This window comes from Ictidomys tridecemlineatus, chromosome 2 (assembly GCF_052094955.1).
Source record: "Ictidomys tridecemlineatus isolate mIctTri1 chromosome 2, mIctTri1.hap1, whole genome shotgun sequence".
Lineage (NCBI taxonomy): Eukaryota > Metazoa > Chordata > Mammalia > Rodentia > Sciuridae > Ictidomys > Ictidomys tridecemlineatus.
In genome coordinates this window covers 110,004,382-110,148,560 of record NC_135478.1, presented here as the reverse complement: position 1 = coordinate 110,148,560, position 144,179 = coordinate 110,004,382, and the positions used below count along the sequence as shown (strand labels likewise).

Genomic DNA, 144,179 nt, shown 5'->3' with positions numbered 1-144,179 from the left:
GGTGAGATTGTACCCTTATTTTTGAAGTGAATTTCTTTGTTTAAATTTTAGTTATGGAAACATTCACAATGGCAAAAGATGTTAAATTTTATGTTTAGAAATTTCCTCATTTGCTATTACCATGAAAGTAAATTCTGCCCAACTCATGGTGATAAGGACTACTGCAATAGATTATTTGGAGCTTGGTCATAAGTAAAGACAGTTGGATAGAGGCAAAAAGAGCAGAAGGACTCAGAGACAAAGTTAGTTTGTGGTCCAGAAATAAGAATTCTCTTTGAAATAAAATCAGCTTGTGGTTCTATGCAGAGTATTGGAGGAGGAGTTGAATTACAATGCCTGGGAAGAAGCAAAATAAGATTTTGCCAAAATGTTTGTTTGTTTGTTTGTTTGTTTAATTCTTGATTTGGAAAAGAATCTGCAAGGGTTTCTTTTTTTAATTGTTTTATTAGTTGCCCAAAACATTACAATGCTCTTGACACATCATACATTTCTTCAGGTAGAAAATTTTTTTTATCATGCACATATATGTGAAATATCTTAATGAATACCATGCATGTAAAAAAGAGAAAATAAAGATGAAAGTAGGTATAGGAAAGCTACCCAGGAGCTATGCATAACTTCGGTGAGCTGTGCATCTGGCTGGAGCAGGACATGGAGGTACATACAGAGGGAATTCTGTGGACACTGTATGGAGATAATCGCTGTTCATGTTCTCTGGGAGTCAAGAGGCTCTCAGCAGTCAGAAGTGGGCTCTAAATGCTATGGGTGGGCATGTTTTGGGTGTCACCCACATGAGGAAAATTCACTGTGACACTGTTCACTGTGTGTTTCTCCACTAGGAACTGAATTCATTCACAACAGAAATTGTGTCTTGTTTTGGCACTTCTGCATATACAGTAACCAGAACTCAGCCTGACAAAAAGAAATAACTGTATGAGTATCCAGATTGACCTTGTGAATTCACCAGGAGAGGAAACCCAGAGAGAAAAATACAAATAAGGCATAAAACATGACTGATGCTGATTTCTGTACATTTAAACTTGAGATACTAAATCGATTGAACATGGAGTGTCAAATGAGAAATTTAACCTTATGTCTAAGCAAAAGCTAAGGAACATGGCTTTAGTGAGGAGAAGGTTACCAGTGGGATCAACTGGATGCCATGTGTTTGTGTGAAGACAGTACAAAAGTATATGATAGTTCTCCAGGACCTGAGCAAAGAAACCACAGAAGTAGGTGGATTATGGTAAAAATTTCGACTAGAGAAGATGTATCCATGAGCAAATGTGTTGCAGAGCAGGATGAGTTGTATGAATTTTTTGCAACTTCTATATTAACTAAGAGCTAGTGAGATATTCATTAACAAAATATCAAGTCCATAGGTCAAAATCCATCATGTGATTTCCCCAAATTGCAACATTCAAGACTTCAACCTACAATCCCACAAATGATTTTTGTATATAAAGAATGAAGGGCTTTGTGGTTTGTTATCAACAGAAAAGTTGTTTCTGCACTGAATTAAGTGTATAAAGGAAGTAAATAATTGATTGACAGAAAAGGTATGTGCAGGACTGGAATTCATTCTGTATAATATGGCATGGGAAGAGCCCACCTGCTGAAAAACCTTTCATTCCCTTGTGCTTCTATCAGTTTATTCAGTACTGAAACTATTGTATTACCAAAAATATAGATCAAAGCACACATCAGTTTATATTATAGTAGTTGGAATCCAACTACTGATTCACAGTGTGTGAAGCACCAAGTATGTATAGTCATTCTAATTTATCATAGAATGATATTTTTACTACATCTTCAATGAGTTTCTAACACTTCATATTGTACTTAATTGTATGTTTACACCTACTAAAGACAAACACCGCTTTTTGAAGTAGAAAAATACAGTATTCACAGTCAAAGAATTTGTAGAAAATTATATAGAATTCAGACCATACTTGTATTATTAGAGATGGACCTAGTAAATTGCAGAAATCAGCTGGCCTCTCATCTCTAGGCCAAGAGGAGCTATGTGTTCTGTGATGTGTAGAGTCTACTGGAGAACTGCCCTGTTGTTGCTACACAGCTGCTCAGTAAGGATCTTTCACTCAGTCTATCCCTGGTATGAGTGTTGCCATCATAGATGGAAATTCTAGCAGATCCCCTGAATAAGGGTGCGGGATTTTTTTCACCAGCATTCTCTCTTGAGTTTGCAATGTGAGCTGAGCTCCAGCAACATAGCTCAAGGGGAAGTCATAATGGAAACACATTTGCATGAACAGCCCCTCTTCTCCAGAAGGTGGGAAGCAAAAGAAGACCCGGGGCTCAGCAGCTCCACTACAAGACTCAGGGGGCTGTGTCCCCATAGCTTGGACTCCTTCTGTTGCTATTATTTCACTGCTCTGGTTCTCTGTTACTTTCATCCCTCTAGTTCAGACTCCCAGCAACTTAAATGTGGACTCTGCTTCAGCACCAATGTTTACCTTTTTTTTTTTGCAGCTTTGCTCTCCCAGCCTGTACTGACTCAGCAGCACCCCCAAACCCTGGAGCATCTGCCAGAGTCACCAGCTCCCTGAGCAGTGGCTTCAGTATTGGTGACTATGGAAAAATATTGTACCAGCAGAAACTGGGAATCCTCTCCAGTATCTTCTCAGCTACCACTCAGACTCAATTAACCAGGAGGGATCTGAAGCCCCCAGCTGCTTTTCTGGATACAAATAGTCAAAAGCAAATGCACAGAATTTGCTCATATCTTGGCTGGTTCAGAGGATGAGGCAGATTATTACTGTGCTAGAGCTCATAGCAATGGAATCAGCTATCATTGAGAAGCTTCTGTGGAGGTGCCTGTTGGGAAGATTTTTCTGCAGCAGGATGTGTTCTTGAACAGGAGACAGAAATCTATGTCATACCTGTAACCTGAGACAAAATGGGACATCTCAGGAAGGCACAGATGAATGAGAAAATAGAAACTTAGGACATATCCCAATTGTCTCTGAAGTAAGTAAATAAGAATAGATAATATACTCAGCAATTAGAAATACAGATGAATGTAGACATGTTCATCCACAAAGCAATTTCATGGGCATATTTCATAATATATAAATTATGTCTCACTAGAGACATGTCAAATCCTGATGTAGTGACCCTTGCACTGGTCATAAATTCCCCACTGTCTGAACCAGCCCATAGGTCCAGTGGACACAAACTTGCAGACTCTCACTGATGCCATTTCTCAGACACTCCATTCCTCTCTCTCCTCTGATCATTCCTCCATCAGGCCTCTGTGTGGCAGTGTCAGATATCACCAATCTCACTATTGGGTTTTAGAGACATATGAAATATTTCAGTGTAGTTTCAGTCTCCAATTTTCATATTTAGGGAGGAGGGTCACCAGAATTTGTACCACCATAAAAACCTCCAATTTTATTCCTGTGCTTGTCACATTCCTGAATTTCTCTTCTCTTTAATATGACCATATAATTAATTTATTTCCAAAAAAGGTATTTTTGTTTAGCTAAGTACCTACATGTAGAGGCTGTTGACTTTTTTCTTTAAGTTTTGCCAATTTTTTCCTTACTTTTCCAATTTTTTTTCTTTCTCTGTGTGCACTAAGGCCCTACACAAGGTGAGTTTTGAATTAATCAATAGAAAAAGGTGGGAAGAATCTCTTATATAGGCCATTATTTTTCTTCAGCCCCAGAGTCTCTGTTTACAAAGATGACTTAAGACATAACTGCCCCGACTGCAGTCATTTTTCTGAGGTCTCTGAGGTTCCATTCTTTACTGATCTTGCAAAACATAAGTAAAGGATCTCTCCTAGGGCCCAGAAGATATCAGGGGTCTCAAGGACAATAGTAGTTCGTCCAAGTTGAATTGAGAAATGGAGAGAGGAATATAAGGGATGTGACTTAAATGCCTGTCCCGAGTTCCTAAGCCCTGAGGCCTCTGCACCTGTGGGTCTTGTGCCTGTATCCCACACCTGCACTTAGGATGAGGTAGGCATCTCTCACTCCACAGAGTATGTTCTACAAGTAGAATTTGTAGCATGTGGCTATCTGGGTCCAAAGGTTGGGGGCCACTGAAACTCATACTCTTCCTCAGAGGGTGGAAATGAGTTCATGAAGGAACATAAATTTATTCATCTCTCTCTCTCTCTCTCTCTCTCTCTCTCTCTCTCTCTCCTTCTCTCTCTCTCCATCTCTCTCATCACTCTCTCTCTCTCTCTCTCTCTCTCTCTCTCACACACACACACACACACACACACACACACACGCCTCTAGGTTTAGATTGAACTGGACACTTGGCTCTTCTGTCCAGTTCAGGGCCATGGTCCCATGACAGCAGGATGCAGCTCTTATTCTCACCACCTCTACAGGCTGAGCTGTGGCTCCTCTAACAGAATGTCAGGATCTACTTGGCCTTAGTGTTATACATCATTCTTCTGCTCATAGATGACATAAAGGAGAGATTATCCATCCTGCAGTGGGAAGAAAGAAGAAACGGAGCTGCATCAGCACCTACCCCAGAGATCAATCTGGCCCCCAAATTCCTGAAGCTCTCTCTGTGCTCTCAGTCTAGTCAGCCCACAGGCATTTTCTTTCTGGTCAAATTTATAGTCAGCTATCTTCATTTTTTTTTTTTTGGTATTAGGAGTTACATTTAAAATAATGTTATGTTGCAATACTAATGCATGTAGGTACACATGTCATAAATATGAAAAACTTCTAGTGATATCTGTAGGGGACTACTGATCTGGATAGAAGCAGGAATTATGGTCAGAATTGTGGAATAATTGAGACAAAAATTATTGGATCTACTCAAATTCTAAAATGTGTGTTTATTTCATAGGAATAAAACTTCAGCAAAGCAAATAGTAATATTCATATTTTATACACATGTCCTTGATTTGATGAAATAAAATGTTATTTATTGAAATGATGTAATGAAACAAACTTCATTTACTCAGAGAATGAGATTATGATTTTTTAATTTATTTTTTTGTTCCTGACTAGCAAAGTACAACATGAGACATTTTGTAAGGAAGGAATAAATGTTTGACACTAGTAAGCTTAGCTCTCCCAGATTTTACACTTTTCTATGAATTGTAAAAGCATTCAGCTTGGGTTTCTGGAAAAGTTCCTCCTGAGTCAGGAGTGTGATTTCCTCCACATTGGGCTCAAGATAAAGTAAGAATCACGGTGTATCTTTTCTTCACTTCTTGCATTCTAAGGACTAATAACAGTAACAATTCAATAAGATAATTTAATTATCTAATAATCTAGATAGTTGAGCCTAGGGATCATTTGCTTTCAGTTCATGGGATTATTCATATGCGGTCATTCATAGACTCAGCTGGGCTAACAGCAAATTTGTGATATACATATATGAGAATTACAGTATCTCTCTCAATTGATGAAACAGAAATCAGCAGTCAGAAAGCATGAGGCACCAATAAAAGTATATAATCATTTAACAAATCTGTGTTGGGCCCCTTCATGTCTTCATAGAAACTTTAAATCCATATGCAAAGGTCTACACAAGGTTTGATAATAGGAAAACTAGAAGCTGTAGGGTGAGTAGTTGTCAAAATTCAAACAAGGATGAGTTAGATTCAATTTGCAAACTTGTCACAATATAGTTCAAATTGGGGTCACTCAATAGACAAACCAGAGTGATTTTGAAGAATTGTTGAACTATTATAATTTGAAGAAAAGCTAACATATTCTATTGCACTAAAATTGCACAATGGTTTTAGGTGACCCAGTGATGAAGCTGCATGAAAATGTGGTCCAAACTACACAGTAACCTTCTCCTACTCAAAAGCATAGACAGAAAATGGAGGGATACCTAGCAGCCACCATGATTAGCAAGACTTGAAGGCTTGTGAATAAATCTTCAGGTTTCTAGGAAATAATCTGGAACATGCTATTCCCATATTTCAGAGGTGCCTGAAAACCTATCTTCTTGTACATAGAGCAGTGAACCCTAGATGATTCTGTATGGCCTCCTCCTCCCAAGGGTTCTGTGTTACTGCCTGTGAGTTCCACCAGGAACAAATTTATACCTTCCAAACAAATCATCATAGTGCTTTGGTTTGGAGAAGTGTCCCTCTAAGTCCCATGTGGTGCAGGCTTGACACCCAATTCATCACAGTAGGACTTTTAAGAGGCAGAAATTGGTGGGAGGTAAGGGTTATTAGTTCCACTATTATCTTGATTCTATCCCTGTGGGTTTAGTACTAGGGAGAGAAGTTAAATTGTATCAGGGAAGAGAAGGCAGGAAGCATTTACTAGAGCAGAAATTTACTACATTTGAATAAATGAGGAAAACGCAAGTTTATCCCAACTATTTTGTAAGAAAAGTTGTTTTAAATTTTTGGGACATGTGGACATGTGCCTTTTTCTCTCAGGTACATTAGTTCATTGGGTTGATAAAACATTGATGAGTGTTCATTCGAAATAATGTGGGATTTTCACCAAACACAGTCAATGAAGCCACAAAAGAATACAGAGCAAGAGAAACTTTAGGAAAGATTCTACTAATGAGGAAAAAATGAACTTGAGAAATTGAGCAGGTACAGGGAGGGTGTGAAACTTATTACCATTTCTTCTGAGAACCAGGATTTTCTTTGTTCTCATTCTCTTTCTGACTCTTGCTGTCTGAACCACTATAGCCTAAACTGGGATGCTGTGCACTTATACACCCTCATGAAACATCTCAGTTCTGCTCTCCAGGAATGTAATGTCTACAGATATCCATCTGAACTCCTCTTAGTCCTTCCTGTAACCTCTGTTTGGGCCAAAGAGGTACTAGTCTTTCCTAAACCTACAATCACCTTATCAATTCGAGCCCATACCAGAAGATACCACTTAGTTAATAAACATACTGTGTGAATGCTTCAAAAATGCACAGGTAATGAGTAAAAATGCACACATAATGGACAGCCAGCCTTAACTGATAAAATGATTTCAGGATTTTTGTACCTTTAACATTCCCCATTAATTACTGCCCTCGCACTGCCTGGACCCAATCTTCAACACCAAGAAGACAACATGCCACTAGAAAATAACAGAGTCAACTGTTTCTGAACTGATAAGACAAAATTTGTGACTCTTAGCAAGTGTTTAATTATTTTATGCAGAAAGAAACCATCTAATCACTTATTTTCCACAGTACTCAACAATGATACCACCTGCCTGGTTATTCAAACAAGAAATGTCTGCTTCTTAATATATCCACCTTTGAACCCCCACAGGTCATTGTGGTTCACACATTATGAAGAAGACTCCATCTTTGAACAGAGCTTTCATAAATCTCCCCATCCTGTTTTCTCTTCTCATTGCTTCTCTATGGACAAATTAATTTCTTTTTTTTTTTTTTGAGGGAGAGAGAGAGAGAGGAGAGAGAGATTTTTAATATTTATTTTTTAGTTTTTGGCAGACACAATATCTTTATTTGTATGTGGTGCTGAGGAAAAGAAAATTGTTTTGACAAGGGCAAACTAGACCATGGAGAAGCAAGTCAAAGCAAAAAATTCCCTAATAATATTATATTCTCATAGGGAAAAAATACATCTAAAGCCAAGGCCTGTAGATTTGGGTATGGAAGAACACAAGAAAGAATAAAATATGAGACTCACAGAAAAGCAGAAACCTAACAATAGGTAAACCTATAATAGGAACACAGGCAGGGTTACTACTACTTGTGTTCTCCTGAACTTTAGGCTTTAAACTTTGTTCAAGTATTGTTACTTCTGTTGACTGGTGACAAGTCCTTGCTTCCCCAATGTTGAAGAATAATACCATAGAAGACGCCAAGGCAAGGTCAGAGTAGAAATTAGAAGTTTATTAAAGGACAGCAGAAAAGACTTTTCCAAGAGGAAGAAGGAGACCCAAGAGGTGGAATCCGTGGAAGAGCTATTGTCTCCCCTTTCTATAGTTCTTTCAGTGATGGAATGTAGGTGGGAAGGCCCAAGGGGTGGGACACATGTGGGCCAAAGGGGTAATCTGAGCAGGAAGGACTTCATTAACACTTCTTTGGGATAGGCTATCTTCAAATCTGCTGGGGCTGTTCATTAACATTCCTTTGGGATGGACTTTGGGCCTAGGGCTTTTCTGGGGACTTTATTAACATTCCATGAGTTGTCCTGCATTTCCCAGAATTCATTCAACATGGCCTCTATTTTAGATCTTACTCAATATTAGACCTGATTTACCTAACTACACTGACTACCTAACTTTAAATCTGGCTTCATTATTTCTAGACTGAAAATGACCCAAAGATCTTGGTTGAAGCAAAGTAACACCAGGTAATTTTGAAATATGTGGTACCATATACAGTGCATTTAGAGTTCCAAAGGTCATTAGAAACTGAAACAAAACAAAACAAAAAGAGGTCTCAGGACAAAAACAAACAAACAAACAAACAAACAAACAACAACAACAAAAAAAAAACCCAGAGTGGTTTGGCTGTCAGGGGAATAAAATGAGAAAGGTCCATTTACCATAGTTAGTAATCCTTCCAGAATCTCTGTCAGGTTATAAGAGGGGTTGAAGAACCAGGATCTGAGGCCAGCAGGGGGTGATGGTGGACTATTCCTGATAGGACAGAGCTCTGCAGCAGACCACAATAGGAAATACTGGCTTCACACCTCTATGATAAAGAGTCCTCAACAAAGTGTGACTTTCTGGCACCTGGGCTCCCCAGGGAAACATGAGCATAGAGATCTAACCCACACCCTTGCTTCCTTTTTTATCTTTCATCCCTCATGGATTGATTGTTTAGGCCTGTTGTCTAGGCAGAATAGAATTAAGGTCCCAGAACAGGAAGATACTTAAATGTAGAACAAGCAAGGTGACGAAAAAGAAAATGAGTAGAAATCAAAAAAGAGTAGATCTCAATATTCTAAGAAACCAACAATCTCTCTTAATTAATAAACAAAAATGCAAAAAATTCTCAGTATGAGTTTAGTTGCTTTGTTTAATAAAACAACATGGTAAACAAAGAACACATATAAAGTAAAGAGAGGTACATATTTGTTCATGAATATGAAAATTTAAGCCTGGGATGATTAGCTTCATGTGTTAGGGACACTGGTGAAGGTATGACAAGATAGGAAAAGGTGAGCCAAGGTGAATGGTAACATATTATCCCAGGATGTTGAGAGAGATGGGGGTGGGGAGCAAGAGGGAGGACAGGGTCGTGTATAACCACCATATTTGTAGACATGTCTTTAATGACCTGAGGCTCTCTCACAAGTTGTTAACCACCACTTAAAAGGGCCTATCATCAGATAGTACATTCTGGCACTACAAAACCTTATCACCCTGTGAGAAAGTCTCTATGTATGGAACTTTGGCAGAGACTCAAATTGCATTCACATGTTAGCAGTATGTTAGGAAGTAGAATTCATGGTAGAGTGACCATAATTTATTTTGAGCAACATAAAGATTTGGACTGAAAATAGGACTCTGTTTTTCTTGAGGTCTCCAAAGGATGCCGAACATGGACTTTGAAGGGTGGGCAGGTACAAGAGTTATGACACAATTTCAGATGTCACAATCAGAGAGATCAATTCTAAGCTCTCAGAAGTGGGACTTGAGTCACTGTAGGGGAGAAAGATGGAATCACAGGACCCACCTCAATGGAATTTTAATGGGACTAAAAAGTACACTGTGAATTCCCACAGTGTACAGCATATATCACTATGGTTCTTCAGAGTCAAAATGCACAGTCCAAATTAAACATTTACCTGGATTAAACAATATCACCTCCATCCACAGCAAGCTGCTTTTGCTTCAATGACATGAACTACTGGAACCCCAGGATTTTCTCTGTTCTAGGGTTTCCTATTTCTTCTTTTCCCTTTGGCTCCTAATTGCCAAGCAGAAATCCCAGGAGAAAATCTCTTCATTCATGTAACCTTATCTGTTGAAGGACATCTAGTTTGGTTCCATGGTTTAGCTATTGTGAATTGAGCTGCTATAAACATTGATGTGGCTGCATCATTGTAGTGTACTAATTTTAAATTCTTGGGCTATAAACCAAGGAGTGGGATAGCCTGGTCAAATGATAGTTGCTGTCCAAGTTTTCAGAGAAATCTCCAACTACTTTGCAGAGTGGTTGCAACAATTTACAGTCCCACCATCATGTGTTTATTTTCTATCTGCAATTTTCTTTCTGACACTTGGAAAACTTACATAATTTGTTTCATGTTGCTTGTTATAAAGACTTCAAATATTCTGGTTTCATACTTGGAGATAAAATTAGAGAAAGGATAATCAAAATAAAATTGTGTATGTGCAGGTGTCTTGGATACACTCATGAAGAAGAGGAAAAATAAACTTCCTGATCTGCAATGGAATGTCTTGCTCTTCTAAATTGAAGGGCAAGTGGAATTTGGCCTTTGGGGAAATTAAAATCTGCAGGAAATTTACAGCAGTTTAGAGAACCATGTGAAGATAGAGGTATAATATTTCATTAAAAAGACATAAAAGCAAAAGGGAAGCTACATTACCTATTTCTCACAGGTAGAGAAAGAAAGAAATGAAGGAAAAAAAAAAGAAATAATGATTAAAATTTAACATTGAACTTATATAAGTTTGAATTATTTGATAATGCACATATCCCATTTGTAATTTATTTTAAAATAATTTATTAATCAGAAAATGTAAGTTATATTTTGCAGTCTCTATAGTATAATTTAATGAATACAAAAATATTAGATTCCACAGTGTAAACAATTTATCTTATCACAGAAATAAATATAATTGCTTGATTTTTAATTTTGTCTAAATTTAAATACAAATTGTACTAGAGTTAAAAAGTACCAACCTACTATGAGGGAAGTTAAGATCCTAAGTATAGAAGTTTCTAGACCCTAGAATGGCAATTGTTGCCTAGCTTGGGATGTGGAAGTGTCAAAATTATGAAAAAAAATTTATTATCTTTAGCACTTAGAGAATGCAAATTAAAATGACACTGAGATTTCATCTCAGTCCAGTCAGAATGACAATTATCAAGAATGCAAGCAACAATATATGTTGGTGTGGATGTTGGAACAAACATACACTCATACATTATTGTGGGACTATAAATTAGTGAAAACTCTCTGGAAAGCAGTATGTGGAGATTCCTCAGGAAACTTGGAACGGAACCACTATTTTTCCCAGTTATTCCATTTCTCAGTTTATACCCAAAGATCTTAAATTTAGCATACTATAGTGACGCAGCCACATATTTATGGCAGTTAACCTCATAAAAGATAAACCACGGAACCAGCTTAGGTGCCCTTCTACAAATAAATGCCTATAGAAAATGTGATATGCATATACAATGAAATATTATTCAGCCATAAAGACCAATGAAATTATGGCATCTGTCAGTGAATGGAACTGAAGATTATCATGCTAAATGAAATATGGCAGAACAAAAGGCTGTAAGGGTTATGAGTGTGGAAATGTAGAAGACAGCAAGTTTTCTCTGTTTGTTGAGAGCAATGACAGAGAATGGCAGAACAGTGTCTGAAGATTGGGCCCTCTGATGACTTTATGGCTGTGACATGCTCAGTGCCTGGAAAAATCCTGTGCAAAAGTTGCAGGATGCCTAGTTGCTGTGGTAATGGACTTCATGAGAAGGCTTTGTGCTAGAGTCCTATCAGCCTCGACATTGATCTGAGGCACAAAGCTCTTGGGAATAAAGTCTCTCTTATTAGACAACCACAATGTTTCACCAAGGTCTGCTGTGCCTGAACTTGTCCACATAACTGAAACTTTAAACAATGAAATTTCTTGAGACTACACAAAGCTACTAATTTTCCAATTCCAAATCTGAGGTTTAATCTGCATATTGTTGCTAACACTATAACCTGCCTAATGATACAATGAACAATGAGTACTATTGATGCCAGCAACTTAATAATGATAGTATGTATCATTATTTATTTCAATGTAACCTATTGATATAAATAAAGCCAGCAACTTGGATGATCAGTCATTTTGCATCTGCACCTTGCTTCCATCTCCTTTTGATTCCTTTACAAATGCCTGAATGTTCTCTCTAATATGTGGATGCTAAATTATAATAAAGACATGGGGGATGAATAGAAGTACTCTTATTAAAGGAAAGGGAACAAAGAGAAGAGAGGGGAAGTGGGAATAGGAAAGATAGTGGAATGAATCAGACATTATGTACCTATGTGCACATATGAATATATAACCAATGTAATTTTACATTATATACAACCAGAAGAATGGGAAGTTATATTCTATATATGTATAATAGGTTAAAGTACATTCAATTGTCATTTATAACTGACAAGAACATATAAGAAATAAAATAAAAGGAAACAAAAAGTTTTAAAAATTCAGAATATGATTTAATTCTTCAAGTGGAAACATGGGACCCTTGTGAAATACACTGAATCATATTGAACAAATATGAACAAAAGACTGATATTCATGCCCAGATCACCTCCATTCTTGCCAGTGCCTAGGAGAGTGCATTTTCATCCATATCTGAAAATACTCATGACTCCTGCAGTCTGAGTCCTTTCTGGGTCTCCATTTCCTATGCTATTTTATTTAGCCAATGATGGCTAAAGTGCTATATGTCTGTGACTGACTCATAGTCACTACCCTAAGTCTTACTTGTTGACAATAAGAGTTCCAAATATGTGACCTGAGAAAGCTTGAAAATATGCATAAGAGTATCTTCTACATTGCATCAAATGGCTACTCTTTAAGATTTTACAACTGAGTTCTTTACCAAGTCCAAGGAAAAGGGACCTTTGGAATAAAGCTTTTGTGTTGTGGATAAAATAGAGAATGGATACTTTATAAGGTAATAAAACCAGAAAGTTTATGTTCACCTGCTTAATTCTGATCTGTGAAAAATTTATATCAAAGACACCATCTTAGTCCTGTACAGGGAGCAGTCAAGTGAACTATGTACAAATTTACCATGAGAAGTCTGAGGAAAGCAAGAAGGTTATCTTGAAATAATGTGGAGGCCACAGAAGGGGCTCACTGGCTTCCCATAGGAAGAGGAAGAGGGAATGTAGGACTGTCTCAAGGGATCTGATCAGAATGTCACATAATAATGTATATGGGCTTGCACAATAGGTGGCACTGCAGACCAGTCAAGAGAGGGTCTGGAAGGAACCAGAATTGAAATAAGCCACCTGGCCCTGCCTGATGCTCTCTTGTTAGGCCTCACAGCTGTGACCACCCACACCCCTGAGCCAACTCCACCCCCACAGAGCCACTTGACATATTTATGTACAGGAGTTGAACAAGGACCCAGGGTGTAATCAGGTAACCTGAAGGAACCTAATTTGCATAGATAGATCCTCCCTTCTCAGAGTATAAAGAGGGTCAGGGAGAGACTTAGGGGAACCCCTGTTAAGCTTCAGGAACAGAAGTCAGAGCTCAAGATGACCTTCACCATGGCCTGGTCCTGTCTCTCCCTCATATTCCTTGTTCAGTGCACAGGTGACATGATACGGAGTAGGGATAGTGTCTGGGAGTCCTCTGGTATGGACCCTGATTCTACTCTTATTTCTAGACAAATATCACCTTCTCTGTGTCTCTCCCACTTTCAGGGTCTTGGGCCCAGTCTGTGCTGACTCAGCCGCCCTCACTCTCTGGGACTCCAGGACAGAAGGTCACCATCTCCTGCACTGGAAGCAGCAGCAATATTGGTAGTGATAATGTGCATTGGTACCAGCAGTTCCCAGAGACTGCCCCCAAACTTCTCATCTATGGTGATAGTAATCGACCCTCAGGAGTCCCTGATCGTTTCTCTGGCTCCAAGTCTGGCAACTCTGGTTCACTGACCATCACTGGGCTCCAGCCTGAGGATGAGGCTGTCTATTACTGTCAGTCTTATGATTACAGCCTTAATGCTCTCACAGTGCTCCAGGCTCATGGGGAAGTAAGACAAAAAACCCTTTACCATCTGTCAGGAGGGCAAACACCCAGCAGCTTTGTTAAAGTCTAGTCTTTTGCTTTTTCTGCTACCACTACTATAGACCCAGCAGAACCTACTGGCACTTCCTTGAGTGAGGATCCTCTTGTCCTCTGTCCTCAGAGTCATTCATAGCAGGATGTTTCTAGGAAAATATCTTCATATAAACAGAAATTTCTGCTCACTCGTAGCTTCAGGACCTTAACATTTAGGATGCTGTGGTCTTGTTTTCTTGAAGTTCATGTGATAAGGCAGCCAGTGCAACTCTGAGGAGGGAGTTCTTTTAATCTTATTCTATCCTGGGAGTTTTACTGACATTGAAAACTCTTTTATAAACAATGAGTGTTATCATGCATACATTATTGTCAATCAGCAAAACCTTAAAAGCTGGGAGTGGTGGCATACACCTGTAATCTCAGCAGCTTTGGAGGCTGAGGCAAAAGAATCACAATTTTGAAACCAATCTCAGCAACTCAGCAAGGTCCTAAACAACTTAAGAAGACCTCTTTCTAAAAAAGTAGGGAACTGGGAATGTGGCTCAGTGATTAAGACCTTCTGGGTTCAATCCCAGAAACCAATAAATAAATAAATAAATAAACAAACTAACTAACAAACAAAAAACAGTAAAGCCCTTCTATTTTGATTAGTGTGGTCATGTAGACCTGGTTGACCATCTACATACTGGATTTTATATCCACAGAATGACTTTAAAAAGTGAAACTGGAAAGAAAAGAAAATGTAACCTTCTAACTTGGAGCATTTCCTCTTATTTTTCTTCTTTACCCTGTATATTGTTACTAAAATAATTTGCAACTTAAGCTTTCTCTACAGCAAATGAGAAGTTCAAAATGAGCAAACTTATTATCAAGTTGGTCATGAACACAATTCCTTTACTCACTCAAAACATTCATGAAATGAGGTGAATATCATTACTCTAAGTACATGTATGAAGACAGAAATTGGTTCTCTCTTCATTGTGTATAACCAGAGATATGAAAAATTGTGCTATATATGTATGATGTGAATTAAATGCATTCTGCTGTCATATATAACAAACTAGAATAAATTTTAAAAACTAAAAATAAAAACATTCATGAATGAGGTTCCATCTTTATTGATCTTTTATCTTGATAACTTCCACTTATAACAGAAAGAACTGAATCCTTGAAGGGAGAAAGAATATTCAGGAGAGGGAGAAAATCAGGAGATGGGCAGGCACTGTGGCAGAACACCAAACAAATGATGCTATGTGCAAATACCAATATATGACAGTGAATCTCAATTTTATTAATAATTTCAATGTAGCAAGTAAAGAAAAACAGAAATAAGACCCAGAGAGAAAGAGGTTTAGGAAAGGGTGTAAGAGAGGGAAAGAGAGAATATTGGGAAATTCATTGATAAAATAATGTTTCCTGTATATAGGATTATGTGTACAGTTAATCCCACTATTAACATACAATTGTAATAAATCAATGAAGCATTATATAAAATAAATGCAAGTATGTTATGATAAGAAAATTCCAATAAGGTTAAGAACATGCAAGTTTAAAACTGAATTGCACATAATTGGGAATGATTTCATTAAAAAACAACAAAAAAAATAGATATAAACAGGAATGCTCAGGAAAAACTCTAGTAATTAATGAAAGACAGTCTTAGAAACAGTGGCAATGTCATAAAAACAATTTATTTAGACCAATGGGCCTCCAAGTGGCACCGTGGATATTTGTAGAAAACTGGTGGAAACTCAAGTGGTTTAGCTTTACTGGATCATGAACAGTTGCTCAGTGGACTATGCACAGTGCTAGAGCAGCGGCTTCCTCCCATGGGGAATACCCACAGCACACAGCCACTCTGGGTCTACCTCTGAAAATCTAAGTTCTCTGAAGACAATGGGCCATGTTTTAGAAGTTGATGGTAAAGGGCTCATATTTATATAATATACCAAACACACCCCCTTCAGCAGGCAGTCTGTAAGAAATCATGGACCATAAGGAAGTTTGGACTAAATTTTAGAGCCTGGGGATCCTTACAAAATGCATATCACAATATGTCTTCTTTTCCTCCAAACTCATTGTTAAGGATGAAAGAGAATGTGGATTCCAGGCATTGTAGGGGAATTCTGTTTTCTTTTCTAATTCTAAACACATTTGTTTGAGTTTTAGGGTCCACTTCTTAGGTTGCAGGACTCAGGAGATCTCACTGACCACTTGCCCAAGAGGGACAGTCACTTTCATCTGTGGCTTCAGCACAGTTTTGGTCACCAATGATCACTTCTCATATTGGTTGCAGCAGAATTCGAGCCAAGTGCCAAGACCGTGATTTGAAATGCAAACAGCAGACACTCTTGGTCACCTTCTTGGTTCTCAGGCTCCCTGGATGAAGGAAAATCTGCCTGCTTCTCTCAAGTGCTCAACTGAGGATAAAACAGGTACAATGTGTGATACATTACAATGATTCTCAGTACAGTCAGACCAAGATGGGAAACATAGATATAAACCTGCACATGACATAGCCTGGATAGAAACATAATCACAGGATATGGAAATCATAAGACTAGACATTGATAAATCTGGCAGCCCAATGATGACTTATTCTAGAGAAAGGCTAAGGAAAGGGTCTGGTTAGTTTCTGTTTCTCTTTTAAGTCCATACAAAATGATATCTGTCAATTGTTTCTAAGGAAATGATCCACAAAATAAGTATTAAATTATTGTATCTTACAAATGGGACAAAACTTCTGAATCTGATCTGAAAACTTTCTTCCAGTGGTTAGCATCTCCAATGATGTTCATTTTGCAATCAATCAAAGGGAAGAGACCAACTTTAATATAGTAATAAAATTCACTAATTTATACTTAAATTTTGTACAATGCAAAGACATGCCATAACATTTTAAAATATACTGAAGGACACACACTTCCTGAGTTGTCCATAAGCTTCTTTTATGTTGCCATTGTGAGGGACCTTCAGTTGAGTGTTATGCTATAGTGGGCCTACCCAATAATCACAGTGCATACCCTGTCCTCTGAATGATGCCTAAGTCCCATCATAAGCAGGGACTGGCAAACAGCCTGTGTACCCAGAGGATTGCTTTATGAGAAATCTCTATCCTACTGTCGGAGCCAAATCCTGTGGGCCTTTGACCATGACTCCAAGCAGTGGTGCATACCCACAGCTAGTTTTCCTAAACAAGAGGTATACTGTCTCTCAACTAATATATTCACTGGCATTTATTATTTGTCAGCATTGGAAGTGGGGGTATCTATAAGATGGTTGTGAGCATAGAGCAAAACCATACTATAACAATATGTAGAAGATGTTTTATCAGAAAAGTCATGAAATGTTTTCAACATCTTTACTTGAAATGCAGCCTTTATTTTTTGTGAACTCTACTACAAAAGCCTCAGATCAGCTGATTTCCTTTTCAAGCCCATTAGTAATTTTTCTTTCTAGCTCCTGTGCTTTCCTCATTTCTAATGAATTTTAAATTCCCAAACGCTAATCCATAAAGACTTTATGCAGCAGTTTTAGGAGGAATAAGGTAGGGAAAGAGAACCCTAGATTCACAAAGAACCTCCAAAGTGGCTTTATAGCTGACCTGTCCCCAGTCCTCACTTTCAGATTTATGTATTTTTCATTTTATGTGGAGTTTGTATATAAAAGCCTCCTTCCCCTGCAAATGCCATAGAAAACTGGTTGTTTTGTGTTTCCTACTTCTATGGAATGTGTATGGCAGAGAATAGACAATTAAATTCTGTGATGAGATGGGGGTGATTCTCACTCTATCTTGGGCTGGGAGCAGGCAATGCAGAAATATTTGTTGGAGGCAGGAGCCTTTGTCAGGACCACTTGTCACCTGGACACAGACATGACTGACCTAAGTCTGAGCAATATGGAAAATGTAGGTCTTCCATTGGGAGGTTTTGGGCTCAAAGGTGAGAATCTTGACACCTGCCCTCTGGTCTTGGCACAGAACTCATTCTTTCCACAAACTAGAAACTCTCTAGGTACCTATAAAGTCTCAGGTTTGGCACACTACGTGCAAACTGACACATGACAGGAAGGTGTGTGGGTTCTCTCTTTTCCAAGGAGGAGATGCACTGAACAGGATAGAGAAGAGTGTGGCTTCAGAGTTGCAAATCAAGACCTTCAGGGACCAAGCTGGAAGCAGGTCTGATTTTATTGCACAGTTATCATGTACATATACTCAAGCAGTAGCTAGGCAGATTATAGGCAGCCACCAATACAATTTCTGGCCAACTGTCTTTTCAGTGACCAATTAAGGAATGGGCTATGGAGCAAGCACAGAAACTGCAACACATGGCCTCATGCTCAGGGCTGTGCCTACAGAGTAATCAGTTTGCCTCTTAAACGCTTAGCACAAGGGAGTGGTTTGCAACTCAGACACCCTTAATGTATGCCATGTATTCAGTACTCCATGCACTTGTCCCCACAGGGAAGAGCTTGTTGGCCTATGTAAGTGGCACAGATTTTTATGAAGCCTCTGGGTTTTGAGGCTTAATAAGAGAGTCCTGGGTCCTGTCTGTTTCAGCAGAACTCTGGGGTGTGTATACCCTCGCCTGGACCCTAGACCTCTTATTCAGCCTTTACCTGTACTGCACAGGTCAGCATTGTCCTCACCATCCTGCCTCCTGCCATAAATATTCTTTCTTTGTGTGCTTTTTCAGAATATAATTATTTTTAATGTATTTTTAGATTTCGCCTCCTGGCCTGTGATGACTCAGTCATCCTCTGCATCTGTCTCCCTGGGAGCCTCAGTCAAGCTCTGCTGCACCCTGAGTAGTCAGCTTAGCACCTACTACATTTCCTGATATCAGGAACAACCAGTAAAAGCCCCACTGTATGCAATAGTTGTTAACAGTGATGGATGCCCTGGAAAGGGGAACAGCATCCTTAATTACTTCTCAGGCTCCATATCAGGATCTGACAGATACTTAAGCATCTCCAACATCTAGCAGGATGAAACCGCCTATCTGTGGTGAATCACATAGCATTGGTGTGCCATTTGAGTAAACCACAGTGACACAGATCCATGCAGAAGAGCGACAAAAACTCCTCTCTATTCAACTAGTGAAAATGCCACATGGTTCTCAGAAAGTCTCTGGAGTCCAAAGAATCTGAGCTGTTGATTAAAATTTTATAATAAGTGATTCAGGTATTGTGTCCACCCAAATATATATATATATAATATCTTTATTTTATTTATTCACTTTTAGGTGGTGTTTTGGATCAAACCCAGTGCCTCATGTGTGCTAGGTGAGCACTTTACTACTGAGCCACAACCCCAGACCCCCCAGATGCATTTATATTCTTGCCACAAGTTCGTTGGAAAACATTTCACTGGGCAAGACTCCTATGAAGTCAAGAAATCTGTAGTAATGTGTGAATACTGTGGTAGATGTCACTTCCAATACTGGTGAATTTCCTGCATGGTATGCCATACCATTGACCTTTCTAGATTTCAATTGTGGAATACAGTACATATATTACTGTGTCACACTGAGTTTGGTTTATTATATTTTTTCAAATCATTATTATATATTTATAAGGTACAGTGTGGATGATGATGATGATGAAGATGATGGTTATTATTATTATTATTATTATTATTATTATTAGAGCATAGCAGTTATTCATAGTTGTTGTATTTATCTCATCAAACACACATGTATGGAAATCCATTTCAGTTCATGATCCTTCACTTTTTAATTTTTTTAAATTTTAATTTTGTTTTTTATATGTTCTAAATTAGTTATAAATAGCAGAAGAATGCATTTCTGTTCATCATACACAAATGTAGCACAGTTTTTCATTTCTCTGATAGTATATGATGTAGATTTGAACCATATGTACAATCATACATATAACTAGGGTAATGATATCGGTCTCATTCTACCATGTTTTCTACCCCCATGTCCATTCTCCTCCCCTCCCCACTTTGCCCAATCAAAGTTTGTCCAAACTCCCCATGTCTCCCTCCTGTTATGGATCATCATTCACTTATCAGGGATAACATTAAGCCTTTGCTTTTTGGAGACTCACAAAGCATGATATTTTCCTACTCCATCCATTTAACTGAAAATGCCATAGTTTTATTATATATATATTTCTTTGTCCATTCATCTATTGAAGGGTATCTAGATTGATTCCATAGTTTAGCTACTGTGAATTTAGCTGCTATAAACATTGATGTGTCTGCATCACTATAATATGCTGATGTTAAGTACTTTAGGTATAAACCAAAAGTGAGTTAGCAGGGTCTAGTGGTGGTTCCATTATAAGCTTTTTAAGGAATATACCCACTGTTTCCAATGTGGTTGCATCAATTTGCAATGCCACCATCAATGTATGTGTACCTTTTCCCCCACATCCTCACAACACTTATTTTTGCTTGTATTCTTGATAATTGCCATTCTGATTGGAGTGAGATGGAATCTTAGAATAGTTTTGATTTGCATTTCTCTAATTACTAGTGAAGTTGAACATTTTTCATATATTTGTTGATCAATTGTATATCTTTTTTTCTGTGAAGGGTATTTTCATTTTCTTAGCCCATTTATTCATTGGGTTATTTATTCTTTGGTGTTGAATTTTTGAAGTTCTTTGCATATCCTAGAAATCAGTGCTCTATCTGATGTGCATGAAATAAAAGCATTATCCCACACTGTGGGCTGTCTCTTCAGATTCATGATTGTTTCTTCTGCTGATAAGAAGCTTTTTACTTTGAATCCATCCCATTTATTAATTCTTGATTTTATTTCTTGTACTTTAGCAGTCTCTTTAAGGAAGTCAGGACCTAATCTGACATGATGAAAATTTTGACGTACTTTTTCTTCCATTAGGTGCAGGGTCTCTCATCTAATTCCTAGGTCCTTGATCCACTTTGAGTTGAGTTTTGTGCATGGTGAGAGAGAGTGGTTTAATTTCAATTTGTTGCATATGGATTTTCAGTTTTCTCAAAACAATGTAAGTTTTCAGTGCATTTGGATTCCCCACTTTTCCCTCCATTTCCTCCAGTCCTCTCTCAGTTGGAGAAATACCACTCTTAATGTGCTCAGAATCTCATTTTTTTACAGGGTAGAAAGAAAGTGAGGCAGTAAAAATATTGAACACTAATGGAGATGTTGGGGCTGCACGACGCGTTGTCCTATCCAGTGGCTCATGGCCATATGACTTACTCTGCCACTCCCAAAGTATATCTCTTATTCAGTGTTTCTCCTTCTACACTGGGCTTGCTTTCTAACTCTGTGACAACAATTAAAGGGTTCTCCTCCAAAATTTGTAAAACATGAGAGAGATTCAGAGTTTTCTCCCCTACTTTTAAGACCCTTCACTTTAAAAATATTAACAAATAATTGATAATTCTTTTTTATTAATTGATTTTATTATTGAGATCTAATTAACACTCAGTTTTCTTTAAAATGGAAGAATTACCCAAAAACTAGATAGAAGTGTAATTTACCAACCTACATATTGATGAAGACAACTGCCTTCCTGCTCAACAAATTATATTAACAAGCTACCAGAAGTTTGTATGACAATTACTAATTGGATAGCTATTTTGCTTTTGTACTTATGAACTTGTTTTTGTAAATTTAGGTTTAAGATGAAGTCTGAATAACCATCAATTGCTAAGCTACTCCCAAGTTGTAATTGATAATCCCCAAAATATTCAGAAATAAATTTAAAACATCAAGCCAATGCCCCCCCCAAAATGACTTAATTTCAATCTGCAGCCAAAATATGGGAGAAATTACTGCAAACATGATTCTTTAGAATATTGTCAGGGTAGACATGAATATCTGTATTACAGGAAAACCATCCCAGGTACAATTTGCTTCCAAATACATTCTTATCACCCACAAAGGTGACTCTTCTGATGAGGGACACAAAGATACAGAACTGGAGTTTGTATCTTGATATGGAAGAGCCCTAATGCATTCAGCACTGGTTGAGCAGGTTAAGGGGACAACATGTGAAAAATCAGTATTAATTATTTTTTATTTCATCCATAGAAAATAATATTATAAACTATGATGTTGAAGAAATATACAATGGTAAGGAAACAATGCATCATACTGGAAATTACTGATATGAAAATATTACTAATATGCTCTATTGCTTTTACTAAAATTTGAAATCTAGACTTTCATGATTTAAATAATTAATACAACTGATATAAAAATTCCCTCATAATTGTGAGTTGAATGTTGTAACACTGCAAGGCAATAATACAAATTGTTTCATCCAGTTCATTTCCTAGAACAGAAAGGTAATTTAGGGGAGCTCTCTACCAGTCTCTGAAACACAGCAACTCCTGGAAAAGGTTGAGACTTTTCTTCATTACAATGACAAAAACATCAGGTAGAATGTTTGGCCTCTCCATGAAATGCTAATGCTGGTAGGATGCACAAAACATTTTAGGAGGAACAGGCCAGAGGGAGAGTATGTGCTCTGTGGATCCTGATGTAAGGTCAAGACCTGTGGTTGCTCAAATTAAATCACTGAGGATATGGTTCCAATAAGCCTCAAGTTGCTGGGTAAATATGAAGTAGTAATAGGATATTATACAATAATGTAATTTATTTATGTTACCCTTTGAGAAGTGCCCAGTTCAATAATGGTCTTTGAGATCCATTTATTTGTTTTGAATTAATTCATATAGAAAGAAGTACATATAAAAGGAACATGATCATACCTACAATTTATAAAATTCATTGACCTTTTTTTATTCTCTTTATTTTTCTTCATCTATGTGTGTGAGAGAGAGATTGTGTAAAATATATATATATATATATATATATATATATATATATATATATATATATACACACACACACACACACACAATGATAAAGAAATACTTAGCTTCCTTTAAAATATATACTATGTACTGTTTGGGAAACAACTTTGCTTTTATGAACTTATTTGTGTGGATTTATTATTTTTTTTACCAAAACTACTGTATTTTTTATAAATTATTAATCTACCAAAATAGAAACACATTTTACCTTTAAATATTTTTCTTTCAAAACTAGAAGATTTTTTTGAGTTTGGAGCCTTTGAAAAGCAGATGCAACGTGTTCAGAGAAGATGTGGTTTTGGAGGAGGGGAATGTTGGTGAACACAACTGGAAAGGACCTGGAGGACAGCAGGTGACTTCAGACCACAGCACTGACACCTGTGGCAGTATCAGGGTGAGAAAGAATTAGATAGGAAGATCCTCTGACCACAGACAGATCTGAGAGTTTCTCCACAGGCTGAGTGGCTCCTGGATCCTGGATGGCCATTAGAAGGATGCTAGTTCCTACAGAATGACCTTGCAGTAGTCACTCCAGAGTCCAGCATTGCCAGTGGCCAGCCCAAAAAGGGACTGTCAAGCAGTGGTTGTCCCCCTTCAATATTCCCTGGAAGATGTGTGGAGAGCACTTGTTGTCAACTACTTCTGGCCTTTAGTGATCCATTCATCCTTAAGACAGTGGATGTTCCTGGTTCTCATTGGTTGCTACTCCACCTGGACCCCAAATGAATTCAAAGCTGAGGTTTGAATCAGTGGTGGAGAGTCCTTAATATCTACAATCCCTGCAGCCACTTAGATACCCCCTCTTCTCTGACCTGCATGGGCAGGAGGTCCTCAGCCCTGCAGCATCCTCTTATAACACTCTATCTCCACCTGTGCCCAATTCTTGCTGATCACATAACATGGAATAGTCATCAAATTATATATATATATCTACAATGTCTTATGCATGTGAGACATCTGTAATTATATCTTAAAATTGCATGAGTAACCACTACAAAAATAAAATAAATAAATATGAATGACAGAATAAATAAACGACTATTCTATGTTCCCTATTGGTGGTTCTTTTAACTTCTGCATTTTTCATATGTGGGAGAAAATGAAACCCTGGTTATCTCTGAATGTACTAAATAATTTCCACCTTTTCATACCATGGTCAAAAAAGGACAAATATGCATCCACATCCCAGCAGTTTCTCAGAACAGATAGTCTATCTAGCCTTACCTTTGTCAGTCTCAGCCAAGGTGTTGCCTTCACCTACCTTAAACTCTGGTACAGCTCTCCTCTCTCACTTGAGGTTCAGTGGGCCCAGGGTCCCACCTGAAAGTGATGTGAATTTCTATTTCATTTGCAGTCATAACAGCTACCTAGAAATGTTCTCTGTTGGCTCCTTTCTCCCCTATTCTCTTCTAGAATGCCCTCCAAACACCAACCAGAGCCAATACTCTAATATAAGACATAATAATGGGCACAGACATGGTTATATATGTCCAGGTAATTGAGAAAGTCACCTGAAGGACCTAAATCTTGTTTCTGCTGTACCCTGAGCCCTGCCTACCTTTGCACACACAGTTGCCACTTCTCTGTGCCCTTATCTTCTCTGCCTGTTGCTTCAGAAAGAGTGCACATTTCTGGTGCATTATTGTCTCCCCCATTAACATCTGTTTCACTCTCAGTGAACTCCATTCCTACTCAGAATCCAGAGAAAATGCCCCTTCCTTAGAGACCTTTACATGAACACATCTTCTCTATTTCTGCTCTAGGCAGCTTGTTCTCAGATTCATAGTGGTTTGAAGGCTCTTCTGATTCATGTTGTCATGTTTGCCATGCCACCTAGTTCAGCACCCAAAGAAGAAGGTGTCAGGGATGGTTACCTCCAGTGACTCTTGTTGTAGACTATGTTTTATATAACTTTTCTTATTGTGTGATATTTGACAATGAACCACCCATGAATGAAAGTTTTTACAAATTTTGAGATATGGTCACACATATGTGAATATCAGCACATAAGGTCAAGAAATCCACCCCACCACACAAGCCTCCTGTGCCCTGTGGGAATACTCCCTCTATCTCTTCTCACAGCACTTCCCAGGCATCCAATGACTTGCTCTCTGTGATTCTTGGTCAGTTTTCACTTTATTAAAGTTTTATAAATAGAATCATACAGTAGTTATTCTTTCCTCAATGTCTTCCTTCACCCTACAAATCTGTCTTTTGAGTGTCTCCCATGATGAGTTGAATTGCACTTCATCCTACTGAGGACACATCATGATCTATGTGGTCCCTACATGCTTCTTTCTCCATGGATCCTTTTTACAGATCACATATAAGTTAAAATATATTTTATGACTCATCAGAATGGAGGAAAATATAATCCATCCTGGATTATGTTCGTATTCCTTCTGGTTATGAAATAAGTATTTTCTTAGAGTCCTAAAACTAGTCAATCCTCCAGGCACTTATTGTTCCATTCTTGCTTTGATGGATGATCAGACCGGCTTACATATTACACCATTTTTACTCACATTTAAGCAGTGCTACAATTTTATTCCTAATTTCTAGGGGGTCATTTTTTGGATACTGGTGATTGATTCCAGGGGCCCTTACCACAGAGCTATATTCACCAGCACTTTTAAAAGTTATATTGAGACAAAGTCATTCATTCTAAGTTGCTTAGGACATTTTTAAGTTCCTGAAGCTATTCTTTAACTTGTGGCCCTCCTTCCTCAGACTCCCAAGTCACTGAGTTTCATCCATGCACCACCATGTCTGGCTGGAGGTCATGTGTTAATTCTTTTAGTGTTGCAATGACAGTGCCACAGGCTGTGGAAATTATGAGCATCATAAGTACACAGGTTTCATGATATAGACACTGGGAAGTCCATCAGCATAACACTGTCATCTGGGGATGCTTTTGTGCTGTGTCCTAATAGGTGGAAAAGAAAATGGGGACACAGAGAAAATTGGACTGAATTACTTCTTTATATCTGGACACCTTTTCTGCCATAACTAATAACGTACTTTTACTTTTATTTTTTTATTTTTCTCTCTCTCACAAACACACACACACATACATATGATTATATATAATTTATTATGTTTTTTTTCCTTTTAGTTATACATGACAGTATAATATATTTTGATATATCATAAAAATGGAGTTTAATTTCCTATGTTTGTGGTTATACATGATAAGGAGTAAAACTTGTTGTGTATTCATATATGAACATAGGAAAGTTTTATCTCACTCATTCTACTGTCTTTCCCACTCCTATCCTTTATCCTTTCTACCCACTCCCTTTTTTCTAATTCAGTGAACCTCCACTTCTCCCTTCCATCTATCTTTTTTTGTGTTAGCATCCACATATCAGAGAGAGTATTCAGCATTAGGAATTTTGGGATTGGCTTATTTCCCTTGGCATGATAATCTCTACTTCCATCTACATTCCAGTAAATGCCACAATTTCATTCTTCTTCATGATTGAGTAATATTCCATTGTGTATATGTACCATATTTTCTTTTTCTTTTTCCCTGGGGATGGGTACTGGGCATTAAACTCAGGGGCACTCAACTATGATGCCACATTCTCAGCTAAATTTTGTATTTTATGTAGAGACAAAGTCTCACTGAATTACTTAGCTCTTTGATTTGGCTGAGGCTGGCTTTGAACATGTGATCCCCCTGTCCTAGCTTCCCAAGGTGTTGGAATTACAGGTGTGGACCACCACAGTCAAGTTGAACCATATGTGTTTTATCCATTATTGTTGTTGAAAGGCACTCATTTTGATTTCATAGGTCCAGCTGAATATACTGGCACTTGTTTGAGTGAGAAGCCTCTTTTCCCTTGTCCTCCTAGTCATTCAGAACAGCATGTTCCTAGAAAAATTCTCCATTTAAACATAAATTTGTGCTCTTCTTTAGCTTGAGGAGCTGAACAGGGTGGTGTATTCTCTTTGTCCTGAAAATTAGGAGGTGAAGCAGCCAGTGCAGCTCTGGTCATCTCAGACTTGACATCTAATAGGTAATCCTGTTGTTCCTTCCTCCATCTTCCCAATTTCTAAAAATTCTTGAACTGTATCTTCTTACACTTATCCCTCATTGTGTATGTCTGTGATTCATGTTTTTGTCTAGTTTGATATAAGTTTTCTAACAGGAAATATTTGGCAGACAATAAAACACCCCAAATGTGAAAATTTTGATAAATTTTTAGATATTTTCACAACTTTGGGAACATTAGCACAATCAGGCAAAGGAATCCATGCCTCTGCACACAAGCCTCCTTTGCCTACCCATCATGACCTAGCAATTATATTAAAAATTAGATACTGGATTTTATAAATGCATTGTCATTAAAATAGAATCATTGGGTTAAACATGTAAGCATCCCTGATATCTCTGTAGATGGACATGTAAGAGCTTGTTGGAATTTGTCTTTTTCTTTTCTTTTCTTTTCTTTTTTGAGAGATGGTCCAAGTGACTGAACTAATTGGCAATTGATCATTGAACCACATTCCCAGCCATATTTTGTATTTTATTTTGAGACAAGATCTCACTGAGTTGCTAGTGCTTCACTTTTGCTGAGGCTAGCTTTAAACTTGCAATCCTTCTGCCTAAGCCTCCTGAGTCACTGGGATTAGAGGCATGTGCCACCACTCCTGGCTTATTTACCTTCTTTTTAAACTCCTTAATCTTAGACTAACGTAAACTACACAAATAATAGTATTCAGATGTTCTGCTTCAAGTGGAAGTATTAAACCTGAATAGTGTTAAAAATGAATTTTCTTGCTCGGTATAACATATTTTTCATACAATTTCAAATTTCAATATTTGAAAGCCATAGAACATAACAATAAAATGTTTTTTTACTTTTGTCATAATATCAAGTCTGGTTGAAAAATAGTCTGCATTTAAAGACTTCCAGATTATTAATCTTAGAACTTGCACTTGTGTTTAAATTAATGAAGAAAGAAATTATTATGGCTAGATAATATCCTCATTTAAGTGGTTAGTCCTATTATTAACCAGTGTTTGCATGCATCCTTGCAGTAGTCCACAGATTGGTTTTAGTGAATGGGTGAGCTCATGCTAACAGAGCATAAGTCATCATTCCTTGTGATTTCCATATCACCTTCAGGCACCTGGATTCACAAAGAACAAACAGTTTCAGTATAGGTTTAATTTCATGTCACTGTCTTTGTGAAATATTTAAACTCTTTCATTGACATGTACCTCATTTCATTACTACTTCAATATGCACACTCATGATAGATGAGATTTAGTGTTATTTCATGTGCTTTTTTTATTTGTTGTTTTTATATATATTTGCATGGATAGACACTTCTCTTCTCAGAATATGAAGAGGGCAAGGGAGAGACTTGAAGGAACCTCTGCTCAGCATCATGAACAAAAGGCAGAGAACAGGATGACCTTCACCATGGCCTGTTTCTCTCTTCCTCAAATTCCTCCTGTTCAGTGCACAGGTGACATGATATGGTGGAGGGATAGGATGTAGGAGTCCTCTGATATAGGCCCTGATTATACTCATGTTTTTAGACAAACATCACCCTCTTTGTGTCTCTTCCACTTTCAGATCTTGGGCCCTTGTGCTCATTCAGTTGCCTTCACTGTCTGCAACTCCAAGAAAGACAGTCACCATCTCTTATGCTGGAAACACCACGAATGTTAGGGACGGCTGGAATGTGCACTGGTACAAACAGCTCCTAGAAATGACTCCCAAACTTCTCTTGTATGGAAATTAGAAATTGACCCAATGGGGACCCTTATCACTTCTCTGGCTCTAAGTCTGGCAACTATGCTTCAATGACCCTCACTGAGCTCCAGCCTGAGGATGAGGCTATTTCTCTGTCTTATGACAATAGTTTCCATGCTTGCACAGTGCTTCAGGCTTATTTGGAAGTAAGAGAACCTATTCTCCATTTGTCAGGAGGGCAAACACTCAGCAGTTTTGCTCAGTCCTGGCCGATGGCTTCTTCTGCTAGCACTAGTATAAACCCAGCTGAATCTATGGACACTTCTTTGAGTGAGAAGCCTCTTGTACTATGTCACTAGCGTTATTCACAGAAGTATGTTTGTAGGGAAATGCCTACATATAAAAATAAATTTGTGTTTCTCTTTAGCTAGAGGAGCTAAAAAGGATTCTGAGGTCTCTTTGCCCTGAAATTTAGGTGATGAGGCATCCAGTGCAACTCTGATCATTTCATATTTGACCTCTGATGGGGAATCCTGTGGTTTTATCCTCCATTCTTCCCTAATTATAGAAATTCTAGAATGGTGTGTTCTTCTCCTTAACCCTCATTGTGTACATTTGTTATTCATGTTTTAGCCTAATTTTATATATATTTTCTAATATTAAATATTTGGTACAACATAAAACATACATATGTTAAAACTTTAATAAATTTTGACTCATTTGTACACCTTTATGAATATCAGCACAATAAGGCAAAGGAATTCATGCCCCTGCCTAAAATCTTTCTTTTACCTTTGGAAATCCTCCCTCCATCTCTGCTCAAAGAACCTCTCAGACAACCACTGACCCTCTCTGTGACTATTGATTGTGTTTCCTTTTATATTTGGATACACACAACAGATATTCCTTATTTAATGATATCTTCCACTTTATAAATTACCTCTGAGACATTTCCACATTGTTTTCAATTTATCTTGATTCTCCTGAGGACACATCATGACCTGGTCTCTGATTTTTGTTTGTTTGTTGTTGTTCTTGTTGATGATCACTTTTCTCTGACCATATATGGATTTTATTTTTAACTCCATCAGTATAGATAACAATATAAGGCAGCCTTCACTGTACTCATTGACCTCATGATCTAAGATATTTTCTTCAAAAATTCATGGAAAACAATCAGACATATTGCTCTTTTATCATCTTCTCACTGTTCACTGGACTCAGCATTTTATAATTGTGCCTGTGGGCATGTCTAGCTGTACCTTTTCCCTCCTCACTTTGGAGAACACCTCTCCTAATCCAGGGCTTGTGATGGGGCTGCAAAAAAAGGCTAGAGGGCTGGCATGCATTATTCTGAGGGAGTTACTTTGAAGTAGAAGATCATTGTGAGGTAAAGGCTCCTGCCCGATGTGCTCAGGTCAGAGTTTTTAGGGTGTCTCTTACATTGCCAGGACATCTGAAACTGAAACACATTTCCTGGACTCCATTTGAGAATGACAATAATCCTAAGAAAATTGTGTCATCTTCATAATCTGATAATAAGGGCTGACACTTCAGAGAAGTCAAGACTGGTACAGGTAGTGAAGGTATGGATTTTCAGTTGTATCTAGGATGGTGAAATGTCCATGAGAAAAGATTTAAAAAGCCATTTTGGTATATGTCCTGTCTGTGTAGCTCCAAATCATGTTTCTGAATTTCGGTGAGTTAAATGAGAAATGAGTGACTTTCATGTTTTCTTCGTAATCTCATGTCAGCTGAGATTCCCAGTGATTATTACCAATATTTGACAAATACTTCATCTTCCAAGGAGATATGATAGGACATCTAAGGTGGGTGGCAAAGATGGCAACATCTGGAACTTAAAAAATAACCCCCTCAATCTCTTCAAGGATAAAAAAGTGATTTAGGTAGTTGCATCTAAGAGTACAAAGTTTAAAAATCCAGGTGGACTGAATGCCACCTTTGGCCATGTTTTTGTGTATTCTCTCACTTTAACACTACTAGAAGGAATTCAATGGACATGTATTGAGGCCCAAATTGCTTCTTGCAGATTTGGTACACAATAGTCAAATGTTTGAAAAATCAAAAAGAAAGACAGCTCTCACCAAGGTAAAATGTACTAAAAGCTCACTGGAGGTGAAGGCCAAGAAAAGCTTGACAATCACCCATGAGAACCACTAGAAAATCTTTGTGCAAACTCAACAGTAGGTCTATTTGTATGAATACTCAGAGAGCTACTCTGGTTGATCCTGTGGTTAGGATTCAGCTCTCACTGCCAAGGCCCAGTTTGATTTCTGGTCAGAAAAGTGTTACTTTTAATAGCTCTAGTGGTGCATGCCTGTAATCCAAGATACCCAGGAGATTGAGACAGTGAGATAACAATTTGGAGGCAAGCTTCTACAACTGAGGGACAATTTGTCCCAAAACAAAAATAAACAAAATAACAAAAACAAAAAAAATACCACAGAGAAGCCATTCTTCTTAATATTCAACTTGAAGCATCAAAGTTCTTTCTGATGATCAATGATTATGGATGTTGCTTTTGTGAGCAACTTATAAGGTGTTCAGTAATTGGGTGGACATAGGACTCTGCATCAGATGTGTGCACATATAGCATCATAATTTCCAAATATCCCAGTCAGAATTCTCTGCTCCCTTGAATGAGGCCTTGGCTCAGGGTCTATTTTTCCCAATAAGGTAGAATCAAACAAGTCCTGGGCTACAACTGAACAATATCAATAGAAATTGAAGGAGCTATTGCCCTTCTTCTTTCCTGCACATTTTCTTCTGAATGTTGACAAGAATTATCCCATTGAGTGACCCTGTATTGAGTTAGTGGCAGAATGAAAATGAACACATGGTGAATCAGCATTCACCACATGCAGTGGATAAGGTGTGTGCACAAGAATTTTGCCATGTTATGTCACATCACCGAGTTGCAATTTTGTTCATCCCGAATGACAAAACTCTCTCGTCTGATAACTAATCAAAATTGCTAAGTTTATGTATCTTACTTACTGTCAATAGATAATATGTCTTCATTGGGTGTCTGATTCAGAGTAAAAAAACACTTACTCTACAGCATGTACATCAGAATGATTGGTCTTAAGAGAAGCAGATGCAAACAGACAACTGGAAAACTGCTCAATGTGGGAAACTTAGCTGCAACTACCTAAATCACTTGTATGAGATTCTTTTTAGACTGTCACCCACATTAACCACTCGAGCTTAGGAATTTTTTTTTCAATTAAACATAAATTCTTTGGCAGGGTATATTATATGTTAGGCCACAAAATGTATCTTAAAAAATAGTAGAGGATGGAATTATTCTAGTTTTATTTTTTTTTAAGTGTTCTATCTTGGTAGAGTCACTAACATTTATAAATCTCCTAGAAATAATGCATGCTATAATGCACATATTTTTGTCAAACAGGCAAACCATAAAAGCTGGGTGTAGTGTACAAATCTATAATTTCAGTGGCTTGAGAGGCTGAGGCATGAGAATTACAAATTCAAATGTCTCAGTAACATAGCAAGGTTCTAAGCATCTTAGCAAAAGGCTCTTTCTAAAAAAAATGAGGATGGTGGTGACTGGGCTGATACTGAACTCCTATGTGTTCAATCCCTGGTAACAAAATAACAAAAGAGTTTAACAAAAAGGTAGCTTATCAGAGATTTGTGTTTTTTGAGTACTATGGTTATATAGACTTGGTTGACCATCTGTATAACCAACTTTATTTTCACTGAACTAGTTAAAAAAGTTAAAATGGCATGAAAAGAAAATTTTATTCTCCATTATGGAGCATTTCTTTTTTCTGTTTTCATTTCATCCCCATAGAATAATTACTAAAATAATTTTTCACTTAATCCTTCTCTACATTCAATGAGAAGATCAAAATCAACCCTCTTATCAGCAATTTTGTCATGAAATCAATCCTGCACTCCTTCATAACACAAATGAATGAGGTCCCATCTTTATTACTTTTTCTCTTGGTAACATTCACTCATGAAAGAAAGAACTGGATCCTTGAAGAGAGAAATGTTGAATAAAGAAGGAAGATCTAGGAGAGGGAGAAAATAAGGTGACAGGCAGGTCCTGTGAAAGGACACCAAACAAATGATGCTATGTGCAAGTACCAATATATCATAATAAATCCCAATTTTATTAATAATTTCAATGTATCAATTAAAAAACAACTGAAATGAGACCAGAAAAGTAGAGAAGCAGGTTTAGGGGAGGGTATAAGGGAGTGAAAGGTAGAATATTGTGGAACAAAATTGATAAAATTAGTGTTCCTGTATGTTTAATTATGTGTACAGTGAACACCACTATTATCATACAATTATAATAAAACAATGAAGCATTTTACAAAATAAATGCAAGTATGTTAATTATTAAAAAAAATTCAGAATAGTTGAAGACCATGCAATACTAAAATTAAATTGCACACAATTGGGAATGATTTTAACAAACAAAAACAGGTAAATAGATATAAACAGGAATTCTCAAAGAAAACTCAAGTAATGAATGTGAGACAGTCTTGGAAATACAGTGGCAATGTCATATAAGTACTTTAACAGTTCTTTATCAAATGGGACCTTATAACTTTAGAGGAAAAGGCCTCCAGGGGTTACTGTGGATATTTATAGAAAAATGGTAGAAGAAACTCAAGTGGTTTAGCTTCATTGGATTCTGAACAGTTGTTCAGTGAACCATGCACAATAATAGTGCAGCTGCTTCTTCCCATGGGAAAAATCTACAGCAAACAGCCATCCTGCATCTACTTCTGAAAATCTAAGCGCTCTCAGAATGTAGGATCATGTTTTAAAAGTTGATAATAAAGGGCTCATATTTATATAATATGCCACATAAATATGACCCCTATACCAGGAAGTTCAATGGGAATTCATGGTCCATCAGGAAGTGTGGCCTAAATTTTAGGGCCAGGGAGTCCTCCCAAAATGCATACCACAGTCTGGACATGTCTGCTTCTCCTCCTCACTAAGTGCTCAGTATGATAAAGACTTTGGATTCCAGCCATTGTAGTGGACCTGTGTTGTCCTTCCTCATGCTTTGTTCAGAATTTAGAGTCCACTTCTCAGATTGTGAGACACAGGAGCCCTCACTAACCACTAGCTCAGGAGGAACAGTCACCCTCATCTGTGGCTCCAGAACTGCTTTGGTCACCAATGATCATTTCTAATACTTGTTGCAGCAGAAGTCTAAGCAACTGCCAGGACCCTAATTTAAAACACAAACAACAGACACTCTTGGTCAGCTTCCTGGTTCTCAGACTCCCTTTTTGGGAGTAAAACTGCCTGACCTTCTCAGGTGCCCACCTGAGGATGAAACAGTTTCAATGTGTGATACATCACAATGATGCTCAGCACAGTAAGTTCCAGGTGGGCAACAGAGATCTAAACCTGCACATGATTTAGCCTGGATAGAAACATGATCACACAATAGAGAATTATTAGACCAGACACTGACCTCTCTGACAGCCCAATGATGACTTCCCCTAGAGAAAGGCTAAGGTAAGTGTTGGTTAATTTCTGTTTCTAATTAAGTCCAAAATGGAGGATATATGTGAATTTTTTGTGAGGATATGTTCCAAAAAAGGTGATTCAATGATTTTATCTTCCAAATAGGATAATATCACCTGAATCTGATTTGAAGACGAAGGTCAAATCATTTTTCCAATGGTTAGCCTCTACATTGATGTTAATTTTTCAAGAAATCAAAACAAAAGACCTAAAGTGTGTGTGTGTGTGTGTGTGTGTGTGTGTGTGTGTGTGTGTGTGTGAGTTTTGTATATGGTATTCACTGTTTGGGAAGCAACTTCACTTTTATAATTTTGTCTTTATTTGAGTGGATTTATTAAATTTTTTTTACCCAAACTACTTATTTAAACAATGCATTTATCAATCTACCAAAGGGAAAAAAACACATTTTCTCTTGAAATATTTTTTCTCAAACTAGTAAGTTTTTGTTTGTTCATTTGTTTCTTTTTGTTTTTTTTCTTTTTTCTTTTTTTTTTGAATTGACAGCCTTTCAGAAACAGATGCAAGATGTTCATATAAGAATGTAGTTTGTAGGAGGGGAATGTTGGTGAACACAACTAGAAAGGACCTGGAGGACAACAGGTGAATTCAGAACATGGTTCTGACATCTGTGACAGCATCAGGGTGGGAAAAAATTACATAGGTAAAACCTCTAAACATAGACAGATATGAGAGTTGCTCTGCAGGCTGAGTGGATCCTGGATCCTGGGTGACCACAAGAAGGAGGCTACTGCCTAACCAATGACATGGGAGTAGTCATCCCAGATGTCAGTATTTCCTGTGCCAGATCAAGAAGGGACTGCCAATCAGTAGTTTCCACCTATAGTATTCCCTGAAAGACATATGAAGAGTAATTCCTGGTCCAGTACCCCTGGACTTTAGTAATCCATTCACGCTTAGGACAGGGGATGTTTCCTGCTCTCTTGGTCTTCTGCTCCAGCTGTAACACCCAAATATTCAAAGCTGAGGTTTTCCAGTTTTTCAGAGTTCTTGCTACCTACAAGCCTTGCAGCCACATAGACACTCTTTCTTCTCTGATCTGCATGGGCAGGACGTCCTCGGGCCTGCAGTATCCTTGTAAGCCAATCTATGCCCTCCTGTGCCCAATTCTTGCTGATCACATATCTGGGGAACTCTTAGAATTCCATATATATTTCTAATGTTTCATGCATGTGCAATATCACTAACCATATTATTTTTAAAAATTTATTTATTTATTTTTATGTGGTGCTGAAAAATCAAACCCAGTACCTTGCACTCAGCACTCTCCCACTGAGTCAAAGCCCCTGCCCCTTCTAATCATATCTTAAAAATGCATTAGTGACTATAAAAAGAATTAAAAATATACGTGAATAATAGAATAAATAACTGACAATTTTAAGTTCACTATTGGTGGTTATTTTAACTTCTGCCTTATTCATGTAGTAGGAGAAAATGCAGCCTTGATTGTCTGGGAAACCGCTATATGATTTTCACTTTTTCATACCGTGGTCACCAAATGGCAAATGTACATCCCCATCCCTAACAGTCCCTCAGACCTGTTCTCCAACTAGTCTTACATTTGTCAGTCTCATCAGAGGTGTTACCTCCATCTACCTTACACTATGGTATATTTTTTCAGTAGGCCCAGGTGTCCCATCTAAAAGGCATGCCATATTTCATATGGAGTCATAACAGCTACTCAGAAATATTCTCTATTGGGTCTTTCTTCCCCTATTCTCTTCTACAAATCCCACCTTACCAAAGCCAATACTCTAACATAAGACATAGTAATGGGCACAATCCTGGTTAAACATATCTAGGCCAATAAAGAAGACACCTGAAGGATCTAAACATTATCTCTTCTGTACCCTAGGCACTCCCCACCTCTGAATCCATGGTTGCCACATCTCTGTTCTATTATTTTCTCTGCCTATTGCTCTAGAAAATGTGCACATTCCTGATACATTATTGTCTCCCCTGCAATCATCTATTTAACCCTCAGTGAACTCCATTCCCTCTCAGAATCCAAAGCAAATGCCTTCTCCTCAGAGACCTTCACATTAACAGATCAGCTCTGTTTCTGCTCCAGGCATTTTGTCTTCAGATTCAGAGTGGTTTGAATGCTCTTTGAACACATGTTTCCAAGTTCATCATCCCCACTAGTTCAGTACCCACAGAGGAAGATGTCAGTTATGGCAACCTCAGGACCATGCCTCCACTGTCCCTGCTAGATATTTCATTCAAGGGATACAAACAGGAGTCCAAGAAATAAAGTGGAGGTGAATTTGGTCCATTGTGAAAGAAGTTTGTTCTGAGATCAGTAGGTATTATGGTTAGACCATCTCTGGGGGCAGGAGGGCCCACAGGAGAAAGCTCACATGTGAGTAGCACTCGAATGATCTGATGTTCCAGGGATGGGTTTTTTCGTTCCTGTGTGACTTGGTACAAAGATACCTGGAAAACTGAGAGAGTCCTATGTACATAACTATGGGTGAGGATGTGGGACAAAAACTACCAGTCCCTGAGATTCTAAGCTTATGTCACTTTCATTAGGGCAAATAAGAACCTCACTTATAATAAAATACCTCAAGGTATGGATATCTGGTTTCCATGGTGCCGTATGGATATTTGTCTTCCATGAACTCCCAGAGAAACTCTAAAAAGTAAAAATAAGGAAGAATATATATATATATATATATATATATATATATATATATATACACACACACACACACACACACACACACATAATCAACACACAAATATTGCACTTCTTAACAATTTCTACTACTAAAGGAGCTTTGGCACAGAGGTGAAAAGGTGAAATTATCCAAATGATAACCCATAATTACTATTTGCCTATAGTATGAAAATGTATTTAAATTGGAAGGTATACATATGTACTACATATTATATGTAGTAACATTTAAGCAGAGATCAAAGTCTGCCACCACCAGGACTCAGTAATTTTTCCTATAAACTATACAATGAGTTCTCTGAATTGTCCTTAAAATAAAAAGATACCGCGAGGTAAATATAAACCTGAAGTAAAACATGACATAAAAGACATTTTTGACACATGCCTGCAAATCCAGAAATTTGGGAAATTGAGGCAGGAGAACCACAAGTTTAAGGCCAGCCTCAGCCACTTACTTAGCAAATGAAATAAAATTAAAATTACTGGGGATGTATGGAATATAGCTCAGTGTTAGTGTAAATCCATGTTCAATGTTCAATATCACACACACACATACACAAAGATATCATAAAACCAAAAATAATGAAATCTTAGAAGTCCTTTATGTATAAATGAAACTAGGGTAATGATTTTTAAAAATGTGCATAATACAACTGTCTGGGATACTTTTAGCACTGAGAAATGATTACAAACATCAAGATGCTGGGCAAGCTTTCTACAACTGAGTCATATCCTCAGCCCTTGTGGGTGAGCTCCTTAAAAATTCAAATAGTAAAACCATTCTAGTCCTTTAAGATTCTTCTTGCAAATTAGAAGAGAGTATATTCCTAGCTGCTTCTGTGATTATGAATTGGATTTGAAATTAAATTCAATGTGAGAAAGATCAATTACAATTTTACCTTATTCATGAAATAGGTTTAAATAATCTAGATCAAATACTAGCAAAAGGAAAAGGTTTTTGAAACATTGGTAATTTGTTTTTATCCTGGGAATGCAGGGGTGTTTTGTTGTCAGGAAATCTCTTGTGCTGTAGTGTGAACACAGCATTGAATTTGAGGACAGGGAGCTGACATATAGAATTCTATTTCAGTCATGCCACTGGGTGGTGTCTCCTTAGAATATTACCTGACTTCTTTATCCTTCCTGTCATGGTCTTATAAAACAATGTGATGTTCATTAAAGAACTTTTTTGAAGTTTAAGTGATTATTTTGAAGTGCTTAGAATAGCACTGGGCACAAAGAAAGTGCTGTATAAATGACTGTTAATTTTGCTACTCATACAAATATTTGCTACTATTACATTAATGGAATAAAATACAAAGGTCACCTAAAAATATTCTTGATTATAAGAAATAAAGTTCATAGCAGAGTAAGTAATGAAAGAACATTTTCTTAGCCTGGTAAAAACCATCTGCTAAAAACACTAAAATTTATCAAACCATTATTCTAAGTGAGAAAGTATTAGAAGTACACACTTTGAAATCATGGTTGAGGCATGGATTGATTCCTTTACCACTTCTGTTCAAAATTATGGTTCTGAGAGCCAGAGGTGTGGAATATAGAAAAGGATAGGAGAGATTACATTATTGTACATTGAAAAAAGTATCCCTGAATACAAAACCAAAAGAAAATGTATACAAATCAGAAATTTAGAATGGAAAATGTGGCAGCATGGCTAGATTTAAAATCAATATATAAACTCAGTTGAAATTCTCTATACCAAATAGGCAAATTTTCTTTGTTAAAAAATAGCAACATTATTGGGCTGGGGATGTGGCTCAAGTGGTAGCGCGCTCGCCTGGCATGCGTGTGGCCCGGGTTCGATCCTCAGCACCACATACCAACAAAGATGTTGTGTCTGCCGATAACTAAAAAATAAATATTAAAAAATTCTCTCTCTCTCTCTCTCCCCTCTCTCACTCTCTCTTTAAAAAAAATAGCAACATTATAAATAGGAACATAAGCCATAAAGATTAGAATAAATTCTATAACTGAAATTATATGGAGCATGCAGAATGCTTACTGAAGGACGTTAAATGACTGTCTACTTAAATTCAGAGGGAGCTACCTTCACAAGGAGATACTTCCTAATATAAAAATGTTCATTTATAAACAAATGTGTAGATAAATGTGCATTCACTTAGTTCTGAAATTTATATACAAAAGCAAGGAAACAAAAATAGCCAGAACATTTTTGAGTGTGTGATGTGTGTGTGTGTGTGTGTGTGTGTGTGTGTGTGTGTGTGTGTGATGCTGTGGATGTAACCCAGGGCCTGGTGTATTCTAGGCAAGCACCCACTGAAATTCTTCCCAAACCCTTCAAGACACTTCTAAAAAAAGGAGAATATAAGAAAAAATTCTCTACAAAATAAAGAGACTTATTATAAATGTACAGAAGTTAAAGTGTCATAATATTTTGTCTAGGATTGATGTACTGACCAACAAAATAAAATGCAGAACTTAAAAATGGTCCAATATACATTTAAGTGTGATGGTACAAACTACCTGAAACTTAAACTTGGATCTATTAGCTTAATAACTAAAACTAAAACAAATACTTGCCTTTATGTATGAAAGATATTGATAAATGGTCTTGGTTTCATATCATTGGCCAAAGAAAGTGGTTACAAAACAGTATTCAAAGTAAAACAGTGCTTTTATAATAAATGTGCATAAATATTTTTCTTGCCTTATAGGAAATTTCTTAAGACACAAAGTATTAATAATAGAAAAATTGATAAATTCAAATGCATTAATATAATTGAAGTTTTTAAATACTTGTTTTACTTGTAGGACTACAACTATTTTTTTAATGTGGTGCCAAGGATCAAACCCAGTGTCTCACAGGTGCTAGGTGAGTACTCTACCACTGAGCCACAATCCCAGCCCCTTAAGAAATTTTATTCATTACAAAAGCATAAATTATGTCTTGGTGTTGAAACCTACATAAGGGATACCAGGATATAATGAATTAAAGAAAATTAAAAGAAAAGCTACAAGCTGAGAGACAACGTCTGGATTATACACAGAACCAAGCATCAGTATCAAGAATATATAGAGATCTAGGGGCTGAGGCTATGGCTCAGTGGTAGAGTGCTCAGTTTGCATGTGTGAGGTCCTGGGTTCAATTCTCAGCATCACATAAATAAAATAAAATGGTTTTTTGTCCACCTACAACTAAAAACAATATTTAAAAAAATAATGCAGAGAAAACTAAAAGCCAACTATGAGAAGACAATAACCTGTAAAAATAGATAAAATTATCCACAGGTATTTTTCAGAATACGAAATTTAAGGTCAAAGTAGTACACACCATGTTGTGTCATATTCAAGTGTTTGTGAGAAAAATTCTATAGGTCTCCTTGCTATTGATCTCTAGTTTTTAATTATTGTGATTGGAAAGGATACAAGAAATTATTTCAATTTATGGGGATTTCTAAACATTTTCTTTATGGCCCAATATATGATCTACCTTGTGCTGATGAGTGGAATGTGTATACATGGCTGTCACATGAAATATTCTGTAGAAATCTGTTAAGTCTATTGTATCTGTAGCGGAACTTTCTCTCCTGCTTGTCAAGTGGTCATAAATTCCATTAGTTTATTTTTTTGTTGAAAATTCTTTCTTTCTTACTTAATTCTGAAAAACAATACCTTGCTGTGTACATTAATCTAGGTTTGCACCCTTGTTTTTTCAGTGCTTAAAAAATATCAGTTTAGACCCTCCTGGCCTTGAGAGTTTCTGATAAGAAATCTACTGTTTTGCATATGGGTTTGCCTTTCAATGACCTGGAACTCCTCTCTTATAGCTTGTAATATTAAATATTTCTTGTCTTATCTTTTCTGAAATTGAATTATCAGTAGTGAAGATGGGTTTTGTACACATTGCTATTTGGTATCCTAAATGCATCCCAAATATGCATAACTAACATAGTGCCCCAGATTTAATAAATGTTCTGTTATGACTTTCCCTAAAATGTTTTCTATTCCTATAGTCTTAAGTCTTCTCCCCAAGATATGCCAAGTATTCAGATATTTGATTTTTTTAAAGGCATCACTGATGTCTTTTATGTTCCCTGAATTCTTTTCTATTGTTTTTTTTTCTCTTGCTCTCTGAATATATTATTTTGGCAAAGCTTTTCTAAAGCATTGATATTCTATCTTCTGCTTGATCATTGAGGCTTTCAACTGAGGCTTTATGTGACATATTAAGCTTCTCCTTTCTGAGATTTCTATTTAGTTCTTTTTCAAAATATTTATCTCTAGATTCAAGTGCTCATTCATATTTTGCAGAAACCTCTTTAATTCTTCCACCTGTCAATTGCATTCTCTTGCATTTCACTGATCTTTTAAAAAGATTATTTTTTGAGTGCCTTGTCTGGCATTTCATCCACTTGGAATCAGGGCCAAGAAAGTTATAAAATATAGGACGAGGCGACTTGCCGAATCTTTTTGTCTTTGTTTTGAAATTTAATTTAATTTAATTTAATCTAGGCTAGCACCTGTTTTTTCAGTTCTTGAAAAATATCAGTTTAGACTCTCCTTTGTTTTGAAATTTGCACTACTGATAAAATGGATATCCTTTTTTTGTTGCTGTTGTTGTTGAAAGAATGAACCTGAGGTGCTTCAATTCTGAATATCCCCAAAACTTTTCATTACTATTATTATTTTTAATTTTGAGAGAGGGTGTCATTAAGTTTCTTAGGGCCTGTCTCCCAATCTTGTGTGATTACAGGCATGCATCACCAAGGCCTGATCTCTATTCAACTTTTACTTGATGCCCCTCTTAGTAAGCAGTTTTCTCTTATTTCTGTAGCCTGGAGAATGGGTTTGTTGTGTAGTGCTGAGTTTAATTTCAGATACACTTCATTGCCTCTTTTTCCTGTTGCATTTCTGGATGTGACAAGTGAGGACTGACCCTAAACAATGAGTTCATAGTGTGAGGGTCTCAATCGCTCTATATGTCAATAGAATGGGGCCCTCTGGAATTCCAGGTGGTGTGATGTAGACAGCATATGCCCTCTGTACTTCCTCCTACAGTGTGAAAGGAAATACCTATTAAGAGTTGGAGTTTCCTCTGTATGGGTCCTGTAGTTATTGGCTGTGTTCCTAATAAACAGTTATATCACTTCATTTTCCCATTGTGGTGATGGATCTGGAAATTTTATGCTCTATGTAGGCATGGATGCATCTCAAGTTAGAATACAGGGAGAAGTAGGAAACAGGGTCACAGTTGCCCCTCTGAGGTGCTTACCTCTAGTCTCATTGACTATGTGTGACCTCACAGGATGAGGGGGCAATGCATGCTGACGGCCCCTGTAGGTGGTATGCTGAAAAGAATTCTTAACATTTCAACTGGATATTAAGTGTCAAAGAGTAAGATTTGTGACCACTCAGGGATGGTTTGTTGGTGGGGGATTATTACCTCTTACATTCTTTAAATTGAAATATATACCAAAGGTAGAGCAGGATTGGTTCATGGCTGAAGAAATGTGCTATTCCTCTCTGCTGGTCAAGGAGCAGAGTCCAGCATCAGGTGCACACCAAACATGAGCAAAGTGCTTCACTGCAATCAGTACCCAGCACCAAAAAGAAAATAGAGATAAAATTCAAAACTTGAGACAAGGAACTGATATAAAAAGGAAACAAAAATAATATAGGCAACAAAAAATGCAGGATGAAATGACATGGAGGGAAATAAAAGATTAAGACCTAATAGGATACATAAATACATTTAAAGGAGCCAAATTAGAAGAAGAAAAGAAAAAGAAGGGAGAAGGAAAAAGGAAAAAGCAAGACAAAAACCAATGATTACCAAAAAGGATAAAGGAGGCAATAGGGAATTCAAGTAATAAGTCCAAGTTTAAAAAAAAAAAAGAAGAAATGTAGCAGGATGCAGCACTAGCTGGCTAGAGTCCCATTTTGCCTATGTTCTAAGAGATAGTCATGAATCCTTCCCTTCTTAGCTCCTCCTTACTTATTTAATTATAATTCACATCTTTGGCTCCTGTCTATTGACCTTTCTTGTAAAATTTATATCCTCTCACCTACAGCCAATCAGCTACAGATAGTCTTGCAAATGGAACACAGGATTTAAAAAACCCCATCTACAGCAGGAAGACCCTAATTGCCTTTCCCTTGTCAATGCTCCATTTGAGCTTGAAGTAGCCAGAACATATGTTACTCCTTTCCCTAACATCATTTAGGGACAGTTATTCAGAGGTGATAAATGAATGAGAAGGTAGATAGTAAAACATGCAGTTAGGATAAGGGACTTCAAAATGTCTTATCTAAAGGAAAGGACAGAAATTTCAGCTGACCTTTGTTCTAGAAGCAGTGGGAAAATGTAAATGATAGTAGCCCTGAGTAAAGACTACAGGAAAGTTCAAACTCAAAGGCTAAAATGGCATGGCCAATCAAAAGTCCTGGGTTGAACAAATAGCCTTGGCCTTTGTCCAGTTTCTATTTAGCATAAATCATGAACATTAGCCTTAACCTGATAACTATATTTACCACTAGACAGCACACTTAAATGGATCTCCGTTATCAGTTCTGCTCTAACCCAGCAAAAACTCTGCTTATTTTCTTCTCCTTTAAATAAATCCTGTTCCTTTCACTGTTGGAAAAAAATGGCAACAGCAAACATGAGAGGAAGGGTGGAGGCATAAAAATTGAATTTTCAAGAGAAGACAGAAGGGAAGAGAAACACATAAACACAAGACAGCAAAAACAAAAAGGATTAGTACAAAATGATAAGAAAAGTTATTTGTATGAAATAAAAAAAAATTCCTCTAATCCACCATCTTGTCCCTCTCTTTTCAATTTGTTTGAACAACATTTACCCCAGAATATTCTGGAGAAAATGCTAAAAAAAAAAACCTCAAAGCTGGTGTTTCCAATAATTGAGAACCTATGAAACTGCTAGTTGAATCCTCACAGAGTTGTATTTTTACTAGGAACTTTGGATTTGTCATAGTTCATTCTATTGGCCAAGTCTCTAATTATGGGTCAGATATGTTTACACAATTTACTAGACCAAACCTCAGAGGACTAGAGTTACTCTTGGCAATGAAGAGGTGGCCCAAAGTTGCCACTCTGACCAAAACAGCCTGCAAAATTGTGGTGGGGTCCATTTTGAAGGCCATATACTTTTAAAGATTAGACAGTGAACTGCCCTCAAATATCCAAGGAAAGTGAAAACATTAAAAAGTTTCCCAGCAACACTTTCTCTAGTTGTGTTGAGTCATACCCCTCAAGAATAGAAATGGCCTCCAAAATGCCTCGAGAATTACTGACTGACTTTAGACAGTGTCATCAGGTGACATATACATGACTCTATGCAATGCAATTATGTTCATGCTTTATCTCAAAAGTAATTAAACAGCTGAGTAAATCTCGAGTTGTTCTATGAATACTGTGTTCTGTCACGATACATCAGTCAACAAGAAAGACAGAAAGATGAACCAACTCCCAAAACTGAGGTAGGGAAAAGAGCTAGAATAGGCAGATAGAATTCTTGGACCCCACCAAGGTCAGATTTCTGTTAAGAAAAATACCATAGTGTTACAGAATAGAAAGTCCTCAGATGCAAATATGAGCCTAACATAAACTGAGAGTGAGACATCTGTGACTCAGTGCCCATGATCTCTCTGAAAAGGGGCAAAGTACAACTCAGAAACCTTAACCTGACTGGACCAAAGGGTTCATGTAGAGCTCATGGACATTGCATGCCTTACCAAAGAATTTGGTCAGGGGCTGACTTTCTTAATATCATACATTCATATAAACCCTGAAAAAAAAACAGCCACTCTCTAGAAACCCTCTCTTAGAACCCCTACCCTGCAGGAACTCTGCTTCTTTCTATTACTTTAATAAATTCTGTTACTCTACCCTAACTCTTCCACTACTTGTGTCTGTGAAATTTATTTCTTGAATTTGCAAGACAAACAACACACTAAATTCCATGGTCTAGTTATAAAATGACTCTAGCTAAAAATGTGTCAGAAAAACTAATCTGATATAAGAAAAGGTACTGCCTACTCTCCTTATCTGGACCCTAGAATTGGGCTGAAATTGACCTCTTATGAGATTACATATAGAAGGACCTTTCAGACCTCACTAAGTAGAATGAATTCTCCACATTTATAATATCAAGAGAGAATCAAATATTCTGTAAAGCAGCTGAGAAACATCAAAAACTTCATGTAGGTGTTTCGTTCCTCTAGGACAATGCCCTACTCTCAGGATCCTACACATTCTTTCCTTCCAGAGGACTCAAGTCTGTTGAAGAAATGGGGAAAAAAATTTTTTAAAAAAAAAAAAACAAGAGACAGAGGAGCATCTTATGGAAAAGTGAACTGTCTCTACCAATGTACTCCTAACTGTGCAGTTGTCTCTGAACCCCACAGGCATTAAAGCACAGTTTATCACATCTAAGGAGGAAAGGCACCACCAGAAGACGACTCCCCTATTGAACCTGGGGATCCACAGTCATATGGCTAGCTGGAAACCCCACTAGAGAACTTCACATGAAGGTTATATATGAATTCTGATGACTCTCTTCAGAAAATAAGCCCCAGATGGGACATCTCAACCAATCATGGGTTCATTTTTTGTTCCTCTTGGCCATCTGTCCTCTACTTAATCTCCCACTAGATTCACTTCAACCAAATTACAGAATAAACTCTCAGTTTCTGAGCTCTATCACCAGGTTGATGGCTGGGGATGTGGAAAGTTCTCCATGATGACCACTGACCCATAGTTTTGGAGCATTCAGGCCACCAATCTAAGTGCATGGCAGCAGTTTTCTAATTGGATCAAAAACTAGAAGGAATGTATTCTCCCATGTCTAATGGAAATTTTTTTTTCTTTCAAGCAGAAGAGCCTTGAAATGTGCAAAATCAAGGCTGAGACAAGACAACACTTGTTCTAGGATGAGGAAAGGTTCACACCACTCTGGAAAAAGGCTCTGGAGTTGGCAATAAAGCCATATGTCTATTGGCAGGATAAAGTCAATTATACGAGAGAGTGGCCTAATATACTGATGTACTAAATTCTTTTCAGAAGACTCCCCAGGAATACGTTTTACTCACTTGCTAATGTTGTTTTAGTCAGCTATTTTACTGTGGTGACTTAAAGACACAACCAAAGAAAAACCTATAGAGGAGGAAAAGTTTATTTATAAGCTCACAATTTCAGAGGCCTCAGTCTATAGAAGGCTAGTTTTATTGATCTGGCTTTGAGGTGAGGCTGAATATTATGGTAGAAGAGTGTGGTGTAGGGAAGCAGCTCACATTGTGATCAGGATGCAGGGAGAGTCCATTTGCCAGATACAAATATATACCCAAAGACACACCCCTATTTACTTCATCTCCAGCCACACCCTACCACTTTAGTTACCACTCAGTTAATCCCTATCAGGGGATGAATCACTGATTGGATTAAGACTTGCATGACCCAATCACTTCTCCTCTGAATCTTCTTGTATTGTTTCATATGTGAGCTTTTGGGAACACCTCACCTCCAAAACATAACAGGTGTAAAATGCATCTGTCACTCCAACAAAGACCTTGTGCCTTGGCCTATACAAGCATTCTTGAAAATCAAAAGCATCTTCTGTGCTGACTTATTTAAAAATGTTTCTCATTTTGAAGTAAAGGTGGTCCAGGTTTCAGTGCACCCATTGGAAGAGTAAAGGGAAGACTCTCTTGCTGTCAGAGTTGCCACCCCTCACCCACCTCCCTGGCCTGGAGAGGGGCACATCACCTGTAAAATCAACCTGGGGTCCCTACTGCACACATTTTTTTTTTCTTTTTCATAGGTGATCACTATTATGCTTTTTTGCTCTTAGGAGTCTTAGTCCAATTCCCCACATGAATATCTCATATCTCAGAGAACACAGGCTTGGCATCAAAATACCTTAAACAGGAAAAACAAGAATAATAAACTTCCCTTTTTTGACAGAAAAACAGGGGATTTGTTTTGGTTTTGTTTTTTAACATAGGGAGGCATTAATTCAGGATGTAACATATTCTTAATTGATTGGAATGAAAATGACAGTGTAATAAATTTGACTTTACTGTGGACATATATAAATACACTACATGTATATCTCCACATCATGTACAATACAAGATTGGGATAATAATTAGAATAATTAGCATAAATATGTCAAAATATATTGTAGTGTTGAATAACTAAAAAGAATGAATACTTAAAGCTTTAAAAAAGAATATACTGAGATTTTTATTCCACAATTATTATCTCATTTCCATGAGGAAAAATTAAAACTTCATATCTCCTAGCCAAAAAAAAAAAAATAGAGGGGATGAAATTCAATACCAAGGATTAGCTCTCCATTTGGTCATCACCTCTAGGTTTTCTAACTGTCATTTATCTTGACTTAAATATTCCCATTTCTACAGGGACAGCTAATATAGAGAGAGCCACATAACTGCCCTAGAAGCCTACACCTTGGTAAAGATCAGTGCAGGTGATCCTTCTTGCAACTTCTAGGATTTTATCACACAAATATCTGTGACTATTCTTTTATCTTAAAGGGTAGGCTAATTTATACTGAGGTCATATGTGAATTCTGATGACTCATTTATAAAGAGCTGTCCTATTCTCAGGGTTGTTGTGAGAATCAAAATGTGATTTCCTAAAAAGCCTAATTTTTCCCATATTTTTATTGGTGCATTATAGCTGTACACAATGATGGGATTTGTGGATATATATTGATCTATACACAAAATATAACAATACAATTTGTCCAATACCACTCCCTGGCACCCCTAATTCCTTTCACCCTTGTTCACTTTTGCCTACTGATGTCCCTTTCAGTTCCATGGTATGTATCACCACATTTCTTTTCCTTTTCCCTATAAACCTTTCATATGTGAGATATATATATATATATATATATATATATATATATATATATATATATATATAAATACTGTATATATATATATGTATACAGTATTTTTTCTATCTAAGTTAAACATGGATATTGTTCTTTTGTTTTGTTTTTCCTTGACTTGTCCTTATTTGGTTTTGGTCTAGGTGTTATACAGATTTCTTAAAATGAATTTGGAATTGTTCCTTCCCATTCAATTTTAGAATAATTTAAGGAGTATTGGCACTATCTATTCTTCTGTGGTTTGGAAGATCTCAGCTGGGGATCCACTCAGTCCTGGATTTTTCTTTGTTGGAAGGCTTTTTATTACTTCTTCTATCTCATTACAAGTCATGGGTCTGTTTATGTTTTATATTTCCTTTTGATTTATTTGTTTCAGATAATATTTATCTAGAAATGTATTCATTTCTTATAGATTTTTTTAATTTTTTTAATTTATTGGAGTACAAATTTTCAGCAGAGTCCCAAATGACCCAGTTGATTTCTATATGACATTTATGGTGATTTCTCTGTGGGTTTTTGTTTGTTTGTTTGTTTTATTCCAGGGATTGAAGTGATGGGTACTTGACACCTGAGTCACATTCCATACACTATTTTGTGTTTTATTTACAGACAGAGTCTCATTGAACCATTGCTGAGGCTGGCTTTGATCTTGCAATCATCCTGGATTCAGCCTCCTGAGTAGCTGGAATTACAAGTGTGTGCCACCACGCTCAGCTTGATTTCTCCTTTTTATCTCCATTTCTTAATTCTTTTTCTATTGGTTATGTTTTCCTAAGGGCTTATCAATATTTCTTTTCCAAGAACCAACTCTGTTTTATTAATCCTTTTATTGCATTTTTATTATTAACTTACTGATTTTGGAATTTATCTTAATTATTTTCTTCCTTTTAATGGTTTTTGAATTGGCTTGATCTTCTTTTTCGATGGACTTGTGATACATCAGTAGTTTGTTTATTTGAGATCTTTCTAATTTTATTATCTGTGTACTCATATCTCTAATGTTTCTTCATAGCATTCCAGAGGTTCTTTTTGTGTACCATTAGGCTCATTGGAGTCTAAAGAGTTTTTATATTTTTTTCTTTTATTTCTTCTATCACCCATTCCTCATTCAATTTCCATGTGTTTCTATAGGTCCTCTTGAGCTGTATAATGTTAATTACTGATTTTCTTCCATTATTATCTGATGAGATGCAAATAATTCTCAGTTTTTTCTTTGTTTCCTAAGTGTTGTTTTGTGGCCTAAAGTATCATCTATTTTGCAGAATGTTTCCTAAGCCACTAAGAAAGTGTATTCAGTTGTTTTTGGATAAAATATTCTATAGATATCTGTTAAGTCCATTTGGTTGATATTTTTTAAAGTATCTTTACAGTGTCTAGATGACTATTCTAATGGTGAGAGAGGTGTGCCTAAATCACCCAGGATTATGGTACTTAGGTCTATTAGAGGCTTCAATTTGAGTAGTTTCTTTTTTTGTAACTAATTGTGCCCATGTTTGGGCATACCTATTTACTATTGTTATAACTTTTTAATGAATTGCTCCCTTCACCACTATGATGTAACCTTCTTTGTCTCTTCTTATTAGTTTGGCTTGAAAACTGCTTTTCCAGATATAAGTGTAAGATACTGCTGCATCTTTTTAGGCTCCAGTCACATGCCATATCAGTTACTAGCTTTTTACTTTCAGCTTTTTTGTGGCTATCATTGGTGTAAAGTATTCCTATTGCAAACAAAATACAGGTGGATCTCATTTTTAATCCATTCTGACAGCTATGCCTTTTAATTGTATATTTGAGGTCATTTGCATTCAATGACAACACAGAGATGTTTATTAAATCCTCTCATTTTAATTTATTTATAATGTTTTCCTTGGTCATGTTTTTTATTTGCTTAGCTACTCTTCAAAGGAGATTTGTGTGTGAAATCTGGGGTTTATTTTTATTTTTTTTTCTCTGTGGAGTATTTAATTAAGTTCTGCAATGTCAGTTTAGTTGTCATACAGTAGTTTAGTTTCCACTTATCTTGGAAGATTTTTATATCCTATTTGAATTTGGAGAATAGATTTGGGCAATAGAGCAATTTTTTGGTGAACTTCTTTTTACTTTTCTTTTTAAATTTTATTGGTTTATTTTTGTTATGCATGACAATAGAATCCATTTAGACATAATTATAAGAACATAGGATGTATCTTGTCCTAATTCATCTAACAAGAAGCAGAAAGACCTTTACATAAAAATTACAGAATATTGAAGAAAGAAACTGAAGAGTATTTCAAAAAATGGAAAGACCTTCTATGTTCATGGATAGGCAGAATTAATATTGTTAAAATGGCCATACTACCATAAGCAATATAAAAATACAAAAAAAAATCCCCATAAAAATACCAATGACATTCTTCAAAGATCTACAGTGTTCCTAATATTTATTTGAAAGAAGAAAAGATCAGGATAGCCAAAGCAATTTTAAGCCACAAAAAATCAATGCTGGATGCATTATAATACGTGACTTCAAATTTTACTACAGAGCCATAAAACATAAAATGTCAATGATACTTACATAAAAATACACAGGTCAATGGTACAGAATTAAAGATAGAGATAATCCCATATGTCTACAGTCATCAGATCCTTGACTCAGTTGCCAAAAAACATACACTGGAGGAAAAAAATACTTTGAAACAAATGATGATTGAACAGCTAGCTATTTACATGTAGAAAAATAAAAACTATAATCTTACCTTTCACCTTGCATGAAAATCAAATCAAAATATATCAAAGACCTTGGACTCTACTTCCTGACCATCAAGTGAGCCACATCTCCCCCCACCACAATCTTCTGCCCATGTTGTTCTGACTTACCTCAAGCCCTAGGATAATCCAGATGTCTATGGACTGAGACCTCTGAAACCCAAAGGCTTGCTAGACATGCACCCATGTCCAGACACCATACCAGATCCCCACCCATACCCATGAGGACCCCACCATGTGCTGTCTCCTCATCAATCAATGCAGGCCTCTCCTATCCTTCTCCAACTTGGGACACTATAACTACTGCCATGGTCCCTTCCATGTGGTAATCTGCAACTGGAGACACTGGATAGGGACTGAAGACAGTCGCTAACTTCAGCAATGCATGCCACAGTGCAGCATCTACAAAATGCATGGCCCTACCTCACTGCCCCATCTCTGAAACTGGTCACCTCAACATTGGGATACCTTTGTCACCATCTTGGGTTACCTCTGCTGATGCCACCACCAACTTTATTTGGGGCAATTCCTATCTTAGGACACCTGCTGGGGACTAGAAGCAATATCAAGGTAGTTATAATCCCCCAACAATCTCTCACACAGCCACCAACCTTGCACAGTGCATTCCCCCTAAAACCTGGAACAACACAGTGATTCCCTCTTTCACCACTTCTATTCAACATCATCCTTGAAACTGTAGCAAGGGCTATTAGACATAAAAAAGAAATTAAAGATATACAAATAGGTAAAGAAGAATTCAAACTATTTCCATTTGCTGATGACATGATTCTATATGTTGAAGATCCAAAAAATCCACCAGAAAAATTCTACAAATAATAAATGAATTCAGCAAAAGAGCAGATATAAAATCAAACCCATAAATCAAATGCATTCTGTACATCAGTAACATCAGTAACATTGTGTACATCAGTAACATCTTTCTCTTTTGAAAGAGAAATTAGAGGAACTACTCCATTCACAACAGCCTCAGGGGAAAAAAAACAACTTGAGAATCAACATAAAAAAAGAGGTGAAAGAACTTTAGAATGAAAACTGCAGAACACTAAAGGAAGGATTTAAAGTAGACTTTAGAAGATGGAAAGATCACACATGCTCCTGAATAGGCAGAATTAATATTGTCAAAAGGCCATACTACAAAAAGAGTTATACTGAGTGAATGTATTTCCAATTAAAATCTCAACATCATTCCTCATAGAAATGGAAACAAATAATTATGAAATTGATTTGGAAAAATAAAAGACCCAGAAAAGCTGAAGCATCCTTAACAAGAAAAGTGAAGCAGGAGGCATCACAATACCACAGCTTAAACTATACTACAAAGATCTAGTAACAAAAATGGCATGGTATTGGCACCAACATGGATATGTAGACCACTGGTAAAGAACAGAAGATACAGAGAAAAAAAAACATGAATACAGTTATCTCATATTAGACAAAGTCATCAAAAACACACATTGGCAAAAAGATATTCTCTTCAACAAATAGTGTTGGGAAAACTGGAAATCCATATACAGCAAAATGAAACTAAACATATATCTCTCACCATGTACAAAACACAACTCGAAGTGGATCAAGGACCAAGGAATTAGACCAGAGGCCTATGCCTAATAAAAGAAAAAGTAAGCCAGAATTTTCATCATGTTGTATTAGACCCTGACTTCCCTAACAAGACTCCTGAAGGGTACAAAATAAAATCAAGAATCAACAAATGAGATGGATTGAAACTAAAAACTTCTTCTCAGCAAAAGAAATAATGAGGCGAAGAAAGCCTATATTTTGGTAGCAAATTTTTGCCAGACACACGTCACACAGAGCACTAATTTCCAGGATATATAAAGAATTCAAAAACACCCTGGAGGAAGTAATTCCCTGGGGGGTGTTCCTTTCAGGTTTATAAGAGTGAACCTTTCAGCTCTTCGTGTTGATTCCCTGAAAATCCATGGTAGAAAATGATACAGTTTCTGTCAACATGCCACCAGATTCAGTCATAATCTAGCCTACCAATGCATTTGGCTTCAGTATGGTCCTGCAGAGATGCAAAACATTGCTGAATGTGAGATCTTGCCTTGATAAATTTACATCAGGGAACCAGGAAGCACTTCCATGCTCCTTTTGTAATTTATGAACTTTGTTTTCCTGGGTTCTTCTTCAATGTTGGTATTTGAATATCAAATAGATGAATTACAATTGTTTTTTAATCAAACCATCATTGTTTAATCTAAATAAACAGGGCCTGAAGAAGAAATCATGTCTCTTTACAGTCATAATGGAAGAGTACCATCACTGTGGATGAAATCATCATTCATCTACTCCCTGAAATTTGCTGCAGTATTGTGGGAATATGGTACACTATATTTTCAGGAACCTGCAATTAGTAAGCGCCCACTTATCCATTCTTAATTCTCTATGTCAGGAAGCAGCAACAGAGATGCACAGTGTGACAGCAAAATCACCACATAAATGCAAGACCCTAACAGTGAGAAATTTTTTTAGTGCAGAGCACCCTGCATTATTTGATTTGTAGAATGATAATCTTGTTAATGATAACGTTATGCCACCAGTAGGAATGTGATGTTTTTAGTTTTTCCTCAAGCAGAAACTCATTTCCACTGAGTTCAGAATACAGTCATCTCCCTCTCTGATCCCTATGGAAGGAACCTCTTGAATCTTTACTCCCAGAATCCTCTGCATCCTCACCACACTGTAGTCTTTTTACACTGCAAAATTGTCATATTTTCCTTCTCCTCCTAACCCCAAATTTCTCAATGGCAAATTGTCTTTATTAACATCGGGTTATGTTGGAACAGAGCAGAGACATGGTCATGGGTATCTGTGGACTGACAACAATTAGACTTCAGGTTGATGCCATTAATATAATTTGCTCTGAGACAGTGAGTCTGCCCAGTGAGCAGCAGAGGGAGCTGTGGGACTGTCTCCATCTGCACAGCTGTGCATTTCCCAAGCACAAAGATGGATGGTGGAGCCGCACTGTGTGCTGCAGATGCAGCAGTTTTGTTCTATCTGAGGGTGGCCCTAGCACTGACTCCTGAGGTACTTCCTTCCAGAATCCCATCAACCAGCACCTGAATTAATGCATGCATAGGGGTAGGACAGGAAATGGATAGGACCACAATTGCCTCAATAACTCCTCCCTGTGAGACCAGTGGAGAGGATAAGAGATGCCATGGGTAGATCACTCCAGTTTGGAACTCAGAGGGGATGTGTCCACAATGGCCTGGGGTTCTATTCTCCTGATCTTGTCTCATTTCTCAGAAAGGGGTAGGATCCTCACTTGAGTTAGACCCCACCACCTTAGATATTCCAGCAACTCAAACTTTGATTCCATATGCTCAACCTTGATTATCTATGTTTGCTGTTTCCATTTCCTAGTCTAGGCTGATTCAGCCAATCTCCATCTCCACAAGACTCAGTACCCTGAGACTTGGCTTCAGTGCTGGTGACTTTGGATACACTAGTATCAGTAGAAGACAGGAAGCTCTTCCCATCTTCCCACTGTCTCCTATATTACTACTCAGACTCAAGTAAACAGCAGGGCATTAGGGTCACCAGCCACTTCTCTGAACTAAATGTTTCCTTACTAATGAAGGTGTTCTGCACATATGTGGGCTGCATAATGAAGATGAGACTATTATTGTAATATTTGGCATGCCAACTCTAAGCCTTACACAGTGTTCCAGACCCATGGAGAAGAGAGATGAAACCCTCCGAAGAATTTTCTCTGCTTGTTGCAGTCACGGTTGCACTGCTTGGTACTACATCTAGCTCCGGCGATGGCTTTTATTCTCATTATTTCAAGCAGGATACCTTGGATCAATGTGTGGGATCTGTCTTCCTCTTTTCTTCATTGTAAGAAATTTATTTAATCCAATGGTAATAACTTCCTATCCTACAATATTATTTCTCAGATTTTAGTTTCTCTCCAAGGAGTAAACAGATAAGGAAGAAGGTGGTTGGCCCGTGTTTTCCCTACCAGAATATAGGCATTACTCAGAAGCATATGGGGTCTGAAAGCATCTGGGAAGCACTAGGTGTAGCACACTTTAAGTGAAGCCCTACTGACAAGCTCCATGTGTGAGGTTACCTTCCCTTGCACCTGCTAGTTCCAGTCAGTCTCTGAGAACTATTCTCTCTATAAGCTCAGAAAAGTCAAGCTCTGTTTCTCCAATGATGCTGAACAGTTTTTTGACAGTGAGATGATACTGTGTCTGTACAAATTGAGAACAGCGACTCCTAGAAACAGACACCACACTTAATCAGGCTCTAAAGTAACCATCTCTATTCTGCACAAAAATAGACTTCTGCTTATACCAGGACTTCAGTGAGATAAGGAGCATATTCAAATAAAGAAGACCCATCCTATAAGTGTGATGAAGGAAGATCAGAGAGATGCTAGATGCTGTGTCCTAACCCTGCTAGAAGCTAAGGGGAAGATAACTTTGAGACACCATGCCAAAGTCTGGTCTCCCTTTTTTATCCCTCTGTCTTCATAAGTGACTGACTATATGGGATTATTGATGTGCATTATCAGGAATACCTTCCCTGATTTAAGATAGTCTTCACTGTCCTGTGCTCTTACACAAGCATCATATCCCATCCAGGTTTCTCTATCAAGACATACTAAACTGATGTGCTTATACATAACAGATAACTACTTTTTACTCTTAATGGAGGCTGGTAAGTCCAAGATCCAAGTGTTGGCATATTTGGTGTCTGCTGGTGGACCACTCTCTGGTTCACAAATGGCTCCTTCTCACTGCATTTACACAAGGTACACAGTCACATTCTCAATCCTCTTCTTTAAGGACACTAATTCCATTCATGAGGGTTCTGCCTCCTAAAGGGTTCTTATTATTAAACAATCAGTCACTGTATTGTGATTACATTTTGAGGGGAACCAAACATTTTTCCTATGACATATAGTAACCTCGCCTTTCCATGATGACTGCAGGGACATGAACACTGATTCTGTTCTTGAGCCATGTATTTCCCCTAACCGTCTGGGGATCTTCCTACCCAATACTGTTCCTTGCAAGGACTTTTACCCACTTAGTTTAAGAAAAAAATAGACTATTTTTGTGGAGTATGGGGGAACTTCACCTGCAGCATAGGCCTTCAATTTACCCAGCCTCACTAGCCCAGCCCTAGTGTACTCATTGCGAGGATGAGAATGTAGAAAATGTTTGGGTGTATATGATATATAATAAGGGCAATAACTACTCTGGAATATACAATTTTTTTTACATGATGGGCTAGTGAAGCAAATATGAGGAGGGGAGTCATCTTCCTTGTGTTGATGGACAACTCTTTTTGTTGGGATGGTCATTGACCATGTGTTGATGTCACTTTGTTGAGTATCACACAAGCCCCAAATACTTAAGTTTGCAGGAAACATTGGTTAGAGATCAGCTGTGTTCTCTTTGGTTCTTTACACCATGTACACACTGCTTGAAAACCCATGGGGCCTTCTCATTAAAGATGGACATCATTGTTCTATGAATCTGAAGATGGTCCTCAGGTGAGGCACAGCTCAGGGGATCATTAAGGGAACATTGTGTTTATATACCAGAACTGAGGGACTTCTCTGGGCTCCAAAAATAACTGCAGCACTACATCCAGGGTGATGCCAACTGGAGAAACTTGTGTGTGCATCTTTGGTGGGTTATTGTCCTGAAAGTGAAGGGAAAATTTTTTCTTCAAGTGTCATTTCCCCAGACTGAGGAAAATGACACAGCAAAGACTTTTAAAGAAGAAAGGTCTTCACTTTTTTGCTCAGCCTGAGGGTGTCAAATAGAATAGATTTGAGGGGTCTCTATATTTCTTGTTCCACAGACAAAAATTTGACAAGTGGAGTAGGATGTCACCTGAGACAAATAGTTCATCATAAGTGACATATTTGACACAATTGAATCTCCACACCATGTACAACCACAAGGCTGGAATCCTAATTACAATAAAAAAATATTTCATGTTTACATTAATATGTCAATGTATACCTAAAATATACTCTAAGGTCATGTATGCCTAAAAAGAATAAAATAAAATAAAATAAAAACATGACATTTCATAACTTCATCATAATATAATATTTTCTTTGTTGAACTTTTTAATGTAATTGGCATAAACTAACTAAATTTTATAAATTGTAATCAAAGTTTCCACAGTTACCCATTTTCTCACACCAGAAAATTTTCCAGTTACTAAGAATGGAAAGGGACTACTACTCTGGAGGAACAGAGGTTGTTAATTTGTCCTGACCTCTATAGCTGCTTTTTTTTTTCTCTATAGGTCTGTATTTAAAAATCAAAGCTTAATTTTCACAGAGAACCACTGACAGGGCCAACAAAAATAGCAGAGGTTCCATGGATTAAATACCTTGGGGTCAAATAAGAAACTGGATGTCATACTAATAATTTTGAAACTTTGTGAGATATTATGGTAGATGTAAGAGAACCAAAATAATTAATAATTATCTAAAATATTCTAGATAATAGACAGTGTAACTTTCTACAGTCATGATGACATAAGAAATAGTGCAGTCCTCCCATCTCAAAGAAGAAGAATATAAAACAATATATATAGCACAACTTTTTAGAATACAGGAAACCCAATAGCACAGCAGAGCTTGGGGATAAAAAGAGTGGCTTAGTGGAAGTGAGGAAGGAAAAGCAGAGACCTAATTTCAAGAAAAGTGGAGCATCTGATTGATAAACATATGGTAGAGAAAGAAATCAGGTATAGTCCCTTAATCAACTATTCAATCTTTCAAAGACCCTTATTAGAAAAATTGAGAGGAAATATTGATGGGTTTCTTTTGTGTCCATAGAGAAAATGTATCTGCATTGGGAGTGGTTGAAGGAGGTTGATTAAAGAATGTCCGAGAATGCATGTCCCAGATTGGACTTTATTCTAGTACAATCTGGCACAACAGGAGACCCACACCTGCAAGCCTTAAGAGTCACTGTGCTTTATAACATTATAGTTACTTTAACAGTTAAAAGAGCTTAAAGAGGGAGATTAAAATGCAATTCAATTAAATGACAATCATGGAAATATATTTATTTCATAAACAAAGAATTAAAAACTTTAAAAATATATGTATGTTGTAGAATATATAACCATGAAATCATATAGTGTTTACAGCCTCTTCTATGGGAGACCTAACTCCTTAAGTTATCATTTTTTCATGATTTGGGGCTTCCAATAATACAGAAAAACTTATTAGAGGGAGAGGAAATGGGAGCATATCAATATTGCAGCATTTAGGAATCCAACCTTCCATATATAGACAGTTACTGATGAGCTACAGAAACCTGTTGGCTCTCAAGATGTTGGACCATGGGAATGTATGCCCTGTGACCAGCAGAGGACACTGTGGGACTATCCTGTGGTCCCTATTCAGCTGCTCAGTAAGGATCATTCACTCAAAGGAGTTCTGGCCTGGAGGAGGGGCCCTGTGTTAACTAAAGAGGACTTAAAAGTGTGTTAACTCTGGTATAGCAGAGTCCCCTGGGCTGGGAACTTTGTCTTGTCTTAGCAGTCCATCCTCCAAAGGTTCTCCCAAGTGGCAAACAAACTTTCATTCTCCCCAGTCTGTAGTTTGAGCTGAGTTCTAGTCCCAGGGCTGTTTTGGGGTGGGTTCCTGGGGCAGTCAGGATGGAAGCATTTGCATGAACAGCCCCTCCTCTGAAGGAGTGGGGGAAGAAAAGGAGACCTGTGATACCACACCTCCACTGGGGGACATAGGAAGATTTGCCTACCATGGCTTGGACTCCTTTTCTCATCCTGCTGCTCTCTCACTGCACAGGTAGGAAAATGCTTCAGGAATCAGTGTTTGATTCACTGTTTGCATCAACTCTTTAGGTATGAACCTATGATAAGTTTGACCAAGGACACTATATCCCTCTTTTTTCTCTGTAGGTTCCCTCTCCCAGCCTGTGCTGACTCAACTGCCATCTCTCTCTGCATCTCCAGGAGCTTCTTCCAAACTCACCTGCACTCTGAGCAGTGGCTTCAGTGTTCGTAGTTACTGGATCAGTTGGTACCAGCAGAAACCAGGGAGTCCTCCCAAGTATCTCCTGAGCTATTACTCAGAGTCAATCAAGCACCAGGGCTCTGGGGTCCCCAGTCGTTTCTCTGGATCCAAAGATACCTCAGCCAATGCAGGTGTTCTGCAGATATCTGGGCTCCAACTTGAAGATGAGGCTGACTATTACTGTGGGACGTGGCACAATAATGCTTTTCACAGTGAAACAGGCAAATAGGGAAGTGGGACAAAAACCAATTTGCCACAGGCTCTGACCTATGCACTAATGTTTTTATATTAAAATACATTAATTTATTTATTTTTTTCTTTTTTTTTATTGTTGGTCGTTCAAAACATTACATAGTTCTTAATACATCATATTTCACAGTTTGATTCAAGCGGGTTATGAACTCCCAACTTTACCCCGTATACAGATTGCTGTATCACATCAGTTACCCTTCCATTGATTGACATATTGCTTTTCTAGTGTCTGATGTATTCTGCTGTCTGTCCTATTCTCTACTATCCCTCCTCCCCTCCCCTCCCCTCCCCTTTTCTCTCTCTACCCCTTCTACTGTAAATCATTTCTTCCATTTGTATTATCTTGCCTTACCCCTCCTTTCCTCTTATATATCATTTTGTATAACCCTGAGGATCGCCTTCCATTTCCATGTGATTTCCCTTCTCACTCCCTTTCCCTCCCACCTCTCATCCCCTCATTACTAAGATTTACATTAGTAAATCTTCTTCTCAAGCTCTTCGTCCCTACCCTGTCCTTGTTTACTCCCCTTATATCAAAGGGGCCATTTGGTATTTGTTTTTTAAAGATTGACTAGCTTCACTTAGCATAATCTGCTCTAATGCCATCCATTTCCCTCCAAATTCTATGATTTTGTCATTTTTTAATGCAGAGTAATACTCCATTGTGTATAAATGCCACATTTTTTTTTAATCCATTCATCTATTGAAGGGCATCTAGGCTGATTCCATAATCTTGCTATCGTGAATTGTGCTGCTATGAACATCGATGTAGCAGTGTCCCTGTAGCATGCTCTTATTAGGTCTTTAGGGAATAGACCAAGAAGGGGAATAGCTGGGTCAAATGGTGGTTCCATTCCCAGCTTTCCAAGAAATCTCCATACTGCTTTCCAAATTGACTGCACCAATTTGCAGTCCCACCAGCAATGAACAAGAGTGACCTTATCCCCTAATCCTCTCCAGCACTTATTGTTGTTTGACTTCCTAATGGCTGCCAATCTTACTGGAGTGAGATGGTATCTTAGGGTAGTTTTGCAATTCTCTGAATGCTAGTTATGGTGAGCATTTTTTCATGTACTTATTGATTGATTGTATGTCCTCCTCTGAGAAGTGTCTGTTCAGGTCCTTGGCCCATTTATTGATTGGGTTATTTGTTATCTTATTGTCTAATTTTTTGAGTTCTTTGTATATTCTGGTTATTAGGGCTCTATCTGAAGTGTGTGGATTAAAGATTTGTTCCCAGGATGTAGGCTCCCTGTTTATCTCTCTTATTGTTTCTTTCGCTGAGAAAAAACTTTTTAGTTTGAGTAAGTCACATTTGTCGATTCTAGTTGTTAACTCTTGCGCTATGGGTGTCCTATTGAGGAATTTGGGGCCCGATCCCACAGTATGTAGATCATAACCAACTTTTTCTTCTATCAGATGCCGTGTCTCTGATTTAATATAAAGCTCCTTGATCCATTTTGAGTTAACTTTTGTGCATGGCGAGAGATAGGGATTCAGATTCATTTTTATGCAAATGGATTTCCAGTTTTCATAGCACCATTTGTTGAAGATGCTATCCTTCCTCCATTGCATGCTTTCAGCCCCTTTATCAAATATAAGATAATTGTAGTTTTGTGGATTGGTTACTGTGTCCTCTATTCTGTACCATTGGTCCACCCGCCTGTTTTGGTACCAGTACCATGCTGTTTTTGTTACTATTGCTCTGTAGTATAGTTTGAAGTCTGGTATCGCTATACCGCCTGATTCACACTTCCTGCTTAGCATTGTTTTTGCTATTCTGGGTCTTTTATTATTCATATGAATTTCATGATTCTTTTATCTATTTCTACAAAAAATGCTGTTGGGATTTTGATTGGCATTGCATTGAACTTATAGAGAACTTTTGGTAATATCGCCATTTTGATGATGTTAGTTCTGCCTATCCATGAGCAGGGTATATTTTTCCATCTTCTAAGGTCTTCTTCTATATCTTTCTTTAGGGTTCTGTAAATTTCATTGTATAAATCTTTCACCTCTTTTGTTAGATTGATTCCCAAGTATTTTATTTTTTGGGGGGATATTGTGAATGGAGTAGTTGTCCTCATTTCCGTTTCAGAGGATTTGTCGCTGATATACAGGAATGCCTTTGATTTATGCCTGTTGATCTTATATCCTGCCACTTTGCTGAATTCATTTATTAGCTCTAATAGCTTCTTTGTAGACCCTTTTGGGTCTGCTAGGTATAGAATCATATCATCTGCAAATAGTGATAATTTAAGTTCTTCTTTTCCTATTTTTATGCCTTTAATTTCTTTCGTCTGTCTAATTGCTCTGGCCAGTGTTTTGAGGACTATGTTGAACAGAAGTGGTGAGAGAGGGCATCCCTGTCTTGTACCAGATCTTAGAGGGAATGCCTTCAATTTTTCTCCATTCAGAATAATGCTGGCCTGTGGCTTATCATAGATTGCTTTTCAATGTTGAGGTATGTTCCAGTTATCCCTAATTTTTCTAGAGTTTTGAACATAAAGGGATGCTGTACTTTGTCGAATGCTTTTCCTGCATCTATCGAGATGATCATATGGTTCTTATTTTTAAGTCTATTGATGTGGTGAATAACATTTATTGATTTCCGTATATTGAACCAGCCTTGCATCCCAGGGATGAATCCTACTTGATCATGGTGTATAATTGTTTTGATATGTATTTGAATCCGATTCGCCAGAATTTTATTGAGGATTTTTGCGTCAAGGTTCATTAGAGATATTGGTCTGTAGTTTTCTTTCTTTGAAGTGTCTTTGTCTGGTTTCGGAATCAGGGTGATGTTGGCCTCGTAGAATGAATTTGGAAGTTCTCCCTCTTTTTCTATTTCCTGAAATAGCTTGAAAAGTATTGGTGTTAGTTCCTCTTTAAAGGTTTTGTAAAACTCTGCTGTATACCCATCTGGTCCTGGGCGTTTTTTAGTTGGTAATCTTTTGATGGTTTCTTCTATTTCCTCTATTGTTATTGGTCTGTTTAGGTTGTCTATATCCTCCTGACTCAATCTGGGCAGATAATAGGACTTAAGGAATTTATCTATGCCTTCACTATCTTCTATTTTATTGGAGTATAAGGATTCAAAATAATTTCTAATTATCTTCTGTATTTCTGAAGTGTCTGTTGTGATATTACCTTTTTCATCCCATATGTTAGTAATTTGAGTTCTCTCTCTTCTTCTCTTCGTTAGCATGGCTAAGGGTCTGTCAATTTTATTTATTTTTTCAAAGAACCAACTTTTAGTTTTGTCAATTTTTTCAATTGTTTCTTTTGTTTCAATTTCATTAATTTCAGCTCTGATTTTAATTATTTCTTGCCTTCTACTTCTTTTGCTGTTGTTTTGCTCTTCTTTTTCTAGGATTTTGAGATGAAGTATGAGATCATTTATTTGTTGTTTTTTTTTCTTTTTTTGAGGAATGAACTCCAAGCAATGAATTTTCCTCTTAGAACTGCTTTCATTGTGTCCCATAGATTCAGATATGTTGTGTCTGTGTTTTCATTTAACTCTAGGAAGTTTTTAATTTCCTCCTTGATGTCTTCTAAAACCCATTGATCATTCAGCAACCTATTGTTCATTCTCCAAGTGATGCTTGATATTTCCTTCCTTCTTTTATCATTGATTTTCAGTTTTATTTCATTATGATCAGATAAGATGCATGGTATTATCTCTACCCCTTTATATTGTCTAAGAGTTGCCCTGTGACATAATACATGGTCTATTTTTGAGAAGGTTCCATGTGCTGCTGAGAAAAAAGTGTAACTACTTGATGTTGGGTGGTATAGTCTATATATGTCAATTAAGTCTAGGTTGTTAATTGTGTTATTGAGTTCTATAGTTTCCTTATTTAACTTTTGTTTGGAAGATCTGTCCAGTGGTGAGAGAGGTGTGTTGAAGTCTCCCATGATTATTGTATGGTGGTCTATTAGACTCTTGAACTTGAGAAGAGTTTGCTTGATGAACACAGCTGCACCATTATTTGGGGCATATATATTTATGATTGTTATATCTTTTTGGTGTATGGTTCCCTTGAGCAGTATGAAGTGTCCTTCTTTATCCCTTTTGATTAACTTTGGCTTGAAATCTATTTTATTAGATATGAGTATGGACACTCCTGCTTGTTTCCGCAGTCCATATGAGTGGTATGATTTTTCCCAACCTTTCACCTTCAGTCTATGAATATCTTTTCCTATCAGATGCATCTCCTGTAGGCAGCGTATTGTTGGGTCTTGTTTTGTGATCCATTCCACTAGCCTGTGTCTCTTAATTAGTGAGTTTAAGTCATTAACATTTAGGGTCATTATTGAGATATGGTTTGTTCTTCTAGCCATATTTGTTTATTGATGTTACTAAACCTGATTTGTTATCCTCTTTGACTACTCTCCCCCCTTTACTGTCCTACCTCCCATTGTTGGTTTTCAATGTTATTTTCCATTTCCTCTTCCTGTAATGTTTTGCCAAGGATTTTTTGAAGAGATGGTTTTCTAGCTGCAAATTCTTTTAACTTTTGTTTATCGTGGAAGGTTTTAATTTCATCTTCTATCCTGAAGCTTAATTTCGCCGGATACACAATTCTTGGTTGGAACCCATTTTCTTTCAGTGTTTGAAATATGTTATTCCAGGATCTTCTAGCTTTCAGAGTCTGTGTTTAGAGATCAGCTGTTATCCTGATTGGTTTGCCCCTAAATGTAATCTGCTTTCTTTCTCTTGCAGCTTTTAAAATTCTCTCCTTATTCTGTATGTTGGACATCTTCATTATAATGTGTCTAGGTGTGGATCTCTTATGATTTTGCACATTCGGCATCCTGTAGGCTTCTAGGATTTGGGATTCTTTCTCATTCTTCAAGTCTGGGAAGTTTTCTCGTATAATTTCACTGAATCGACTGTTTATTCCTTTGGTATGGAGCTCTGTGCCTTCCTGTATCCCAATGACTCTTAAATTTGGTCTTTTGATATTGTCCCATAATTCTTGGATGTTCTGCTCATGGTTTCTTAGCAGACTTGCTGAGCTGTCTATGTTCTTTTCCAGTTGAAATACTTTGTCTTCATTGTCTGATGTTCTCTCTTCTAAGTGATCTACTCTGCTGGTAGTATTCTCAATTGAGTTTTTAAGTTGGTTTATTGTTTCCTGCATTTCTAGGATTTCAATTTGTTTTTTATTACCTCTATCTCTCTGTGAAATTGATCTTTTACTTCCTGGATTTTTTTGTCAAAGTGATCTTTCATTGTCTGATTTTGCTGTCTCATGTCTTCCTTGAGACTCTAGATCATCTGAAGCATATATATTCTGTACTCTTTATCTGACATTCCATCTGTTGCAGCTATTACTTCTTCTAAAGTTGAGTTGACCTGCATTGCTTGTGGTCCTTTCTTTCCTTGTCTTTTCATACTGCTCGTGTTTCTTTCTGCTTGGTGCAACTGTTGTGTTTTTGAAATTTACCCCCTATTTATTTATATTGCTCTTGTATAGTTGGGAAGTCTCCCTTGCAGGGCGGGTAGTGGCAGTGCTCCTCCTCTAATTAGGGTGGTCTGTCTACCACGCTGATCGGTCGCAGGTCTGCCCCCCCTGCGGGCACGGGTGGCGGTTCTGCTCTAACCCCACTCCAGTTGTGGTAACGTAACTACCACTCCCTGGGGTTGTTGGTCCTGATCTGGATGTGGGTGGTGGCTCTGCTGGGTCCCCACTCCAATTGGTGTGACGTGTCTACCACGCTGGCAGGCCTCTATGACGGTGGGTCGCAGTTCTGCACAGCCCCCACTCCCAATAGGGGTACCTGACTACCTCTCCAACGGGTTGCTGAGCCCCCTCTGGACCTGGGCGGCGACCCTGTTCCACCCCCACTCCAACCAGTGTGACGCGACTGCCTTGGTGTTACGTGTCCACCACGTTGGCAAGCTACCTGGCCTGTCTTGCCAGTGGTCCTTCTGCTCTGCTTGCTCAGATGGCAGCTCTTCACAGCCCCTACTCCAAATGAGGTTACTTGGCTATCGCGCCGCGGGGTCGCTGGTCCTATTCTAGGCGTGGGCGGCTTCTCTCTTCAGCCCCATCTGCATTTGGGGTGTCATGATACCACGCCGGCGGGTCACTTGGCCTGCTCTGGGCGCAGGTGGAAGCTCCACTCTGCCCCCACAGCACCCAGCAGGACCCTGGCTGAGAAGCAGTCACCGCTGGTTCCCTAGCCTTGGGCCAAAGCAGCTTAGGTAGCCAAAACCCCGCCTCTCCGATCCCAATACACTCTCCTCTGGGAGCTGGCTCCAACGAGCGACCCCCACGGGTTCCCTAGCCCCAGGCCAAAACTGTTCCGGGAGTCAGAACCCAGTCGCCCCAAGCTCAGCGCACGCTCCACTTGGAGCTGGACTCCATCGGCAGTCTCCGCAGATTCCTCAGACCTGGGCCAGGTTAGCCCCGGGAACCAGAGTCCAGCTGCTCAGTGCCCGGCGCACGCCTTGCCAGGCACGAGCCTCTATGAGTATTCTCCACAAGATCCCCAGTCCCGATCCTGAGCAAGAAATCTGTCTGCTAGTCGCAGGCAAATACCAGCCTGAAATCACCTGTTCCGTAGCTGAATGAGCTGAGATCAGTAGAACATGGGGATGATTACATCATCTCTCCGAAATGGTGGCTGCTGTCCTCCTCTGTGGTCCGACCGGTGACTGGAACCAAGCTGGACTGCTTCTCTCCTCTGTCTCAAAGCCGGAACTCAGCACTAAGCGCTGCCAATGTACCACTGGCGGGAGCCCCCAGAATCCGTATCGCTGCTCCCCCGCTCTGGCACCTTGCCGCCTAAAATACATTAATTTATAAAATTATAAATCTCTCTCACTCTGCACTTCTTTTGAATTGTTTCAAAAATAATTATAAAGACTGAAAAATCCTCAAACTAATGCAAAAAATAAATAAATAAAAACTAGAGTTAGAATCTGAACAGTGTTTTGCTGGCATCCTATATATGATATCAAATTTTGTCATATCCAGGAGGTGGTTCTCAGTGAAGTCTTTTTTAGTTCTTGAGTGCGTCACGGTGCATCCTACACTCCAAAACCTCCTTCTCAACATTTAGATATCACACTGACTCCAAGGTCCTTCCTTAAAAGCTCCAGAAAGTCACAGCAGGGACAGCATCAGGCCTTGCCCATAGTACACTGGAAAAATAAAACTAAATAAAGACAAGGTTTCAATAGGATTGATGTGGGAGGAAAAAAGGTCAAGGGATAACTGACTGAGAGTGCTGAAGTTTAAAGATTTTGTCATCTAATTGTTTGCAAAGTCAAATAGAATCCAGTCAGGAGAACCTGCTCTCAGGGACTTAATAGAGGACAGGGAGTGGTATAGACTGAGGAGAGGCTGTAGGTAGAGTTTGCAGACACTTGGTGTTGGCATCCTGTGAGAGACAAGGGGCCCTCAGCTGTCAGAAATAAACTGGAAATACCCAGGATGAATAATACATTCAAGGTGATGTGAACCTCATGTCTATGTTTCTCTTTGACAATTCATTGTGATTCACTTCTAGAAACTAGGTTCCTTGAGAATTTGGGCTTTTTTTCTCATTTGTCACTGCCTTCTAAACAGCCAGATGATGGCCAAGAAGGACAAAGTCAACATGTGTTTGAAAAATGAATATTCACCTAGAAAGGAATCCCAAAGATGAGAATAGATTTGAGGCAAAAGTATTGATTTGTGTTAATGTCTGGATATTCTTGGTTTCAGTTGTTTGAAGAGGAGATGTTAGATAAGAAACTTGACTTCAGGATCTGGAGAAGAGGAGAGAAATATGGAGGAATGTGTCCTGTTGAAGGTTACCAGTGGGAAAGACTAGATCATAGAAGTTCATATGGAGAAAGTGGAGGAGGACATGTTGTACCTTTAGGTTCTGAGTAAAGAAACCACAGGAGCAGGTGGACAATGGAGATAAGTCTGAGCATAGAGGACAGATTCCATGAGCCAATGCACCACAGAGCAGGGAATAATATATGAAAATCTAGTAACTTGCAAATTATCTAAGATCAACTGAATTATGCATCAACAAAATGTTAAAAAAGATATTAAATTATTCACTATGATAGAAGTAAATCTAATATTCAACCACACAATCCCCCCCAAAATTTTTATAGGGTAATTTTAGAAAAAGAAAAAGAAGTTTGTGAGCTTGCCATTTGCAGAAAAGATGCTTCTATACTGGATGGAGGGGCTGGTTGAAGCAATGAATGATTGGTAGAGAATTGATGTGCCAGTGTAGACTTGGTTATTATAGAACATGGTGTGATTAAACCCTGCATCTACAAATGGTACATTCTATTGTGCTTTTGTTCACTTTACCAAAAAGTAAAACAGCTAAATTCACTGAAACATGACAGATATAAATACAAACCAATTGACATATGAGTAATTGAAATCCATTGATGAATTCAGAATAAATGGAACATGAAAAATGTATGCGTATTTTAAAATTTATTCTAAAAAGCTACTTTTATTTTGCCCTCTAAAAACACACCTTCACATATAGAGAAACAGAATAGGATCGCTATTTATTTATTAAGTCCTCTTTTTAGAAAAAATCTAAAAGAAATGACATGGAAGTGAGAGGATATATGGGAATTCTATTTTTTCTATACAATTTTCCTGTGAATGTAAAACCATTTTCAAAAACAAAGTGAACTAATTCAAACTAGATATGATGATATATATATATATATATATATTTTTTTTCTGAAACATATATCCATGAAGAGATTTGAATTGTACAGCATATTTTTCAGGCAAGCTAAAGCTGTATGATATCATTTATATATGTTTGCATATCCCATAGACAGGACTCTTTTGAGAGTAAGAAAGCACAGTAAAAATATATGAATCAGAATCAGATTGTCTTAGAATCATACCAGAGGTTTGTAAATAGAAACAGTAACCTGATGAGCTGTAGAAACCAGTTGAGTTCCTAGTTCTCAAGTTCCATAATGAAAAAAGAGTTGGGTTTTCAAGTTTCTGGGTCATAGTGTTTGGTGTGTCCTGTGACCAGCAGGGGATCCTGTAGGGCTGCCCTGTAATCCATACCCATCTTCTTAGTAGGCCCATTTACTCAAATGATACATGGACTTGGAATTGTGCCCTGTGACAACTGATAGGGACTCTCAGAGGCTGTACACTCTCTGATCTGGCACAGTTCCCTGAGCAGTAACATTTATCTTATCAAGGAACTGGGGCAATTATGATCCTTATATTTGCAGAAAGAGTCTCTGATAGAGAGTGGGAAAAGAAAGGAGGACTGGGATAATTCAGCCTCACTGAAGGGATTGGGGGAATGTTTCCACCATTACCTGAGCTCTTTTTCTCTTGCTGTTCTTCTCTCTCACTGCATAGGTAGGGGCAGGCCTCAACTGTCCAGATTCACCTCCTGGGCTTGTGTTAGTCCCCTTTAGCTCTTATCTTGCAAGGAGCTTAACTCCAATTCTAGCCTCATTTACCTGTCTATGTTTGTAAGTTCCCCTTCACAGCATGTGTTAATTCAGTGAAGAAGATGTCTGTATCATAGGAAACATCAGCTATATTCACCTGCATTTGACTAGTCATGTCAGTGTTGGAAAATACTGGATATATTGATAAAAGCAGAAGCCATTGAGCCCTTTGTGGCATCACCTGAGTTTCAAGTCAGACTCAGTTGAACAATAGGGCTGCAACTTCCCTAGACACTTCTCTGAATCTAAAGATGCCTTGGCCAATGCATGAATGTAGCTCATCTCCTGGCTCTAGACTAAGAATAATGTTATTACTTTATCATATGGAAAAGCTGACACTAGGCCCTAGACCCATGTGAGAAAGCTTTCTTGTGCTAGTAGGACCTCTAATTAGGTATAATTCAAGGGATAACTTCTTTCTCCAGATCTTCAATCAGCACTTGAAGTTCCCCCAGACAAGTAGATATGAACACAGCATATAAATATTTCAGTTTAACTTTTAGATTGATTCATTGCTCATGTAATCTCAACTTACTGATTTTTATATTGGCAGAAATAACTTGGTTGGACATAAAAGTTTTTTGAGAATATAAATTGGAGAAAGTTTAAAAAGGTTCATTTTATCTATGCCCAGTTCAGGGTCTAAGAGTGACTCAGTGATGAATCTGACCTAAAATTTTAAAACTGAGCTGCAATAAATAATACCAACATGTAGAAAGGAATGATGTCCTTTATCCTAACAATACAGCATGATGAAGTTTAAAATAAGAGCAATATAGTTTATAGTAATATCACTACAAAGTTATTCAGAGAATATCAGAAAATATCTGAAAGTATTTAAACAAAATTCTAAGGCACTGCCATAGAAATTACAGACGACATAAAGTAGCAGATATTCCTTATTTGTGCATTGAAAACCTCAATATGGTTATTATAGTTTTTCACAATTGATCCAAAAACAATTCCTTGAAATGTCTTTGAGAAAAATATATATATAGTAATAGGAAATTTTCTCAGCAAAGAAATTAAAACTACAATTAAAAGTATCAATGAAACAAAAGCGCTGAGAAAAGACTGTTCAAGTTTGATGTGGCCTGGCTATCTGAGCTAAGGAAGGAAGTTGAATTTTAGATCCAGTGACACATGTTTTGTTCTTTGTCAAGGAAGGGGCACAGACCAAGAGTGGGAAACACCCCACACTGAAGCTACTGATCAGGTTCCAGATGAACCTGGAAGATGCTCCAGGAGAAAGAGAGAAGGTAGCATAATCAGGTCAGGCTGGGCAAAGGAACCTGCAGACACAGACACTGATGATTCTTTGGACAGAAATGAGGATTAAACTAACTGCTAAAAGGTCTCTGCTGATGTGAGTGACCCATTCAGGAACATCCCTAGGTTTTCAAAGCTTGGCATTACCAGTACTGTGGAAGAGGAGCATGAGGAAGAGACGTGTCCAGATCATAGTAGACACAGCCCTGTGAGGCCTCAGATCAGAGATGGTTAGTGCACGCTGCTTTTGTGTTCTCTGATTGCCTGGAAGTGGAGGGCTGTTCACACAGAATTGTTTCCCTACTGGTGAGCTATGCTCCACACTGAGCACCTCTGAAGTCAGAGCTTGATTCTTTAGACAGAAAGAACTGTAGGTACCCACTGTACAGAAACTGAGAGAGCTTCACAGTATGCTCTGCTGCTCACTGGACAGATTTAAGTTTCCCCACTGGAAATAATGTTACTGGAATATGCCTGGAAGTATGGTCACTGATCAGTCAACAGAAAAATTCCCCTCTGCCCAACTGAGCTAATAATAATAGAAAGCTGCTGTCACTGTGAAATTCTTAGAATCTAGAAGAATGATATGGGAATAAGGCTCTTGTATCATATCAAAATACAACATAGAGGAGAGGATTCAGCGGGTTGGGAACCAAGAACTGAATAGTTCCTTCCACAGGGACCAGGAAGAATGCAATTGTGATCTGAGTGGAGAGTTGGTTCCTCAATGAAGACTCTCACTGTTCTAAAGAGAGACATATTCTTTTAAGAAATAATCATACATATAAAATGGCATGATATGTAGAGGGAATGACAGAATACATCATTCTCAAGAGTATTAAGCAAATGTAAATTAAATGTAAAACTTGCAGAGTATACAGGTTCCTATATGTCATAATGAGGTGTAGTGCTTGCAGTAGTTAAAGATTATAAGCCCAAGACAAATTGACGAAACTTACTGACACCAGGAATTCCCCATAGAAGTTGTTGCTTTATCCAAGTCTGGCCACTTGAGGTTCTGTAATGCTCTGGGCTTCATTGAATTTCCTTAAATAAGGGATGTTTCAGACATAAATCACATAAATACATAATTACTCCCTTTACATTACTAAGAGTATTGGCACTATTGCAAAATTATAGCTTTTACACAATTCTATTTTTTTTCACTGGCATCAAGATGTGAAGTGGGAAATAAGACAATCTTCTTGCTATTAGTCAAACACTTCTGGTCATTTATGTAGATTTTGTGCCTGTCATTTTCAAGGGATCCTTTAAGCATATTGAGCCCTGTGAATAATGAAAAAGTGAGAATCAGGATGTTAATTGTGTGGGCATATTTGTAATAATATCAAGGTCTTTATAGCAGAAAACCCAGAAATAGGTCACAGTCATGTCAGCCATGAATTTGTTGCAGTGGGCTCCTGTCACTGCACTGACAACTCTCTCTAGCCACCCCATTGGCACTTAACGTGGATTTCCAGGGTTCCTCACACACATTTTTCTGAAGACTCTATGTAACTTAATATTCCCAGTTCCTGTGTGACATAGTGCAGACCAATGGAAAAAACTCTTCATTATCAAACCTTCTTCATACTATGACAGGCATTTTGAATTTTTAAAAATTTATTGAAATTCTGTATTTTGTTTACTGGACTTTCAGTAGCCATTGGCATAATTCTGGTAAACATATTTATTGGTTAAACTAAATTAGCAAAAGTTTTAGAAAATTATATTCCAGAATATTACAAGCATCCTATATCAAGATGGATTATTCATACTTTCTTTGACTACCCTGAAAAGAATTAAGAAAGAAAAATAGCTACTCTTCACATTGAATCTGAAAAGGATGCATTACATTTAAAGGAACTGGAAGTTGAAAGGGTAATTTGTGAGAGAAGCAATGAGCCCTGGTAACAATATTCAACTATTGACAAGGCTCTTATTGATCATTCTTCAAAACAGCTTCCAACAACTTATTTATTTCATTAAATACAAACTATAGGGCTGAGGGTATGGTTCGGTGGTAGAATGCTTGCCTGACATGCTTGAGTCACTAAGTTCGAAGTCTGATCCCCAGCACACTACATTAACAAAAAAAAGTCTAAATAAACTCAATATATCTTCCTAAGTGGAAAATAATTTAATAAATATAGTATGTATTTTGGCTCTGTGATGAATAAAAGAACTCCTTCCATTAAAACAAAACACAAAAGAAAACCCTGGATAGATTTTGAGATTTTTTTTCCCTTAGAAATTGATTCAACCCTCTTCTCTCTTAGTCATTTTAATCCTGCTCTCGAAATAAGCCCCACATGTCCATTACCTTCTTTTTCAATCTAATAATTACATTTTCTTTCACTTTTCTAGGATTTTCTCATTTCCAGTGAACCCAGTGAGTTACATAGTATAATAATTGATTCTTAGTGTTATGAGTCCAAAGAGCCAAACTTGTGAGGAATCATGAAGAAATAAACCTGATCTGTGACAAGCTGGAAATTGAGTTCATGGTCTGCATGTCCCTGTTATTAGTTAAAGAACCTTTTATTTTATACAGTTTGTATATGAGATACTTTTCCCCTGAGAATTCTATAAATTGGGGTGAATTGTGTCTTGTTCCCACTGAGAAAGTCCAAATTGAAACCTGAAGACTGAAAGGGATAGGAGGCTGTCCCTGAGGATAGTCCCCCTTCTCCCCCACATGGTTCACTGATGGCAGCTCATTTATGTGGGAGGGAAAAAGACACATGGGATATGAAATTGTATCTCTGTCAGAGGCAGTATAAGCTAAACCTCAAAACACTACCAATCAACAGTAGGAACTAATAGCAGTTACCTGAGCCTTCCAACTGGCTGCTGATTAATCCCTCACTCTTTACACCAATTTCAAATATGTCTTTCATATTCTTATCTCCCATTTGGACATATGAAAGGAAAGGGGTTTACTAATGACAAAGGGCTCACCAGGCAGAATTCTCACCTATAACCATGGGCAATTCCAAGGCTGATCAAGCTTCCATGCAGGATTCCATGTCATATCCTCCTGCTATCATTATGATTTCCCCTCACCAGAACCTCACCACTTGTGCTCCAGACATGACCTATTTTCTTATCTACATTCTTTATTCCACACCAGCCCTCAAAACCTCAAACTTTTCCTGCAGTCTTTCTTCTCACTCATTCCTGAAGATGTTAAAGTCCTCCATCACTTCCAGCTGCACCATTTGTCAGAGGACTAACCCTAATGTTCCCCTCAGACTGGGCTATTCCCTACCCACCAGTCCAAAGGGCAATTCCTGTGGGCCAACTGGCAGCTAGACTTTTCTCATATGCCCGAGGCCAAAAGATATCTTTACCTTTTAGTCTTTGTGGACACCTTCACAGAGTGGGTGGAGGCTTTTCCTATTACCAACAAGAGGGCCTCCATGAAGCTTTCATTTTACTCTCTGAGGTCATCTCCAGATTCAGAATTCCAACCTCACTACAGTCAGACAACAGCCCCGAGTTCACTTCACAGAAAACACAACATATTACCGAAGCCCTCCATATCTCACAGAACTTCCATGCATCAAACCATCCGACCTCGTCAGGCAAGGTTGAATGCACAAACCAGGCACTAAAGGAGGTCAAGCTTTCTCTTGAATTATATACAGATTGAGTTAAACTTCTCCCTATGGATTTGTTCCTCCTCCGTGTACACCCCCCAAAACCTACTTTTCTCTCTCCCTTGAGGTGATGTCTGGGAGACCTGCTTTACCCCCTGGCACCACCCCCTCTTTAGCTCTCTTCCAGAATCGCTCACTTCTCCCCTCCTCACCTTCAACTAGACACACCTATGGGAACACCAAGAGGCCTTATCAACGGACTCCACCAGGTCATACATCTCTTTCCCCTTAACTCCAGGAGACTGGGTGTACTTCTCTCTTCTTTCTGGTGACATGCCTGCCCTGGCACCTAAATGCAAGGGCCCTCTAAGGGTACTCCCATTGTTGCCTGCCTACAGGAATCCCCAGGCAAACTGACCTCATGGATTCACATTTCCAGGCTGAAACTTGCCCCACCTCAGCCCCAGGAAGCCCAGACTTACCATCCATCATCCTCCTTCCCCAAACACATCTGCTCCACCACTCCTGAGAATCTTTTAAAGTGCCACATCTCACACCTGAGGTTTCTTTCTCCCTTTAACTAGAAGGACCTTCCTCAACCTGAGAAACCCTCACAATAACATGGCTCAAACTTTTAACCAGCTTTTCCTCAGGGATTACCAGCTTTTTGCTCCCTCAGAAGATACCCACTCCTCACATGAAAGCCCCACCAACTGCTGATGGAATATCATCACTTTAGATATGGAGCTACAAAATGGAAACATGACTGGAGGGAATTCACTAGTCTGTAACCCAGGGTCCCTCACCCATTCACCTTAATTTGCTCCTCCTGACTGCTGGTGTTTTCTCAGCCAATACCTCTTGCTGGACCACCAGCCAGAAGCTAATGTTGTGTCTCCTCTTTCTTCTCCTTCTCATTGCCTTTGAGTGTCTTTGGTGTCTTTAGGCTCATCAGTTGGCTCACTCATTTGCATAATTCATGGAGCCTCTCCAACAGGACAGCTGGCTGATCCCACAATTTTCAGTGTCATGGATTGGGTTGAGAATATCTGCAATCTGTGGCTTCAGGGAGCTTTCATGGATTTCAGTCCAGAGGAAATTTAGGCTTCAGTTCCTGAGTCTTCATGATGATGTTTCTTCTCTTCCCTCTTTCCAGACATCCCTCCCCTCCTTTTCCCACAAAGACTCTTGTCAGCAGGAGGTAGCCAGATGAATTAAATGTCCCATCCCCCATCTATAGCAAAAAAAAAAGGAACAATATTAGGTACAAGGGAGCTTTCAAATCCTATGACTAAGCTAAAGTTTCCATTTCCCTGTGAAAGCCTTACTCTCTTTTGCTCCACCATCCATTCCTGCCCAGCAACACAACACAGTGTTTCACCATGCCTGTCCCCCAACCACCAATAGCAGGATCCCATGATAGAGCCCGCCTTCCATCTGTCAATTATAGGATCCAATGAGAGAACGAGAAAGTGAGGCCCTTTTTGAATTTTCAGGCTCAACCAGCTGCTTCCCTGTCCTTTTAATGAACCTACTTAACGTGGTGCTGATGGGTGCACAGCCTCTGTCTCCACTCGGGCTGGCAGGAAGTCATCCCTTGCTTCCAATAAAATTCTTGGTTGTACCTCTGTTTTGGTGTGATTGATCTGCTTTCAATGTCTAATGACCCAGTTCTTTGTTATAGCAGAAGCTGGGTCATCTTTTTTCAGAATACACACTTGAGCAGTTCCTTAATTTCCAGGTACAAGAGAAACTCACCTACTGATTATATCATGACTAGTATTTTTTCAACCTGATTATTAGGTTAATACCATGAATCATCCTGCCCCACTTGTTTGTTGGAATAATGTTGAAATGCATCACAGTTCTTTAAGAACTAGAGGAATAAAGATCATATGCCAGAGAAAGATCTCACCTGGTCAAGCAGCATCCACCAATTCTACATCTCTGCTTCTTTCTCCATGGTGATAGGCACCTATAACCTTACGTTCTTCTGTCATATCCAGTTTATAAATCCATCTTTCACTGATTACAAGGGGATGAGAAGAAGGGAGATAGAAGACAGTAGGTAAGAGGTTTAAAGATTATTTGGGGGAATTATACAGAAAACACTCACCTTAAATTTTATAGATTTTCTCTTAGCATCTACATCTAAAGATATGATTGTGACAACAAAATTCTGATGCTCATGGAAATTTTGTCTCAGCTGTATGAAACGAATTTCCCTGGCTGGGCCCAAAGCTGATATAGAAAAAGGCAAAAGAGAAGTTCAGCTTTGTGTGGCCCAGGAAGATTGATGCTGTTCAGAGACTCAATCTCTGCAATGTGAGATTCCTAAAAACATGTTTGGGAAAGCTGAATTTACTGGTTTAGGCAAGAAATACAAATTGTTCTGCTCACTGGATGGTCTTGGGTAGAGGTTGGAGGACAGAACATGAAACAGAGTTGACAAAGTGTATACATAAGGTAGAGACTTGTCTATTGTGACTATTATGGGGAAGACACACAGAGAGTTGAAGGTGAACAAAGATTAAAAAGAAAGAGACTTTTCTTAGATTTGTACATATTCAGTGATTATGAATATTCCATAAAAGATGGGCTATGAATATTTTCCTTGAAATTCTAGATCTTGACCCTGACTAATGCAGTAACATGTACATATGTGGTCTAACTGGGCTTCACCCACCTTGTCATGTTCCGTTCCACTATTTACTTAGGCACAGATCTCTCAGGGTATTTGTTTCTGTTAGAGAAAACACCAGAAACAGAGGGAACTGATGGAATCCCCAGGATGGAGATTCTGAACATGCTCTCTATTTGAGATGGCTTTGGGAGTTGCCCCATTGCTAGACATACAATGAGTTTATTTGTGTGCAGGTAAAATCATTATTATGGGTTTAAATTACCTGAATCAAGGGAAGCTCTCAAAGTTTAATATTGACTTTGCTTGAGACAAAAGCCATATTCAGGGGAAGAGTCAAACTACAGTTAGTGTCAATTCACCATAAGTTGAGGAATTCCCAGCAACATCTCAGGCTTGGAGATTCATAACAATTTGTCACAGAACAAAATGAAAGTTCTATTTTTACAAGATTGCAGACTTATAATAAAGAATACAAGTCATATCAAGTCAGTTAAAAAGACACAGAGGGCCATGTGAGAGAGTTCACAGACCTGAAGCATCCTATACTCAGATGCCTCACTCTGCTAATAGTTTTTTTTTTACAGGATTACCCAGAAGAGCAGATCAATCAGTAAATGAGAATATTGAGTAGTTATATGGTCTTTATTCCTTAAACACTTGAATATAATTCTATTGAATTAAACATAATTTTCAGCCCCCTCAAATACATGAAAATCAGGTGATTGTTCAGATAGAAGGCACTCAAAGCTTCAAAATAAAACTAATCTACTTGGTATTACTATTATGGACCTTCTCCTTTCTTAAATTATCTGGGGACAGACCTTGAATCAGCACCTGAGCATAAATGCAGGTATGGTCCCTGAGTAAATTACCAGAATTATCCACCAGGGGCCAAGATAAAGGCCAGACTTTTCCTTCTTTAATGTTAAATCTTATGTGCACGTATGTGTGTTCATGCATGCAAACACACACACACACACACACACACACACACACACACACACACACACTGATTAAAGTACATTTGGCTACATGTGATAGGACATGACCCTGATCTGAATGACTCTCATGATCCAAGGCCTGGGAAGTTAAACTGAAGTGAAATCAAGATGGGATGGATTGCAAGGAGAGTCCACTCAGGGTTGGTTTTAGTGTGGAATTCTCTCACACCTGTTCTATTCTGACACTACTCAGAGGAGGTCAGGTGTTAAAGAGTGTGCATATGCTAATTTGTGCTCAGACATCAAATCACATATGAATTTTTAATTTTCTCATTAAATCTTATTTTTACTCAAAAAATTAAGAACTTATAGAAATACATAAGATTAAAAATGTTATCTAATAACAACAATTTTGAACTGAAAGTCAATTTCAGATTATGGACTTTACTATCTGGTTGAGTGTGAGATTTAAACCACTTACCTAAGGAAGAACTAACTATCCTCAACAAAATTTTTATGTCATAATATTTCTCAGGATCTCTGGTGAGATATTTCTCAAAGTTGCTCGTGATTGAAATCAATGTTGTTTTCAAATGCATTAGAATCTATATCAATAGTTGATTCTGGATAACAGATTACACTCAAAGTGATACTATTGTCATTTAACATTAGAATATTAATCATAAAAGAATATGAAGATAAAATGTGCAATAGTCGCATCAAGTGTACATTTTTACAGTCAATCAAATATGAAAAAAATGGGTGGAATTGTACCCTTAATAATTTTTTGCTATGAATTTCTTTGTTTAAATTTTAGTTTGAAAATATTGGCAATGGCAAAGGTGGTCAAATTTTAGGTTTAGAAATTTCCTCATATGGCATTAACATGAATGTAAATGCCCATCCAATTCATGGCAATAAGGACTTCTGGAGTAGATTATTTGGAGCCTAGCTATAAGTAAATAGTGGTATAGGGGCAGAAGGAGAAGAAAATTCAGAGACAAAGTTAGTCTGTGGTCCAGAAATAAGAATTACCTTTGCAAATAGAATCTACTTGAGGTTATATACAGGGTATTGGAGGAAGACTTGAATTAGGATGCCTGGGAAGAAGCAAAATAATATTTTGCCAAATGAATGGTTTTTTATTTTTTTTTGGAAAAGAATCTGCAACAGTTTCTTTAGGTATAAAAATATTTTTATCATACACATATATGTAAAATATCTCAATGAATACCATGTATGTAACATTAAAAAAATAAAGAAGAAAATAGGTAGAGAAAAGCTACACAGGTACTATGCCTGACTCATGTGAGCAGTGCATCTGGAGCAGGTCAGGGAGGTACATAGTGAGGGAAGGTTATGGACACCATGTGGAGATATCCACTGCTGGTGTTCTGTGGGAGTCAAAGGGCTCTCAGAAGTCAAAAGCAGGCTGTAAATGCTATGGGTGGGCATTATTGGGTGGTATCAGCCACATGAGGAAAACTCAGTGTGACACTGTTCACTGTGTGTTTTTCCACTAGGAACTAAGTTCATTCAGAACAGAAATTCTATTTTTTTTTGGCAGTTCTGTATATACAGAACCCAGAACTCATCCTGACAGAAAGAAATAACTACATTTGTATCCAGATTGACCTTGTAAATCCACCAGAAGAGGAAAGCCAGAGAAAAAAATAGAACTAAGGCATAGAACATGATAGATGCTGATCTCTAGACATTTAAAGTTGAGATACTAAATTGATTCAAGATGATGTGTCAAATGAAAAATTTGACCTTAGGACTAAGCAAAAGCTAAAGAACATGGCCATGAGTGAGGAGAAGGTGACTAGTGGGATCAACTGGATTCTGTGTGTTTATGTGAAGACAGTACCAAAGCATATGTTGGTTCTGCAGACCAGAGCAAAGAAACCACAGAAATAGGAGGATGATGGTAAAAATTCTGAGCATAGAAGATGTATCCATGAGCAAATATGTTGCATATCAGGGTGAGTTGTATGAACATCTAGTAATATTTATTTTAACTAACAGATGGTGAGAAATTCATTAATAAAATCTCAAATACAGAAGTCAAAATCTATCATGTGACTCAAATTGTAACATTCAAGACCTCAACTCACAATCCCACAAATGATTCTGATGCAAGAACTTGTATATAAATAATGAAAGAATTTGGGGCTTGTTTTCAACAGAAGAGCTGCTTCTGCACCGAATAAAGTTTATAAAGGAAGGAAATAATTGGCAGAAAAGGTATGTGCAGGACTGGAATAAATTCTGTATTATATGGCATGGGAAGAACCCACCTCCTGAAAACCTTTCATTCTCTTGTGCTTCTATCAGTTAATTCAGTACTGAAACTATAGTGTTATCTAAAACATAGATCAAAGCACACATCAGTTTATATTATACTAGTTTGAATGCACCTACTGAATCACAGTGTGTGAATGACCAAGTATGTAAACTCATTCTAAATTATCTATTTTTACTACATCTTCAATGAGTTGCTAACACTTTATATTATACTTAATTGTATATTTACACCTGTTAAAGACAAATACAGCTTCTTGAAGTGGACTCTCAAAGAATTGGTAGAAAATTATATAGAATTCAGACCATACTTGTTTGTATAGAGATGGACCTAGTGAATTGCAGAAATCAGCTGGTCTCTCATCTTTGGGCCAAGATAAGCTATGTAAGGTCCACTGTGGAACTGCCCTGTTGTCCCTACACAGCTGCTCAGTAAGGACCTTTCACTCAAACCATCTCTGGTCTGAGTGCTGCCCTCATAAATGGAAATTCTAGCAGATCCTCTGAATAAGGGTGTGGGATTTTTTTCCACCAGGGTTCCCTCCAGGGACCTCCTCCTGAGTCTGCAATGTGAGCTGAGCTCCAGCAACATGGCTCAATGAGAGGCTGGGGAAGTCATGATGGAAACATTTTTGCATAAACAGTCCCTCCTCTCCAGAGGCTGGGAAAGAAAAGGAGAACTGGGGCTCAGCAGCTTCACTCTAAGACTCAGAGGGCTGTGTTCCCATAGCTTGGACTCCTTCTGTTGCTACTATTTCACTGCTCAGATGAGGACATGATTTATAGTCTTTAATCAGCTTCTCTGTTACTTTCATACCTCTAGTTCAGAGTCCCAACAGCTTAAATGTGGACTCTGCTTCAGCACAAATGTTTACATTTTTTTGCAGCTTTGCTCTCCTAGCCTGTGCTGACTGAGTAGAACCCCCAAGCCCTGGAGCATCTGCGAGACTCACCAGCTCCCTGAGCGGTGAAGTGAAGAGTATTCACTATTGGTGTCTATGGGAAAATCTGGTACCAGGAGAAACTAGGAATCCTCTCCAGTATCATCTCAGCTACCACTCAGACTCAATTAACTATGAGGGATCTGAAGCCCCCAGCTGCTTCTCTGGGTACAAATTGGCAAAAGCAAATGCAAGAGATTTGCTCATGTCTGAGCTGGGCCAGAGGATGAGGCTGATTATTACTGTGCTAGAGCTCATGTCAGTGGATGCAGCTATCAATGAAAAGCTTCTGTGGACGTACTTGTGGTGTAGACTTTTCTGCAATAGGGTATGTTCTTGAACAGGAGACAGAAATCCATGCCATGCCTGTAACCTGAGACAAAATAGAACATCTCAGGAAGGTATAGATGAATGACAAAGTAGAACCTAAGGACATATCCCATGTCTCTGCAGTAAAGAAATAAGAATAGATTATATAGTCAGCAATTAGAAATGTGGATAAATATAGACATGTTCATCTACAAAGCAGTTTCATCAACATATTCCATAAAGTACATATCATGTCTTACTAGAGGCATGTAAAAGCCTGATGTAGTGACCCTTATGCTGGTCATAAATATCCCACTGTCTGAACCAGCCCACAGGTCCAGTGGACACAGACATGTGGACTTTCACTGATGCAATCTCTCAGACACTCCCTTCCTGTCTCTTTTCTGCTCTTACCTTCATCAGACCTCTGTCTGACTGTGTCAGATTGTTACCAATCTCCCTATTGGGTTTTAGAGACACATGAGATGTTTCAGTGTAGTTTCATTCTCCAATCTCCATCTGTATGGAGGAGGGTCCCCAGAATTCAGACCACCATAAAAACCTCTAATTTCATTCCTATGCTTGTCACATTCCTGAATTTCTTTTCCCTCTACCTTCATCAGTCTCTCTAATATGACCATATTATTAATTTATTTCCAAAAGAGGTATTTTTTTATTGAGCTACCGAGTACCTACATGTAGAGGCTTTGATTTTTTCTTCCTTTAAGTTTTGCTTAGTTTTCCTTATTTTCCCATTTTTTCTTTCTCTGTGTGTACTCAGGCCCTACACAAGGTGAGTTTTGAACTAATCAACAGAGGAAGGTGAGAATCATCTCTTACATAGGCAATCATTTTCTTTCAGCCCTATAATCTATGTTTACAAACATGTCTTAAGACAGAACTTACCCCACTGCAGTAATTTTGCTGAGGTCTCTGAGGTTCCATTCTTTAGTGATCTTGCAATATATAAGTAAAGGATCTCTCCTAGTCCCCAGAAGACATCTAGGGACTTGAGGGCCATGATAGTTCATCCTTGTTGAATTGGGGACAGGGGATAGAAATATAAGGGATGTGTTTTGAATGTCTGCACTGAGCTTCTAAGCCCTGAGGACCCTGCACCTGTGGGTCTTGTGCCTGTATCCAACACCTGCACTTAGGATGAGGGCAGGCATCCCTCAATCCACAGGGTATGTTCTCCAAGTGGAATTTGTAGCATGTGGCCATCTGGGTTCAAAGCTCTGCTCTACCCTTATAGTAAACTCTGCTCCAATGGAAATAGGCTTTAAAACACTAGGTTTTTTTTTCTTCAGGCTCCAATATCCTGGAGGGTCTTACAGAGCATCATCACCAGGGACTGCTTTGTAAGGTTAGCCAGATCTCAGAGTATGCAGAGTCATGAAAAGGATGGGGGCCACTGAAACTCATACTCTTCCTCAGAAGGTGGAAATGAGTTCGTGGAGGAACATAAACATTTCTCTCTCTCTCTCTCTCTCTCTCTCTCTCTCTCTCTCTCTCTCACACACACACACACACACACACACACACACACACACATACACACACACACACACACACACACATTTTCCTCTAGGTTTAGATTGTCCTAGACATTTGACTTCTCTGTCCAGTTTATGGCCATGGCCCCATGATGCCATGATGCAGCTCTTATTCTCACCACCACTTCATGGCTGAGCTGTGGTTGCTTTCACAGGACATCAGGATTCACTTGGCTTTAGTGTAATACAGTATTCTTCTGCTCATCGGTGGTACAAAGGAGAGATTCTCCATTCTGCAGTGGGAGGAAAAAAGAAAAGGAGCTGCAGCTGTACCTACCTCAGAGATCAATATGGCCCCCAACTTCCTGGAAGCTCTCTCTGTCCTCTCAATCCAGTCAGCCCATGTCCATTTTCTTTTTGCTCAAATTTCCAGTCAGCTATCTTCAAATTTTTTTTATTAGGAATTATATACAAAAGAATATTATGTTGTAATGTTAGTGCATGTAGGCAAATATGTTATAACATAAGAAATAACTTCTAGTAATATCCAGTGACATATGCAGGGGAAAACTGATCTGGATGGAAGCAGGAATTATGGTCATAATTGTGGAATGATACAAAAATTGATACAAAAATTATTGGATCCACTCAAATTCTGAAATATGTGTTTGTTTTTGAAGAATAAAATTTCTGCAAAAAACATAGTAATATTCATATTTTATCCACATATCCTTGATTTGATTAAATAAAATGTCATTTATTGAAATAATGTAATGAAACAAACTTTATTTGCACAGAGAATGAGATTATAATTTTTATATTTTATATTTATTTTTTTGTTCCTGACTGTCAAAGTACAACATGAGATATTTTGTAAGAGAGGAATAAATGTTTGACACCAGTGAGCTTAGCTGCTGGATTTTACACTTTTCTATGAAAGGTAAAATAATTCAGCTTGGGTTCCTGGAAAAGTTCCTCCTGAATCACGAATGTCTTTTCCTCCATGTTGGGCTCAAGATAGAGTAAGATAGAGTAACAATAATGGTGTGTCTTTTCTTCACTTCTTACATTCTAAGGACTATTTAAACTAAAAGATAATTTACATAATCTGGAGAACTGAGCTAAGGGATCATTTTCTTCCAGTTCATGGGATCATTCAGAGACTCAGGCTGGACTAACAGCCAGTTTGTTATACGGTTTCTCATGTGACACACTGTGTGGTACACCACTGGATACCAGCCAGCAATGATACTCAGCCTCATTCTCAGGCTGAGTCAGGGCAGATTTGTCACCAAGGAGGGAACTTGAGACCTGGGCAGTTGTTTCACAATGTCTATTGTTTGTGTTAAAAATAAGTGTTCTGGGGATTTTTCCAGGCTTCTGCTAAAGCCAATATGTATAATAATCATTGGTGACCATACCTGTGCTGGTAATATTATAATATATATATGATATTTGTGTATATATTATATGTATATGTGTGTATATATAATATTTTTATATATAATGGAGAATTACATATCTCCCTCAATTGATGAAACAGAAATAGCAGTCAGGAAGCATGAGGCTCCAATAAATGTATATAATCATTTAACAAATCCTTGTGGGGCCCCATCATGTCTTCATAGAAACTTGAAATCCCTATGCAAAGATCTACACAAGGTTTGATAATAGGAAAACTACAAGGTGCAAGAAGAATAGTTTTAAAAATTCAAAAATGGATGAAATATATTCAATTTTAATCAGTCACCAGATAGTTCAAATTGGGGTCACTCAATAGACAAACCAGAGTGCTTTTTAAGAAGGGTTGAATTGTTATAATTTGAAGAAAATCTAAAATATTCTATTGCACTAAAATTACACAAAGGTTTCAGGTGACCCAGTGATGAAGCTCCATAAAAATATGGTCCAGGCTGCACAGGATAACCTTCTCCTCCTCATAAGCATAGAGAAAAATGGAGGAATACCCAGCAGCCATCATCATCAGCAACACATGAAGGCTTGTGAATAAATCTTCAGGTTTATAGGAAATGATCTGGAACATGCTATACCTATATTTCAGAGGTGCCTGAAAACCTACCTTCTTGTACATAGAGCAGTGAACCATAGATGATCTTTTTATTGTATGGCCTCCTCCTCCCAAGGGTTCCATTTTGCTTACTGTGTGTTCCACCAGGAACAAATTAATACCTTCCAAATAAATCCTAGTGCTTTGGTTTGGAGAAGTCCCTCTAAGTACCATGTAGTAAAGCCTTGACACCCAGTTCATCATGCTACTGGGAGGTGGTGGGACTTTTAAGAGGCAGAGATTGGAAGAAGCTAAGATTTATTAGTTCCACTATTATCTTGATTCTATCACAGTAGGTCTACGACTGGGAAGAGAAGTTAAATTATAACAGGGAAGAGAAAGTAGGAAACAGCATTTCATAGAGCAGACATTTACTTATCTGAATAAGTGAAGAAAAATGCAAGATTGTTTTGAATTTTTGTGATATGTGGATATGTGCCTTTTTCTCTCAGGTACATTGAGTTCTTTGGATTGATAAAACATTGATGAGAGTTCATTTGAAACAATATGGAATTTTCACCAAATACAGTCAATGGAGCCACAAAAGTGAATAGACCAAGAGGAAATTCAGAAAAAATTCTACTAATGATGAAAAATATGAACTTGAGAATTTGAGCAGGTACAGGGAAGGTGAAAATTTATTACTATTTTATGCTGGGAAACCAAGATTTTCTTCATTCTCATTCTCCTGATTCTTGCTGTCTGAATCACTATAGCCTAACCTGAGATGCTGTGTACTCATGCACCCTCATGGCACATCTCAGTGCTGCTCCCCAGGAAACTAATGTCTGTGGACGCCACATGTGAAATCCTCTTCAGTCCTTCCTGTTCTGTTTGGGCCAAAGAAGTGATAGTGTCTCCTAAAACTATAATCACTTTCTCTATTGGGCCGTAGACCTGAAGGTACTAGCTAGTTAATAAACATAATGAGTGAATTCTTTAAAAAATGCACATATAATGAGTAAAAATGCTCACATACTGGACAGCCAGTTTTATTTCAGGGTTATTGTACCTGTAACTCCTTAATTGAATGTGGATACCATGGTTTTATCCCCAGCTTTCTCTCTTCTTAACATATACAGCCCCCATTAGTGACAGATCTCACACTGCCTGGATCCCATCTTCAAAATCAAGGAGAGATCATGCCACTAGAAATAACAGTCAACTGTTTCTGAACTGAGAAGCCAAAATTTGTGACTCCTACCAAATGATTAATTATTTGATGTAGAAATAAACCATCTAATCACATTATTTTACATAGTACCCAACAATAATAGACCTGCCTGGTTATTTAAACAACAAATGCTCACTTCTTAATATATCCACCTTTATTACCCCAAAGGTGGTTGTGGATAAAACATTATGAGGATTCCATGTTTGAACAGAGCTCCCAAAACTCTCCCCATCCTATTATCCCTTATCATTGCTTATCTATGAATAAATTAATTTCTTGCAAAACCTTTGTATAATTCCCAGCAATTTTCAAGAGAAAATTATTTTTCTAAGGTAGACAATCAAGGGCAAACTAGAGCTTAGAGAAGCAAGTCAAAACAGAAAACACTCATTCTCTGATAATAGTATATTTCCATAGGGAAAAGAGACATCTGAAGCCAAGGCCTGTAGATTTGGGTGTGGAAGAACACTAGAGAGAATGCAACAGGAGACTCGCAGAAAAGCAGCAACCTGAAAATAGGTAAACCTGTAAGAGGAACAGAGGCAGAGTTACTACCACTTGTGAGCTCTCCTGAACTTTAGACTTTAAACTTTGTTCAAAAATTTATAGACTGAGAATGACCCAAAGTACATGGTTGAAGCAAAATCAAATACCAGGTAATTTAGAAATATATGGTACCATATACAGTGCATTTAGAGTTCTGGAGATCATTAGAAACTGAAACAAACAAAAAAAGTTCTTGGGAAAAAACACCAGGGTAGTTTAAATGTCAGGAGAATAAAATTAGAAAGGTCCATTTACTGTAGTCAGTTATCCTTCCAGAATGTCTACCAGGTTATAAGAGGGGTTGAAGAACCAGAATCTGAGGCCAGCAGGGGGTGATGTTGGACTACTCCTGACAGGACAGGGCTCTGCATCAGACCACAATGGGAAATACTGGCTTTACATCTCTGTAATAAAGATCCCCAACAAAGTGTTACTTTCCTGCACCTGGGCTTCCTGGGGCCACATGAGCATGGGGATCTGACCCACACCCTTGCTTCCTAGTTCATCCTCCATCCCTCATGGATTGATTGTTTAGGCCTTTTGTCTAGGCAGAATGAAAGAAAGGTCACAGAACAGGAAGAAATTTAAATGAAGATCAAGCAAGGAGACTAGAGAGCAAATGAGAAGAAATCAGAAAAGATAGATCTCAATACTGAAAGTAAGAAATCAGCAATCTCTTTTAACTTATAAAGAAAAATGTAAAAATTTCTCAGTATTAGTTTACTTGCTTTTTAAAATAAAACTACATAGTCAATACAGGGCACATACAAAGTACAGAAAGGTTTACATTTGTTCATGGATATGGAAGTTTAAACCTGAGATGAGTAGCTTCATGTGTTTGTGATACTAGTGACAGTGTGATAAGATGGGAAAAGGTGAGCCAAAGTGAATAGTCACATATTATCCCAAGGTGTGGAGAGAGATGGGGTGGGGGAATGAGGGAGGAGAGGGAGGACAGAGTTGTGTATAACCACCATATTTGTGGACATATCTTTAATGACCTGAGGCTCTCTCACAAGGCCTCACCACCTCTTACAAGGGACGATCACCAGATAGTACTATCTGGTACTAAAACCTTACCATCCTGGGAGAAAGCCTCTATGTGTGGAACTTTGGCAGAGATGCAAATTGCTTGCACATTTTAGCAGTATGTTAGGAAGTAGATTTCCTGGTAGACTGAGTGTGACTTATTTTGACCAACAAGAAGGATTTGGAATGAAAATAGGACTCCTTTTTTCTTTTTTCTTAAGGTCTCCAAAGGATGTGAACATGGACTTTGAAGGGTGAGCAGGTACAAGAGTTATGAGACAATGTCTGGTGTCACAACGAGGGAGATCACCTCTAAGCTCTCAGCAGTGGGACTTGAGTCACTGTAGGGGAGAAAGATGGAATCACAGGACCCACGTTAATGGGATTTTAATGGGACCAATCGATACACTGTGGACTCCCACAGTGTGTAGCATGTATTACTATGGTCCTTCAGGGTCAAAATGCACAGTGCAAATTAAACCCTTTACCTGGTTTAAGCAGTATCACCTTCATCCACAGAGAGTTGCTTTTGCTTCAGTGACATGAACTACTGGAACCCTGGGAGCTTCTCTGTTCTTAGGTTTCCTATTTCTTCTTTTCCCTTTGGCTCCTAATTACCAAGTCAATATCCCAGGAGAAAAACTGTTTATTCATGTAACCTTGAGAATGTCTGAGACAATTTCAGATGTATCATAGGGCTCATTACAGAGATTAGAATTACTTGGGGTGACTATGAGTTTCTAATTCACATGTATTTAAATATGTGATAAACATTTTAATCCATTGTTTTTTCCCCGTTTTTATATTGCATCTGAATACTTTGTGGTAATTTTCTTTCAGTGAGTTTTAACATAAATGATAAAACTGATGCTATTATGGTTTTAATGTATTAAAATTAGCAATTCTATTTCCTCCTTAAATTTCAGATCCTCCTCTTTATTTTTGCATTACAAATATGTGTACACAAATCTATGTATAGACATTCTATTGGATAGTTTTCACTACTGATCATAACATATTTTATTATGAAACTTTATTCCTAATATGAGCAGATCTCTTAAAACAACAAAAAGGATTTGGAAGGAAACAATAAGATTAATAAAATTTTAATAAAATAATTATAAACAAATTAGAAATTATATTTATTTTGGAGTTATAAAAATTATTTAAAAAATAAAATCTTATTTCACAAAAAAGTGAAGGAGTTTTATTTCTGAACTCCCCAATTATCTTTATCTAGCATTTCTAATCACCTTCAAATGTGAAAGTGTCTTAAAAATGTAGAGATGGTCACACTAATGTGATCAGAATGTTCTTAATTTTATTATCATGTATGATGAATATGGTTTTATTTTTTCTTTTGATATTGGGAAGAATATCCCACCTTCTCTCAAATTCTGCATTTCCACTATTGCTAAAGGCATACAACTGATGACTTCTTAGAGTGCAGGTAGGTGGTATTCCCAGCCCTGTGGTGCTGCTGTCTGTGTCTGCAGTCTCAACCCTGGGCTCCACTGAGGCTGCTTCAGGCAGTCCCCAGGACTCAGTGAGTGGAAGAAAAAGCCTGTCTCTGGAACTGGTGAGAAAACTCCCAACAAGCCTGGATCTGGAGTATCAAAATGGGATCTATTCATAGGAAGAAGGGCCTGACAGCGAACTCAAGGGGGAAAAGCACTCATTTCATGGACATTAAAGAAATATTCACCAATAAGGGCTGAGTTTGAAATAAAATAGATGAAGTAGGTAGATATGGAGAATTCATTCATGTCTGAATTTCAAGACATTAAATTTATTCATGTGTTGAAGAAATACGGGGAACCTGATCTGAGGAAAGGCATCAACTAAAACTCATGTGTCTCAGTTCCCCTGAAGTCACTGGTCTATGTGCGTTCCCAGCATCTGCCTCTTTCATGATGTCCTCCAGGGAAATTCAGGGTGAAAACTAGAACAGGATGAGAAATAAAATTAAATTTGCATAAAAAACTTTCCTCTGGGTATAAAGAGGCATGAAAATGTTCTGAGGACACCAAACTCACAGTGAGGAGTGTGAGGACACCAAGTGTTTGTGAGGACCCCCACCATGGCCCAGATGATGGTTCTTCTAGAGCTCCTCTCTTATGGTTCTGGTCAGGGGAGGGGAACTGCATACTTAGGATACATAAAAGCAGTGTCTCAAGAGGACCTTGGTCTTAATAACAATAACTATCTGTCTTATTGTTTTTAGTGGTAAATTCATAGACCATTGTGATCCAGGAGCCATGACTTTCTGAGTTTCCAGGTGAGATGGTGACACTCACCTGTGGGCTTAGCTCTGAATCAGTCTCTACTGGTACTAGCAGCAGCCAGGACATGCTTCCCATGCACTTCTACTGTCTTTCCTATTTTATCCTCTCCCTTCCATTCATTCTCCTTTGTCTAACACAAAGGACTTCTATGCTTACGCTCCTTACTCTTCCTTGCTATGAGTTACCACTCACATATCATAAAGACCATTTGGCATTTGGATTTTGGGGGCTAGCTGATTTCATTTAGTATGATAGTCTAAAGTTCCATCTATTTACCGACAAATGCCATAATTTCATTTCTCTTTAAGGCCGAGTAATATTCCATTTTACAAATGGCTGAATGTTCTCACTGATACTTGGATGCTAAATTATAATAAGGACACAGGAGTAGGGAAGAACACAAGTCCTTTTATTAGAGAAGGAGGAATGAAGGGAAGGGAAGGAAAATGGGAATAGGAAAGATAGTAGAATGAATCAGATATTACTTTTCTATGTGCACATATGGATCCATGCCCAATGTAATTCTACATCATGTACCACCAGAAGAATGGGAATTTATACTTCATATATGTGTGATAGGTCAAAATACACACTACTGCATTCTAAAATTAGTAAGGACAAATAAGAAATAAACATAAACAAAAATTTCTTAAAAATTCAGAATAGAATTTATTTTCTCAGCTGAAACCATAGAACCCTTGTGAAATACACTGAATCATATTGAACAAATTTGAAGAAAAGCTAACATGCATGCCCAGATCATCTCCATCCATGCCAGTGCCTAGAAGTGTGCATTTTCATCCATATCTGAAAATATTTGTGAGTCCTGCATTCTGAGTCCTTTCTGGGTCTCCAGACTCTCTGGCATTCCATGTAGTCAATTGTGGCTGAAATGCTATATGGCTGTTACTGACTCATAGTCACAACACTTTGTCTCACTTGCTGACAACAAGGGTTACAAAGATATGTGTCAGAGTTCTGTGTTTGGATTTGGTTCCCTGATGATTTAATGGCTGTGGCATGCTTGGTGCCTGGGAAAGTTTCTGTGCAAAGGCATAGGATGTCTGGTTGCTACAGTAATGCCCTCCATGCTAGAGTCTTATCAACTTCGATTTTAATCTTAGGCACATAACTCCTGGGAATAAAGGAATTTACTTGCTTGATAAATACAATATTTCACAAAGCTCCTGTGCTCCTGGAGCTGCCTGGCTAACAGTAACTACAGACAATGGACTCTCTTGAGAAAGCGACAAATCTCCTAACCTTACATGTTGTAACTGTAAAATGTAACTGCAGAATAAGCAACCTTACTGATACTCTAAACAATATTGTGGTTATGGTACTAATGACCTAATGTACTTATTGGTAGAAATAAACGTGGCCAAATGGTCAAAGAGCCACTTGGCCACCTTCCCCACCTCTGCACCTTGTCTCTGTCTCCTATTTCTTATTATTATTCTTTACGCATGTGAACTGAGAAAGCTTAAAAACATGTAAAAAATTATCTTCTAAATGGTATCAAGTGGCTACTCATAAGATTTCACAACTGAGTTCCATACCAAGGTGAAAGCACCTTTGGAACAAAGTTTTTTGTGTTTTGGATAAACTAGAGAATGGATAAACTTCAAGGTAATAAAACGAGAAACTTTATGTTCACCTGCTTAATCCTGATTTGAGAAGAAATTCATATCAAAGACACGATCTTAGTCTTGTATGGAGTCAAGTGAACTATGCACCCATTTACCATGGGAAGTCTGAGGAAAGCAAGAAGGACATCCTTAGATAATGGGGAGGCTACAGAAGGGGCTCTCAGGACTGATCCCTAGGCAGAAGCAGTGGAGATGAGGACTGTCTCAGGGGGTCTGATTAGAATGTCACATAATAGTATATATGGCCTTGACCAACAGAGGATGCTACAGACCAGTCAAGAGGGGTCAGGAAGGAACCAGAACTGCAATGAGCCATCTGGCTCTGTCTGGTGCTCTCTTGTTAAGGCTCACAGCTGTGGCCGCCCACACGCCTGAGCCAACCTAACTCCACCCCTGCACACCCACTTGGAATCTTTATGTACAGGAGTCTGAACCAAGGATCAGGGTGCAATAAAAAAAATGCGGAGAAACTAATTTGCATGGATAGACCCTCCTTTTCTCAGAGTATGAAGAGGGCAAGAGAGATACTTGGGGGGACTTCTGTTCAGCTTCGGGAACAGAAGGCAGATCTCAAGATGACCTCCACCATCGCCTGGACCTGTCTCTCCCTCACATTCCTTGTTCAGTGCACAGGTGACATGATATGGAGGAAGGATAGAGTGTGGGAGTCCTCTGATATGGGCCCTGATTCTACTCTTGTTTCTAGACAAACATCACCTTCTCTGTGTCTCTTCCACTTCCAGGGTCCAGAGCCCAGTCTGTGCTGACACAGCAGCCCTCACTATCTGGGACTCCAGGACAGAGGGTCACCATCTCCTGCACTGGAAGCAGCAACAATATTGGTAGCTATAATGTGCAGTGGTACCAGCAGCTCCCAGCAATGGCCCCTAAACTCCTCATCTATGGTGATAGTAATCGACACTCAGGAGTCCCTGATCGCTTCTCTGGCTCCAAGTCTGGCAACTCTGCTTCACTGACCATCACTGGGCTCCAGCCGGATGATGAGGCTGACTATTACTGTCAGTCTTATGATTACAATCTTGGTGCTCCCACAGTGCTCTAGGCTCATGGGGAAGTAAGACAAGAACCCCTTCACCATCTGTCAGAAGGGCCAACACCCAGCAGCTTTGCTCAGACCTGGTCTCTGGCTTTTTCTGCTACCACTACTAGAGAACCAGCTGAATCTAGGCTTAAAAGATAAATCACAAGAGATGAGGGCTAATTCTACATTTCTAGAATTCATGTAATTCCTTGACTGACAAGCCTCTTGTCCTCTTTCTTGGTACTCCCTTGACTGACAAGCCTCTTGTCCTCTTTCTTCAGAGTCATTCACAGCAGGATGTTCCTGGGAACATGTCTTCATATAAACAGAAATTCCTGCTCCTCCCTAGTTTAAGGGCCTGACTATTTAGGATGCTGTGGTCTCCTTTTCCTGAAATTCAGGTCATGAGCCAGCCAGTGCAAGGCTGGACATCTCAGACTTGACATCTGAGGGGGTATTCCTGTTGTTCCATCATAACATTTTTCCTTATTTACATAAATTCTAGATATGTAGAATTATCCCTCATCTCTTGTGATTTATCTTTTAAGCCTAATTTTCTATAAATTTTCTAACATAAAATATTTGGCACACAATAAAAGATACATAAGGGAAAATTTGACAGATGTTGAGATACATTAACACCCTTGGGAATGTCAGCCCAATCAGGCCAAGGAATCTGTCCACCAGCCCACAATCCTCCTTTGACCTGTGCTCCCAGAACCTCTGAGGCAACCACTAACTTTCCTTCTGTGAATATTGATAAGGTTTCCTTATATATTTGTTAACACAGAGAAAATATTACTTCTTGAATGATATCTTTCTCACTATAAATTCCTTTGAAGACCTTTTCACATTTTGTTGGATTTCCATTGATTCTATTGAGTACACATCATGACCCTTGTGATTCTTATATATTTCTGTGTTGATCCACAATTTTCTCTGCTCACATGTGTATTAAAATTTTATCTTTTGACTCCATCTGTATAGAGAGCAATATAATCCAGCCTTGATTTTATTGATAATATTATTGACCTCCTGGTCTAAGATCTATTCTTAAAAATTTGATGGAAAACAAGCAGAAAACATTTTCCTTTGTTATCTGCTCACAATTCACTGAGCTAAGCATCACCTCATGGGGGCTGTGGGCATGTCTAGATGGGCCCTTCCCCTTCTCACTTTGGAGACTGACTGTTCTAATTCAGGGCTTGTGGTGGGACTGAGATTAAAGGCAAGAAAGCCGATATGCATGATTCCCAGGGAGTTACTTGGAAGCAGATGACCATTGGAGGTCACAGTTCCTGAGCTATGTGCTCAGAGTATTGAGAGTGTCTCTTACATTGCTAGGACCTCTGCAAGGACCTCTGCAACTCTACTACAATTTCTGGAGCCCATGTGATGACAAAAATCATCCTAAGAAAATTATCTCCATATGCTGATTACAACAGATGACACATAAGAGAGGCTCAGGACAGGGAGAGGTGGAGAAGGCATGGATTTCCAGTTGTTTCCAGGTTTGTGGCATATCCATGAGAAAACATTCAAAAGCCACTTTTGTACATATCATGCCTGTTGAGCCTCTAAATCACGTTTCTGAAGTTCAGTGAGTTAAATAAGAAATGAGTGACTTTCATATTTCCCTATTTATCTCATGTCAGCTGAGATTCCCAGTGGTTATATCTAATGCCTGACAAACACCTCATCTTACAAGGACATGTTCTAGGACACCTAAGGAATCTAAAAAAGATGGCAAGATATGGACCTGAGACATTTTCCCTTAGAATCCTTCAGGGACAAAAAGTGGATTTGAGTAGTTGCAGCTAAGAGACAAAACATTTTAAAAATCCAGGTTATGTGAGTGTCACTGTGTGCTATATTTATGTGTTTTCTCTTACTTTAAAACCTACTGAATGTAATTCAAGGGACATAAATGGGAGTCCCCAGATTGTCCCTTGCAGATTTGGGGCACAATAGTCAAATATTTGAACAATTAAAAAAAAAGAAAATATGTGATGAGCATAATTTGACGGAACTGGCCGCATCTTGAGCTTGCACTGTACAACAACTACATGGAGAAAAAAAGTCAAATGATGCTTTTTCCCCCATGTACATAAGATATACATTGAGGAAAATAGCTATCCAGGACAACTTTATTACTACCCATGAGAACCTCCAGAGGGCCCTTATGTGAACTCAATAGTAGGTCCATTGTTGAATGCTGCTCTGGGTGATCTCAAGGTTAGCATGCAGCTCGCTCACTGTCATGGCCCAAGTTTTACTTCTGGTCAGGGAAGACATTCTTTTGCCAGCTGTGGCAAATAGTTAGGAGCCTGAGTCAGTGGGATAACAATTTGGAGGCATTCTTCAACAACTGAGGAATAACATGTCTCAAAAATGAAAGAAAAACAACAACAAAACTACTAAAGAAAAGCCATTCAGCTTAATACACAATTTGGGACATCAACATTCTTTCTGCTTATCAGTGGTTACAAACATTGGTTTGGTGAGCAACTTAAAAGGTGACCAGGAATTGGTTGGAATAAGATTCTGCATGAGATGTGTGCACATATAGTGTTATGGTTTCCATATTTCCAGTTTCTTTTGAGTGACAGACATAATTCTCTGCCTCATTGAAGGGTTCCTTGGCTCAGGGTTGCTTTGCTCAATAAAATAGAATCAGAGGAGTTCTGTGCTACATCAGGACAATAATATGATAAGTTGCAGAGCTACTTCCCTCCTTCTCCTCTGCATGATTCCTTCTGCATTTTGATAAATATTATTCCAATGAGTGATCACATATTGAGTTAGTAAAAGAATGAATGAACATATGGGAAATCACCATTTATCACATGTGGTAGAAAATGTTTATGAATGAGAATTTGGCCATGTTATTTCACAACACAGAGTTGCAATTGTGTTCATCCAGAATGACAAAGAGTATCTGGTCTGAAAACAAAGTTAAATTGCTATGTCTACACATCTCAATTCTAACCAATAATGTGTCTTCATTGGGTGTGTGATTCAGTATAAAGCTCCACTTTCTCCACGGCATGTAGATCAGCAAGATTGATTTTAGGAGATGCAGATGCAAGTAAATATCTGGGAAAGTGATACCCCTGGCCAACAGTGTGTGGAACAGTATCTATCTCAAATAATATTAGGCTCTTCTCAGACTGTCACTCACATTAGCCCCTGGAGCTTAAGAACATCCTTCTTAATTAAATATGGATTCATTGGCAGTATAGATTATATGTTAGGCCACAAAACAAGGCTTAAGAAATTGAAAAAGAGGAACTTTTTCTAATATTCTAAGAGGCCAGTTTTTCTCTCCTAAAAGTTTTACTGACATTGATAACTCTCCTGAAACAATGAGTGCTATCATGCTTACATTATTGTTAATCAGCAAAACCCTAAAATCTTGGAGTGGTGGCATAATCTCAGCAGCTTAGGAGGCTGGGGCAGGAGGATCACAAGTTCAAAACCAGCCTCAGAAATTCAGCAAGGTCCTAAACAACTTAGCAAGACCTTTTCTAAAAAAAAAAAAATAGGGGGACTGGGTATGTGGCTCAGTGATTAAAACCTTCTGCACTCAATCCCTCACCAAAAAAAAGGAAAGAAAAGAAAATACCAAGCAATAAAACAAACAAAATACAGTAAATCCCTTCTGAGCATGATGTATTTTTGAGTAATGTGGTCATGTAGATCTGGTTGACCATCTTTATAACCAACTTTGTCTTCACAGAAAGACTTAAAAAAGTGAAAATGGAAAGAAGAATAAATTTAACCGTCTAATGTGGAGCATTTTCTTTTTCTTTTTTCTTTTTAAAACTGTAGATTAAATTACTAAAATAATTTTTTTTAAGTTAAGCTTTCTCCACATTGACAAGAAGGTCAAAATTAACAATTTTATCATCAAGCTGGTCATGAACATAATTCCTTTACTCATTCAATACATTCATGAAATGAGATGAACATCATTACTCTAAGTACATATATGAAAACACGAATGGTGTGACTCTACAATGTGTACAACCAGAGATATGAAAAATTGTGATATATATGCATAATATATAGCATACATATCAGTCTTATATCACATATAACAAATTAGAATAAATTTTATAAATAAAAATAATCATTCATGAGTGAGGTCCTTGCCTATTTATTGATTGGGTTATTTATTTTTGGTGTTGAATTTTTGGAGTTCTTTGTATATGCTGGAAATCAATGCTCTATCTGATGTGCATGTATTAAAAGCATTCTCTCACTCTGTGGGCTATCTCTTCACAACATTATTATTTCCTCTGCTTAGAAGAAGCAATTTTTAGTTTGAATCCATTCCATTTATTGATTATTGATTTTATTTCTTTTACTTTAGAAGTCTCATTAAGGAAGTCAGGACCTAATCTAACATAATAAAGATTTTGGCCTATTTTTTCTTCTATCAGGTGCAGGGTCTCTGGTCTAATTCCTAGGTGCTTGATACACTTTGAGTTGATTTTTGTGCAGTGTGAGAGAGAGTGGTTTAATTTCAATTTACTGCAAATTAATTTCCAGTTTTCCCAGCACCATTTGTTGAAAAGGCTATCTTTTTCCCAATGTATGTTTTCACTGCATTTGGATTCCCAACTTTTGTCTGCCTTGATTTTCTCCTGTCCTGTATCAGCTGAAGAAATACACTCATTATGTGCTTAGAATCTCAATTTTTACAGGGTAGAGAGAAAGAGGCAGTGAAAATATTTAACACTAATGGAGACGTTGGAGCTGTATGACTCCTTATATCCTATGGTTCATGGCCATGTGCCTTAGTTTGTCCCTCTCAATGTATATCTGTTATTCAGTGTTGCTCCTCCTACACTAGGCTTTCTTTCTAACTCTGTTTGTGACAACAATCAGAGGGGTTCTTCTCCAATATTTGTAAACCATGAAGGAAATTCAGAGTTCTCTCCCCTACTTTCAAGATCCTTCATATTCAAAATATTCACAAATAATTGATACTTCTTTCTCAATAATTGATTTTTTATTGAGATCTAATTAACACTCAGTTTTGTTTAAAATGAAATTGTTACCTGGGAACTAGATAGAAGTGCAATTTGCCATCTTGATGTAGACTACTGCCTTGCTGCTAAAGAAATTATATTAAGAAGATACCAGAAATGATGTATGACAATTACTAACTGGATATCAATTTTGCTTTTATACTTATGGACTTATTTTTGTAAGTTTATGTTTAAGATGCAGTTAAAATAACCATCAATCACTAAGTTACTCCAATGTTGCAATTGATAATCCCCAAAATATTCAGAAAAAATTTAAAACATCAAGCCAATGCCAAAAAAATGACTTAATTTCAATCTACAGCCAAAAGGTGGGAGAAATTTTTGCAAACATGACTCTTTAGAATATATTCAGGGTTGATGTAAATATCTGCATTACAAGAAAACCATCTCAGGTACAATTTGTTTCCAGACACATCCTTATCACCCACTGAGATGACTCTTCTGATGAGGGATACAAAGGTACAGAGCTGGTGTTTGTATCTTGATATAAAGAGGCCCTAATACATTCAACACTGGTTGAACAGATTAAGGGGACAACATGTGAAAAATCAGCATTAATAATTTATCTATTTCATCCATAGAAAATAATATTATAAACTATTATGTTGAAGAAATATACAATGATAAAGAACCAATGCATCATATAGGAAATTACTGATATGAAAATATTATTAATATGCTATATTGCTTTTACTAACCTTTTGAAATTTAAAATAAATCTTCTGTGATTTAAATAAATAATGCAACTGATATAAAAATTTCCTCATAATTGTGAGTTGAAAGTAGTGACATTGCAAGACAAAAATACAAATTGATTCATCCAGTTCATTTCCTAGATCAGAAAGGTAAATGAGTGGAGCTCCCTATCAGTCTTTGAAACACAGCATGTCCTGGAAAAGATTCAGACTTTTCTTCATTGCAAAGGCAAAAAATCAGGTAGAATATTTTGTCTCCTCAAGAAGTGCTAATGTTGTGAGAGTTCAAAAAACATTTTAGAAGAAACAGGCCAGAGGGAGAGTATATGCTCTGTGTATCCTGTTGCAAGGTCAAGACCTGTAGTTGCTCAAATCAAATCACTGAGGATATGGCTCCAACACTGCCTCCAGTTGCTGGGTAAATATAAAGTGGCAATAGGATATCATACAATAATGTAATTTATTTATGTTCCCCCTTGAGAGTTGCCCAGTTCAATAATGGCCTTTGAGATCCATTTATTTGTTTTGAATTAATTCATACTGAAATACATATAAAAAGAACATGATAATACCTACAATTTACAAAACTCATTGATCATTGTTTATTCTCTTTTTTAAATCTGTGTGTGTGAGAGAGAGATTGTTCTCTCTCTCTCTCTCTCTCTCTCTCTCTCTATATATATATATATATATATATACACAATGATATAGAAATACTCAGTTTCCTTTAAAATATATACTATTTACTGTTTGGGAAACAACTTTTCTTTTATGAACTAATTTGGGTGGTTTTATTAATTTTTTTTACCAATTACTGTATTTTTTAAAATTATAATTTACCAAAATAGAAACATATTTTAGCTTTAAATATTTTTCTCTCAAAACTAGAAAGATTTTTGAGTGTGGAGCCTTTGAAAAGCAGATACAATGTGTTCAGATAAGAAGTGGTTTGAGAGGAGGGGAATGTTGGTGAACACAAACTAGAAAGGACCTGGAGGACAGCAGGTGACTTCAGACCACAGCTTCCTCACCTGTGACAGCATCAGGGTGAGAAAAAATTAGACAGGAAGATCCTCTGACCACAGACAGATCTGAGAGTTTATTCTCAGGCTGAGTGGCTCTTGGATCCTGGGTGGCCATTAGAAGGATGCTAGTTCCTACCGAATGACCTTGCAGTAGTCACTCCAGAGTCCAGCATTACCAGTGGCCAGCCCAAAAAGTGACTGTCAAGCAGTGGTTGTTCCCCTGTAGTATTCCCTGGAAGATGTGTGGAGAGCGCTTTGTTGTCGACTACCCCTGGCCTTTAGTGATTCATTCATCCTTAAGACAGGGGAGGTTTCTTGTTCTCTTTGGCTGCTACTCCACCTGAACCGCAAATGAATTCAAAACTGAGGTTTGAATCAGGGGTTCGAAGTCCTTGCAATCTACAATCCCTAAAGCCACTTAGACAGTCCCTCTTCTCTGATTCGCATGGGCAGGATGTCCTCAGGCCTGCAGTATCCTCTTACACCACTCTATCCCCTTTTGTGCCCAATTTTTGCTGATCACATAACTGGGATAGTTTTAGAATCCCATATATATTTCTAATGTCTCATGATAACTGCAAAAATAAAAAAGGAAAAATATTATGAATGACATAATAAATAAGTGATTGTTCTATGTCCCCTATTGGTGGTTGTTTTAACTTCTGCATTTTTTTTCATATGGGATAGAAAATATAACCCTGATTATCTCTGAATGTACTAAATTATTTCCACTTTTTATACCATGGTGACAAAATGATAAATATGCATCCACATCCCAACTGTTGCTCATACCAGATAGTCTACCTAGCCTTTGTTAGTCTCAGCAGAGGTGTTGCCTCCACCTACCTTACACTCTGGTCCATCTATCCTCTCTCACCTGAGGTTCAGTGGGCCCAGGTGTCCCACCTAAAAAAATATTTGCCTTTATATTACATCTGCAGTCATAATAGCTACCCAGAAATGTTCTCTTTTGGCTCTTTCCTCCCCTATTCTCTTCTAGAATGTCACCCTAAACACCAACCAGAGCCTATACTCTAATATGAGACATAATAATGGCACAGACATGATTATACCTATTCAGGTAATTGAGGAAATCACCTGAAAGACCAAAACCTTGTTTCTACTGAACCCTGAGCCCTGCCCACCTTTGCACCCAGAGTTCCTCTTCTTTGTTCTCTTATTTTCTCTTCCTGTTGCTTTAGAAAGTGTGCACATTTCTAATGCATTATTTTCTCCCCTATGAACATCTGATTCACCCTTAGTGAACTCCTTTCCATCTGAGAATCCAGAGAAAATGCCTCTTCTTCAGAGACCTTCATATGAACTCACCTTTTCTATTTCTTCTCCAGACATTTTTTTCTCAGATTCAGAGTCGTTTGAAGGCTCTTCTAAGTCACATATTCATGTTTGTTCAGCACCCACAGACAGTACACCTGACAGTAGTACTTGACCTCATCCTCAGACTGCAGCCCAGAAATCTTCAAAAATGCCCATTTTTGAAGTATCTTTGGATCTAGAATATCTACTGGGGACTCCTGGCCCCAGATGCTTGGTTCAGTGGGCCCAGGTATCCCACCTGAAAGGCATGTGCCTTCATATTTCATCTGCAGTCATATCAGCTACTTAGAAATGTTCTCGTTTGGCTCTTTCCTCCCCTATTCTTTTCTAGAATGTTCCCTAAACACAAACCAGAGCCAATACTCTAATATGAGACATAATAATGGGCACAGACATGGTTATTTATGGCTACCTCAGAATTGCACATTCTTTGTCCTTGCTAGATATTTCATTTAAGTGACACAATCAGGCAAAAGTGGAAGTGTATTTGGTCCATTGTGAAAGAAGTTTGCTCTAAGACCTGAAAGTGCCATGATGAGACCATCTCCTATGGCAATAGGGTTAACCAGAGATAAATCACAGCTGGGCAGCCCTCAACTGACTTGAGGTCCCAGGGCTGGGCCCTTTGGTACCTGGGTGTCTTGGTACATGTCCCTTGAGACCTAGCGTAGAGTCCCATGTACATAACCTCAGATGTGGTTTCATCAGTTGGTTCCTCTTAAGTTAACTTATTAGTCTAATTTGGGCACTATGCAAGCCTTCCTGGGAAAAAGACCCAGACACTGAGTGCCCTTGGTAGAGAGACATAGTATGAGAACACATTTGCATAAGCTGCCCCTCCTCTTTGATTCCAGTGGGGCTCCTTTAAGACAGGCCTGGGTAGCCGAACAACAGAGGTGAGGTTGAAGAAGGGGCTATGTCCACCATGATCTAGATTCCTCTCTTCCTCCTGCTTTTATCTCAATGGACAGGTAGGGACAGTCTTCAGAGGCCCAAGGCATACCTATAACCTATGTCATTAGCCTCTGACACAGATCCTCAAGCCACTACCCCCTGCCTTTTCCATTCAATATATTTTGTCTGTGTTCACAGGTTCCCAGCCTGTGCTGACTCAGCCACCATACATCTCTGCATCCCCTGGACCAACAGCCAGACTCACCTGCACCCTGAGCAGTGACCTCGGTGTTAGTAGTAAAAGCATGTATTGGTACCAGCAGAAGCCAGGGAGCCCTCCTCAGCTCTACCTGCACTACTACTCGGACTCAAGCAAGCAACTGGGGCCAGGCATCCCCAATAGATTCTCTGGATCCAAAGATACTTCAACCAATGCAGCATTTTTGCACATTTCTGGGCTCCAGCCTGAGGATGAGGCCAATTACTACTCTCAAGTGTATCAAAGCAGTGCTATCACAGTGGTACAGAAAGATGAGGAAGTGGGACAAAAACCCTCAGCCCCTAAAATTCTGAGCTTATGTCACTTTTACTAGGGTAAATAAGAACCTCACTGATTTTAAAATTACACAAGATATTGGAATCTGGTTTCCATGATGCCACACTATAACTATCATTCATGAACTCCCATAGAAACTCTAGAAAATAAAAGTGAAAAAGAAGAAATATTCTATCAACATTAACAAATATTTTCACTTGTTACCAATTTCTACTAGTGAACGAGCTCTGGCACAGAAGGTGAATTTCATCCAGATTATTACCCATAATTATTATTCCTCTATATTTTAGAAATGTATTTAAACTGTACAGTATGCATATGTACTATGTATTATATGTATTACCATTTCAGGAGACATCAATATCTGCCACCAGGACTCAGTGATTTTTCCTGTAAATTATATAATTAAATATCTTTGGCAAAAAAAAAAAAGAAAAGAAAAGAAAAAAAAGGCACCAGGAAGTAAACATTTAAATGTAAACAGTCATGATACCACTGCAGAATGACACCAAGGGCTTGTTTAATTTTGTATTTTTGTTCGCTTTTTTTTAATTACTTAATTTTAAAGTCATGCAAACAATCCATTGGTAAAAGAATTCAGATGTTTTGGTCCAAATCCTTTGCTCCAAAGTAAAATGAAGAAGAGTTTTAAACATAAGTTTTCTTGCTCTTTATATTTTCAAACCCTAATGGTAACATATTTAATTATAACAGAGCCTAAGAACATGAGAACTATAAAATAGATTTATTTTACTTATCTAATAATATCAAATCTGCTTGAAATAATACTCTCCTTGTAAGTCCTCCAGCTCAATGATCTTAGAAACTGCACTTTAATTCAATGAGGGAAATGGTTAAAGTGGTAGGTTAATATTCTCACTTAAGTGGCTTATGCTCCTTTCGAGAAAGAGTAGGTAAATGTATCAGTGCAGTAAAGTACAGCTGGGCTTTAGTGAATAATTGAGCATGTTCTACCTTGAACAAACACTTTCCATCTTTTTTTTTATTTTTATGGTAAGTTTCAGGCACATGGACTCAGTGAACCACAGCTTCAGAATTTGTTTATTTTTTATGTCAGTATCATCATGGGCTATTTTAATCATTCCAGTGGATAATTTCATTGGTGGCTTAATAGGCATGCTTAGTGACAGGTTTTCTGAGGACTTAGAGGCAGGTGATCTGAAAATCTCACTACATTTCTGCCCTTTGGCAGGCCTCCATTTATCTCTTTTCACAGCACCTCCCAGCCAACCAGTGACTTGCTCTCTGTGATTGTTGGTCAGTTTTCACTTTATTAAAGTTTTATAAATGAAATTATACAATAGGTATTCTTTCCTCAATGTCTTCCTGAACCCTAAAAGTTGCTTTTGAGTGTCTCCCCTGATGAGTTAAATTGCACTTCATCCTACTGGGAACACATCAAGATTTTTTGGACCCTACATGCTTCTTCCTTCATGAATCCTTTTTGTAGCTCAAATGTAAATTAAAATATATTTTATGACTCATCAGAATAGAGGGAAATAAAATCCATCCTGGATTATATTAATATTTCTTATGGTTATGAAATAAATTTTTTTGAAGCCCTAAAACTAGTCAGTCCTCCAGCACTTGTTCTTCCTGCTCTGATGGATGATCAGACCTGCTTACATAATACTCTATTTTTATTCATATTTAAGTAGTGTTAAACTTTTAGTTCTAATTTCTAGAGGTAATATTTTGCATTCTGGTGACTGAACTCAGGACCTTTACCACAGAACTATATTCACTAGTATTTTTTAATTTTATATTGAGACAAAGTCATTCATTGTAAGTTTCTTAGAACGTTATTAAGTTGCTGAAGCTATTGTGTAACTTGTGGTCCTCCTGCTTCAGATTCTCAAGTCACTGGGTTACATACATTCACCACCATGCCTGGCTGGAGGTCGTCTGTTAATTCTTTTAGTGTTGCAATGACAGTGCCACAGGCTGTGTAAATCATTAGCATTGTAAGTGTACATGTTTCATGATCTAGATACTGGGAAGTCCATCAGCATAACACTGGCAATTGGGGATGCTTTTGTTCAAGTCATGACAAGTGGAAGAATAAATGGGGACACCAAGAGAAAATTGGCCTGAATAACATCTTTATATCTGGACACCTTTTCTGCCATAACTAATCAAATCTTTTATATATATATATATATATATATATATATATATAGATATAGATATAGATATAGATATAGATATAGATATATATCTGGACACTTTTGCTGCCATAAATAATCACATTCTTTTATATATAAAAGTATATATATATATATATGTAAAAAATGTGATTAGTTATGTAATAAAAAGTGTCCAGATATATAGCTAATTTATTATAATTGTTCCTCTTGGTTATATGGCTTTATAACATACTTTGACATATCATATATAAATCACATTTAATTTCTTATGTTTGTGGTTGTAAATGATGAAGTGTTACACTGGTTGTGGATTCATATATGAGCAGGACAGTTTTGTCTGATTCATTCTACTGTCTTTCCCAATCCTATCCTTCATTCTTTCTACCCACTCCACTCTGTCCAATCCAGTGAACATTGTCTCCTCTCTCCCCCCTACTTATTGTGTGTTAGCCTCCATATATCAGAGAGAGTATTCAGCCTTTTGATTTTTGATATTGGCTTATTTAATGTGGCATGATGGTCTCCAATTCCATTCACATTTCAGTAAATGCTATAATTTCATTCTTCTTCATAACTGAGTAATATTCCATTGTGTATATGTACCACATTTTCTTTTTTCTGAGGGTGTGTTCTGAGCATTGAACTCAGGGACACTCATCCACTACTATTTTTTATTTTATTTAGAGACAGAGTCTCACTTTTACTTAGCAATTTGATTTTATTGAGGCTGGCTTTGAACAATCTATCCTCCTGCTCCAGTTCTCAAGCTTCTGGAATCACAGGTGTGCACCATCACACCCAAATTATACCAAATCTTTTTTATCCATTCATTGTTGAAAGGCACTCATTTTAGTTCTATAGGTTAGCTATTGTGAATTGAGCTTCTATAAATATTGATATGGCTACATCACTATAATATGCTGATTCTAAGTTTTTGGGTATATGACAAAAAGTGGGAAAACTGGATCAAATTGTGGTTCCATTCCAAGTTTTCTAAAAAATCTCCAAACTGCTTTGCAATGTGGTTGCAACCATTTGCCGTCCACTAGCATTTTATGGGTATACCTTTTTCTCAGCATCCTTGTCAACATTTAATGTTTTTGTATTCTTGATAAATGCCATTCTGATGGGGGTGAGATAAAATTTTAGTTTAGTTTTAATTTGTATTCCTCTAATTGGTAGAGAAGAGGAACATTTTTTCAAACATTTGTTATCCAATCACATTTCTTTTTCTGTGATGTGTCTGTTCAATTCATTTATCCATTTATTGATTGGGTTATTTTTTTGTGTTACATTTTTGAGTTATTTATATATCATGGAGATTTATATTCTATCTGAGGTTTAGGTGGCAATGATTCTCTCTGATTCTGTAGACTCTCTCTTCATATTCATGTTTCCTTTGCTGTGAAGAAAATTTTTAGTTTGATACCATCCCATTTATTGATTCTTAATTTTACTTCATGTGTTTAGAAGTCTTATTGAGGAATTTGATTTCTCAGCTAACATGATGGACAGCTGCAATTAATTTGTTTTCTAATAGATACAACATCTCTGACCTAATGCCATGGTTCATCATCCACTCTGAGTTTTGTGCAAGTGAGAGACAGGGGCTTAGTTTTGTTTTACTGCATATGGATTTTCAGTTTTCCCAGCACCATTTATTGAAGAGGCTCTCTTTTTTTTTTCTTTAGGGATTTAACTTTAAAAAAATAGTTATAAGATTCTATCTTTACTCCACTGTATGTTTAAGGTGTGTTTGTCTAGTATGAGATAACTGTATTTATCTGGGTTTGTCTCTGTGTATTCTAATCTGTACAATTGGTCTTCATGTCTGTTTTGGTGCCAATACAATGCCAATTTTGTTACTATAGTTTTGTAGAATAACTTAAGGTGTTGTATTTTGATGCCTCCTGTTTCTGTTTTTGCACTGATAATTTCTTTGTCTATTCTAGAATTCTTATTTCTCCAAATGAATTTTAAGACTGCTTTTTTAGTTGTATGAAGAACATAATTGGATTTTTAATAGAAAATCTCTTAAAGTTTTTATATACTATTTTGTAGTTGGTCATTTTGACAATATTAATTCTACCCATCCAAGAACATGGGAAGTCTTTCAATTTTCTAAGGTCTTCTTCAAGTTTTTTCTTTAATGTTCTGTATTCTTATTTGTAGACATCTTTTACCTCATTTTTTAGATTCTCAAATATTTGATTTTATATTATCCTTAAGGATACTGGGAATGGGATAATTTTCATGATATCTCTTTCAGTTTTAGAAATGTAATTGATTTATGGCTGTTAATTTTATATCCTGCTAGTTTGTTAAATTTGATCCTTCTCTAAAGTAGATCATATATTATGGCACAAAGAAATTCTTCGCAAATACAAAAATTAAAAATTTTAATCCATTATGATCTGCATTCTGTCAGATCATGATGAATTAAAATTACAAATCAATGATAAAATAAAAAATAAAAATACTCCAATATCTGGAGACTAAATCATATGCCACAGAGTGAACAATGGGTTACAAAAACATCAAGGAGAAGGTAAAAAATTCTTAGAGGTAAATGAGAACACTCATAGAACATATTGAAATTTCTGGGAAACTGTAAAGGCAGTACTGAGAGGAAAGTTCATTGCCTGTAGTTCATCTGTTAATAGAAGAAAAACTCAACAAATAAATGACCTATAGTACATTGCAAAGTCCTAGAAAAACAAGAAGAAATCAACACCAAAAGGAGTAGAAGACAAGAAATAATTAAAATAAGAGCTGAAATATTTGAAATAAAAAACTGAAAATGATGAAAAAAAATGGTAATCAAAAAAAGTAAAATTGACAATCTCTTGACCATGCTAACAAAGAGAAGGGAAAAGAATACTCAAATTACTAGCATATGTGATGAGAATAAATATATCAGAAGAGGTATAAAGAAGAACATACAGAAGATAATTAGAAATTATTTTGAAAACTTGTACTTCAATAAAATATATAATATCAAAGGCATTGACAATTTTCTAAGAGCCACAGAACTTGCCCAAATTGAATCAGGAAAGTATACACAATTTAAACTGACCAATTTCAAGCAAATAAATAGAAGATGCCATCAAGTGCCCACCAACTAAGAAAAGCCCAGAACAAAATGGATACATAGCTGACTTCTTCAATACCTATAAGGAAGAACTAATACTTATACTCTTCAAATTATTTTATATAATTGAAAAAGAGAAAACATTTACAAACTCATTCTATTAGTCCAATATCAACCTAATTTCACAACTAGGCAAAAAAATGTCATACCAATAAGTCTAATGAACATGCATGCAAAAATCCTCATTAAAATTATAGCAAATAAAATAAAAAAATATATAAAAAAGGTAGTGCACCATGATTAAGGTGGGGTCATTACTAGAGCTGCAAGGATGTTTCAACATACAAAAATCAATAAATGTAATTAATCACACTAATAGACTTAAAGATAAGAATCATATGTCATTGTAATAGATGCAGAAAAAATTTTTGACAAGATCCAACACCCATCTATTTTCAAAACACTAGAAAAGCTAGGAAAAACTGGAACATATGTCAACATCATAAAAGCTACCTATGCTAAGCCCCAGGTTAACATAATTGTAAATGGAAAAAACATTGAAACCACTCCCTGTAAAAATGGAAATAAGACACCTCTTCTATTTAACTTAGTTGTTGAAACCCTAGCCAGAGCAATTAGACAGACAAAATAAGTTAAATGATTATTGATAGAAAAAGAAAAACTCAAAATATAACTATTTGCCAATGATGTGATTCTATACCTAGAAGACCAAAAAAAATTCCACCAGAAAATATCTAGAACTAGTAAACAATTCAGTAAAGTAGGAGGAAATAAAGTCAACACCCATATATCAAAGATATTTCTGTATATCAGTGACACATCCTTGGAAAGAAAAATGAAAAAAAAGTACCACATTTACAATAGCCTCAAAAATAAATAAATAAATAAAATACTTTGGAGTCAACCAAACAAAGGAGATAAAAGATCTCTACAATGAAAACTACAGAAAGCCACAGAAAAAAATTAAAAAGACCTTAGAAGATGAAAAAATCTATCTTGCTCTTGGATAGGCAGAATTTATATTATTAAAATGATCATACTACCAAAAGCACTATACAGATTTAATGCAATTCCAATCAAAATCTCAATGACATTTCTCAGAGAAATAGAAAAAAGCTATCATAAAATTCATCTGGAAAAATAAGAGACTCAGAATAGCTAAAGCAAACTTTAGCAAGAAGAATGAAGCAGGTGGCATCACTATACCAGAACTTAAACTAAATTGCAGAGCAATAGTAACAAACAACAGCTTGGTATTGGCATGTAAATAAACTGGAAGACCAATGGTTCAGAATAGAGGACACAGATATTAACCCACATAATTACAGTTATTTTATTAGACAATGGTGCCAAAAATGTTCATTGGAGAAAAGATAGCCTCTTCAACAAATGGTGCTTCGAAAACTGGAAATCCATATGCAACATAATGATATTAAACCCTTATTGCTCACAATGCAGAAAACTCAACTCAAAATGGATCAAATACCTAGGAATTAAACCACAGACACTGCATCTAATAGAAGAAAAATTAGTCCCAAATCTTCATGTCGGATTAGTCCCTGACTTTCTTAATAAGACTCTTTTAGCAGAAGAATAAAAATTAAGGATCAATAAATGGGATGGATTTCAACTAAAAGGTTTCTTCTTAGCAAGAGAAACCATCAGTGAAAGTGAATAGAGAACCTATGTTTTTGGAGCAAATTTTTACCACAAGCATATCAGGTACAGCACTAATCTCTAGGGTATATAAAGAACTCAAAATGCTAAACACCAAACAAACAAATAACAACAACAAAATAGAAACAAATAACCCAGTCAATAAATGGGCCAAGGAACTAAACAGACACAGACACTTCTCAGAAGAATATATACAATCAGTTAATAAATAGATGAAAAAAACTTTCAACATCTCTAGAAATTAGAGAAATGCAATTCAAAATCTCTCTAAGATTTCATCTCACTCCAGTCAAAATGGCAGCTATTAAGAATACAAACAACAATAAGTGTTGGTAAGGTTGTGAGGGGGGAAAGCACATTCATACATTGCTGGTGGGACTGTGAATTGGTGCAGCCAATAGGGAAATCAGTATGGAGATTCCTTGGAAAACTGAGAATGGAAACACCATTTGACCGAGCTATCCCAGCATACCCAAAGGATTTAAAAACAGCTTTCAACAGGCTCACAGCCACATAATGTTTAAAGCAACACAATTCATAATAGCTAAACTATGGAACCAATCTAGATGCCTTCCAGTAGATGAACAAATAAAGAAAATATGGTATACATACACAATTGAATAAAAGAGAATAAAATCATGGCATTTGTGGATAAATGGATGGATCTGGAGAATATAATGCTAAGTGAATTTAGCCAATCCCAAAAAACCTAAATTCTGAATGTCTTCTCTGATATAAGGAGGCTGATTCATAGTGGGGTTGGGAAGGGGAGCATGGGAGGAATAGAGGAATTTTTGATAGGGGAAAGGAATAGAACCAAAAGGAAAGGGGTATAGGGGTAGAAAAGACGGTGGAATGAGATTGACTTCATAACCTAACTGCAGGTATAGAGATGCAAATATGGTGTGAATATACTTTGTATACAACCAGAGATATAAAAAATTGTGTTCAATATTGTGCTCTATAAAATTGTAGTAAGAATTGTAATTCATTCTGATCTCATATATAACAAATTAAAATTTAAAAAAAAATAATATCAAAAAAATTTTTTAAATAACTTCACTGTTTATAATAAGACATCAGATTCTGGTTTATTTTAGTGGCATACCATAATTCTCTCTCATTACACAATGTTATAGAATCTGTAAAAAGCAAAATCAAAAAACTTAAAAAATTATATTAATACTAAAAATAATAAAATTATCAATTATCACCAGTAAAGGAGGTATAGCACAAAAGTCGAAACCCATCAAGTCAATAACCCATTATATCATTATAACTCTCTATATAACAATGTTTTATTTAAATTATAAATTATTCATAATTACATACATGTAATAAAATTTTAGCAGTGATCAATGTCTATGCATCTGGAAAGAATAATTGTACTTGCATATTAGACACTCAATTCTGTAAATGCATTGTCTTTAAAAAAGTATCATTGGGTTAAGCATGTTAAGATCTCTGGTGTGTCTGTAGATTGCCATATAAGAGTCTGCTTTATTTTGTCCTTTTATATGCTTTTTTTGAACTTCTAAATCTTAGACTTAGGTAAACCATCCCTGTGAATAATATAATTCAGATGTCCTGCTTCAACTGGTAGCTGTAAAATTTAAAAGTTTTAAAAATGTGGGTTTTTTTGCCCTGTGTAAAATATTTTTTAAGCTTAATTTCAAATTTTAATATTCCAAAGCCTTAGAAAATAACAATAAAGTTATTTTATTTTATTTTTGTCATAATATCAAGCTTAATTAAAAGAATAATCTGTATTTAAAGTGCTCTTATTTAGTAATCTTAGAACTTGCACTTGTTTTTAAATTAACAAAGAAGGGAATTATAGTGGTAACTTAATATTCTCATTTAATTGATTTATTCTTCCTGTGAATAACAAGTGTATTCTTGCATGAATACAGTAATTCACAGCTTGGCTTTAGTGAATGGGTCAGCTCTAGCAATCTGAGCACAAGTGATCATTCCTTTTGATTTCCATATCACCTTCTGTCACCTGAACTCACATAGAACATTCAGTTTCGCTGTATGTTCATTTTCATGTCAGTGTCTTTGTGCAACATTTAAATTATTCCATAAATGTGTAGCTTAATTCATTGCTACTTTAATATGCACAATGTAATGATGGATTATATTTAGTGTTACTTAATGTGCTTATTAATTTTTATTTGTTGTTTTATATGTACATGATCATAGGGTTTATTTTGAACATTATACATTACGAGTATAACCCATTACAATTTTGATCCCATTCTTGTGGTTGAACATAATGAGAAGTTACACCGGTCGTTTACTCATATATGATCAAAGAAAATTCATACCTGAGCCATTCTACTCTCTTCCCTATTGTCATCCCCCCCTTCCCTTCATTCCTCTTTGTCTAATCCAATGAACTTCTATACTTGCCCTCCCTACTCTCCCTTGCTATGGGTTGGCATCTGTGTATCAGAGAAAGCATTTGGCATTTGAATTTTGGGGACTGGCATATTTCACTTAGCATGATAGTCTCATTTCCATCCATTTACTGAAAAATGCCATAATTTTATTTCCCCTTATGGCTGAGTAATATTCCATTTTGTATATATATACCACATTGTTTATGCATTCATCTATTGAAAAGATTCTGGGTTGGTTTCATAGTTTTGCGCTTGTGAATTGAGCTGCTATAAACATTGTTGTAACTGCATCACTGTAGTCTGCTGATTTTAAGTCCTTTAGATATATACTGAGGAGTGGGATAACTGAGTCAAATGGTGGTTCCATTCCAAGTTTTCTAAGGAATCTTCATACTGATTTCCAGAGTGGTTCTACCAGTTTACTGTTCCACCATCATGTGCTTATTTTCTATCTGGAAATTTTACTATGACACATCAATCAATTCATATGATGTGTTTTATATTGCTTGGTATGAAGAGCTTAAATATTCTGAGTTGATATTTGTAGATAAAGTTAGAGAATAGGATAATCAAAAGAAAACTCTGTATATGCTTGGGGATTTGGCTACACTTATGAAGAATAAAACAATTAAACATGTTGATCAGCAATGAAGTAAAGAAAAAATTTTGTCTTTCTTTTTCTGAATTAAAGGGAAAGTGGAACTTGGCCTGTGGGGGAAAAATGATCTGCAGAAAATTAACAGTCATTGCAGTTGAGAGTACCATGTGAGGGTCGAGAAATATTTTTTTTATTAAAACTACAGAAAATCACAAGTGGGCCTACATTGCCTATCCTCATATGTAGAAGAAAGAAGGAAGGAAACAAGAAAGAAAGAAAGGAGAAAATAATGATTAAAATTTAATATATTAAAATTTATGAATTTTAATTAGTTGATAATGCAAACATTCACTTTTAATTAATATTAAAATAATCTATTAATCAGAAATGTAAATTATGTATTTCAATCATTATATTATCACTTTCATAAATATGAAATATATTAGATGGAAAAATGTATGCAAAAAAACCATAATTGCTTGATTTTTAATTCTATTTCTATTTAATTACAAATTGTGATAGAGTTGAAAAGTACCAAACAATCGTGAGTTGAGTTTCATTTCTAAGTATGAAAGTTTACAGGCCTTAGAATGGCACTTTGATTATCCTAAGATCTGGGACTGTCAAAATTATGAAAACATATTCAACATCTCTAGCAGTTAGGGAAATGCAAATGAAAACTACACTGAGATTTCGTCTCACTCTAATCAGGATGGCAATCATGAAGAATAGATGCAATAAAAAATGTTCGTGACGATGTTGGGAAAAAAAGCACTCATACATTGCTGGTGGGACAACAACTGGTACAACCTTTCTGAAAAGCATTATGCAGGTTCCTTAGAAAACTTGAAATAGAACCACAACTTGACCAAATTATCTCACTCCTCAGTTCATACCCAAGGGACTTATAAATGGCATTTACATAGCTTCATCAATGTTTATAGCAGATTTATTCACAATAGCCAAGATATGGAAGCAGCCTAGGTGTCCTTCAACTAATTAAGTAATAAAGAAAATGTGGTGTATATACACAATGGAATACTACTCAGCCATAGGAAAAATGGAATTATGACTTTTGCAAGTAAATGGATGGAACTGGAGACTACCTAAGTGAAATAAGCCAATATCCCCCAAAATACAAAGGTCAAATGTTCTCCCTGATATGTGGTTTCTAACTCACAATAAACATGAAGGGAGGTAGGAAAGAATAGAATTTCATTGGATTAGAAAAAGGGCAATGAAGAGAAGGAAGTGGGAATGGGATTAGGAAAGATAGTAGAATGAATCAGACATTATTTTTCTATGTGCATATATGAATACAAAAACTTTACAACCAGAAAATGGAAAGTTAGACTCTATATATTTATAATGTCACAATGCATTCTAATTTCATTGATAAATAATAAGAACAAAAATATAAAATAAATAATAAAAATATAATATAAAATGTAGAGGTTTTAAAAATTCAGTGTATGATCTACTTCATTAGTTGGAATCATAGGACCCTTCTGAAATACACTGAGTATTATTGAACAAATATGAACAAAAGGCTGATATTCATGCCTAAACTACCTGCATCCCTGCCAGGGCCTAAAAGACAATGCATTTTTATCTATGTCTGAAGACATTCATTAGTCCTATAACTTGAGTCCTTTCAGTCCTTCCAGCCCCTATGACATTCCATGTAGCCAATGGTGACAGAATTGCTATTTGGTTGTGACTGACACGGAGTCACAACCCTCAGCCTCACTTGCTGACAATAATGGTTACAAACATGTGAACTGAGAAAGCTAAAAGACATGCATACTAGTATCTTCTAAATAGCATCAAATAGCTACTCATAAGATTTTGCAACTGAGTTCCTTGCCAAGCCCAATGTGAAAGGACCTGTGGAACAGTCTTTGTGCTGTGGATAAATGTGATGGCACCCTGCAAGCTAATAAAACCATAAAGTTTATGTTCACCTGTTTAATACTGACCTGAGAAAAAAATGTGTCAAAGATACCATCTTAGACCTGTCTAAGGAGGAATCAAGATAATTATGCACAAATTCACCACGAGGAGTCTGAGAAGAGGAAGAAGGTCATTCTAAAGTAATGGGGAGGCCACAGAAGGGACTCACTGGCCTGCACCCTAGGCAAAGACAGTGGGGATTACTGTCTCATGGGATTCTGATCAGAATGTAACAGGATGATATGCATGAGTTTGGACAACAGGGGGCACGGCAGACCAGTTAAGAGGGGTCAGGAAGGAACCACTAGTGTAATGAGCCACCTGTAATGAGCCTGCTGCTCTCTTGTTAGGGCTTTCAGCTGTGACGTCCAACGCCCCTAAGCCAGGCCTACTCCACTCCTGCACACCCATATGTCATCTTTATGTACTGGAGTCTGAATTAGGGCCCAGAGTGTAATCAGGAAACCTGGAGGAATTTAATTTGCATGCATATTCCCTCCCTTTCTGGGAGTATTAAGAGGTCAAGTGAGAGACTGCTCAGCTTTAGGAACAGAAAGCAGAGCTCAGGATGACCTTCACCATGGCTTGTTCCTATCTCCTCCTCACATTCCTTATTCAGTGCACAGGTGACATGATATGGAGGAGAGATAGGGTGTGGGAGTCCTCTGATATGGGCCCTGATTCTACTGTTGTTTCTAAACAAAACTTAAGTTCTCGATGTTTTCTCAATTCCAGGGTCCTGGGCCCAGTCTGTGCTGACTCAGCAGCCCTCACTCTCTGGGACTCCAGGACAGAAGGTCACCATCTCCTGCACTGGGAGCAGCACAAATATTGGGGATGGCTATAATGTGCACTGGTACCAGCAGCTCCCAGAAACGGCCCCCAAACTCATCATCTATGATAGTAGTACTCGACCCTCAGGGGTCCCTGATCGTTTCTCTGGCTCCAGATCTGGAAACTCTGGTTCACTGACCATCACTGGGCTTCTGCTTGAGGATGAGGCTGACTATTACTGTCAGTCTTATGACAAAAGCCTTAAGGCACCCACAGTGCTCCAGGCTCATGGGGAAGTAAGACAAGAACCCCTTTACCATCTGTCAGGAGGATAAACACCCCACAGCTTTGCTCAGGCCTGCCCTATAGCTTGTTCTGCTAGCTCTGCTATAGGCCCAGCTGAATCTCCTGGTGCTTCTTTGAGAAGCCTCTTGTACTCTGTCCAGAGTCATTCAGGGCAGCATGTTCCTAGGAAAATGTCTCCATATAAACATAAATTTGTGTTGCTCTTTAACTTGAGAAACAGAACAGGATGGTGTATCTCTTTGTCCTGATAATTAGGAGGTAAGGCAGCCAGTGCAACCCCAGTCATCTCAGACTTGACATCTGATGGGGAAAACTGTAGTTCCATCCTCCATTCTTCCCAATTTTCAGAATTCTTCAACTGTGTCTACTTCCCCTTATCCCTCATTCTCTATGTTTGTGATTCATGTTTTTGCCTAATTTGATGTAACTTTTCTAACAGGAAATATTTGACAGACAATAAAACACCTATATGTGAAAAGTTTGATAAATTTTGAGACCTTTTCACACCTTTGGGGACATCAGCATAATCAGGCAAAAGAATCCATGCCTCTGCCCACAAGCCTCCTTTGCCTATCCATCAGGACCCAGCAATTATACTTACAAATTAGACATTGAATTCTGTAAATGCATTGTCTTTAAAATACTATCATCAAGTTAAACATATAAACATCTCTGATAGCTCTGTAGATTGACATTTTAGAGCTTGTTATATGTTGTCTTTTTATTTGCTTTTTCTTGAGTGGTGGTACCAGCGATCAAACTCAGGGGCACTTGACCACTGAGCCACATCTCCAGCCCTAGTTTTGTATTTTGAAATAAGATCTCACAGAGTTGCTAGGGCTTTACTTTTGCTAAGGCTGGCTTTGAACTCGCAGTCCTCCTTCCTCAGCCTCCAGAGTCACTGGGATTATAGGCATGTGCCACCACTCCTGGCTTATTTACTTTTTAAAAAACTCTTTAATCTTAGACTAATGAAGACTGCACAAATAATAGTATTTATAAGTTCTGCTTCTAGTGGAAGTAGTAAAAATAAATAGTGTTAAAAGTAAACTTTTTTGCTCTGAGATATTTTTCAACATTTTCAAATTTCAATACTCGAAAGCCATAGAACATAATAAAATGGTTTTTAATACTTATTTTTAGTTGTATATGGACAAAATAACTTTATTTTATTTATGCTTTATGTGATGTTGAGGATTGAATCCAGTGCCTCACACGTTCTAGTCAAGTGCTCTACGTCAGAGCCACAACCCCAGCCCTAATTTTTTTTTTTTTTACTTTTGTCATAATATCAAGCCTGGTTGAGAAAATAGTGTTCATTTAAAGTCTTCCAGATCAGTAATCTTAGAACTTGCACTTGTGTTTAAATTAATGAAGACAGGAATTATTATAGCCTGATAATATCCTCATTTAAGTGGTTTATTCTTCCTATTAATAACCAATGTTTGCATGCATCCATGCAGTAGTCCACAGATGGCTTTGGTAAATGGGTGAGTCCATGCTAGCAGAGCATAAGTCATCATTTCTTGTGATTTCCACATCACCTTCAGGGACCTGGAAGCACAATGAACATACAGTTTTAGTATAGGTTTATTTTCACATCAATGACTTTGTGGAATATTTAAACCATTCATAGTTCTGTAGCTGATTTTATTACTACTTCAAAATGCACACTCTAATGATAGATAAGATTTTGTGTTATTTCATGTGCTTATTTTATATTTGTTGTTTTTAGATATACATGACTGTAGGGTATATTTTGACATATCACACATATATGAGGTAAAACCCATTACAATTTTGATCCCATTTTTGTGGTTGAACATAATGTAGAGTACACTTGTCATTTATTAATATATAAACACAGGAAAGTTATGTCCAATTCATTCTATTATTCTATTGTCTTTCCTATTCTCATCCCTCCTTTCCTTCATTTCCCATTTGTCTAATCTACTGAACTTCAATACTTTCCCTCCCTACTCTCCTTTGCTATGGGTTAGCATCCACACATCATAGAGAAAAATTCAATCTTTGGCTTTTTGGTATGAGTTTATTTCTTTTAGAATGATAGTCTCCAGTTCTATCCATTTACCTGCAAATGCCATAATTTCATTTTTTTGATTATAAAAATATTTTATTTTATTTTTTTTAAATTTTTTATTGTTGGTCATTCAAAACATTAAATTTCATTTTTCTTTATGGATGAGTAACATCCATTGTGTATGTATATACACATTTTCTTTTTCCATTGATCTGTTGAAAGGCACCAGTGTTAGTTCCATAGCTTGGATATTGTGAAGTGAGCTTCTATAAACATTGATGTGGCTGCATTACTTTAGACTGCTGATTTTATGTTTTTTGGGTATATGAGGAGGAGTAGGATAAGTAGGTGGTTCCATTCCGTGTTTGCTAAGAAATCTCCTTAGTGATTTTCAGAGTGATTGCACCAGTTTCCAGTTCTTATTTGTATCTGCAATTTTTTTCCAAAACATTCATCATTTTATATAATTTGTTTCATGTTGCTTGGTGTAAAGAGTAAATATACTGGGTTTACTTCCTGTTTGGTGTTGGAGAAAGGAAAGTGTGAAGAGCCACTGTCATTGCCACCAAAGCAGCCTTAACACACCCTGAGCACCTTTCTGCCCACCTGGACCTGTCTCCTGCATCATTGGACTTGTTCCAACAATCTATTAAAACATGGTGGATTACTATGAAGTTCTAGGCGTGCAGAGACATGCCTCACCTGAGGATATCAAATATCGGAATATCAAATATCAAATATCGGAAACTTGCACTAAAGTGGCATCCAGATAAAAATCCTGAAAACAAAGAAGCAGCAGAGAGAAAATTCAAACAAGTAGCTGAGGCATATAAGTTATTATCAGATGCTAAAAAAAAAAAAACGGGATATCTATGTCAAGTTTGGCAAAGAAGGCTTAAATGGTGGAGGTGGAGGTGGAAGTCATTTTGACAGTCCATTTGAGTTTGGCTTCACCTTCTGGAACCCAGATGATGTCTTCAGGGAATATTTTGGTGGAAGGGACCCATTTTCCTTCCGCTTCATTGAAGACCCATTTGAAGATTGTGTTGGGAACCAAAGATGTCCCCAAGGAAGCAGAAGCCGAGGTGCAGGCTTGTTTTTCGCCACTTTCAGTTGACTTCCATCATTTGAAGGTGGATTTTCTGCATTTGATACAGGATTTACTTCTTTTGGGTCACTAGGTCTTGGTGACCTTAATTCATTATCTTCTACAGCATTTAGTGGTAGTGGGATGAGTAACTTCAAATCTATATCAACTTCTACCAAAATAGTAAATGGGAGAGAAATCACTACAAAAGAATTATCAAGAATGGTCAAGAAAGAGTAGAAGTTGAAGAAGATGAACAGTTAAAGTCCTAAAGATAAATGGTAGGGAGCAGCTGCTATGCTTGGATAACAAGTAATTCAATGCACGCATTTATGCATTTAACAGAAATGTTAAACTATAACAAGCACCATTTGAGGATTAACAGGAACATTTTTTGGAAGATTTCGGAGAAACTGGACTTTCAGTATAATTGTATTTAATCTAAAGTATTTATAAAAAGCTCATCGGTGTTCCTATTTGTCATAGACTTTTGAATTAATTGTTGGGACCACGCAATAGGACCATTTTTTTGTCTTTAAAATTGTTGTAATCTCTGTCTGCAGTTTGCTTTTTCATTAAGCGTAATCCAAGGTGAGCCTTGACTTTGAATAATCCTAGGAAAAGATTGTATTCTAACAGCAGCATGGATCTGCTTCGCATTGTGTTTGACTTGTGAGCCAAGTAGTGTCAGCCTGCTGTGAACATTGCCAGGATGAGGCTCCTGTAGAAGTAATTTGATTTTTTTTTCAGTATGTAGTAATGAAAGATATTAATGCATTAATGATAATACATTTCTGGTTTAATATAAATTTAAGGTTGTTTTCTAGTTGGGTCTGAATGCTTTCAACTTAGTAAAGTTTTGACAATTGTTTAAATATGTAATGTTAAGCTTAGGTTTAAAAATCTGGTAAACTAGGTCTTTGTCATTTGCTCAAAAAAAAAAAAAGAAAATAAATGTGAATGTGTTTGGTGCATTTTTTTCCTGAAAATAAATAAATAAATAGATAGATAGATAGATAGATAGATACATACATACATACATACATACATACATACATACATATACTGGGTTTATATTTGGTGATAAAATTAGAGAAGAGAGTAATCAAAGAAAAAATCTGTATGTGCTGGTGGATTTGGACACACTCATGAAGAAGAGGAGAATTAAATTTTCTGATCTGTAGTGGAGTAGAGAAAACATTTTTGTCTTTCTCTTTCTGAATTGAAGGTCAAGTTTAGTTTGGCTTATAGAAAGAAATAATCTGCAAGAAATTAACAATCATTAAAGTTGAGAGAACCATGTGAAGGTGGAGAAATAAATTTTCATTAAAACTAAATAAAATCAAAAGGGGATCTATATTGCCTATTTTTCACATGTAGGTAAATGAAGAAAGAAAGAAAATAATGATTAAATTTTTATATATTAAACTTATGAATTTGAATCACTTTATAATGCACACATTACATGTGTAATTTATTTTAAAATAATCTATTACTTAGAAATGTAGTTTTGTGTCACAATATCTATACTATCACTTTCATAAATATGAAAAATATTAGATTCAACAATGTATACTATTCCTCTTATCACAGAAAAAAACACATAATGCTTGATTTTTAATCCTGTTTATATTCAATTACAAAGTGTGCTAGAGTTGAAAAGTACCAAACTACTATGAGGTGAGTTACATTCCTAAATATTGAAGTTTCTAGGCCCTAGAATGTCACTTGTTTTCTATCTTGGGATTCAGAATTTTCAAAATTATGAAAACATAACTCAGCATCTCCAATAATTAGTGAAATACAAATTAAAACCACACTGAGATTCAATCTCATTGCAGTTTGAGTGGCAATTATCAAGAATACAAGCAACAGTAAATGTTGGCAAGGATGTGGGAAAACAGTGCACTCATTCTTTGCTGATGGGATTGCAAGTTGGTGTAAGCACTCTGGAAAGCAGTATAGAGATTCCTCAGAAAACTTGGAATGGAACAACCATTTGACCCAGCTATCCCACTCTTTGGTTTATACTCAAGGACTTAAAAACAGCATACTACAGTGATGCAGCCACATCAACATTTATACTAGCCTAATTCACAAGAGCTAAAATAAGGAACCAGCCTAAGTTTTCTTCAACAGATAAATGGGGAAAGAAAATGTGGTATATATACTCAGATGGAATATTTCTCAATGATAAGGAGAAAAGAAATTATGGTATTTCCCAGTAAATGAATTAAATTGGAGAGTATCATGCTAAGTGAAATGAGGCAATCTCAAAAAACAGAGTGGGTGTTCTCTCTGATGTATGGATGCTAAACTACAATTAGGGAAGGCAGAAATGAACAGAAAGAAGTACTTTTATTAGACACAGGGAATGAAGGGAAGGGAGGGTGTATGAAAATAGGAAATACAGTAAAATTAATCAGGCATTACTTTACTATGTGCATATATGAATACATGACCAATGTAATTCTACATCATGTAAAAGCAGAGAATGGAAAATTATACTCCATTTATGTATAATATGTTAAAATGCATTCTACTGTCACCTTAATACAAATAAAACAAAATAAAAAGAAATAAAAAGTGTTTTTAATTCAGAATATAATTTACACCCTCAGTTGGAACCATAGGACTCTTTTGAAATACACTGAATCATAATGAATAAATATGAACAAATGCTGATATTCATGCTGACATCACATACTTCCCTGCCAGTGTCTAGGAGAAAGTGAATTTTTATCCGTGTCTGAAGACATTCATGATTCCTGCAATTTGAGTCTTCTCAGTGCCTCTGTCCCCTGAGGCAGAGATTCCATGTAGCCAATGGTAGGTAAAGTGATGTATGGCTGTGAGTGACACCTAGTCACAATCCTCAATCTCACTTGCTGATAATAAGGGTTACAAACATGTGAACTGAGAAAGCTTAAAAACCTAGATGGTACCTGCATACTAATAAGACCAGAAAATTTGTTACCCTACTTAACCCTGAACTGAGAAGAATTTATATCAAAGACACCATCCTAGACCTATCTAGGGAGGAGTCAAATGAACTATGCATGAATTCCACATTAGGAGTCTTAGGAAAGCAAGAAGGCCATCCTGAGGTAATGGAGAGGCCACAAAGGGTCACACTGGCCTGCCCCCTAGGCAGAGGAAGTGTAATGTAGGACTGTCTCAGGGGGTTTGACCACAGTGTCACATGATGATGTGTATGTTCTTGGATCACAGTGGGCATTACAGACTAGGCAAGATGGCTCAGAAAGTAACCAGAACTGTAATGCACCACTTGGCTCTGCCTGATGCTCTCTTGTTAGGGCTCCCAGCTGTGAACGCCTGTGGGGAGAAGTGCATGGAGTACTGTATACATGGCATCCATTAAGGACTTCTGAGTGGCAGGCCATTCCCCTCCTGCTAGGCATATGAGCGACAGGCCACTTACCCTGTAGGCCATGTGTTGCAGTCCCTGCACTTGCTCCACAGCCCACTCCTTGATTGGTCACTGCAAGGACAGTTAGAAGAAATTTCATTGATGGCTGCCTGTAATCTGCTTTGCTACTTCCTGAGTTTATATACATAGTAACTGCACAATAAAATCAGATCTGCTACCAGTTTGGTATACAAAGGTCTGACTTAGTGAGTCCACAGCCACAGTCTCCTCTTCCCTTTTATGTGAAACTTCTCACTGGATAAGAGAGAGCCCACATAACCTCCCACATCTATGAGCCAACCCAACTCCACCCCTAAACACCCACATGGAATCTTTATGTACAGGAGTCTGAACCAGGACCCAGGCTGCAATCAGGAAACCTGGAGAAATCTAATTTGCATGGATAGACACTTCTCTTCTCAGAATATGAAGAGGACAAAGGAGAGACGAGGAAAACTCTGTACAGCATCACAAACAGTAGGCAGAGCACAAGATAGCATTTACCTTGGCCTGGCTCTCTCCTCCTCACATTCCTCCTGTTCATTGCACAGGTGACATGATATGGAGGAGGGATAGAGTGTGGGAGTCCTCTTATATGGGTCCTGATTCTACTCCTGTTTTTAGACAAACATCACCCTGTGTCTCTGCCACATCCAGGTTGTGGGGCCTTGTGCTGACTCAACTGCCTTTTTTGTCTGGAATTCCAGAAAAGACAGTCATCATCTCCTTTGCGGGAAGCAGCAACAATATTCGGGGTGGCAGGAATGTGTACTGGTACCAATATCCCCTGAAATGACCCCAAAGTCCTCATCTACGGTAATAGTAATCAACCCTCAGGATCCGTGATCACTTCTCTGGCTATGAGTCTGGAAACTCTGTTTCAATGACCATCACTGATCCTCAGCCTGAGGAACAGGATGACTGTTTCTGACAGTCTTACGACAACAGCATCAATGTTTGCACAGTGCTTCAGGCTCATGGGGAAGTAAGAGAACCCCTTCTCCATTTTTCAAGAGGGCAAACCCTCAGCATCTTTTCTTAGAGCTGCTGTCTGGATTATTCTGCTAGCACTACTATAAGCCCAGCTGAATCTGTGGGCACTTCTTTGAGTGAGCAGCCTGCTGTACTCTGTCCTCAGAGTCAATAAAAGCAGCATGTCTCTAGGACATATTGATATAAATATAAATTTATTTTCCTCTTTAGCTTGAAGAGCTGAACAGGATTCTCTGGCCTCTTTGACCTGAAATTCTGGTGTTGAATCATCCATTGGAACTCTGATCATCTCAAATTTGACCTCTGATGGGGAATTCTATGGTTCCATCCTTCAGTCTTCCCTAATTCCAGTAATTCTAGAATTTGTCTTCTTCTCTTTAGCCTTCATTGTGTATGTCTGTTATACATGATTTAGCCTTATTTTATATAAATTTTCTAATATGAAATATTTGATAGAATATAAAACACACATAAGTGAAATCTTTGACTAATTTTGAGATATTTTTACACCTTTGTGAAAATTAGCACAATAAGGCAAAAAAATTGATGACCCTGCCCACAATCTTCTTTGGCCTTTGGGAATCCTCCCTCTATCTCTGCTCACAGAATCTCTCAGGCAACCACTGACCCTCTCTGTGCCTGTTGGTTGCGTTTTCTTTTATATTTGGGTACACACTGCAGATATTCCTTATTGAGTGGTTTCTTCTGCTCTATAAGTTCCCTTTGAGAGCCTTCCACATTGTGTGGAAATCTCTTCATTCTCCTGAGGACAGTACATCATGATCTGATCCTTGTTTTTTTTTTTTTTTTCTGGGTTGACAGACACTTTTCTCTGACTACATATGTATTAAAAATTTTAAATACATCAGTATAGATAGCAGTATAATGCAGGCTTATTTGTATTCATTATATTATTGACCTCCTGATCTAAAATATTTTCTTCAAAAATCTATAGAAAACAATCAGAAATATGGTTATTTTGTCATCTTCTCACTGTACACTGGGCTCAGCATCACCTAATTGTGCCTGTGGGCATGTCTAGCTGTACCTTACCTCTCCTTACTTTAGAGAATGAATCTCCTAATCCAGAGCTTGTGGTGTAACTGAGAAAAAAAACTAGAGGGCTGACAAGCATTATTCTTAGGGACTTACTTGGAAGCATAAGATCATTGGGAGGGAAAGGCTTTTGCCCTGTGTGGTCAGGTCAGAATTTTGAGGGTATCTCTTACATTGCCAGGAAATCTGCAACTGAAACACATTTCCTGAACCCCATTTGAGAATGAGAATAATCCTAAGAAAATTCTGTCATCTTCATAATCTAGTAGTAAGGGGCTGACGTATCAGAGAAGTCAGGACAGGTACAGGTGGTGAAGGTGTGGATTTCCATTGTGTATAGGACCTTGGAATGTCTATGAGAAAAGATGTAAAAGACATTTTAGCATAAATCCTGCCTGTGGAACATGCAAATCATGTTTCTGAATTGCAGTGAGTTAAATGAGAAAAGAGTGATTTTCATATTTTCCTCTTGATCCCATGTTACCTGAAATTCCCAGTGATTATTACCAATATCTGACAAATACATCATCTTTCAAGGAGATGTGATAGGACATCCAAGGTGGATGTTAAAGAGGACAAGATATTTAACCCTTTCAGGGACAAAAAGTGGAATTAGGTAGTTACAGCTAAGAGAAAAAAAGTTTAACAAATCCAGGTGGTCTGAATGTGACCCTGTTTGCTATGTTTTTGTGTATTATCTCACTGTAACCCCTACTAGAAGGAATGCAAGGGACATATATTGAGGCCCAAATTGTCTCTTGCAGATTTGGCACACAATAGTCAAATGTTTGAAAAAAAAAAAAAAAAAGGAGGCTCTCACCATAGGATGGCCAGGGTGAAATGAGTACTGGTGCATCCAGAGCTTGCTCAGTACTAAAAACTGGCTGGAGGTAAAGGTCAAGTGAGTGCTTATTTTTTGCACATGGACATAAGGTGAACATTGGTGAAGCTAGCTAGCCAGGAAAACTTGACTACTACCCATGAGAACCACCAGAAGATCCTTGTGCAAACTCAACAGTTCGTCTATTTTTATGAAACTCAGAGAGATGCTCTGTGTGAGCTAGTGGTTAGGATTCAGCTCTCACTGCCAAGGTCCAAGTTCGATTTCTGGTCAGGAAACTGTTTATTTTAATGGCTCTGGTGGTGCATGCCTATAATCCCAGATACTCAGGATGCTGAGACATTGAGATAACAATTTGAAGGCAATCTTCAACAACTGAGGGATAACCTGTCCCCAAAACAAAAAATAAACAAAATAATAATAACAGCAACAAAATACCACAAAGAAGCAATTAATCCTAATACTCAACTTGAAGCATCAAAGTTCTTTCTGATTATCAATGATTATGGATGCTGTTTGTCTGAGCACCTTATAAGGTGTCCAGTAATTGGGTGGCCTAGGACTCTACATTAGATGTGTGTACATATAGCATCATGATTTGCAAATTTCCTTGTCAAAATTCTCTGACACTTTGAATGATGCCTTGGTTCAGGGACTTTTTGCCTATAAAGTAGAATCAGAGAAGGCCTTGCTACATCTGGACTATATCAAGATAAGTTGAGGAACTACTACCCTTCTTCTTTCCTGCACGTTTTCTTCTGCACGTTGACAAGAATTATCCCAATGAGTGATCGTGTATTCAGTTTGTAGCAGAATAAAAATAGACACATGGTGAATCACCATTCATCACATGCAGTGGATAAGGTGTGTGAGCAAGAATTTTGCCATGTTATTTCACATCACAGAACTGCAATTTTGTTCATCCAGAATGAAAAAACTATATGTCTGATAACAAAGCAAAATTGCTAAATCTATGCATCTTGCTGCCAATAGATAATCTGTCTTCAATGGGTGTCTGATTCAGTATTAAAAACACTTATTCCACGGCATGTACATCAGAAAGATTGGTTTAAAGAGAAGCAAATGCAAACAGACAACTGGAAAACTACTCACTGTGGGAAACAGTGCCCTAACTTGTGTGAGACTCTTCTTAGACTGTCACCCACATTAACCACTGGAGACTAGGAACATTCTTGTCAATTAAACATGAATTCATTGGCAGGGTAGATTATATGTTAGGCAACAAAACAGGTCTTAATAACAGTAGATGATGGAGTTATTTTAGTTTTATTCTAAAAGAAAAAAAAACAGTTGTTCTCTCCTGATAGAGTCAATGATATTTATAAATTTCCTAGAAGCAATGTGTGTTATAATACATACATTATTGACAAACAGAAAAACCCTAAAGGCTGGGTATGGTGGTGTACATCTGCAATTTCAGCAGATTGTGAGGCTGAGACAGGAGGATTACAAATTCAAACCACTCTCTGTAACTTAGCAAGGATTTAAGCATCTTAGCAAAACACTCTTTCTAAAAAAAAATGTGTATGGTGGCAATGGCTGATTGAACTCCTGTGTGTTCAATCACTGATAATAATATAACAAAAGAGTTTTAAAAAAACAAGTTAGCTTATCAGAGCTTGGTGATATTTTTGCGTAGTGTGATTACACAGACCTGGTTGACCATCTGCCTAACTGATTATATCTTCACTGAACTATTAAAAAATAAAAAAGTTAAAATGGCAAGAAAGAAAATTTAATTCTCCATTATGGAGCATTTCCTCTTACTGTTTTCTTTGTAGTCTCACAGACTAATTACTAAAATAATTTTTCACTTAAGACTTCTCTACATTCAATGAGAAGATAAAAATCAATAATCTTATCAGCAATTTGGTCATGAAATCAATTTCTGTACTCATTCATAACACATATGAGTAAGGTCCAATCTTTATTTCTTTTTCTCTTGGTAACATGAAATGGATCCTTGAAGAAAGATATGTTGAATAGAGAAGGAATATCCAGGAAAGAGACAAAACAAGGTTACAGGCAGGTCCTGTGAAAGGACATCAAACAAATGATGCTATGTGCATGTACCAATATATCACAATGAATCCAAATTTTATTAATAATTTAATATACCAATTGAAGAATAACTGAAATGAGACCAGAAGAGCAGAGAAGCAGGTTTATGGGAGGGTATAAGGAAGTGAATGGGAGAATACTGGGGAATAAAATTGATAAAATTAGTGTTCCTGTATGTATGATTATGTGTACAGTGAATGCCACTATTAACATAAAATTATAATAAAACAATGAAGCATTTTACAAAATAAATAAAAGTATGTTAATTGTTAAAAAATTCAGAGTAATTCAAGACCATGCAACAGTAAAATTAAATTGCATACAATCAGGAATGATTTTAACAAACAAACAAAAACAAGTAAACAGATATAAGCAGAAATGCTCCAAGAAAACTCAAGTAATGAATGTGAGACAGTCTTGAAAATACAGTGGCAATGTCATACAAGTATGTTAACAGTTCATTATCAAATAGGACCTTATAGCTTTAGCCCAAAAGGCCTCCACGGGGCACTGTGGACATTTGTAGAAAACTGGTAGAAACTCAAATGGTTTAGCTTCACTGGATTCTGATCAGTTGCTTAGTGAACCATGCACAATAGTAATGCAGCTGTTTCCTCCCATGGGAAAAACCTTACAACGCACAGCCACCCTGTGTCTACTTCTGAAAATCTACATGCTCTCAGAACATAGGACCATGTTTTGGAAGTTGATGGTAAAGGGCTCATATTTATATAACACACCACATATAAATGTGACCCCTATACCCAGCCATTTCAGTGGAAAATCATGGACCAACAGGAAGTTTGGCCCAAATTTTAGGGCCAGGGAATCCTCCCAAAACGCATACCACAGCCTGGACATGTCTGCTTCTCCTCCTCACTCAGTGTTCAGTATTATAAAGACTTTGGATTCCAGCCACTGTAATGGACCTGTGTTGTCCTTCCTCATGCTAGACATGCTTTGTCAGGTTTTAGGGTCCACTTCTCAGGTTATGAGACTCAGGAGCCTTCTCTAACCACTTTCTCAGGAGGGACACTCACCCACTCACCCTCATCCAGAACAGTTTTGGTCACCAATGATAACTTCTCATACTTGTTGCAACAGAAATCTAGGCAAATGCCAGGATGCTAATTTAAAACACAAACAACAGACACTCTTGGTCATCTTCCTGGTTCTCAAACTCCTTTGTTGGGACAAAAATCACCAGACCCTCTCAGGTGCCCACCTGAGGGTGAAACAGGTTCAATGTGTGATACATCACAATGATGCTCAGCACAGTCAGTCCCAGGTGGGCAAAAGAGATCTAAAACTGCACATGATTTGTCTGGATAGAAACATGATCACAGGATATGGGAATTATAAGACTGGACACTGACCTCTCTGACTGACCAATGATGACTCCCTGTAGAGAAAGCATAAGGTAAGTGGTTAGTTAATTTCTGTTTCTGATTAAGACCAAAATGGAGAATATATGTGAATTGTTTGTGAGAAAATGTTCCAAAAAATGGAGATTCAATGATTTCATCTTCCAAAAGGGATAGTATCACCTGAATCTGATTGGAAGAACAAGGTCAAATCATTTTTTTACAGTGGTTAGCTTTTCCAGTGATATCCATTTTGCAGTACATCAAAGCAAAAGACATACTTTTGTGTGTGTGTGTGTGTGTGTGTGTGTGTGTGTGTGTGTGTTGTATATATCTTATTTACTGTTTGGAAAGCAACTTTACTTTTATAATTTTGAACTTATTTGAATGGATTTATTAAATTATTTTTAACCCAAACTACTCATTTAAAAAAACATTTATCTATCTACCAAAGCAAAAATACTTTTTGTCTTGAAATATTTTTCTCTCAACACTAGAAAGGTACTTTTTGTTGTTGTTTTGTTTTAAGTTTTTTGAGTTGGAAGCCTTTGAGAAACAGATGCAAGGTGTTCAGATAAGAATGTGGTTTGGCAGGAGTGAAATGCTGGTGAACATAACTGGAAAGGACCTGGAGGAAAACAGGAGACTTCAGAACATGGTTCTGATACCTGTGACAGCATCAGTATGGGAAAGAATTAGATAGGCAGAACCACTGAACACAGACAAATCTGAGTTTCTCTGCAGGCTGAGTGACTCTGGATCCTGGGTGATCACAAGAAGGAGGCTACTTCCTCCAGAACAATGTGGCAGTAGTCATGCCAGAGTTTAGCATTGCCTGTGGCCAGACTAAGAAGGGACTGCCAATCAGCAGTTTCTACCTATAGTATTCCCTGGAAGACATATGAAGACTACTTCCTGGTCCACTAGCCCTGGATTTTAGTAATCCATTCAGGGGATGTTTCCTGCTATCTTGGCCTTCTGCTTCAGCTGGACTCCCCAAAATTAAAAGTTGAGGTTTTTCAGAGGTTCAGAGTTCTTTCTACCTACAAGCCTTGCAGCCACATAGACACTTCCTCTTCTGTGATCTGCATGGGTAGGAGATCCTCAGGACTGCAGTATCCTCTTAAGCCACTTGATGACCTCCTGTGCCCAATTCTCGCTAATCAAATATCTTGAGAAACTCCTAGAATATCATATATATTTCTAATGTTTCATGTATGTGCAATATCACTAATCATATCATTTTTAAAATATCTATTTATTTAATTTTACGTGGTGCTGTGTTGAGAGCCACAGCTGAAGGGGACCCAGCAAACTTTCAGACTGCCAGCTGCTGATTGGCTCACAGTGGCCCTAGCAACATCTAGCTGATTGGCTCCTCTGCGGTGATTCTCATTGGGCTGTTTCCCTGCCCTTTCAGGCCACGGAGCTGCTCATTGGGGCACTTTTTTGGCTCTGCCCACATGACCCAGCCAATCGCCCTCAGGAGCAGGATGATTGTGGGAGGTGGAGAGGCGTGTGTTATTGTGAGAGGCTTGTGGAAGCCGGTGGTGGCAGTTGGGCTCTGAGGGTTTTTTCCTGAGGAGCTGTTTTGTTTGGCGTTTGTAGTTCTAAAAATAAAGTTAGTTTCTTTTGACAAGTGGCTCCTGAATTCTGCCCAGACAGACTGTGGCATTTGGTGGCTCGCACCGGGAGCGACTGAGGATAAGTAAACTGCTTGCCCCTGAGGGCAGGGCGAGAGGATGGGTAGCCATTTTAAGATTCTTCTTTTGTTTTGCTTCAACTTTTGTTTTAAGTTGCCTGTCCCTGGAGATGAGGGAGACAGAAGAAAAACCGCTCACATCTGAGGAAAAACTATTCATATCTGAGGAACAGATAGGGAGAAAGGACGGATGCACATGTCAGGAGGATAGAAAGGCTATAATGAATTTTTGTTGTTCCCTTTTTATTTCATTCTGTCTCAGTTTTGTTTGTCATCATCTTGTTGGGTTGTATTATAGTAGAAATACAGGATCAGAAATTAGTAAAAAACAAACTGAAAGAGTGTTAAGTAAATTGTTAGAGGAAGGAGCTGTCTCAGTAACATCAAGAACAGTCAGGGCATACGTTGATAGAATACAAAAATGTAGCCCATGGCTTTTTAAGGAGGAGTTGTTAAATATATCACAATGGAACCATCATGGTGAAGATTTAAAAAGAATAGAAAAGAACAACCCAGGGACTCTGCCAGTTGGCACATTGCCATTGTGGACGTACGTATCTGGTTTGCTTAGTCCAAAGCCTTCAAGTCAGACAAAGGTAGAGGAAGGAGAAGACATATTGATTCAAGTAAAAGAGAAGTCTCTCAAGTTAGTCAGAAAGACGAAAAGATTCAAGTAAAAGAGAAGGTCTTTTGAGCTAGTCAGACAGAAGAAGGAAGTTTAGAGCAGAAAAAGCCATGAGGGGAAAAGTTACAACAGGAGACTGCTAATAACACCTGTCTATCACCAGAGGGCGTAAGTGTCCAACCAACAACACCACCTCTACAGGAGACTGCTACTAACAGCACTCTATCACCAGAGGGCATAAGTGTGCAATCAATAGCAACACCTCCATATGCTGGGAGGCTCCCAACCCCCACAGCTGATAGTTGGGATCCTGAGACAGGATCTCAAGTATGCCCTGTATTTGAGGTACAAGGGCAGTGAATTTACCATGCTTTAAATTTCAAAACAGTGAAGCAGCTAAAAGAGGCTGTAACAACCTATGGTCCTCAAGCACCCTTCACTGTAAGCTTGGTCAAATCCATTAACAACTTGAACATGACGCCAGCAGATTGGGCTAATATGTGTAAAGCTGTGCTAAATGGAGGTCAATACCTGTAATGGAAGGTTGCCAATGAGGAATTTTGCAAGGAGACGGCTAGGTGAAATGCAGCAGCTGGTTATCCTCAGAGAAATCTAGATATGTTGTTAGGAGAGGGACCTTATGAGGATCAGCAGCAACAAATTGCTTATGATCCTGGCGTATATGCACAAATTGCTGTAGAGGCAGTTAGGGCATGGAAGACTTTACAAGGACATGGAGGTTTACAAGGTCAATTATCTAAGATAATATAAGGAGCTAATGAATCTTACGCTGAATTTGTAGATAGGCTTATTCAAACAGCTACCAGAGTTTTGGGGAATTCAGAACAAGCAATGCCACTAATAAAACAACTGGCTTATGACCAAGCGAATCGTTGGTGCAGAGAAATCATTAGACCATGGAAACATGAAGATTTAAACACATATATTAAATTATGTACAGACATTAATGAACAAGAACAAGTCATGGCAGCTGCAGTAAAACAGGCTTTAGATGCCAGAGACATTAATGAACAAGGGCAAATTGTGGCAGCTGCAGTAAAAAAGGCTTTAGATGCCAGGCCAAGAACATACTACAATTGTGAAAAAACAGGACATTTTAAAAGGAATTGCCCCATAGGGGGAGGGTTTAACAAAACTAGGTACCAAAGGAGTAGAATACCGGGTATTTGCCCACGATGCCGTAGAGGGAGACATTGGGCTAATGAATGCTGTTCTCAAACCACCATAGAGGGTACTCCATTATCAAAAAATGAACAAGGACCAAGTTTATTGTTTATTTATTGTGGATAAACATATCCACAATATTGAGGAGAAAGGCATCAGGCTTCATTGCCAAAAAATGGACAGGGGGGCCCAATGCTCCGGGCCCCAAACCACAAATATAGGGAGCACTGAAGGAACCCAGCAACCCCATCAGGGTAGTGCCCAGGAAACATTGTCCATTAGATCCCTCATCAGACACATCAGAGGGAGCGCAGGGTTGGACATCTGCACCTCCACCAGATCAGTACTAACTCCAGAGATGGGAGTTCAAATCATTGCCACAGGGGTGAAAGGACCTCTTCCCAAAGGAATAATAGGCTTATTATTGGGACGCAGCTCTTCTACTCTAAAAGGACTTATGATAAGTCCTGGGGTAATGAAGGTGAAATAAAAATTATAGCCAGTTCTCCAAAGGGTATATCAGTAATTTCACCAGGAGATAGAATAGCACAGTTACTAATAATACCAAGTCTTCATGATAAATTTTCCAATCATGCTGTAGAAAGAGGTTCTAGGGGATTAGGCTCCACAGGTGTAGATTGGGCTATGCTTTCTTCAAATTTAGATTCTAGCCCCATGCTAAAACTAAATATTCAAGGACATGAATTTAATGGGCTACTGAATACAGGTGAAGACCTTAGTATCATCTCTCGTCAAGAATGGCCAAAACATTGGTCATTACAACAAGCCACTCAAATGCTTCCAGGCCTAGGAGTGGTGACTAATGGTATTAGATTGGAAGTGCAATGGTATTAGATTGGAAGGATCCTGAAGGATGTGAAGAAACAGGCATATGTATTGGATCATCTTCCCGTAAATTTATGGGGATGAGATGTCCTAGATCAATTAGGTTTAACATTAACAAATAACATCAACCAAAATGCACCCACTATTATGACAAGACAAGGTTTTAGGAAAGAAAAAAGATTAGAAAAACAAGAACAAGGTATAGCAGCACCAATACAAATAGATCAAGGAACAGACAGACATGGGTTGGATTTTCACAAAGGGCCACTGAGACAATAAAAATTACTTGGAAATCAGAAAGACCAGTATGGGTTCCTCAGTGGCCCCTGACTAAAGAAAAGATACAAGCAGCCCATGACTTGGTCAAACAATGATTAGCAGAAGGACATATACAACCTTCTGTATCTCCCCATAATACTCCCATTTTTGTCATCAAAAATAAATATGGTAAATGGAGATTACTGCAAGATTTAAGAGCCATTAATAATGAAATGGTTATTATGGGACCTGATCAATCTGGGATTCCTCAATTGTCTGCTTTGCCAAAAACCTGGTATGTTTTAGTTATATATATTAAAGATTGTTTTTTTTTTCGATTCCAATTCATCCTGAGGATAGTCCACGTTTTGCATTTACTATCCCTGCACTGAATCATGAAGGTCCTGATCAGAGATATGAATGGAAAGTACTCCCTCAAGGGATGGTCTACAGCCCAACTATGTGTCAAATTTATGTTAACAAAGTAATCCAGCCACTTAGAAATCAAAATCCTGAACGACAAATATTTCATTATATGGATGATGTATTATTAGCACACAAAGCTAAAAACACATTGCTAGAATGTTATGCCACACTTACAAACTTATTAAAAATTATAATCTAGAGATAGCAATAGATAAAGTACAATTAAATTTTCTAATTAATTATTTAGGAGTTCTATTATCTTCAACCATGGTCCATCCACCCCAAATTCAAATACGAGTAGATCAACTCAAATCACTTAATGACTTTCAAAAGTTATTAGGAGACATGAATTGGATCAGGCCTTATCTAGGTATACCAACAGGAGAGTTGAGGCCTTTATTTGATATCCTAAAAGGTCCATCAGATCCAAATTTACCCCGAATGTTAATGCCTGAAGCAAGAAAAGCATTAAAAATCATTGAAAAATATATGGAAAATATGCATTTGGATAGAATTGATATAAGTTTGCCTTCATTATTTATTGTACTACCAACAAAAAATATTCCTACAGGAATATTTTGGCAAGAAGGTCCATTATTATGGATACATTTATCTTTTTCTACTAACACTATTATTACTAGGTGTCCTGAGGCTGTAGGACAATTAATACTTAAAGGAATAAAAGCAGCAAAGGGAGTGTTTGGAATTTCTCCCAATAAAATTATTACTCCGTATACTAGGAATCAAATTGATGAGTTAGCTAATGAGTTAAGTACTTGGGCAATAATCATGTGAAAATCTAATGTTTCATTTGATAACCACTTACCATCTAATCCTTTATTGTCTTTTTGGTCATCGCATCCTGTAATTTTTCCAAAAGTGACAAGAAAAACACTTATATGGAAAGTTCCAAATATATTCACTGATGGATCATATATTGGTACAGCAGCAACAGTTACACCTGATTAAACTTTTACGTTTTTAGTACCCAAACAATCAGCTCCAAAGGTGGAGCTTAATGCAGTATTTCAAGCTTTTTTGATGTTTAAGGACTCTGTATTTAATTTATTTTCTGATATCAGTATATAGTTAATGCTATAGTATCCCTTGAAGATGCTGGTAGTATTTCCCCTTCCTCTACTGTTTTCTCTTTGCTTTCCACTATACAAAATCTAATCTGGGACAGAAAAGATCCATTCTTTATAGGACATATCAGGGCACATACAGGATCATCTGGAGCCCTTAGTTTGGGCAATGATTTAGCAGATAAAACTACACATGACATACATATTTTCTCTACACTAGAAGAAGCTACAAATTTTCATAAATGGTTCCATGTCAATGCTAATACTTTACAAAAGCATTTTAAAATAACTAAGGAACAAGCTAGACAAATAATAAAACAATGTCAAAATTGTGTGAGCTTTTTACCACAAGTTAATCTTGGAGTCAATCCTAGAGGACTGATACCTAACGATATTTGGTGGATGGACGTTATACACTTGCCAGAATTTTTAAAATTAAAATATTTGTATGTTACAGTTGATACTTCTTCTAGATTTTTGATGGGCTCCCTTCATGCTGGATAAAAAACTAAAGATATTATAGCTCATTGATTACAAAATTTTGCACTGTGGGCGTTCCAAAACAGTTAAAAATAGATAATGCCCCTGGTTCTACTTCTACCTCTTTTAAACAATTTTGCTCATCACTTGGCATTACTCATATAACAGGAATCCTATACAATCCACAACTACAAGGCATAGTTGAAAGAGCTCATCAAACTATTAAAATGTACTTATTAAAGCAAAAAGACGGAATTGGGAAGGGGTATATATTCCCCAAAGATAAACTTAAAATAACCCTTTTTACTCTAAACTTTTTAAACTTGGATTCATCAGGACTTAGTGCTGTGGAAAGGCATGCATGTCCAAAAAATATACATAAGTCCAAGGTACTTTGGAAGGATATTCTAACAAGACAATGGAAAGGTCCTGATCCAGTAATTGTTTGAAGTAGGGGTTTGTTTGTGTGTTTTCACAGGGAGAATAGCAGCCAATTTGGATTCCAGAGAGATTAACTAAAGTGATTTCTACAGGCCAAAAAGAAGATGATTTGGCTCAAATCCATAACAGCTTATATCCAGAACTCCAGTTTGGCTATTCTTACCTCTGCGACAGAACCAGGATGATTTTTTCAATATCTATTTTATTATTGCCCTTTCCCATATCATGAAGTTCTATTTTGTTTTTTTGAGCTCATACAGACCTAGGTTAGTGTTTTGCTGATCAGTTTAATTTTTTTGACTATAGAGTTTCTAAACATTGCAATGGAGATTTTACCTGTAAAAGTTATAAGGCCATTACTATTATGTTATGTGTTGTATGTATTATATTATGTGGGCACACTTGTGTTTTGTGTTATATGTTTGAATGTAAGTATGTCCATATATCATATATGATGAGCGCTCATGAAAAAATGGATCCAAATATTTTTTTATTTCACATGATTTAAATGGTTTAATTTAAATTGGGTAAACAACTGTTGAGGATTGTTTTAATATGTAAACAAAAAAGGAGGTTAACAGATCTGTTTGTTTACTTTCACCTTTCCTTTTCATTATATTTAATAATTCTCTTCAAGATAATGTAAATTGTTAAGAAAATTGTTTTCTTTTAGTGCCTTCTGGAATGTTACATAATTTTTTCTTTAGCCATTATTGCCAGAATTCCTATCTTCATCCCAGTGCCGGTAAAGACAAAGATAAAACCATTCTATAGCTTCTGCAATAGCCATCACTGAAATACTTGCAGAACTTGCCTGGGCTATGTATCACCTGTATGCATTGTGAACTATCTGTTGGTGCAGCGACTTGTGGTAGTGTTGGGGTATTTTTCTGATGATGTCATCGGTGGTACAATTTTTTCAAAAAGAGCTGTCAACTGGCTTGGTGTATCTTCTTCCCTTCTGCTTGTCATGATCCTTCATCTAAAATTTGGGGGCCAACAGAGGTGAGGCAAAGAACCTCACCCCCCCCCCGCTGGTACAAAGACCTCTCCACAGGTGTGGTTGTATACTAAACTGGTAGTCAGTGATGGGTAAGATCCAATTGCAATGGTACCAACCTAAGTCAGGAGGCTAATGCCTTGAGGTCAGCTCATCCAATAACAGGTAAGAACCATATGTACTACTGGACAACCTAAGGCAGGCATGGTCCCTAAGCCACATGCTTGTTGTTTAAACAGAGAGGGGGAGATGTTGAGAGCCACAGCCTAATTGGCCCCAGCAAACTTTCAGACTGCCAGCTGCTGATTGGCTCACAGCAGCCCCAGCAACAACTAGCTGATTGGCTCCTCTGCGGTGATGCTTATTGGGCTGTTTCCCTGCCCTTTCAGGCCACGGAGCTGCTCATTGGGGGACTTTTTGCCCCCACCCACACGACCCAGCCAATCAGCCTCAAGAGCAGAAGGATTGTGGGAGGTGGAGAGGCTGGTGGTTGTGGAAGAGGCTTGTGGGAAGCCGGTGGTGGCAGTTGGGCTCTGAGGGTTTTTTGTGAGGAGCTGTTTTGTTTGGCATGTGTGGTTCTAAAAATAAAGTTAGTTTCTTTTGACAAGTGGCTCCTGAATTGTGCCCAGCCAGACTGTGGCAGTGCTGAAAATAAAACCCAGTACCTTGCACTCAGCGCTCACCCACTGAGCCAAAGCCCCAGCCCCCTTTAATCATATCTTAAAAATTCATGAGTGAAGGCAGGCTTTTATGGTGGGGCCCCTACCTGTGTGGTGGAGGGCTGCTGGCACCGGGTTTGGAGTTTCGCAGATACTACTTAAGACTAAAACACATAGGAAGAGGATTCCAACATGGCGGCGGGCGCGGAGAGATCAAGTCTCTGACCTCTTCAGCTGTGCAGGCATAGGGAGTCGTAAACAGCCTAATTCTGTTTGCTCAGGATCACTAGGCAATGCTGAGCTGATGTGGATCTGGGACGAGCAGTCTGAGCCTCTCAGAACACACACTGAACCCGGATCGGCTGCATTCAAGCTCCCGTTCGCCTGCTTCCCGCAGACAAACAGCTGTGACTCAGCACTAATCCATCCAGCTGAAACAACTGGTCAGCCCTTCTGATCCTACGGAGGTAAATGCCAACCGAGCCTTCATAGGTAGTGGCCACAGGTTTGAAACGGGGCTTGGGAGAGACAGTAAGGACCCACCCATTGCATTGGTCACCCGGCAAAGGGAAACGAACTGTCGCCATTTGCAAGAGATACCACCATGGCAGACAATTGACATCATCAGACTGCGGCGGAGGAGATTACTTCATTGAAACCTGCGGCTACAGGTGTGTAATCCCCTAGCCTTCCCTCTCCACACATTGGGGAAACCTTAAGGGCCAATCTCAGCTCTCCTGTAAGGGCCCCTCCCAGCTCTCCCGTGAGCACGGTAGCCAGACCGAGGGAATTAGAGGTGGCCTCGGCCGCGGCGCGGGACTACCGCTCCAACCAGTGCTGACAGCTGAGGTCTCTTGCACCAGCTACCGGGGGTGTGGCTACCAGAGGGGCAGTAAAATTCGCTGAGGATTCTCAGCCCCAAGCTCTACAAACATAGGGTCTGAGGGATTGGCAAACTGGAAGAGTGTGCCCAGTCATTCATGACAACAGGGCTCCCGGGAGCAGCAGACCTGGCATGTACCCAGTATTGTGGTGAGCGGCACCCGTGAGAGGGGCCTGGCTAGAGGAAAAGTGGGGAAGTGACTAGACACAAGAGGACGCCCTAGGCACCCAGGATTGGAGACTCGCCCAGTCTGGGAGGAGGAGCTGCTGCACACTGATTGGTTTCCGAGTACTGATAGGAGAAACTTGGCCTGGTGGTCACAGCGCCACCTACTGGAAGAGAAGTTAATCAAACTCTAAGACTGCATTTATTAGTTTTTTTTTCTTTTTTTTTTTAATTTTGATTTCGAGTTTTTTTTCATTTTCATTTTTCTTTCTTGTTTTATTAATTTTTTTTACATTTTTTTCTTCCAATTTTAATTTTAATTTTTTTCTTATTATTTAAAAATTTTTTTTATTTCCTATTTTTTTCTTCTTTTGTCTTTTCATTTCTTTTCAATTATCTTACCCCCCCTTTCTTGAATTCTACCTGCTTACTCTCATTCTCTTTAGTGACTTTTTTCCTTCCCTTCTAATACCTTTCCTCCCAAGCATCAAATAAATTTATAGGAGTAAACAGTAACTCACCAGTCAAACAGAAGAAGAAGTAACATGAGCAGCTTCAAAAAGCAAGGAAGAAAAGGAGTACAAACAATGCAGGACAGCCTAAATATTCAGGAGGACCTAGAGTCATCAGAAAAATGGTCATATAAAGAACTCAAGGAACACCTTAGACAGATGGAATGGAACCTTAAAGAGGATACGAGACAGCAAATTCAAGCAGCGAAAGAACACATTGAGAATGTATTACACAAACAGATAAAAGAAGAAGTTAAGCACCTTTATCAGGAGATAGAGATTATAAAAAAGAATCAAACCATAATCTTAGAAATGAAGGAAACTATAAACCAAATTAAAAACTCAATTGAGAGTATCACTAACAGACTGGAGCAAGTAGAAGCCAGAACGTCAGATAATGAAGACAAAATATTTCATCTTGAAAAGAGTCTAGCTAACTCAGAAAGGCTGGTAAAAAATCATGAGAAAAACATCCAAGAGTTATGGGATAACATAAAAAAACCAAACTTACGAGTCATCGGGATAGAAGAAGGTACAGAGATTCAAACCAAGGGAATGAGTAACCTGCTGAATGAAATAATTACAGAAAACTTTCCAGAAATAAAAAAGGAAACAGATATACAAATTGAAGATGCATACAGGACACCGAGCACACAAAATCACAGTAGACCAACGCCAAGACACATTGTTATGAAGATATCCAATATACAGAACAAAGAGAAAATATTAAAAGCTACAAGAGAAAGGAGACAGATTACATTCAGGGGTAAACCAATAAGGTTAACAATGGATTTTTCATCACAGACACTGAAAGCAAGAAGGTCATGGAACAATGTATTTCAAACACTGAAAGACAATGGATGCCAACCAAGAATTCTGTATCCAGCAAAATTAAGCTTCAGGTATGACAACGAAATAAAAATCTTTCAAGATAAACAAAAGTTAAAAGAATTTGCAGCCAGGAAACCAGCATTGCAAAGCATTTTGAGCAAAACACTACACGAGGAAGAAATGAAAAACAATAACCAAAACCATCAGAGGGAAGTGCCTCGGTAAAGACAGAGGGTGAGGGGAAAAATAATCATGGAGAAACAAACTAAATTTTTTTTTAAAAAAAGGATAAATAATGAAACATGGATGGAAGTACAAACCATATATCAATAGTAACTCTGAATGTTAATGGCTTAAACTCTCCAATAAAGCGACATAGGCTGATATCATGGATTAAAAAAACAAATCCAACAATATGCTGCATCCAGGAGACACATCTGATTGGAAAAGACATACACAGGCTGAAGGTGAAAGGATGGGAAAAAATATACCACTCACACGGTCCTCGTAAGCAAGCAGGGGTGGCCATCCTCATATCGAATAAAATCGACTTCAAGACTAAGTTAATCAAAAGGGAAAAAGAAGGACATTATATACTGTTGAAAGGAACCATTCACCAACAAGACATAACAATTATCAATATTTATGCACCAAATAATGGCGCTGCGACATTCATAAAACAAATTCTCCTCAAGTTCAAGAATCAAATAGACCACAACACAATAATTATGGGTGACTTCAACACACTTCTCTCACCATTGGACAGATCCTCCAAACAAAAGTTGAATAAGGAAACTATAGAACTCAATACCACAATCAATAACCTAGACTTAACTGACATATATAGAATATATCAACCATCATCAAATGGATATACTTTTTTCTCAGCAGCACATGGATCCTTCTCAAAAATAGACCATATATTATGCCACAGGGCAACCCTCAGTAAATATAAAGGGGTGGAGAGAATACCATGCATTTTATCTGATCATAATGGAATGAAACTGGAAATCAATGATAAAAGAAGTAAGGAAAAATCCTACATCACATGGAAAATGAACAATATGTTACTGAATGATCAATGGGTTACAGAAGACATAAAGGAGGAAATCAAAAAATTCTTAGAGATAAATGAGAATACAGACACAACATATCGGAATCTATGGGACACAATGAAAGCAGTTTTAAGAGGAAAATTCATCGCCTGGTGGCCATTCCTCAAAAAAAGAAAAAACCAACAAATAAATGAGCTCACACTTCATCTCAAAGCCCTAGAAAAGGAAGAGCAAAACAACAGCAAATGTAGCAGAAGGCAAGAAATAATTAAAATCAGAGCGGAAATTAATGAAATTGAAACAAAAGAAACTATTGAAAAAATTAACAAAACTAAAAGTTGGTTCTTTGAAAAAATAAATAAGATCGACAGACCTTTAGCCATGCTAACAAAGAGAAGAAGAGAGAGAACTCAAATTACTAACATACGGGATGAAAAAGGCAACATCACAACAGATGCTACAGAAATACAGAAGACAATTAGAAATTATTTTGAAAACCTATATTCCAATAAAATAGAAGATAGTGAAGATATCGATAAATTTCTTAAGTCATATGATTTGCCCAGACTGAGTCAGGAGGATACACACAATTTGAACAGACCAATATCAATGGATGAAATTGAAGAAGCCATCAAAAGACTACCAACCAAGAAAAGCCCAGGACCGGATGGGTATACAGCGGAGTTTTACAAAACCTTTAAAGAAGAATTAATACCAATACTTTTCAAGTTATTTCAGGAAATAGAAAAAGAGGGAGCTCTTCCAAATTCATTCTATGAGGCCAACATCACCCTGATTCCGAAACCAGACAAAGACACCTCAAAGAAAGAAAACTACAGACCAATATCTCTAATGAACCTGGATGCAAAAATCCTCAATAAAATTCTGGCGAATCGAATACAAAAACACATCAAAAAAATTGTGCACCATGATCAAGTAGGATTCATCCCTGGTATGCAAGGCTGGTTCAATATACGGAAATCAATAAATGTTATTCACCACATCAATAGACTTAAAGATAAGAACCATATGATCATCTCAATAGACGCAGAGAAAGCATTCGACAAAGTACAGCATCCCTTTATGTTCAAAACACTTGAAAAACTAGTGATAACAGGAACGTACCTTGACATTGTAAAAGCTATCTATGCTAAGCCTCAGGCTAGCATCATTCTGAATGGACAAAAGTTGAAGGCATTCCCTCTAAAATCTGGAACAAGACAGGGATGCCCTCTATCACCACTTCTATTCAATATAGTTCTCGAAACACTGGCCAGAGCAATTAGACAGACAAAAGAAATTAAAGGCATAAAAATAGGAAAAGAAGAACTTAAATTATCACTATTTGCAGATGACATGATTCTATACTTAGAATACCCAAAAGGGTCTACAAAGAAACTACTAGAACTAATAAATGAATTCAGCAAAGTGGCAGGATATAAAATCAACACGCATAAATCAAAGGCATTTCTGTATATCAGCGACAAAACTTCTGAAACGGAAATGAGGAAAAACACTCCATTCACAATATCCTCCAAAAAAATAAAATACTTGGGAATCAACCTAACAAAAGAGGTGAAAGATTTATACAGTGAAAACTACAGAACCCTAAAAAGAGAAGTAGAAGAAGATCTTAGAAGATGGAAAAATATACCCTGTTCATGGATAGGCAGAACTAACATTATCAAAATGGCGATATTACCAAAAGTTCTCTATAGGTTTAATGCAATGCCAATCAAAATCCCAATGGCATTTCTTGTAGAAATAGATAAAGCAATCATGAAATTCATATGGAAAAATAAAAGACCCAGAATAGCAAAAGCAATTTTAAGCAGGAAGTGTGAATCAGGCGGTATAGCGATACCAGATTTCAAACTATATTACAGAGCAATAGTGACAAAAACAGCATGGTACTGGTACCAAAACAGGCGAGTGGACAAATGGTATAGAATAGAGGACACAGAGACTAATCCACAAAGTTACAACTATCTTATATTTGATAAAGGGGCTAAAAGCATGCAATGGAGGAAGGATAGCATCTTCAACAAATGGTGTTGGGAAAACTGGAAATCCATATGCAAAAAAATGAAACTGAATCCCTTCCTCTCGCCATGCACAAAAGTTAACTCTAAATGGATCAAGGAGCTTGATATCAAATCAGAGACTCTGCGTCTGATAGAAGAAAAAGTTGGCTCCGATCTACATATTGTGGGATCGGGCTCCAAATTCCTTAATAGGACACCCATAGCATAAGAGTTAATAACAAGAATCAACAAATGGGACTTACTTAAACTAAAAAGTTTTTTCTCAGCAAGAGAAACAATAAGAGAGGTAAATAGGGAGCCTACATCCTGGGAACAAATTTTTACTCCTCACACTTCAGACAGAGCCCTAATATCCAGAGTATACAAAGAACTCAAAAAATTAGACAATAAGATAACAAATAACCCAATCAACAAGTGGGCCAAGGATCTGAACAGACACTTCTCAGAGGAGGACATACAATCAATCAACAAGTACATGAAAAAATGCTCACTATCTCTAGCAGTCAGAGAAATGCAAATCAAAACCACCCTAAGATACCATCTCACTCCAGTAAGATTGGCAGCCACTATGAAGTCAAACAACAACAAGTGCTGGCGAGGATGTGGAGAAAAGGGTACTCTTGTACATTGGTGGTGGGACTGCAAATTGGTGCAGCCAATTTGGAAAGCAGTTTTGAGATTACTGGGAAAGCTGGGAATGGAACCACCATTTGACCCTGCTATTGCCCTTCTCGGACTATTCCCTGAAGACCTTAAAAGAGCATGCTACAGGGATGCTACCACATCGATGTTCATAGCAGCACAATTCACAATAGCTAGACTGTGGAACCAACCCAGATGCCCTTCAATAGATGAATGGATAAAAAAAAGTGGCATCTATACACAATGGAGTACTATGCAGCAATAAAAAATGACAAAATCATAGAATTTGCAGGGAAATGGATGGCACTAGAGCAGATTATGCTTAGTGAAGCTAGTCAATCCCTAAAAAACAAATACCAAATGTCTTCTTTGATATAATGAGAGCAACTATGAACAGAGCAAGGAGGAAGAGCAGGAAGAAAAGACTAACATTAAACAGAGTCATGAGATGGGAGGGAAAGGAAGAGTAAAGGGAAATTGCATGGAAATGAAGGGAGACCTTCATTGCTATACAAAATTACATATAAGAGGTTGTGAGGGGAATGGGAAAATAAACAAGGAGAGAAATGAATTACAGTAGATGGGGTAGAGAGAGAAGATGGGAGGGGAGGGGAGGGGGGATAGTAGGGGATAGGAAAGGTAGCAGAATACAACAATTACTAATTGGGCATTATGTAAAATTGTGGATGTGTAACCGACGTGATTCTGCAAACTGCATTTGGGGTAAAATTCGGAGTTCATAACCCACTTCAATCTAATGTATGAAATATGATATGTAAAGAGCTTTGTAATGTTGTGAACAACCAATAAAAAATAAAAAAATTAAAAAAAAATTCATGAGTGCCTAGAACAAGAATCAACAAAAAATCATGAATGAAACAATAAATAATTGACAATTTTAAGTCCACTATTAGTGGTTATTTTAACTTCTGCCTTATTCATGTGGTGGGAGAAAATGCAAACCACTGAAACCACTGTTTGATTTTTCACATTTTCATACCATGGTCACCAAATGGAAAATATACATCAACATCCCCAACAGTCCCTCAAACCTGTTCTCCACCTAGTCTTACCTTTGTCAGTCTCATCAGAGGTGTTACTTCCACCTACTTACACTATGGCATGTTTATCCTCTCACCTGAGGTTCAGTGGGCCCAGGTGTCTCACCATGTGACATTTCACCTGCAATCATAATAGCTACTCAGAAATATTCTCCATTGTGTATTTCTTCCCCTTTTCTCTTCTACAATGTCCCACTTTATCAGAGTCAATACTCTAACATAAGACATAGTAATGGGAACAATCCTTGTTAAATATATCCAGGTCAATGAGGAAGACACCTGAAGGATCTAAATATTATCTCTGCTGTACTCTGTGCACTGCCTCACTGTACCCATAGTTGTCACATCTCTATTCACTTATTTTCTCTTCCTGTTGCTCTAGAAAATGTGCACATTCCTGATACATTATTGTCTCCCCTGTGAATGCCTATTTCACCCACAGTGAACTCCATTCCCACTCAGAATCCAAAGCAAATGCCTCTTGCTCAGAGACCTTCACCTTAACAGATGAGCTCTATTTCTGATCCAGGCATTTTGTCTTCAGATTCAGAGTGGTTTGAATGCTCTTTGAAGTCATGTTTTCAAGTTTACCAGCCCCACTTGTTCATTACCCACAGAGGAAGATGTCAGTTATAGCAACCTCAGGACCATGCTTCCACTGTCCCTGCTAGATATTTCATTCAAGTGATACAAACAGGAGTTCAAGAAATAAAGTCCAAGAAATAAAGTCCAAGAATAAATTTGGTCTATTATGAAAGAAGTTTGTTCTGAGGTCAGTAAGTGGCATGGTTAGACTATCCCTGGGGTAAGGAGGGTCAACAGGAGAAAATGCACAGGTGGCTAGCACTCAAATGACCTGAGGGTCCAGGGCTGGGTTTGTAGGTTCCTGTGTGCCTTGATACACAGGCACTTCGAAAATTGACAGAGTCCCATGTATATAAGCCTGTGTGAGGATGTGGGACAAAAACCTCCAGTCTCTGAGATTCTGAGTTTATGTCACTTTTATTAGGGTAATTAAGACCATCACTTGTAATAAAATAACTGAAGATATAAATATCTAGTTTCTGTGGTGCCATACTATTATTTTCTTCCATTTACTCCCATATAAACTCTAAAAAGTAAAAATGAAAAAAAATATATATATATATATACACACACACAGATATATATATATATATATATATATATATATATATATATATATATTCAACACACAAATATTTGCACTTCTTAACAATTTCCACTAGTAAAGGAGCTTTGGCAGAGTGGTGAAATTTATCCAGATGATAACCCATAGTCATTATTCCTCTATAGTATAAAATGTATTTAAA

At 37.6% G+C, this 144,179-nt stretch overlaps 2 pseudogenes and 2 gene segments (V, D, J or C); all 4 read left to right on the top strand.

Annotated features, from left to right (window-relative positions):
* The first annotated feature begins 58,204 nt into the window (after positions 1-58,204).
* Positions 58,205-58,707, top strand: LOC144368464 (putative non-functional immunoglobulin lambda variable 5-48). The segment is given in 2 exon segments: positions 58,205-58,250; positions 58,364-58,707. Coding segments are annotated over 2 exon segments (390 nt in total).
* A 12,148-nt stretch (positions 58,708-70,855) lies between these two features.
* Positions 70,856-77,604, top strand: LOC110597309 (NADH dehydrogenase [ubiquinone] 1 beta subcomplex subunit 5, mitochondrial pseudogene; annotated as a pseudogene).
* Positions 77,605-99,817: 22,213 nt separating this feature from the next.
* On the top strand, positions 99,818-101,097 carry LOC110597308 (putative non-functional immunoglobulin lambda variable 11-55). The segment is given in 2 exon segments: positions 99,818-99,839; positions 100,703-101,097. Coding segments are annotated over 2 exon segments (417 nt in total).
* A 15,653-nt stretch (positions 101,098-116,750) lies between these two features.
* LOC101970329 (dnaJ homolog subfamily B member 6 pseudogene) lies at positions 116,751-117,497 on the top strand (annotated as a pseudogene).
* The last annotated feature ends 26,682 nt before the right edge of the window (positions 117,498-144,179 follow it).